Source organism: Martes martes (assembly GCF_963455335.1).
Source record: "Martes martes genome assembly, chromosome: 4".
NCBI lineage: Eukaryota > Metazoa > Chordata > Mammalia > Carnivora > Mustelidae > Martes > Martes martes.
The window spans coordinates 874,210-1,001,288 of record NC_137891.1 but is presented as its reverse complement, the minus strand read 5'-3'; the positions used below and the strand labels follow the sequence as shown (position 1 = coordinate 1,001,288).

General features: G+C 65.1%; 7 protein-coding genes and 1 long non-coding RNA gene across 22 annotated transcripts; 3 read left to right on the top strand and 5 right to left on the bottom strand.

Moving 5' to 3' along the window:
• Positions 1-11,414: 11,414 nt before the first annotated feature.
• Positions 11,415-17,334, top strand: MAPK15 (mitogen-activated protein kinase 15; the record flags this gene model as incomplete). Its single annotated transcript, XM_080802175.1, is given in 15 exon segments — positions 11,415-11,483; positions 12,905-13,003; positions 13,224-13,253; positions 13,364-13,454; positions 13,936-14,066; positions 14,156-14,319; positions 14,541-14,680; positions 15,399-15,456; positions 15,816-15,838; positions 15,841-15,994; positions 16,146-16,251; positions 16,378-16,579; positions 16,697-16,830; positions 16,907-17,035; positions 17,146-17,334. Coding segments are annotated over 15 exon segments (1,719 nt in total).
• A 1,616-nt stretch (positions 17,335-18,950) lies between these two features.
• Positions 18,951-28,397, bottom strand: FAM83H (family with sequence similarity 83 member H). Of its 3 annotated transcripts, none has more exons than XM_080800251.1 (5): positions 28,212-28,397; positions 24,590-25,051; positions 23,711-23,875; positions 23,505-23,629; positions 18,951-23,264 (listed from the first exon to the last, which is right to left on the bottom strand). In XM_080800251.1, the coding sequence occupies exons 2-5, from the start codon at positions 25,034-25,036 to the stop codon at positions 20,429-20,431; spliced, it is 3,573 nt and encodes a 1,190-aa protein (XP_080656377.1). In that variant the 5' UTR covers positions 25,037-25,051; positions 28,212-28,397; the 3' UTR covers positions 18,951-20,428. The 3 variants fall into 3 exon arrangements, with proteins under 3 accessions (XP_080656377.1, XP_080656376.1, XP_080656378.1); XM_080800250.1 differs by lacking the exon at positions 28,212-28,397 and adding an exon at positions 25,729-28,013; XM_080800252.1 differs by lacking the exon at positions 28,212-28,397 and adding an exon at positions 27,385-28,013.
• Positions 25,220-51,824, top strand: IQANK1 (IQ motif and ankyrin repeat containing 1; the record flags this gene model as incomplete). The annotated part of the gene is made up of 14 exons (XM_080800179.1): positions 25,220-25,257; positions 25,893-26,072; positions 27,460-27,515; positions 30,204-30,293; positions 33,703-33,792; positions 48,957-49,309; positions 49,385-49,567; positions 49,644-49,769; positions 50,156-50,295; positions 50,368-50,422; positions 50,554-50,646; positions 50,810-50,918; positions 51,017-51,323; positions 51,391-51,824. 14 exons carry the CDS (start codon positions 25,220-25,222, stop codon positions 51,704-51,706), a joined length of 2,136 nt encoding a protein of 711 aa, XP_080656305.1. The 3' UTR covers positions 51,707-51,824.
• Positions 51,772-71,303, bottom strand: SCRIB (scribble planar cell polarity protein; the record flags this gene model as incomplete). Of its 5 annotated transcripts, XM_080800245.1 has the most annotated exons (37): positions 51,772-52,153; positions 52,240-52,291; positions 52,459-52,533; positions 52,647-52,684; positions 52,761-52,903; positions 52,994-53,185; positions 53,290-53,410; positions 53,481-53,640; positions 53,729-53,836; positions 54,512-54,574; positions 55,563-55,637; positions 55,843-55,890; positions 55,974-56,084; positions 61,854-62,042; positions 62,146-62,439; positions 62,538-62,648; positions 63,009-63,263; positions 63,346-63,426; positions 63,528-63,851; positions 64,393-64,470; positions 64,936-65,025; positions 65,319-65,381; positions 65,993-66,388; positions 66,514-66,660; positions 67,338-67,463; positions 67,555-67,682; positions 67,788-67,954; positions 68,043-68,242; positions 68,436-68,554; positions 68,941-69,085; positions 69,154-69,228; positions 69,324-69,387; positions 69,486-69,542; positions 69,646-69,735; positions 69,829-69,907; positions 70,033-70,150; positions 71,145-71,303. In XM_080800245.1, the coding sequence occupies 37 exons, from the start codon at positions 71,301-71,303 to the stop codon at positions 52,008-52,010; spliced, it is 4,887 nt and encodes a 1,628-aa protein (XP_080656371.1). In that variant the 3' UTR covers positions 51,772-52,007. The 5 variants fall into 5 exon arrangements, with proteins under 5 accessions (XP_080656371.1, XP_080656372.1, XP_080656374.1 ...); XM_080800246.1 differs by lacking the exon at positions 52,459-52,533; XM_080800248.1 differs by lacking the exon at positions 52,459-52,533 and having other exon boundaries at positions 53,481-53,604.
• A 936-nt stretch (positions 71,304-72,239) lies between these two features.
• PUF60 (poly(U) binding splicing factor 60) lies at positions 72,240-84,759 on the bottom strand. Of its 8 annotated transcripts, none has more exons than XM_080801520.1 (12): positions 84,625-84,759; positions 80,153-80,236; positions 77,774-77,869; positions 77,572-77,661; positions 76,588-76,638; positions 74,250-74,411; positions 74,075-74,167; positions 73,721-73,934; positions 73,450-73,640; positions 73,170-73,305; positions 72,762-72,997; positions 72,240-72,663 (listed from the first exon to the last, which is right to left on the bottom strand). In XM_080801520.1, exons 1-12 carry the CDS (start codon positions 84,646-84,648, stop codon positions 72,364-72,366), a joined length of 1,677 nt encoding a protein of 558 aa, XP_080657646.1. In that variant the 5' UTR covers positions 84,649-84,759; the 3' UTR covers positions 72,240-72,363. The 8 variants fall into 8 exon arrangements, with proteins under 8 accessions (XP_080657646.1, XP_080657647.1, XP_080657651.1 ...); XM_080801521.1 differs by having other exon boundaries at positions 80,153-80,233; positions 84,625-84,701; XM_080801525.1 differs by lacking the exon at positions 84,625-84,759 and adding an exon at positions 82,089-82,800.
• Positions 84,760-88,623: 3,864 nt separating this feature from the next.
• On the bottom strand, positions 88,624-95,855 carry NRBP2 (nuclear receptor binding protein 2). Of its 2 annotated transcripts, XM_080800161.1 has the most exons (19): positions 95,588-95,855; positions 94,984-95,106; positions 94,812-94,913; positions 94,615-94,704; positions 94,419-94,459; positions 94,237-94,331; positions 94,093-94,116; positions 93,938-94,021; positions 93,810-93,865; positions 93,632-93,727; positions 92,450-92,582; positions 92,257-92,359; positions 92,098-92,148; positions 91,888-92,023; positions 90,850-90,903; positions 90,682-90,745; positions 90,529-90,584; positions 90,196-90,443; positions 88,624-88,954 (listed from the first exon to the last, which is right to left on the bottom strand). In XM_080800161.1, the coding sequence occupies exons 1-18, from the start codon at positions 95,708-95,710 to the stop codon at positions 90,375-90,377; spliced, it is 1,500 nt and encodes a 499-aa protein (XP_080656287.1). In that variant the 5' UTR covers positions 95,711-95,855; the 3' UTR covers positions 88,624-88,954; positions 90,196-90,374. The 2 variants fall into 2 exon arrangements, with proteins under 2 accessions (XP_080656287.1, XP_080656288.1); XM_080800162.1 differs by lacking the exon at positions 94,984-95,106.
• Positions 95,856-98,112: 2,257 nt separating this feature from the next.
• EPPK1 (epiplakin 1) lies at positions 98,113-118,676 on the bottom strand. The gene is given in 3 exon segments (XM_080801209.1): positions 98,113-107,480; positions 107,483-113,560; positions 118,637-118,676. Coding segments are annotated over 2 exon segments (14,991 nt in total). The 5' UTR covers positions 113,505-113,560; positions 118,637-118,676; the 3' UTR covers positions 98,113-98,511.
• LOC308341331 lies at positions 117,763-120,541 on the top strand. Its single transcript, XR_013966707.1, has 2 exons — positions 117,763-118,147; positions 120,002-120,541. It is a non-coding gene; the product is annotated as an uncharacterized lncRNA (long non-coding RNA).
• The last annotated feature ends 6,538 nt before the right edge of the window (positions 120,542-127,079 follow it).

The following is a 127,079-nucleotide window of genomic DNA, read 5'->3' as shown; positions in this document are numbered from 1 at the left end:
ACGGCTCCCAAATGGCTCCTCCCAGGGCAGGGCTGGCGAGCGCCTTGCTCTCCTCGGCCTCCAGTGTCCACGACGCTCCCTTCTTCCCACGGCTGCAGTCCCGACACAATGGTTTGAAGAGCCGCGTGGGAAGCGCCGGCCCCGCGCCCAGCCCTGGAGCAGCCCGGGCGCACCCAGACTGTGCCCCAGCCCCTTGGGTCCGCAGCCTGGGTCCCCCCCTCACCCCCTCCGGGCCGCGCCCAGCTCTGGCTCCTCCCCGGCACTCAGCACCCGCCGTCCTCTCCTCCTGCGCCTCTGCACCCCCCTGGAGTCGGGCCCCCACGTCTGGGCCTCGCTGCAGAGCCGCGCGGTAGGGGAAGGCGGGGACCCTGTCCGCCCTGCTCCCTGGCCCTCACTCCGCACCAAGGCTTGGCCGCAAGGTTGGTTGCAGGGGCGGCCCCTCTCCCGGGAAGGGGAGAGTGCCTGGCCCGGAGGCCAGCTGGATGCACCCGCACCCCAGGGGCCTTTCGCGTGCTGTGTCCCCCGGGTTCCCCACCGCCCACAGAGCCAGAACCAACCTCCGAGGGCTCGGAGTCAACACCGGGCCTTACCTATGACATCTCTTCCCCACAATTGGGGTTCCTCCCCCCTCCCCCACTCCGTGGATAGGGTGGTGGTCTTTGTCCCTCCAGACTCAGGCTGGGGAGGGTCTGGGGTGAGGGGTCACTCACCTCCTGGCGGGAACACTGAGCTGGAAAGACACTAGGAGGAAGCGGGGTGAGCAGTGGCTCAGCTGCGGCCAAGGCTGCCCCCTCCCCACTCCCCTGCTCTCAGGTCCTCTCCCAGCGCTCTGCGGGGGGCTTGCCAGGGAACCCCAGGGCGGGTTTTGGGGTAGCCGCTCACACTATCGCTCAGGCTACTAGTGCCCACCCCGGCGCACTCTCTGCCGGCCTTGCTGTGCCTTCTGTCCGGCTCACCCTCCCTACTCAGCTCCTGACACTTGGGTGAGCCCCTCCCTCGGGAGTAGCCAGTGGGGTTGGGCGCTGCGTGACCCTGAGGGGGCAGTTCCGGCGGCCTCTGCTCCCATTTCACAGATGGAGAAACTGAGGCGCAGGGTGACTTGTCCAAGGACCCCTGGAAGCCGCAGGGCTGTGAGCGGGACATCGGTGGGCTCTTCCCTCCGTGTGGACTACCGCTTGGCAAGTGTTTCCCCGTCTCTGCACTGTGCCCCGATGAGAGGGGCAGGGCCGCCCCATAACGCCCCCTTTATGGAACCCCGCCCCACAGCACAGTGAGGGCAGCACATGGCCACCGACCCTTCTCCCTGCCCAGGCCAAGCGAGCCTGGAGAACTGGTGGGGTCAGGTGATAGAGAAGACCTGACCCTGACACGCAGCCCTGGGCGGGAGGCAGGGACCCTGGGGAGTCTGGCGGTAGGTGTGCCCCAGTACCTCGTCCCTTGATCAGAAGCACAGCACTGACGGTGGTCACCACGGCCAAGGGGACGGACGGCAGGAGCGTGAGTAAGATCCAGGAGGGTCTGTCTGTCCAGTGCATCCTCTGGCTGGGGTCAAGCCCTGGAGGGCCCGGGCCCGGCTGTTGTCTGGGCCCCGAGTGCGACCCAAATCTGTCCCCTGGCTTATATCCTCATTTGGGTACTGCCTGCCCACCTCCCCCCTCACCGCCCCGCCCCTGGCCCACATCCCCAGACAAGGGAGTTGGCTCTAAGCTGGGCTTGCGGGCCAGGATCCTTCCTCAAGGGGCCTCCCTCTCACAACCAGGTACCTTGGAACCTGTACCAGACCCACACCAGGTTCACGGTCAGCCCCACGTGGAATGCCCAGGTCCAGGCCACGATATGTGTCAGCTCCCACAGCCACGGCTGCCCCTGCAGAAAGCGCTGTGCCCTCCCTGACGCACGGTGCCATGAGGGGGAGCAAAGGCAGGCCAGAGCCAGCGGGAGCCCCTGGGGGTGCACGCGGAGCCCACAAAAGCCAGGAGGGGCTCCACGGTGCAAGGCGGTGACCCAAGGCGCTGGCCCGCTCAGGGTCAGCCCGTGCGCGGCTTCCGGGCAGGCCGATGAGCTCCGAAAGGCCTTGCTGGAGCCCAGGGCCCGTGGGCTTGGCTCCCTCCTCCTCCCTGGAGCTTGACTCCCTTGGAGTCAAGCCAAGAAGGCTGGAGCCTGGGGTGTGGTCCAAGCCAGCCTGCGTCCCCCTCTCCAAGGGTGCTCACCTACCTCTGTTTGTGAGGAAGAGGGTGACAAACAGAAGGATGCCCAGTGTCCAGAGCCCCCCGCAGGCCCCGAGGGCAATGCCCACGCCAGCCTCCGCACGCCGGCTCAGAGACGCCCCTGAGACACAGCTGTGAGGGGGAGCCCAGCCGGGGGCACGCCTCCTCCGGGACCCTGATGATCTCAGAGATGAGCACATCTACACCCCCAGCGTGCCTTCCTGGAGTGACCCGCAGTACCTGAATCCACAGCCCACGCGGGCAGCAGGAGAGAGGGGAGGACGACTTTAGAGACCCAGGAGCTGGAGGTGCGGACCATGTCCACACCCGCCACGGGGAGACGCTATGCTTGAGAATTGGGGTGGGCAGCAGAGGACATGGCTGGGCGAGGCACTCAGACCTTGACACCGAGGGGTGGGGCCGGGCCCCACCCCTGGACTGTGACCTGCGGGAAGGGGTGGGGCGGGCGCACAAGGGCTGGGACAGTCTGGCAGGTGGGGACCGCGCGGTTCGGGTCTCCTGAATCACAAGGGGGTTGGTGATTCGTGAAGCTGGAGGTGCTGACCGTGTAGTTTCAACCCGGGGCCTGGCGCTTGCTCGCCGCCGCCGCCGCTGGTCGGTCTTCTGCACACAGACTCCCGATACTGCCTTGTATCAGCTAAAAACTAAACACACAGTCCACTTTTAAGCTGATGCATAATAAATACCGCAGCTGAAAACGTGCTCAGAGCAAGGCTGGGGGTCACAGCTGTGACAGAATTTATCGTTGCTAACGATTGGTGAGAAAATAAAATCTTGGCCAAATTTATATCTGCAAGGGTATTTGGACAGGGTACAGTTGGAATACGTAGACATCTGGCCCCAAGGGAGAACACAATAGGAGCTTTAAAAATAACTATCGGATGAATCAAATGCCCACTGAAAAATTGCCTTGATAATTAAATGTAATAAAGTCCACTTTGTAGAACTCTTCTTTGCGGAAGTTCACTGATACTGATAAACTTTTGCTTATGGGCTACATCCTCCGTGGCAGAATGGAGGGTCCAGACCTCCTTCGGTTTGGGGTTCGTGGGGGAAGGCGGGGAAAAGAGGGGCTGGCCCGCCACTGTGCCATGTCTTTGGTGATCTCACTTCCCACTGTCTTCAGCAGCTGCCTGGGGCTGCTCCGCACTCCCCTGGGAAGAGGCTCTTTCTGAACAAGCTCGTGAAGGGTCCTGCTGCCCCTCTCCTGGCCATGGGCTCTCCATCAGTGCGTCCAAGGCTCAGCAGCCTGGCCAACTAGCTACCACGCCTGCGTCCATCTCCATCCACTTTCTGCCTACTGTGGGTTTAATTTTGTCTTCTTTCTCTAGTATTTTAAGGTGAAAACTGAAATCGTTTTGTCTTTTCTGATACAAGCATTTACAACTATGATTTCCCCTTCAAGTGCTGCTTTAGCTGCACCCTGCTCATTCCAGCCTCCTGTTTTCATTACCTTCCAGCTCGAAATTGTTTCTAATTTCCCTTGTAATTTCTCCCTTGACCCACTGTTTACTTATATGTGTTGTTTAATCTCCAAGTTCGTTTCCAAATATCTTTCTGATATTTAATTCTAATTCAATTCTGTGAGAACATACTTTATTTCAGTCCTTTAAAATTTGTTGATCTTTGTTTTATGGTACTTAGAATATGGTTTATCTTAGTGGCTCTCTCTCTCTCTCTCTTTTAAAAGATTTTATTTAGGGGCGCCTGGGTGGCTCAGTGAGTTAAAGCCTCTGCCTTCGGCTCAGGTCATGATCCCAGGGTCCTGGGATCGAGCCCCACATCGGGCTCTCTGCTCAGCGGGGAGCCTGCTTCCTCCTCTCTCTCTGCCTGCTTGTGATCTCTCTCTGTCAAATAAATAAATAAAATCTTTTAAATAAGTAAATAATATAAATATATAATAAATAATAAATAAAAAAGATTTTATTTATTCATTTGAGAGAGAGAGAGACAGGGCACAAGCAGGAGGAGAGGCAGAGGGGAAGCAGCAGCAGACCCGCCATTGAGCGGGGAGCCCGATGCGGGGCTCAATCCTTGGACCCTGAGATCATGACCTGAGCCGAAAGCAGACGCCCAGTCATCTGAGCCACCCAGGCGCCCCATGGCTTGGTGACGTTTGTACACATTGGAGAAGAGTGTGTGTTCTGTTGGTGGTGGGAGATTGTTATACCAATGTCCATTAGGTCAGGTCGAACAGCGGTGCTGCTCGGGCGGGTCCGCTCCATCTTTATTTTCTGTGCACCTGCTCCACTCGTCATTGGGAAAGGACTGTAAACTCGTCCGCTGGTTTGATTACTTCTTTCAGTCCTCTCAGACTTTCTGGGTTTTGAGACTTTGTTACTAGGTGCGTAGACTTCTCAGCATTGCGGTGTCTGCTTGGTGACCCGACACTTGCATCGTATCGAAGCGCGCCCCTTTCTCACAGTCCACGTCCCGGAGTCTGCCTTGTGCTGCATGAACATGGCCACTAACGCTTTCCTGCGACAGCTGCTCGTGGGGTGTACCTTTTCCCGTCTGTCTTAGTCTGTTCGGGCTACCATGACAAAATGCCACTGACTGGGTGGCTTATGAACGACAGAAATTTATTTCTTGTGGTTCTGGAGGCTGAGAAGTCCAAGACCAGGGTCCAGCCGGCGCAGTCAGTGCAGCGTGCAACCCTTGGTCTTGGGGTCACGGGTTGAGCTCCGCGGTGGGGGGTAGAGCTCCCTTTAAAAAAGGTGTCCAAGGTCAAGGGGCCGAACGGTTGCAATCCAGAGAAGGCTCCCTTTGCGGCGGTGCGCAGCCTGCTCGGGGTTCTCCCGCGCTGGAAGGTAGGTGCCTCTCTGATAAGATCGTTAAGTCCAGCCAGGGGTTCTACCTGCACGATCCGAGCACCTCTGGAAAGCCCCACTTCTTCATACTATCACAATGGGAGTTAATGTTTCCACACAGGAATGTGGGGGTGGGGAGGAAGGGGGGGGCAGGGGGCCGGAGGGGGCCGTATTCAGACCACAGCAACTTTCGTTTAACTCACCTGTGTCTTCATGATTAAGGTGCATGTTTGCAGATAGCGTATTCTTGGATTTTTGATTGTTAAAAAATAAGGTTGTATAAATGCTGCCTTTTTTTTTAAGATTTTATTTATTTGAGAGTGAGCAAGAGAGACAGAGCATGAGTGGGGAGGAGGGGCAGAGGGAGAGGTAGAAGCAGATTCCCCGATGTGGGGCTCGAACCCAGGACCCCGAGATCGTGACCCGAGCCGAAGGCAGACACTTAACCGACTGAGCTACCCAGACGCCCCTAAATGCTGCCTTTTGATTGGAGTAACAAGACCATCGACACTTAATGTAATTATTGATATGGTTGTGTTTAAGTGTACTGTCTCACTGTTTCTTTTCTATTTGTCTCAGCTGTTTCTTATTCCTTTTCTTTATTTTTCTGCCTTCTTTTTGTTAACTGGGTAATTTTTAATGTTTCATTTTATCTAGACTATGGGCTTATTAGTTATGTCTCTTTGTTTTTATTTTATTTATTTTTACTTTTACTTTGCTTTTATTTTATAAAAGTAAAAGCAAAAATGCTTTTATTTTATATACATATATCTATCTTTAAATAATATTGTCATTTTTCAGGGCTCCTGGGTTGCTCAGTGGGTTGAAGCCTCTGCCTTCAGCTTGGGTCATGATCCCATCCTGGGATCCAGCCCCGCATTGGGCTCTCTGCTCGGTGGGGAGCATGCTTTCCCCTCTCTCTGTCTCTGTCTGCCTCTCTGCCCACTTGTGATCTGTCTGTCAAATAGATAAATAAAATCTTTAAAAATAATAATAATAATATTGTCATTTTTCAAATGTAATGTAAGAACCTTACAATAGTGTGTTTCCATCTTCCTCCTTTGCGTATGGGCATAATACATTTTGCTTTTACAGGTTATAGACCTCACAATATATTGTTACTATATCTACTTTAAACAGTCAACTGTCTATTTATTTTATTTTATTTTTTTGTCAACTGTCTATTTAAAAATTATTTTTAGTTGTGGTAAAAAAAACAACATAAAAGTTACTACCCTAACTATATTATGTGTATAGTTCAGTGTCGTTAAATACATTTATGTTGTTACGTATACTCACATAGTCACTGGTCTCCTGAACTTTTTTTATCTCGCAGTCTGAAACTTGGTCCACATTAAACAGTAACTCCCCATTCTCCCTTCCCCAGAGCCCCTGGTAACCACTATTCTGCTTTCTGGTTTTCTGTGACTTTGCCTACTTTGGATATCCATACAAGAAGAATCACACAGTGTGTGTCTTTTTGTGATTGGCTTATTTCACTCAGTGTTATGTCCATGGTGTCCATGTTGTAGCATGTAACAAGATTTCCTTCCTTTCTGAGGATGAGCAGTGCTCCATTATATGTTTATACCACATCGTGTTTATCTGTCTACCCACCACTGGACATTGGGGTCACCTCTACCTCTTGGTTATTGTGAATAACACTATGAACAAGGGATGTGCGAATATCTCTTTGAGACCCTGTTTTCAGTTCTTTTGAAACTATACACTGAGATTACACACACACACATCGAGAAGTGGGATTGCTGAATCATGTGGTGATTCTAATTTTAATTTTTTAAAAAATATTTTATTTATTTATTTGACAGAGAGACACAGAGAGAGAAGGAACACAAGCAGGGGGAGTGGGAGAGGCAGAAGCAGGCATCCCGCCGAGCAGGGAGCCCGATGTGGCGCTTGATCCCAGGACCCTGGGATCATGAACTGAGCTGAAGGCAGATGCTTAAGGGCTGAGCCACCCAGGTGCCCCTAATTTTGATTTTTTTAGGCACCACCATGCTGTTTTCTGTATTGGCAACACCATTCTCCGATCCCACGAACAGTGTCCAAGGTTCCTATTTTTCCACATCCTCACAAACACTTTTTATTTTCCCATTTTTTTGTTTTTTGTTTGTTTGGTTTGGGTTGGGTTTTTTGTTTTTGTTTTTGTTTTTTTTGTTTTTGGAGTTTTCTTGCCATACCAATGGGCAAGAGGTGGTATCTTGTCATGATTGGATTTGAGATAGGCTTTTGATCATATCACTGAGTTACCAGGTCTCGCTGGGGCAGTCAACTATCTTTCAGTGAAATTTACTAGATGAGAAAAATGTCTTTTATATTTAGCCACTATATCCCATTTCTAGGTTTTTTTTCTTTATTTGTCAACCCAGATTTTCATCCAGAATCATTTTCCTTCATTCAAGAAAACTTTCATTAATATTTTTTGTAGTTCAGGGACACCTGGGTGGCTCAGATGGTTAAGCGTATGCCTTTGGCTCGGGTCATGATCCTGGGGTCCTGGGATCAAGTCCCGCATCGGGCTCCCCGCTCAATGGAGAGCCTGCTTCTCCCTCTGCCTGCCGCTCACTTGCTCTCTCGCTGTCTCCCTCTCTCTCTGACAAATAAGTAAAATCTTTTAAAAATATGTTTTTTGTACTTCAAGTCTACAGGTCTTACATACTCTCAGCTTTTGTTTGTCTGAAAAAGTATTGTCTTCGTTTTGGAAGGATATTTTCTCTGAGTATATAACTCTAGATTGGCAGTGTTTTTGTTTTGATTTGTGTATTTTTTATTCTGTTTTTAGCACATTAAGGAAGTCCTTGCTTTGTCCTCTGGCTTGAAATTGTTTTCTGACAAGAATTCTGTGGTTATAGCTAATTTTGTTCCCCTGTTTGTAAGTTTTTGGGAATAATTTTAGTATTTTTTAATCACTTTTTCAGCAATTTAGTTATCATATGCTCCCTTTATGTTTTTCATTATGGTTCCCTTTGTGGTTTTCCTACTTAGGTTTCATTTAAATTCCTGGATTTGTGAGTGTGTTACTTCTCCTTCAAATTTGCAAAAATTTCAGCCATTACTCTCTCAGATACACTTTCTGCATCGCTCTCTTCTCTTGATCCTTTCTCACAGGTTCTTCAATTTAATTTTTCAATTTGGATACTTCCTATTGCTATGTCTTCAAGTTCACTGATATCTCTTCTGGTGTTAAGTCCACCCAATTAGTTTTAAGTTCAGATAATTTAACTTCTAGAAATTCCACTGGGTTATTTCTTATAACCTCTCATCTCATCATATTCATGTTTTCCTTTAAATCCACGAGCAAACATGTAACAGCTGTTGCTTCGAGTCATTGCCAATTCCGTCATCTCTATCATTTATGGGTCTAGTTCTATCACCTGATTTGTTTCTTGGATATGAGTCATGTGTTCCTGCTTCCTCACAAGCCTTGTAACTTTTTTATTCAGGTGAAATGGACACAACATTACATTAAAGTACACCTCTCAGCAGCATTCGACACATTCACAATGCTTTTTAACCACTACCTCTGTCACAAAACATCGGCATCACCCTCAAGGGAACCCTGTTTCCATTAAGCAGTCCCTACCCATCCCCCTTCCCTCACTCTAGGAAGCTGCCAATCTGCTCTCTCTGTGGACGTACCTATCACGAATGTTTCATGTGAGTGGAATCATGTACGTGATCTTCTGTCTGTGACCTCTTTCACCCAGCGGGGCGTCTCTGAGGTGCAGCACGTTGTACTACGTAGCATACGCTTCAGTCCTTCTTGGGGCTGAATTCATTCTACTGTGTGGATAGACCGCCTCTTGCTTATCCATTCCCCACTTGGTGGACACTCGCATCGTTTCCACTTTTTGGCTTTTGTGAATGTTAAGAACGCTTGTGCACAAGTACGTGTTTGAACACCTGCCTCCTGGCAGACAGTCTCTCTCCTTTGCTGTCCTGCCCACTGCTTCCTGGTGCTGTGTTAGTAAACTCCTCTCTCCTTTGTTCTGTCCTTGGTAAATGCTTTCCTGGCCACACTCCTGGCCTCCACCTGATGCAGTCCCCTCACAGGATTTCATGAGTCTTTGATTGCATTAATGATGTTCATTAATCACTCTTCATGTGCTGTGGACCATTTGTATATCTTCTTCAGAGCTGTGTCTATTCAAATTCTTTGCCCATACCTTTAGTTGGGTAAATCTAGTCACTTTTTTTTTATTATTATTATTTTAAGAAGCCTCCACACCCAGCATGGAGCCCACTGCTAACTCACAACCCTGAGGTCAAGACCTGGGCTGAGATCGAGAGTTGGAAGCTTAACCTACTGAGCCACCCAGGCGCCCCAATCTAGCAACTTTTTATGACATTCTGGATGCCGGATATTCTGAATTTTCTGTTACCAAGTGTTGTTTTCTTGGTGTTTCCCTTTAAAGAACGTTGGCACTTTTAGGCCGGCAGTTAGGTGATGTTTGTAGCGTCCTGTCCCTTTTAAGGCTTGTTCACACTCATGACGGTTGTGCAATAGGCTTTAATCTAGAGCTCACTTAGTGGCTTTATTGAGATGTGACCTGTCTGGGGGCTCTCCTGGATGCCGTGGGGTCCGCTTGGCTGTGACCTCCCTACCAACGTGAAACCCAGAAATTGTTCAGCAACACCGTCCCCCACCCCTGCCACCAAGTTGTTCTTTCCGTGGACTGGATGCGAACAGGTTGGGTCCGAGGACCCAGGGGGTCCCGCGGGACCAGCCAGGACAGTTCTTGGCTTCATGGAGGGTAGAAATCGAACAGGAGCCAGCAGGACGTGGAAGCAGGACTGTGGATAGAGAGCAGATACAGAGCATCTGGGAGACTCAGGAAGGGAAGGAGCATGAGTTGAGTCTTTGGGGAAGGGGTTTTTTTATCAAGGATGGTGGCCTGGTCTACTTGTCCCCTCAGGCATCCAGGACGTGGTCAGAACAAAGATGAGAGCTCAGGTGGTCTTCCCGGGAGCCAGGAGGCCTCGGCAGGGAGATGTGAGGCCCTGGCGGCCCGGGATATGCATATGATGACTTGTCTGCTCATTCTTACCTGGTCCTTCCCTAGGCACTATCTGTTCCACAGAAATCACTGACTCCTTGTCCCTTACAAGGAGGACATATACTACTTGTATTCAGAGGCCTGGGTCAAATGGGGGTGCAGGTCCTAGCAAGAATCCAAGCAGGAACAGAGCAAAAAGCAGATTTTTATGGAGTCCTTGAGTTTCCCCATCGCAGACCGGTGGAAATCTTCCCCCCACTCCTCCCTGGCGGAGCGGGCACTGAAGTCAAGGGGTTGTTTGCTCCTGGTTTCCCAAGACCACAGCCCTGCACTGCCTGTTGTCCAGCTCACAGAAAGTCGTTCTGCACGTTTGGTCCAGTTTTCCGGCCGTTTTCTGGGGGAGGGCGTCGTGTCCAGCGCTGGATACTCCGAGGCCAGAAGACCCGCCCCCCCACCTTGCTTCTCTGCGCATCCTCCAGCTCCACACCGAGACACAACCTTGTTCTTACAGAGCAGGATTCGGAAAACTGAGGCCCGAGTGTACACCCTTGGGAGCTTCACCACGATTAGCCGCTTCTGCACCGAGGTTCCAGCGCCTCGCGCCCACCGCAGGCGCCGTCGCTGAGCCGTGGACCGCATCCCCGCCGGTCAGTGTGAAGGGCCGGTGCCCGGAAGCGTGGGTCCGCCGGGCCCGGAGACGTCCCGCGCACCCGGCGGCTCCTGCAGCGTCTTTCCTCTTTTGCGCCGCGTTTCGGTGTCCGTCCCTCCGTGTCCGTCGCGTGCGGGCCCCTGGACTCACAGCTGCGGGCGGCGTTCGCGTGCGGTTCCGCGCGGCCGACGCTGCCGTTCCCGGGGCAGACGCCCGCGTGTCGGCAAGTGCGCGCTCAGCACGCGGGGGTCGCGCTCGCCCTCCGGCCGCCTCCGGCCGCCCCGCCCGAGAGCCCCCCTCCTGCGGCGCCCCTGGCCCGGCGCCCGCCCGCTCGGGGCCGGCTCGCTCCTGGGGGGCGGGGACGCGGGAAGGCGGGAGGCGGCGGGAAGGGCGGCGGGGCCGAGAGCGCCCCGCGGACGCACGGCCCGCGCCTGCCGCCGGGCTTCGGAGGCGGCCGGGGGCGCGGCGGGGCCGGGGGCGCGGCGGGGCCGGGGGCGCGGCGGGGCCGGGGGCGGGGCTAGGCGCCGGGTGGGCGGGGCGCTGGGGCGGGGCGCCGGGTGGGGGGCGGGGCGCCGGGTGGGGCCTGGGCCGCACAGCCCGCCCCACCCCGGCGCGGCGCAGGCGCAAGGGGGGGCGGTCTCCGAGGCAACCGGATTCAACAGTTCCAGCCCCGCGGGCGTCCGGAGGCCTCCCGGCGCCCCCCGACGGCATGTGCGCGGCGGAGGTGGACCACCACGTAGCCCAGCGGTACCTGCTCAAGCGGCGGCTGGGGAAGGGGGTGAGCCCGGCCACCTGCGGGGCGGGGGCAGGTCCCGTGGGAGGTCTGTTCTCTCCGACACTGCCGGGGGTCCTGGGCTCACTGCCAGTTCTCTCCACCTACTGGAGGGTGGCCTTGGGCGAGCCACCGAGCCCCTCGGGCCTCAGCTTCCTGTAACGGGGTTCTAACGGCGCCTACTCCCAGGGGGCCCACAGTGGTCTCAGGCCGGTGGGACCCTGGACAGATCCCCTCCCCAGGCCCCACCGAGCGTCCCCTGCTCCCAGCTGCCACTTCTGGTGCCCACAGAACACTCCAAGGAGACTGGGCCCACCGTTCCAGGCGCTGAGGGCAATGGGTGGGTCCCAAGCCTGGCCCAGGAGGGGGCTGAGTGGGTAGACGGGCATGGAGTGAGAGCCAGAACCTTGTGTGAGCAAACGTGTATTTGTGATTGGGTGTGAGAGCATGTGGGATTGTGTATGAGAGTGTATGTGAGGGACGCCTGGGTGGCTCAGTGGGTTAAGCCTCTGCCTTCGGCTCAGGTCACGATCTCAGGGTCCTGGGATCGAGCCCCGCATTGGGCTCTCTGCTCGGCGAGGAGCCTGCTTCCCCCTCTCTCTCTGCCTGCCTCTCCACCTACTTGTGATCTCTGTCTCTCTGTCAAATAAATAATTAAAATCTTAAAAAAAATAAGAGTGTATGTGAAGGTGGGTGACTGGGTGTGTAATGCAGGAGGAAAGAAACAATGTTCCAAACAGTGCAGACAGTAAGTGCAAAGGCCCTGTGGCAAGGACCTACTGGTTGTGGGGAAAGAGCAGAGTTGGTACAACCTGGATAGGAGTGACTAGGGGGAGGGCTCTGATCACCTGAGCCTTTGGGAAACTGCAAGGGCTTCTGCTGAGCATGACATAGAGGGTGGTAGCAGCCTTTGGTGCCACAAGTTACCCTGTCTGGTCTGTAGAGGATGGACAGTGCTGCAGGCTAAGGAGGCTAGTTAAGAGGTTAGTGTACTGATCCAGACAGGAGATGTGGGAGAGTCAAGAGGCTCAGACCAGACGCGGCAGCAGAGATGGTAGCAAGTAGTCGGATTCTGACGAATTCTGAGTGTGGAGCCAGTAGGATTTGCTGATAGGCTGGAGGGGGGATGTGAAAGAGGGTAAACGGGCCCAGAACAGGTTTCCTCTCCCACCCACAATCTCCCATCTGTGACCTTATTTCTTTCTGGGGTCTTGCTTCCTGTCACCCTCCTCTGGAAGATGCCAGGGTCCCGGGCAGCAGGCTGAGCAGCCCGCCGCTGCAGGGACCTCCTCGCCCAGAGCCACAGCCCTTCCCCACACCCTCATTCCCTCCCAGGAGCCAGAGCAGGCAGGAGGAGCAGTCTGGTGAGCAGGGGAGGAGGCAGGAGGCTGGCTCTACACCCAGCAAGCTGACCGGCTTTCTTGCAGGCCTATGGCATCGTGTGGAAGGCAGTGGATAGGAGGACTGGTGAGGTCGTGGCTATCAAGAAAATCTTCGATGCCTTTAGAGATAAGACGGATGCCCAGGTAATGAGTGGAGAAGAGGAGTGAGAGGGACAAGGGCGGGGGTGTGGGGGTGGTGCCCTGCTGCTTGGTGCCTGGTAGCTCTGTCACAGCGGGTCTCTGTCACTGCTCAGAGCACCATCTGCTCGGTGACCCTGTGGTCCAGTGGTTTGCACGATGAGCATCAGTCCCTATGGAGCCTTCCAAGATCCAAACCCACACTCATATTTCTGTCTCATTCCAGAGAACGTTCCGGGAAATCACGCTGCTCCAGGTAAGCGGCCAGGGCCATCTGACCTCCTCCCCAGGTGCAGCTGCTCCAAACGAGGGGGGAAGCACAGACCCTCACCCCTCAAAGCACACAGCCCCTGGCTCTCTCCTTAGGAACTTGGGGACCATCCCAACATCATCCGCCTCCTGGATGTGATCCGGGCGGAGAATGACAGGGACATTTACCTCGTGTTTGAGTCTATGGGTGAGTGCGGCCTTGCTCAGCCCTGGTGCTGGGCCCTCCGGGGCCTGTCCCCCTTTTTATGTCCCTCTGCTGCCCAGGCCACCACAGTGGCCAGCTGGGACAGTTCCATGGTGCCTGAGGACAAAGCACGGGTGAGCGTCCGTGCCGGGTCCTGGCAGTGGCCACCTCGAGCCTCTGCTCCCACTTCCTCCCCCACTTGCAGCTGTATTTTCCTTTTTCTTCCTATTTTATAAAACAAAGCGACAGGAAATAAAGTATTAAACATAATCCCACAGGCTTTTATTGCTACACCAACCAAGGCAGCCAACAGGCCTGAGACGCTGGCCGGAACCACTATGCGTGTGTGCCCGGGAGAGGGTCAGGGACGGGGCTGCAAGGGAGGCCAGTGGGACCTGGGGGCTGCGGCCACGGGAGGGGTCCAGAGGGGGGCAGACCTGTGCCCTCTTCCCAGGCCCCCGGGCTGACCCGCATGCTCCCCTAGACACGGACCTGAACGCCGTCCTCTGTAAGGGCGGGCTGCTGAAGGACGCCCACAAACGCTACATCATCTACCAGCTCCTGCGGGCCACCAAGTTCATCCACTCGGGACATGTCATCCACCGGGACCAGAAGGTGCCCCCCTGTGCTCCATCCGTGGGCCCCGTCCCCCACACCGTGTGCACCCACCCCTGACAGCGCTCAGCCCGCCTCCTCCCGTGCAGCCGTCCAACATTCTCCTGGACTCCAGCTGCCTGGTGAAGCTCTGCGACTTTGGTCTCGCCCGCTCCCTCGGTGGCCTCCCTGAGGGGCCTGAGGGCCAGGCCCTGACAGATTACGTGGCCACGCGCTGGTACCGGGCTCCCGAGGTGCTGCTGTCCTCCAGCTGGTAAGAGCATCACCCCCCCCACTCCTACCCTCACCGTCCGCTGCAGCACCTCCGTAGCCTCTCACTCAGCCAGGGCCCCCCAGGCCTTCTTGGGCCCCCACATGTGCCCTCACCGGCTCCCTTCCAGTGCCCCAGACCCTGCCCCCTTGATTGTGTCTCCTCCTCCCTCCACTTCTGCCTCCAGGGTCCCCTCACCATGCGTGTACCCCTTCCTGCCCCAGGTACACCCCCGGGGTGGACATGTGGAGTCTGGGCTGCATCCTGGGGGAGATGCTTCGGGGAAGACCCCTGTTCCCAGGCACGTCCACGCTGCACCAGCTGGAGCTCATCCTGGAGACCATCCCACCGCCGTCCAAGGAGGGTGAGTGTGTGCAGGGCCCTGCGGGGCATCAGGGACTCTGAGGGTCAGCACACAGAGCTGTAGGGGACAGCACGGGACAGGCCAGGACTGGTGTCGAGGAGGCTGGGGATGAAAGGGAGGGGAAGGGTCCAGAGCCTCGGGAAGACCGGAAAGGGCAGGACCTACACGTGGTGCGCCTGGGGAGGAGCTACAGGTCCCTGAGGGCCAAGCAGTGCCCATAAAGGGTCCAGCTGGGGCAGGACAAGAGCTGGGGCTGGCGGGAGCAGGTCCAGCAGCTGTGCCGGGAGCGGGGCAGCAGAGGGTGGGGGAGAGGTGGTGGAGGATAGCAGTGGGGGTCGGGCCGTCTAGGGAGTCCTTCCTCTTCCCCGGGGAGCAGTGGGGGGCAGGGCAAAAGAGAGGGGGAGAACCGGGTGGGGGGAGCCCTATTGTCTTCCCCTGAGTCTCTGCTTTCCCGGGTGGAGGGGGAAGGGGCCCTTCCATGGAGGAGGGAATGCCCAGATGTGGAGTGCGTGTGCAGGAGTGGGAGGAGAAAACTGCAAGGGCAGGCACACGTAGCACGAATCTAGGCATTCCAGCCCACAGTCCTGCCAGACAGCTCAAGCCTGGAAAGACAGGCGTTCCCCAGGGCAGGAAGAGACCACTGGCCCCCGGCCTCCGAGTGGTCCCACTGGACCAGGCCCTCCCAGTCACACACCGTCTTCCGTCCACCCATCTGCAGACCTCCTGGCTCTTGGCTCAAGCTACAGTGCCTCGATCCTGCCCTGCCTACGGGCCTGGTGAGTGGGGATGCTTAGGAGCCTGGCTCTGGCACTCTTCCTGCCAACTTGTGGGCCAGCCCTCCAGCCGAGACCTGGGCCCTGGGCTTCTGATGGTGGTCCCACACCCAGCAACTTGGTCACACTAATAATGAGGAACCTTCAGCGTCCCCCAGCATGGCCAGAGGCGTGGGGAGGCCCACAGGAACACAGCAGGGCTTGGAGAGGAGGGGACTGAAGGCGAGGCGGGCAGGGGTCTCGCTCCTTGCCAGACTGCCTGAGGGTGTTGCATGGGGACGGAGAGGCACCAGGTCGTTTAAGGGGTGCTGGGCGGAGGGTCAGGGTCGGAACCGGAGCTGCCACAGATATGGGTGTGGGAGCAGCCCGCACCTGGAGAGGGGACAGTAGCCGGTGCCCGCAGGCCACGGCAGCCGCTGGACACCCTCCTGCCGCCAGACACACCCCCGGAGGCCTTGGATCTCCTCAGGGGCCTCCTGGTATTTGCCCCGGACAAGCGGCTTAGCGCAGCCCAGGCGCTGCAGCACCCCTACGTGCAGAGGTAGGGGCGGGGCGGGCGGGGTGCCGAGGGCGGGGTGCCGCGGGCCAGCTCCTCCCTTGCTGGGGCTGGATGTTGGGTGGCGGATCTGCGCCGGGTTGGAGAGACCGGAGAGGCCCGCTTCCGCCACGCCCGCCTCGCTGGCTCACCGCAGGTTCCGCTGCCCGGCCCGTGAGTGGACCCTGGATTCGGCTGTGCGGCTCCCGGTGCTCGAAGGAGTTCAGCTCTCAGCCTCCGAGTATCGCAGCCGCATCTATCAGGTGCTGTGGCGGCGACCACCGCCGTCCCCCATCCGCGCTCACCCTCGAGCCCCTCCCTTGCCTCAGGGACCCCCGGACCCTCTACACCCGCGCGGTGCACCCCTGAGCGCCCCTCCCTCTCCGCAGATGATCCTGGAGCGCAGGGCCAACAGCCGGGTCCCCAGAGAGAAGGGCGTGGGGGGCACACCCCCGGGCGCAGAGCCCGGCGCCCCCCCGCCCCAGGCGCACCTGCTCGGACCCAGCGCCGCCCCTCCGCCCGCCCCGGGCTCGCCCACGCGGAACCCCGGACGCAGACCTCAGAGCGGCCCGGCTCAGCGGCCCGCGCCGGGTGTGTGATCTCCGACGGCCTCCCCGCACCGGGCGCGGGCCCTGCCCCTTCCGGGTGGAGCCGCCGAGCGTCCGCTGCGCCAGAGTAACCCCGGGGGTTGATCTTCCGACCCCACAGACGTTGCCTGCGGAGCCAAGAGCCCTCCGCGGCAGAACTCGGCCCCCCGGCTCCAGCCTCCGCCCCCACGAGGTCCCGGGAGAGGGGAGAGGCCCGCTGGGGCGACGCCGGAGGCCCCCTCGGCACCCTCGTGGGTAGGTCGGCCCGGGAGGGTCCCTCTCAATCCCTTCTGAGGGCCGGGCGGTGACCCGGTGGCGCGCCCCTTCCCAGGTGAAGCCCAGCGGCAAGGGGGCGGCGCCCTCCCTGGCCAGGCAGGCCGCCGCCCAGGTGGCTATCCAGGCCCTGCTCCGGAGCGACTGGAACCCGGGCCGAGAGCCGCGCGCGAGCGCCTCGCGGCGGGTGAGCTCCCCCGCCGTCCTTCCCGCCCCCTCGGCCGCGGGGTTCGCCCGGGTCGGGGCCCTCCCCTCCCTCTGGTCCCGCCCGTCACACCGCCCCTGGACCGTGTGCAGGTCCCTCGCGGGCTTCCGGCGGACGGCCGCCCCGAGCCCCGGCCCGGCCGGAGGATGTTCAGCGCCTCGGGCTCGCAGGGGGCCCAGGGCGCCGCAAGGGCTGCGCTCGGGGGCTACTCTCAAGCGTACGGTACCGTCTGCCGCTCGGCACTGGGCCGCCTGCCGCTGCTCCCGGGGCCCCGCGCCTAAGCCGCCCCACCGGCCTGCAGCCCGGCTCTTCTGCTCGGCCCGTGCCCCTTGCCCCGTCCCCTGCCCCTCTCCCAGCCCCAGGTTTACCCCCAAGTCCCCCATGCTCTCCCCCGCTTTTACCGGCCCGCCTTTTTGCCTGGCCACATTCTGGGATCCAGGGGCCTTGTCCAGGCCTCTCCCGCGGGGTGGAGGAGGTTCCCACCCGCCCCCAGTCCCGTCCTCCAATAAATTCTTGTCCCTCCCCAGCCTGCCTGCCTATCTTCTGTTCTCAGTGGGGACTCCCTCCGAGGTCGCACCACCCCTGCCCTGGAGCCCACCCCGTTCAGAGGACCCCCGTGTCTCGTACAGAGCCCATGAGAAGCTGCGAGGACACCTGCTGCCCGTGTGTGGCTCCTGTCTGCCCAGTGCTCTCCCTGGAGGCTCACACCGCCAATGACTGGCCTAGGGGGCTCCTCAGGGCCAGCTTCCCATCCTCTCTCCACAAATGGTCTGGGGCCTGCCTGGCGCCAGAGCACCATCAGAGGGACAAGGCTGGCTCCAGGTTGCTGGGGGTGCGTGGGTAGGGACTTGTGCACCTGCCACCTCAGTGCAAACCATCACGTGACAGCATTTGCAAGTCTGAGGCAGAGTAAAAGTGGAAGAGAGGATAGGGCAGTGCCCCAGGGTCCAGCCCCTGACTGTGATCGTTGTGCTCTCGGCCACCAACAATGACTGGCAGCTGGTTTGTCCTGGTAGGGGGTGGGTCCAGGAGGGTGGGAGCTGAAGAGATCGGAGGGGCCCCGGGAGCATCTGTCTCGTGGTCCCAGGTGAGCCTTGCACCACACCTGACCTTGGGCAGGCGCTGGAACACAGGCCATTTCCCAACAGCCGGCCCCGGCCAGAGCTCACGGTCTACAGGATGTGGGCTGTGCTGTGTTGGGGGCTGGGCTGCCAGGAGCAGGAGCTCTGCGCACCTGTGAAAGCTGCCGGCGGCTGCTAGAGGCGCAGGTGGGAGGGACGGCGAGAGCCGGGCAGAGGATGCACCCAGACCAGGCGGCTGCGAGTGGTGGGGAAAGCAGGCGAGGCCTTGGGAGGGAGCCCAAAGAGGAAGTGACAGTAGATGGCCCGGTCCTGGCCTGGAGGTGAGCCAGTTGGAAGACCGGTGGCTGGGGGGGATGAAGGGGGAGTCGGCTGAGTTCCGAGAGCCTGAGGCATAGCCCCCAGGTGATGGATGAGGGGGAGGGAAGGAACCCCATAGCCCAGAGAGGAGCAGGTGGGGTCCCAGGGAGCCCAGCCCTGCGACGGGGGCGGGGGGGGGGTGCAGAGTGGCTGAGGGATCTGGACACCTGGGCACTGGTGGCCGGAGGGGCTTGGTGACCAGGAGCCCCCAGCGGGGTGTGCCTATATAGAGGGCTGGCAGAACTGGGAGTGGGAGTATCGGACTAAAGCAGTTTGCCTGTGCAGGGGAGCAGGTCCTGGGAGCTCGCGGAGATGGAGAGTCTCCTGGGTCAGATGTGGCTACAGGTGATGGCAGTACAGGTGTGCAGGGGGGTGGGGGCGGGGAGTCTCTAGTGCTCCCCGCAGGGGTGGTGCCATCCAGAAGAAAATGTGAGTTCCCAAGACTAACATTTGCCATGTATTAACTGGGGGGTATCTGTATTTAGGAATGTGTTGTTGTGTTTTATTGTTAACACCAAGATGTGCAGAGTCACATTTGACATGTGTTATTCAGCACGACGTGGAGGACAGACAGGGGCTGCGCCAAGACATGCGAAAGCAAACGGGTCAGCGAGTGCCTCTAGGCCGAGAGGCACTCGAGAGCATCTGGCTCCTCGGTGACCTCCTCCACCTGACCCTAAGTGTCCCCCAGCCCCCACCGCCCTTCTCCAGGGGCCTGGAGTCAGAACTGCCACCTCGGCTCAGCAGCCTTGTTCCTTAAATCCTTCCCCAGGATGAGTGACTGCCATTTCTTCTTCTTCTTCTTTTTTCCCCCCATTTCTTATTCTTAAAAAAAAACAAAAAACAAAAAAAAGATTGCAGAAATACTAATTTCCCAATGCTGGCACTTACAGTGGGGCGCTTCCTAAGCATTTGGTGTCAAAATGTCTTATTCCAAATCAAAGTCACTGTCCAGAGGTTAAAGAGATGCAGGAATGGGAGGTGGGGAAACTTCCATCTTGCAGGTTGGTGACAAAGAAGGAAGGATCCAGAACAGGGCACGTGAAGCGGTCCTGCCCACCGCACGGACCCCTGCCCTCACCCGATCAAGTACAAGCCTCCATCCAGACCTGGCTTCCGGGTGTCACAAACGCGGCCGCTCTCAGCCCTTCAGCCCTTGCCGGAGGCTGGGGCCCCGCAGGAAGAGCCGCCAGGTCGGCCTCGGTTCTGGCAGGGCAGTCTCTCAGGAGTCCCCTGGGCCCTCCCCCATCTGCAACCCCCTGGACCGTGCTTCCTGAGACGACCCCCTTTGGGTCTGGGTCTATCCCACCCCCATCACAAGCTGCCCGAACCAGCTCTGCCCACCCCCCCCGCCGTGAATGGCCACTGAGAAGGGTGCCAGGAGGCAGAGAGGGAGGCCGGGAGGAGGAGTGCAAGCGGGGCAGGAAGCGAGTCTGGAGCCGCGAGGGGTGCAGGGGGAGACGCCAGCCCAGGAGAGAGGCTGGGCTGCCCGCGCGCGGGAAAGCGGCAGCAGTGGCGGAGCAGCCGGGCAGGGAGGCAGTGAGCGGAGGGGAGTCCTGAGACACGGAAGCCCTGAGACGTGGGGCCCCCAAAGATGGGGGACTGAGGCACAAGAAGATGGGCCCCCGGAAAGGTGGGGACCTAAGGCACGAAAAGATCGGGCCCTGAGGTGAGCGCAGGTCTGGAGGAGCCCTGAAGCCCGGAGATGGCGGACGGGGATGCTAGGAAGGGGGCGGTTGGGGCCCAGCGGCGGAGGCGGGGCTGGAGGACTGGGGCGTGGCGTGGGGGAGGGGCCAGGGCAGCGCAGCGGCGGGGCGAGCTCCGGGTGCAGCCGCGCTGCCCACCGCGGCTTCCACACGGCGTCCTCGGGAAAGCGCCCCGCCTGGTGGGGGACAGTGAGGCGGGCGCCGGGTCGCGGGCTGGGGGACCAGGAGGCTCACTTCTTTTTGAAAGTACCCAGGATCCTGGGCATGAACTTGCCCACCTTGCTGTCCCTGGTGTCGTCCTCCGCTGCGCCTTCCCCCGCCCCTGGGGCTCCGGCCTCTTCCTTTTTGCAGAAGACCTCAAACCGGCTGTAGACGCGCTTCTCCTTGCGCATGCTCTCCATGCGGCGCAGCAGCCGGTCGCGGTCCTCCGCGCTGGCCGGCAGGGTACGGCTCAGCCTACCTTGGGTCCCCAGGCTGTCCGAGCGGAAGATAGCAGAGCATTTGTCCTTGTCGGACATGTCCGGAGCCAGGCCGCCAGCAGCTGGGGAGCGGCCCAGCTCAGGACTGCTGTGAGCCAGGCCCGGGGCCGCCGCGGGGACCCCGCGGTGTTTCTGGCCGTGGGCGCTGATCTGCTCCAGAATGGCTTTTGTGTCATCCCGCAGGTTGCTGCTGTACAAGGCGTTGGCCGTGGCGGAGGCCATGCGCGCCCGCGGGCCCCGCTCGTCTCCAGTGGCCGCCTCCGTGCTATCCGCCCTGCCCAGCGACGGCCGCCGGGGGCTCTCGGGCTGCCCGTTCTCCTGCGGCGCTGGGAAGCCGCCCTCTTCCTCCGTGCGCCGCTCACCCCTGGGGCTCAGCAGCTGGCGGAGACGCAGGGAGCCCTTGCGCAGGACTTCCATGGGGCCGCCAGCCGTCTCCTCCGCGGTCCCAGTCTTCGGAGACTCCTCGGAGAAGGTAAGGGTCAGGCTGCTCCTGCGCTCCGGTACAGCGGGGACGGGACTGCCCCTGCGCTCGGGCACGGCAGGGACGGGGCTGCCCCTGCGCTCCGGTACAGCGGGGACGGGGCTGCCCCTGCGCTCGGGCACAGCGGGGACGGGGCTGCCCCTGCGCTCCGGTACAGGGGGGACCGGGCTACCCCTGCGCTCGGGATAGGCCGAGGTGGGGCTCCCTTTTGGCTCAGGGTAAGCAGAGGTGGGGCTCCCTCTTGGCTCAGGGTGAGGTGCCTGGCGCGGCCCGTGCCCCTCCAGCGGGGGGCTGACCCGCCCTTGTGGGGAGGCAGAGCGGCCCTGGGCGGACAGAAAGCGAGAGGGCAGCCGGTCGGCGCCGCTCCGGCCCAGCGTGTCTAGCAGCTGGGCGGCGGTAAGCGCGGCGGCTCCCGGCTGCCTCTCCGCCTCCTGGTGCAGCCGCTGTGCGAAGGAGTCGCGCAGGTCCAGCAGGCGGCTCTCCAGGCTGCGGCGCTCGCCTCCCGCCCCGCCCGCCGCCACCGCCTCCTCCCGCCACGCCTGGGACACAACAGCCTTGCTGTGGCTGGCGACTGTGACTGGGGCCCCCGCTCCTCCGGCATCGCGCGCCGGGCCCTTGTATTTCTCCAGGAGCTCGGCCACCTTGGTGGAAGTGGCAGAGCGCACGGCCTCGCCACCGGGGCCCAGCATCTCGCTGACCGCCTGCTCCTTGTGCAGCAGCTGCGCCTTCTCGGTGGTGGCCGCCACGGCCCCAGCGGCGCCCTCGGCCTGCGAAGCGCTGAAGATCAGGGAGGAGCGCAGGCGCGAGCTGCGCTGGATCAGCGGGTTCAGGCGGGAGCGGAAGGAGTCCTGCTTGGCCACACCTGCCTCCTCCAGGCCCTCGCGCTCTGGGCTGTCGCCACGGCCGCCGCCGGAGCAGGGCACCAGGCCCTTGGCCGGGAAGGGTGCACGGGAGGCTGAAGGGAGCAGGTCCCCGGGGGCCACTCGGCCCCCGGACACCAGAACGTCGTCTTCATAGGCCTCAGCCTCCATGGGCGCCGGCAGGCCCTCTTCGCCGGCGTCCTCGCCGTGGCAACCGCTCAGGTAGGACGCCAGGCGCCAGTGCCGCAGCCCCGCCCGCCCCTCGGGCCCGCCCCTGCGCTCCTGCTCTGCGTCTGGCGCGGCGTCCGGGCCCAGCCTCGCCACCGCCTGGCACGGGAACCGCTGGCCCAGGTTGGGGCGTGGGGCCTCGCTGGGTTCCAGGCCGCGGGGCCCGGGCCCCGAGGCGGGGTCTGAGCCGTGGCGCACCTCGCGTGACGCGCTGGACGGCACGTAGTCCAGCCGCTGGTGTCCGTCGGGGCCGAGCTCGGGGAAGCGTGGCCCGGGCCCTAGCGCGAAGTCTTCGTGCTCGGCAAAGCCCGGGCGGCCAGCGCGCAGCTTCTCAAACAGGCCCTGCGGGCGCGCCGGCGCCTGCTGCGGATCCCACTGGTAATGCTGCTGGTAGAGCTGGTCACGGTGGAAGTGACTGGTCTGGAAGCGGAAGTCGTCACCGTGGCTGAGGAACGTCTGCCGTGACACCTGCCGCGCGGCCGCGAAGTTCTCCACCGCGCCCGCGCCGTCGGCGGCCGCGTAGCTGTGCCGCTTGAAGGTGTCCATCTCCAGGTGCCGGGCCTGGAAGAAGCCCCGGGGGCCCGCGAGCTCGCCCCCGAGTCCCGCCTCGGCGTCCAGCCGCCGCGACAGCGGCCGCAGCCCCGCGTGCGGCTCCAGGGCTGCCCCCGGCGTCCGCGCTGGCTCCTCCCGGCGGAAGGACGACAAGAAGTGGCGGTCGGGGTCGAGGAAGGACGGGAAACCCAGGCCCTCTTCCCGAGGCGGTGGGAACAGGAGGTGTGCTCGTCTGGGGAAGGAGAAGGGGGTCGGCGCCCCGGTCACCTGGCCGCCCATCAGGGGCCCGGCTCCCGCGTACGGAGCCAGCGCGTAAGCGTCCATGCGGGCTAGCGCCCCGGCCGAGGGCACCAGAGGCTCAGACTGTGCGAACAGGATGCGGAACTCCTCATCGAAGCTGGAAACCAGCTCGCCCTGGAACACGTGCGCCAGGCTCCGGTGGATCTTCTCGAAGGACCACATGAAGCTGCGGGTGGGGCGGGGGTCGAGATCGGAGTCAAGGAGAGGGGCGGGGCCAGCGCCAGAGGGGGCGGGCCGAGCGGGGGGGGGCGGGGGGGAGTGGGGCTAAAGGCCGCCTGCGGTTGTGGTGTCCGGTCTGCAAGGACCCGGGGCGCGGGGGGGGCACCGTGTCAGGGGCTGCTGGACCAGGGCTCGGGCAGAGGTGGCCCTTAGGTGGGGAGGTGTCGGGCTTGCGGGCTGGGCGCACCTGTAGCTCCCACTCATCACCACGGCACAATCCACCAGCAGGAACTTCTCCTTCACGTGGCCCTTGAAGGACTTCCCGGTGCGGCAGTAGTAGGTGGGGCCGGCCACAGTGCGCACGCGCAGGAACTGGGGGGTGGGAGGAGAGGCATTAGGTCTCTGCGGAGGCGCCCTCCACCTCCCTCCACCCCCCCGCCCCGGGTCACTCACGTCCACGTGGTGCAGGTTGACGCGGCACTTGTCGGCCATGTCTAGGAAGTGCTGCGCGTTCATCTCGTCCAGGAGGATGTAGACGGGGACGCGGCGCGCCGCCGCCTCCAGCACTTCACCGAGCAGGTCCACGTCCGTGAACATGTCCATCACCACGGCCACAACCTGCGGGGGGGCGGGTCAGGGACAGAGGACAGACCCCTCTGCTGTCCCCACCATTCTCTCGCCATTCCTGCCCGCCTGGTCGGGCGTCCGGTTCACCCAGACACTGCAGATCACCCTCCGGCCCCTCCCGGGGACAGCTGGGCCCCGCCAGGGAAGGGGAGTCAGGAGAACGCCTACCAGAGGGGGTGTGGGGCTGCTGGCAGCCAGGTGGCCCACGATGGAGCCCTAGGCAGGCACAGAGCCTCCCTCCTGTTGGGGAAGGGACAAGGCAAATGAAGCCGCACAACCCGCCCCAGAAGGCACCACCCATGCCCTGGCTCTCTGGCCCCGGGAGGAGACTGTGCTCCGGGGTGCACAGGGCAGTCTGGGGCCTCCGGCTTCCGGACCCGCTGCCTGCAGCTCCCGTGTCTGGTTCCCGTTTGGTAGGGCCGAGCCTGGGTCAAAGGTTCTACTAGAGAGAATTCTCTGAACCCCAAGTCCAGACCAGGAAGGGGGCTCAGCCGTCCCAGAGCCTTTGAGTTTCTGGGCACCGGCCACGTAGGAGGGCAGGCAGAACCACAGTGTGCAACAACCAAACACCGGACCCAGGAAGAGGGCTGGAGGGGCGCGGCCAGCCGGCGGGGTGGGGCTCGCCCCCCCTCACACTCCTACTCAGGCTCCGGGGTCCAGCTTAGGCAGCTCCCCCCACTGACCACCCAGCCCGCAAAGGCACACCTGCTGGGCAGAGCGAATCATCCTTCGCGCCTCGTCCTTGATGCTGGGGCTGTCCGGCGGGGGTGGCTGCACCAGTGTGGTGACCTCAGTGCCCTGGAAGCCGAAGGTCAGGGGCCAGCCTAGGTCGAGCTCAGGCACTGCCTGGTCTGAGTTCATGGGCCAGTAGGTGCCCGAGGAGCCATCCATGTCCACACTGGGGGGGCTGCCTTCAGGGGGCTCGCGGGCAACATGCTGAGGGGGCCGCAGGTGGCGGCTCACGTGCTCCAGCTCCTCCGGGCACAGGAAGGCAGGTGCCCCCTCGGACGCCAGGAAGCGGCTGTAGGCCTCGGGCCCCCCCTCGGCCAGGGCATCCAGCGCCAGGCGGTAGTACTCTTTGTAGTGGGGTGGCAGGTACCCAGGAGCCAGCGGGTTGTCCCCCTGCGAGGAGCTCTGGGAGCGACGGGCCATGTCGAGGCCAGGGGCCTGGGGAAGGGGCAGGGAGACACATTACTGGGGCAGCGGAACTGGGGCTGCTCCCCCTGACCCTGGCATGTGTGGACACACATCATAGCAAGGGCTGTCCGTGACCTTGAGTGGGCTGTGGAGTGCAGGCCACGCGTGGAGGCCTTCTGGGCACCCCTGGGCCCCAGGATGTCCCCTAGCTGGGGGGAGGCCAGTGAGGGGCCCAGGTACAGGTGCCCTGGCCCCGTCTCATGTTACTCTTTGGGGGGGGGGCTCCTCTCACCGGAACCACAGGAGTGCCTGCTCCCTGGTTTCCAGGTGGGGCTTCTGGCTGCACAAAGCCCCCACTCAGGGTTCCTGGATGGCCCGTGACCCGGGCACTTATCTGTGCCTCCGTTACAAAAAAGAACAACCCGATACGCTCCGGTTGTTGGTATAAAGAAAATATAATCCAGACCGAATTCTTTATTATATTTGCTTTTTTCTTCTCATTTGGGCATGGATGCATTTTCATAGGCCCTGAACTACAGTGTGTGCTGACAAGCCAGGTGGCCCCCACCTGTGTGTCTGTGTCCACAGTACAGGGGGTGAGTGGGGCCCCAGGGCCGGTCACCGTGCCCCGATGGCCCATCACCCCCACTGTAAAATGCGGCTGTCAGGGTTGACCTGCCACCATGCCTGGCCCAACCTGAGCTCACCTGACAAAACCCGTCACCACTTCTGTCCCAGGGCCCAGCATTCAGTCTGCAGTCCTCTCACACCCGCACCTGTCCTGTGGGGTCACATACTCCTAACCCCACAACCTATTCGCACATTTCACGGCCCTCCAAACTGACCCCTGCCCTTTGTCCCTGTCCACTAGGACCACTCCCTTCTCTTTGGCCCATCCCTCCCCGTTTCCAGCCACCGGTGCCACCTTCGATAAAACTCCCAGAACCACGCCCCCGGCAGATCCGGGCCACAGCCTCCTCTCACTGCGGAAGCTTGGAGTCCACCACGGCTCAGCCCAGCGCTGCGTGCCGGGGGTGGTCTTCCGTCTCTGGTCAGGCGCTGCTGCCCGCCCCCCCGCCCCGGGCTCTGGATGAAGCCTGAACCCTCGGCTGTGGCCAGCAGGCTCATCCCGGGCTCCACATGTGCCTTTCCCCTTGTCCCCGCTTCATGAGGACACCTAAACGCCACCTGGTCCACTCCAGTACACCTGCCTCCCGAGGGCCTGCGAGGGGGCCTGGGCTGAGAAAAGTGGCCATGAGCTCTGGAAGGCCACTGGGGGGAGGGGGAGCTTCTTCTGAACCCCCAGGGGTCATCAACCTCCAATCCCTGAACTGCCCGGATAACAGTCCTCCTCCTACCCTGGAAGGAGAGCCCCAGGCCCGGCCCCCCCAACCCCCGCCACTGCTTGGGGCCAGGACTGAGCGGGATTCAGATCCTGCCCAGCTCCCGGGCTCCTGGATGCCGGTCCTGCCAGACCGCAGTGTGTCTCGGTCCGCAGGAGCGGCTGGCTGGGTACTGCTGACCGGCCGGGGTCACTGGGTGCTCAGAGGCAGCTGGGAACTGGACGGAGTCGGGGTCAAGACTGTTGTGCGTGATGACCTGAGGCACCTTCCCTGTCCACTCTCCCTGGGGACTGACAGGCCAACTGGACGTGCAGCGGGGGTGGGACGTGCTACCCGGGAGAGGGTCTGCAGGAAACCAGTCTGCCGTCCCTCATCACTCCACGCAGCTACAGGAGAGACGCCCGTACTGGTCTCAGGGGTGGAATGCACCAGGGTACCAGGTGCAAGTCTGCTTGTAGTGGGGCCTCCCACAGGACCCGACAGAGGGTGGGGGGCGGGAAGACTCTGGAATTCCGTGGGGTCTTGTTGGACCAGGCAGGGCTTGGGGGCCGATCGTGCTCCCTACATTTCAGAGAGCCCTTCCCAAGCTGGGGGAACACAGAAGGGATCCTGTGCTCCATATACCACTGGGAAGGGGAGTCAACAGAAAGGGTCCAGGCTGGCAGCCATGGGGAGGAGGGCAGTGCCAAGGCGCCCAGGAACCACGGTAGCAGGCGCCTTGGACTGGTAGCAGGAACCAGGGACTCATCAGGAAGGGGGTGCCCTGCTGCGTGCCCACGCCAGGGGGCCCTGCGTGGCCTCACACAGCAACAGCCCTGAGCCCACTGCCTTTCTTCCTTTCACCATGCACACCCTCAAACTGTGGACTGGGCAGCGGCCCCTCTCCAGCCCCTGACAGGGCCCCAACAGCGTGCCTCCTCACACATCTGCCTACGGAACGCCTGCCCGAAGGGAGAGAGGGAGGGACACCCATCCCACCCCGCCGATGACTCAGCAGGAATCAGCTCCTTTGCTACTGACCTCTGACCCCGGACACAAGGCACAAGGCAGACAAATCCTCCAGGGCCCCTAACTAGGGCCTTCCCACCTGGGTAGGAGGTGGGTTTTCTCGGGGACTGGAAGGAGCACGAGGCGCCGTGAGCGTGCCCTAGGTACGGGCGGGAGCGCTGGTTCCCCGCAGAAGTCTGCGCAAGCCTGGGGCTGGGGGTGGGATCCGGCCCGCTGGGACGCTAGTCTTCGGGGTGTGCCCCGCAGGGCCAAAAGGGCTCAGTGCACGCAAGGAGCCGGCCGCTGCAGGGGCCCAGTGTCCCATCCACTCGCCCCAGTTCCGGGACGTGGGCGCGAGGGAACCGGGGCCTTCCGCTCTCCCGGCACTTCACGCAAGACACCAGACTGCGCGTCGGCCTCCCGGCCACCCCCGGTCCAAGGAGGCCGGGGCGGGACCCCCTCGGGGAGGGGTCCAGGCCAGGCCCAGCCCCCTCCCCAAGCTCCAGCTCGGCCGCGAGGGCGGGAGCCAGTAAGGACGGCCCGGGCGGGCTGGCCTCGGGGCCGGGGGCCCGGGGCCCCTTCCCACTTGGCTCGTGCCGGGCCGGCGTCGTGCGAGGGCGCTCGCGTCCACGCCGGCACACGCGGCCCCGGCGACCGCCCCCCGGCCCGGCGCTCGGCCGCGCGGCCCCGGCCCAGGTGAGGGCGGCGGGGGGGGGGGTGGGGAGCGCCGCCAAGGTGAGGCCGCGCGAAGGGGCGCCGCGCGCGCCGTCCCCGCCCCACCCCCGGGGGCCCGGCCGCGGCCTCCCCTCACCCCCTCCGGCGCGCCCCGCCCCGCTCGAGCCCGGGGAGGGGGCCCCTACCTGGCCAGGTGCGCGGGGGTCTCGGGACAAGGGCAGCAGGAGCCGACCGCCGCCCAGCGGCCTCGCGGTCCGGTCGGTCCGGCAGCCACTCCCCGTCGCGGCCCGCCCGCCGCGCGGCCTGATTCACGCGCCCGCCCCCGCCCCGCCCGCCGCTCCCGCCGCCGGCCTGCCCGGGCAGCACCTGGGGGCGGGGCGGCCCCACCCGCGGCGCGCCCGCATTCCGCCGCCGCCCGCGCCCCGGCGCCCCCCGGCCCCCGCCGCGCCCCGGCCCCCGCCGCCGCCGCCCCGCCGCCCGCCCCCCGCCGCCCCCCCGCCGCCCCCGGCGCCCGTCCGCTCGCCGGAGCTCGAGGCCCCTATGCCTGACCCCTGACCCTCGCCCCGGAAGTCGAGGTGACTCGGAAGTTCCGGCTCAGTCGCTAGGAAACCGCCAGCCCGACGGAGGGGGCGGGGCCTCTCGCCGGCGAGCGGGGGCGGCAGGTGAGGCAGGTGAGGCAGGTGAGGCCGCGGGGGCGGCGCCGAGCCGGGGGCGGCCCCGGGCCTGGGGACCCCGCGAGCACCGGGGGTCCCGCGCCACAGCGGGCACCCCCCAACCCGACGCCCTCACGGAGGACCCCCCGCCCTCCGCACACAGTACTCACCGGTTCCTGGGACCCCGCTGGCACACGGAGACACCGCGCGCACAGACCCCCGCTCACCTGCGCGCACGAGGGCCCTTCCCACACCCCAGTTCCGTCCCAGGACGGTGCCCCCCACCGCCCCGCGTAGGTCGGACCCCACAGGCACGCCCACAAGACTCTGCAGGGCGTCCGGCACCACGAGGGAGGCCACGCGCACTTGCCTCCTTACGCGCCGACCCCGTCCGCCTACGGAGGACCCTGCACCTACCTGGGCCGCCCGCCCCATGTACTTGGGACACCGCAGGGACCCCTGCACACTTAGGAGACCCTCCATGCACAGCACCGAGCGCGCACACAGGAGACCCCGCATGCACGTGGGAAGCGCTCACACCGCAACCCCACACCCCAGCAGGGAAGCCCACATTCACGGATCCCGCAGCACACCAGGATCCTTCCCCCGCGGCGCCGCGGCGAGGCACAGGACCCCACACGCTCGCTGAGAGTCCTTCTCTCAGCAGGGTCGCTGCTAGCATTACTCCACGTGGACGGCGGCCCCTGAGCACACACTGCCCCCCAGGAAGTCCTTAGTCCCCACACACTTCCGATCCTTGCTCAGAACCCCAGTTCCCCATCAGATCCCACTTGGAGCCTGCCCTGCGGTCAACCATTGTCCAAGCTAAGTGCCCTGCCCAAGGCTTCTCCCTCCCCAATCCATGCCGGAATCCTGTTCCTGCCCATCTCTGGTCACCCTCCTCCTTGTTCCTCCTGCCACATGATCCTGTCTTCTCGGTTGCTAGGGTTGCTCTCAGTTGCGTTCACTCCTTCCCCAAATGCTCGGAGACACCCCACCACCAGAAGGTGGTGGGCACGCAGGCACAGGGTCACACCGGTGCCGTACCTGTGCCGTGGGGGAGGCGCAACCCAACTTGTGCCAAGGGAGTTGTCCCAAGGGAAACAAACTTAGGGGTCAGCCGCCTGGCCTAGGGAGGAAGGCTCTGCTTCCAGGCCCTGACAACAACGCATGTCAAGGCTGGAACAAGAGAGGGTTGGGGGCCCAGAAGTGTCGGTGTCCCGGGTGGGCCACGGGCAGTGGGGAGGCGGGAGCATTAGGAGGAAGCCCCCAGCCCCGGGCTTCTGTCAGGGCCCGGGACCAAAGTATGGATGGACCAGAGAGTGGAGGCAGGTGAGCAGGGGCAAGGGGGTGAGCTGGGCCAGAGGCCCTCGCGGGCCGCCCCCAGAAGCTGCTTTCACCCTCGGGCCACAAAGCAGGACCAAGCTGGTGGGCCCAGAAGCCGCAGGAACCTGGGGTAAGGGGGTCCGTGCACACAGGCCTCTCTAAGCACAGACTCCTTGACCTCTCCTCCCTCCCCCACAGGAGGACGAGCAGCAAGAAAGGGGGGCCCATGGCTGCAGCAGGGAAGTGGCAGACGTCCCCCCCCCTCAGCGGAGCCGAGAGCTGCGGCTGGTAAGCGAGTCTGACCTCTAGAGCACCACCGCGGCCCACTGACTCGGGACACCCTTGCTGCGGCCCCCAGGGATGCTCTGAGAAGACCCTTCCCTCGGACAGTGGCTTTCAGGGGATCTCTGAGTTGGGCTTGGGCACGGCCGACCGAGGATTCAGAGCTCAGAGGTCCTTTCCAGACCCTGACCGTGAGACTTGTACCCCTGGGCGGGGATCAGGGGCAGTGCTCAGAGGAGCGCAGCGTTGGAGCCCGTGGAGATGGGACGCAGGCCCAGGTGCACTGGGCACAGGTTCTGAGACAGAGCTCACTTAGAACGCACGGGAGGGATTCTCAGGCTAAGTGTGGTCCACTCTGACCCTCTATCCCACCTGGGCCGTCCTCTTGCTTTTCCCTGCCTGCAGTTGCTCTCTCAGGTCACCCTATGCATAGCCGCCCTCAGAGTGAATGGCGGTGACAGCTTGCCCTTGATTCCGTCCGCTGTGGGTCAGGAAGGGCACCTCCTCTCATTCCTCCCCCTCCCCCATGGTCCTTCCGTTCCCTGAGTCGCATCTCTTCTCCGTCCTGGCCCTCGTGAGTTCTCTGTGGCGCCGGCAGCACCTTTCTGTTGCAGTCCTGGGCCCTTCCGGCACCCAGGCCTGCACCGGGGTCTGTGTTGGCTAACGGACCACCCATCCTGTGCCCCAGATGCAGCCCCTCTGCTTGGAGTGGGGCTGGCCCAAGTCCCTGGAGCGCAGAGGGCTCTCAGCGCACGCGCCCTGCTGGGGTGGCCGTGACCTTCCACGCCAAGCTGGGTTTAGACCCTAGTTTCCCAAAATAGCCCCAGCGGCGTCTGCGGAAGCAGCCTTTCTGGAATGGGGATGATGGGCTCAGGGCTGCACGCTTCTGCTGTGATCTCAAGCCCTGGGGACATAGCCTGCGGCAAACAGTGGAGGTGGGCGGGCAGCCGGGCAGGGAGCCCTGTTGGGGTGGGGAGAGGGTGGGCACGTCCCTCGCCGCTGCTACCTGCCGACCGTCCGCCTAGGTCCTGCTGCACCCTCTCCCCACGCGCCCCGCACACTGCCACCGACTGCTCGGCAGCTCCGTGCGCTGGCCCACCTGGCCAGGAGGCCTGGGTCCTCTGTAGCAACTCCTCTGCCTCAGTGTCCCCGAACGAGTGTCCTCTCTGGGTACTCTCTCCCTGCGCAGCCCTGGGCCACCCTGTGCGGACTGGCTGCCCCACGGTCCTTGGAGCGTCCTGTGCGGTGGGCACCCGCCTCGCGTGCCTGATTACGGCCCCCAGCCGGCTCCCGGCCACCCCCCAGCCGGCCCGGCCGCAGCAGGGAGCCGTGCGTTGCTCGCATGGCTCCCGCGCCCCCGCAGGTGTCCGGGGCCTCCCCGCCCCCTTACCTGGCCTTGGGTCTGCAGCACCTCAAGGCCCTCGCTGCGGAGCTGCTCCAGCTCCAGGGCCAGCTCCAGCCCCTCGACGCGCACCCAGGCCTGCTGCTCCTCCAGCTGCTGCAGCCACAGCTGCTCCTCCAGCTGCTCCCGCCACAGCTGCTCCTCCAGCTGCTCCCGCCACAGCTGCTCCTCCAGCTGCTCCCGCCACAGCTGCTCCTCCCGCCACAGCTGCATCTGCAGCTGCACCTGCCGCCGCCGGTCCTCCAGCAGCAGCTGCTCCTGGGCCAGGCACAGCTGGACCTCGTGGAGCCTCAGCAGCTCGGGACCCAGGCCCGGCAGGCCCCCTGCCCCACAGCCTTCCATGTCCGCAGCGGGCACCGCCACCGGCTCGGACCCCAGCGCAGCGGCCTGCACTGGCCCCTCGGCTGCTCGGGGCCGCTCTGGCTTGGCCACCCTGGGGCGTCCCCGAGCAGCCTGCGGGTTGCGGGTCACGTGCTCCGCGAGGGCCACCCCCACCTCGTCCCGAGGCCCCCCTGCGGCGGGGGGCGGGGGCTGGGCCTCAGGGCCCTGCTGACCCAAGGCCTGCTGTGCCTTGCCCGCCCTCCTGCCTCGGGGTTTCCGAGCCCGACTTCGTTTCCCCGACATGGCCCTGATCCGGCGCCTTTCACCAGCTTGTCTGCCTCCTGGGGGCCCGGGCTCATCGCCGGCCAGCTGTGATCAGGCGGGTGCAGCGGGCATCCCCGGGAGGCCACGGCGGGCCCTCTGCTCCTGCCCTGCCCCTGGGACGGTGCCTGTGGCTGGCGGCTCCGGGCCCTGCGCTGCCTGTGGGCCTCCCGGGCCCCACTCGCTGGGCTGGGCCACGCTCGGGAGTTTATAGGGACTCGGCGGCGTGGTGGCTCAGCCGGGTGCGAGGGCTGACTAACATGCTGACACAGGGCGCAGGACTTTACAGGCCACAGGCCTCGTTGGCCAGACTGGGAGGGAGACCGAGAAACGGAGGAGGCGACTCTGGGCAACCAGATCTCCGGCTGTGCGGAGCGACGAGTCTGGTCCTGCCCTGGGCCGCCCAGCGCTTCCTCCCCGCCCCCGCCCCGCCCCTGGTCCACGGCTGCATCCCAGTCACACTGACCATCCAGGGGAGACCCTCACCGGCCACGGGCGACCCCAGCCCAACTAGCCTGTGACCCCCCAGCCAGTGGGCTCCTCTGAGCTCCATCGGGGCCCAAGTTCGCCTGGGGGCTGTGTGGAGATGACACAACTCTTCGCCCAGCCTGGTGGCCTCCTGCCGGCGGCTGGTGGAGGAGACGGAGTCTCAGGCCCAGATGGCCTGTTGGGGACTGAGATGGGGTAGCAAGGCACCGTCCAGCCTGCCCTAGCATGGGGCAGGTGCTCGTGGTGCCTCTTGGCTGGAGGTCCAGCTCCCTGGCCCAAGGAACACAGGCCTTTGGGGGAGGCCTGGGGGGGTTGCACAGGGCCAGCAGGAGCGCTGGCGGCCCCGGCTTCCTGTTGGGAGGAGGCCCCAGTCAGCCTCCTCCCCAGCGTTTCCCCAGCCCGGGGCTGCTGACTCACAGCCACGCCCAGGCCCCATCCCGGCTCTGCCACACAGGCCTGACTGGTTTGCCTGGCACAGCCCTGCCGGGAGCACCCTCCTCCCACTCAGCCCTCGCCCCGAAGCTTCAGGGGGAGGTAGACGGCGGGCCACCGGCTGGGGTGCACAGGGAGACGCGCTCCGACAAGGGCACCAGATGCGTTGGGGTGGGGGTGGGGCAGAGCGCGCCCGGGCCACTCGGCCACACCTGAGTTCTCAGAGCCTGGGCTTCAGGACCCGGGACCGGGCGGTCCTGCCTGCTGGGCTCACCGGCGCCCCCCCGCGGCACCCCAGGGGCGACACCGGCTTGCCGTGGAGGACACGCCCCGGGTGGGCGCGCTCTCAGCCAAGAAGCACCTGGTGTCCCCGTAGCCCATAAACGCCTCCGGGGGACGATAGGAAGGGGCGGGCCCACGCCGCCACCGCACCGAGCGCCCCTCCCCCAGGGAAGCCGGGAGAGACACGCCAGCCGCCGCCGAGGACCGGCCAGTCGGCCAAGCCGCTCGCCGACCCTGAGCGCCCAGAGGCCTCCGCAGGTGAGAGCCTGCGCGCCCCGCGTCCGCTCTCAGGGCCGGCGGGGATGGCCGGGACCGGGGGTGGGCTGGCGGGAAGGGGGCTGCCGCGGGCCGGGACACGCGTGGCGAGCGTGCGTGGGAGTGTGCGCGTGCGTGCACGCGTGCTCGCGGAGCCGCCCGGCGCTTGCTGGAGCAGGAGGAGCGGACCCGGCCCTCTCTCCGTCTCTCCCACCGCGGTGCTCCGTGCGTGCCCGGCCAGGGCGGGGCGGGGTTGGCCCGGTGCCCGCCTTCCAGCGGCGCGGCCTGCCTGGGAGTCCCTCTCCCTCGGAGCCTTTCACCCGCTGTTGGGGGGGGGACACCCTCCTCCCGCTGGGTCCATCCGGTGTCAGCTGGGGCTGGCGGGCGTCCTGCGGACTGGAGGGGGGACACCACCTTAGTGTCCCACTGTGCTCTCCTCACTCTTGGGTGCTTGGGCACCCTTTTAAAAGATGTTTTTATTTGGGCGGCGGAGGAGAGGGGAGGGCAGAGAGAGGGAGAGTGGGGAGTCCCAGGTCGGGCTGGATCTCTCAGTCCTGAGGTCATGACCTGAGCTGAAGTCCAGAGTCTACCGCGTGACCAGCCGCGCCCCCAGGCGCCCCCAGTCCATCTTCTCAGGGAGGCCATCCTCCACCTGGTCTCTGGACACTGACCTCCACGCCGCGTCTTTACCAGACCATCGTCCTGTGCCCGGAGTCCACACACCCGCTGCGGCCGCCAGCCCGCTCCCGGGTGTCTTCAGCCTCACCACATCCAAGTGCAAACCCCTCATCCCACTCCTCTCCGCTGTCCGGTCTCCCAAGCCTGCACCCTGGTGACCCTGTGCCCAAGGCCTCGTGCCCAGAGAGGTCCTTGTGTGCTCTGTTTCCCTCCCAGCCTCCTAAGCCCCACTTGGCTCCTGGCCTGTTCCCCACAGAGTGGCTGGTCTCAACCCTCACGCAAGCTTGATCTTGTGTGGGTGGTGCTGCCCTTGCCCCAGGATGAACCCCCAGCACCGTATGCACACACCGAGGGCCGGGACAAGGAGCTTGACCTTGCCCCGAGAACAGGGCTGGACTGCAGAAGGTTTGTAAAATTCTAGCCACTGGTTTTAGAGAAGTTATATATGCGCGATGCATTTATCATAGTTCTGGATTAGGCCTAGTGGGCTGCTTTTCTGCCATTTAAGCAGAGACGGAATGTGCTGGAAGGAGATTTGGGCTGGGAAAGAGGCAGAAGAGAGAGGGAGTGGAGGATACAGGCCAGACTCCAGCGGAGTCTGAGCAGCATGTCGCGTCTGTCCCATCTGTCCCTAGAAGCCAGGGCGGGCGCCACCCTCCACTCGGCAGGTCCGCCAAGAACCCTCTGCTCCTGTGCCCCCGGCTGGCTCTCAGTCCCGGGAGAAGCCGTCCACGCTCACGACACGCTCGCACTGTCGGCGAGGGAGAGACGTTTGTCCCCAGGCCCCTGTTTCAGTTTCTCTGGTGGGGAGAGGGCTCCCACCAAATCCCTCAGAACCACCCCCGAGCTGCCCAGGTCGGGGTCCTGAGCCTCCGGCTGCCCGGCCCCTCTTCCCTAAGGCCAGCTGTTCTGGGCAGCGGAGTGAGCTAGGCAGGCCCACTGCCCTGCCTCTCTCTGCTGCGAGGCGGGGGCTCTGACGGGGCGTTTGGGGTTGGCCGGTGCGGGTGCAAACCGTCGTGCCAGTAGGAAACTCCCTGCAGGAACCTACGTCAGCGCAGACGGTGTCTGTTCAGCTGCCGCATTCAGGCCCCGGGTGCCCGGAGGGTGAGGATGCGCCGCCCCTGCCCCCACCGCCGTGGCCGCGTGGCTCGTGAGCTCTGGGAACAAGTCTGTGTCCATTTGTTAACCCACCGGGTCTGCATCACACGGGTAAAGCGTTCTCACAATCCAACTTTATTCCGAGAAGTCCCTTCTGAGGGCGTCCCCTCCCCGGTGTCCTCGCCACCACGCACGCTTCCGATCGCCTGTCCAGATCCTCAACCAGAGCACAGGACGCGGCCTCAGGGAGGTCATTGGGCCGGACGGTGTCTGATCGGCCTTGACAGGCAGGGCTCGTGCTGTGGGGCCCGAGTGCCCCAGTGTCCCTGCCGCCTCGGCCCCTCTGTGCACTGGCCGTCATAGCGGCTCTGGGTGGCCGAGGAGAGAGGCCGGCCGACATCCACAGGACACTTGTGATGTCCACCTGGGTGTCTGGTGGCTCTTCTGCGGTGGCCCCTCTCCGGGGCCGGCACCGGCACCCCACTCCCCACCCCCGCTCAGCCTGCCGGGCCCCGCGTGCGCCTCTCCCAGCCCTGCTGAAGAGCCAAGCCTCTCCCTGTTGTCCCGGGTCCCCTTCCCCCCCACAGGGAGCGGATGAGCAGGTGCCCCCGGAGGTTGCGGCCCCGCTGCCCGCAGGGTCCCCGGCGGAGATGCTGTAAGGTGGCGGCGATCCGGGTCAGGCTGCATGTGCGGCGCCACAGGGACCCCGCTGTCGGGGCTCGCCTCCGGCTGTGCCCCAGGAGGCCGCGGCTGTGGGCTGAGGAGCGGGTCGAGGCCGGGGAGGGAGGGGAGCGTGGCGCGGCCGCTTGCGCCGCAGAGGGCCTCGTGCCTTCTGGCTCATGCGACGGGTTCCCGCCGTGTCCGCCCGGTGCCAGGGGTCCCCGCGGGGAGGACCGTAGGTCGTGCCGGCTTCCTCGGCAGCGTGTGCTCTCCTGCCCCGGGGGCGACCCCCGGCCTCCCCCAGGCTCTCCTCCACACCGAGACCAGCGTCCTGCCGTGGAAGGCACAGCTGCACCTCTGCTGGGGAAGGGGTGCTCCCCGGCGGCTCTGCGGGGCCCCCTTCTCCCCACAGATGCCTGCAGCTTGCCAGACCCTGCGGATGCCTCAGCCACAGCCTCCGGGCCCTGCTGGGATCCTTAGCCTGCTGGGCCTCCCAGGACCCCGGGGCGGGCGGTGTTCCCAGCCTCGCGACGCTGCTCTGAAGTCCTGGCGGGCTTGCCCGCCGCCACCGGGCCGCTGTCCTAATGCAAGGAGGTATGAGGCACGACCACTTGTTTTTTGACCTCCCGATGTCCGGGCAAGTTCCGGGTCTGCGCACCATGAAAGCGTCCCCGACGGGTGGTTTTGTCTCCATCTGTCGGGAAGTCGGAGGGTCAGCGTGCTGCCAGGACGATCTTGGTTCCTGTGTCGGTCCCTGTGTCGGTCCCCACGGCCTCTGTAACTGCCACGCGTTGGTCAGTCAGTCAGAAGCACTGCAGGCGCGTCGTCTTGCTGTCCCATGAGTTAGAAGACTGACACGGGCCGCAGTGGCTTACGGGGGCCGCCTTGGGAACTGTGCTCCTTTCTCGGGCTCTCGAGGGAAATCTGTGTCCTTGTCCTTTACCTCAGGAGGTGCCTGTGTCCTGGCTCATGGCCTCTCACCGCCTTCCAGGTCAGCGGTGTGGTGTCTGTCTGACCTCCGTCCAGGTCACAGCCCCAGTGGGCTCTTCCTTCTCTCTCCCACGTTCAGGGACCCGTGTGACTCTGCGGGCTCCGTCGCGTAGCCCGTTCCCTCCTGCATGTGACACGGCTCGTGCCCAGGCTCCAGGGAGCACGACGTGGACATCTTTGGGGGGACCCTTGTTCTGCCTTGTGTGGCCCCATGAGCCATTGTGTCTGAACGTGGCGGCAGTCCTGAGGAAGACGGTGAACGCGGAGCTGTCCTGGCCAGATCGGGGGGCGGGGGGCTCCGGATCCTCCCGGTGAGGGATGTGGAGAGGAAGGCGTTTGCCAGACCCGTTGTTGGCCCCGGAGTGCCAGAGGCTGGGTGGTTTTGCTCCCGCACGGTCCCTCTGTCCGGTTCTGCCACCGTTCACGCTCAGTGTCATCTGCCGTCTTCCATCACTCATTTGTCTTCAGCGAAGCCTAGACCGGTGGGTTCAACAGAGGCCCGATGGGAACCTCTGCACCTGCTTTCCTCAAACCTGTCTGTCTGGGTTTTGTTTTGGTTTTTTTTTTCCAATTAAGGCTTTATTTGTTTTTTTTTTTTTTAAAGATTTTATTTATTAACACACAGAGAGAGAACAAAAGCAGGGAGACAGAGAGAGGGAGACGTAGATTCCCCGCGGAGCAGGGAGCCCGATGCGGGGCTCGACCCCAGGACCCTGGGCCACGACCCGAGCCGAAGGCAGACGCTTAACTGACGGAGCCCCCCAGGTGCCCCAGGTCTTTATTTTTCAGAGCAGTTTTAGGTTCCCTTCAGGTGGGGGGAAAGTACAGCGATCTCCGTGCAGCCCAGCCCAGCTCCCGTGCGGTCTCCCCAGCCACCGCCATCCCCGCCAGAGTGGTGCAGGGCTCCAGCCGATGAGCCACGCGGGCTCGTGCTGCTCTCCCGCCAGCCGGGAGTGGCCGTCTCCGCCGCCCCGCGTCCTCGCCGGCATCTGGTGCCGTGGGTGCTCTGGATTTTGGCCGTTCCAGCAGGTGTGTCATGGGATCTCGCTTCCCCGATGCATCTCCCTGATGACGTGACGTGGAGCATCTTTTATTTGGTCATTCGCCATCTGTACATCTTCTCGGACGCGTCCGTGAGCTCTCCGGCCCGCTTCTTAGCGGTACCGCTTGTCTCCTCGCTGTCGAGTGTCAGGACTCCGTGGTAGGTCCGGGCAGCCTGTCTTTTCTGGACGCGCCGGTTGCAGACATCTCCTCCCGTCTGCGGCTGGCTCGTCTTCTTGCTCCCTGACCGTGGCTGTTGCAGAGCGAGAGCCCAGACCGTCAGCTCTTGCTTTCGTGGATGACGGTTTTGCTGCTGTATCTAAGAATCGTCGCCGCGCCCGAGGTCGCCCAGGGTTTCTCCACGCTCTTCTAGGAGGCTCCTAGTCTTCCATTGAACATTTGGGTTTGTGATCCATTGTCTAAGAACATTTATTTACTTGAGAGAGAGAGTGTGTGAGCACAAGTGGGGAGAGGGACAGAGGAGAGGCTCTTCACGCAGATGCCCCGCTGAGCACAGAGCCCAGCACAGGGCTCGATCCCACGCCCCCGGGACGGTGACCTGAGCTGAAACCAAGACTCAGACACGTAACTGACGGAGCCATCCAGATACCCCTGTGATCCATTTTTTAAAAAATGTTTCATTTTGGAGGGGGGCTCCTGGGTGGCTCAGTGAGTTAAAGCCTCTGCCTTCAGCTCAGGTCATGGTCCCAGGGTCCTGGGATCGAGCCCTGCATCAGGCTCTCTGCTCAGCGGGGAGCCTGCTTCCAAATCCCCTCACGCCTGCCTCTCTACCTACTGTGATCTCTGTCAAATAAATAAAATAAAGTCCTTAAAAAATATATTTCATTTTTAAGGTACTGTCTATAGCTCAAACCCACAACCCCAAGATCAAGAATTGCACAGTCCCCGGACTGGCCCACTAGGCGCCCCGGTTTGTGACCCATTTTGAGTTAATTTCTGTATAGGGTGTAGCATGTGTGTCTAGATTCATAATTTTTTTTTTGGTGGGGATGGCGGTTGTTCCTCCACCGTTTCTGGGGAGGACGGCAGCTCCTTCAGAGATCCCCTGGCTGTGTTACGGCGGGTCCTTTGGGCTGGGACGTCGCCGTTGATCTTGGCGGTTCCTCTAGAAAAGTGCCGTTCCATCTTGCTCCCTGTCTTGGTGGGCGAGGGGGTTCCCTGGGCTCCCACTTGGCTCTCCTGCCGTAATGACCCCATTGGTTAAGGACCCGACATGAGCATCCTGCGGGGGCTGAACGTCCCTGTCTCAGCGGCCCGGATGGCCCCATGGACCCGTGCCTGGTGGTGGTGGACTCAAGCCAGTGCACTGATTGGCCTCCAGTGTGTACACAGAGGTCTCTGGTGCTGTCACAAATCCACACGGTCTGTGTCCATTTACGTCCTGTGCCCGAGTCTTCTCTAAGTCCGTGCACTCCCCTTGACCCCCGGGCACAGTTCATCCTGGTCAGTGGCCGCCGGCTCCTCCGAGGACGGACGGGGAGAGTACCGTGTCGGGAGAGCACCGCGGCGTTGCTGGACGCTCCAGGGGCAGCTGGCGTCCCCCCCACCCCCCGATGGGAGAGCTGTGAGTCTTTGACCTTGGCGTTCGCCTGGGAGCAGTGAGGGCCTCTGACGGCTGCCGTCGGACTTCTGACGGGCCGAGCCTGGTGTCTCTCTAGGTTTACAAGTGGCCCCTCCAGATGGCCCGTCCGCCCCGCTCCAGGCCAGAGTGTCCCAACCCAGTCTGGCTTGCGGCCCCTCACGACCACAGACACTGTCTTACAGCTGCTGAACGGCTTCTCAGAATCTGGCCGTCTCCCCCTCCAAGAGTGAGCTCTGCATTCGCTCGCAAGTGTCTTTCTTCTCATTCTCGCGAAGGGATTCCCCTATGAGCCTTTGCAAGGACCCTAGTCAGGTGGAGGGTTTACAGACTAACATTAACCATTTCCTGGAAAAAAAGGAAAAAAGCTCTTTGGAAGCAGCTACTTCTTCCTGGAGCCGACTCGCACTTCTCCCTCTGTTTGTTCAGACCCCGGGCTCTGGTTCCCGGCCTGGGTGCCAGGAGGGGTGACGGGGGCCCCTGCTTCGGGTGAGGTCATGACAAGGTTCAGAAAGACTGCCCTCGTCCTGGCGCAGAGGCCGCCGTGCGGCCGTGGCTGGGGTGGCGGGAGAACCAGCAGACAGGAAAGAGGACATGCATTCTCCCTCGTCCTGCCTCGCCATCCCCCTCATGTGCCCCTGTCGGCAGAACAGGACAGGGAGCCGGCTGGCCGAGGGCCCGTGTGGCGCAGGCCCAGCAATCCAGAGCCCCGCAGAGGAGGACCTGCTTGGGCCCTTGGCACGTGCCCTTCACGCGAACGTGAACTTCCACTTGCAAATGCCTCTGCCGAACGAGACGTGTCTTCTGTGGGGGGGACGACGTCCTCTGTCCTTCCATCGGTGCGCCGCTGGCTGGTGTGCGTCCCGCCCCGAGTCGCTCATGTCGCACTTGGAACCTGGGTTTTCCGAAACTTAAATACTAAATGGTAGAGTTTACCAGTATCAACAAGTCTTATATAAAAAATGAGAGGCTCAGGGGGCCTGGGTGGCGCAGTCAGCTCAGCATCCAACTCTTGGTTTCGGCTCAGGCCGTGGTCTCAAGGTGGTGGGATCGCGCTCCGTGGGCTCTGTGCTCGGCAGGGCGTCCGCTCGCGACTCTCTCCCCCTCCCTCTGTGCCTCCCTCCTGCGCCCTCTCTCTGTCTCCTTCTAAAATAAGTAAATTCTTGGGGCGCCTGGGTGGCTCAGTGGGTTAAAGCCTCTGCCTTCGGCTCAGGTCATGATCCCAGGGTTCTGGGATCGAGCCCCACATCGGGCTCTCTGCTCAGCGGGGAGCCTGCTTCCTCCTCTCTCTCTGCCTGCCTCTCTGCCTACTTGTGATCTCTGTCAAATAAATAAGTAAAATCTTAAAATAAAATAAAATAAGAAAATTCTGTAAGAAAACATCAGAGACCAGAATAGAGTAGAAGATATCAGTAAATCTGTGCAAACACACGGAACAAATACGGAGGGAGCTTCATGTCTGTCGCTACGCTTGTTCCCGGGACCCGTCGCGGCCGGAGCTGCTGCTCGGACCTTCCCCCACTGCCCCTTCCACGTGCCCTTTGCCCTCAGCTGGGGCGTCCGCAGGGCTGGGTCTCTCCCGGCAGGGTGTGACCCCTCGTGGGCTCTCGCCCCTCAGGGTCCAGACACAGTCCTCCCGGTGCCCGAGAGGACCAGACAGCCAGCCCACGCTGGGGCAGAACGTGTCACCCGGCTGGGGTAGAGACGCACTTGGCTTCCTTGTCGGTCAGGTCTGAGCTCGGGCGGCGGCCGCCGTCTGCGCTTCCTGCCGTCCTTCCATCGCCGGGAGGAAGCCTTCGCTGGGAGCCGGCCCACACCCCGGCAGACCCCAGAGCCCTGCGGAGGAGGAGAACCTCCGCGGGTGGGTCGCTGGGGTGATGGCGACAAGAGCCCCTCCCGCCTCTGCCTCCTGGTCACTGGCAGGTGTTCGCCGGCTGCGGCGGGAGCAGCCCGTGTTGGTCGTCAGTGGCTGCCGCGGGCATCCCACGTCGGGGGGCTCCGGTGTCCTCTCAGTCCTGCGGGCCGGGCGTCCAGGCACAGCCCACGGGGGTCTCCCTTGGGCTGCGGTCTTATCCCGGGGCTTGACCGGGGAAGGGTTTGCTGCTTTGTGGGCTGTGGAGTGAGGACCTTGCTTCCTCCTGGCTGCTGGTCCCACCACGTGGGCCTCTCCTGAGGGCGTCTGACAGTGTCCGACACATTCAGGGACTGGGGGAGCAACCAGACGGCGGGTCTGCGAGCTGCAGCCCGAGTCCCACCTTCTGCCCAGGAGACGTCCCCGCGCTCACTGGGGGGCTGTCGCGGTGTCCGGGGCCCCCAGTGTTTAGTCCCTGAAGTCTGGCTATGCCTTCCTCCGGGGACAGTCACCCGTGTCAGCGGATGGGGCCGCCTGGGAGGCGGGTGGGCTGTGCACACTGTGACGGGGCGCTGGCTGCCTCCTGGAGGGATCCACAGGTGCTGATGGGGTCACTGTGGCCCTGTTTCTCGCCAGGGATTCCTGGTGGCTCACTTCCGGTCGACAAGAAGCCCAGCAGCAGGGTGAAGCAGGGGCATTACTTCAAAATCTCATCGTTCTACCAGAAATTGGATCCTTTGCAAACTATTTAAACTTGGTATGAAAATATTTAAATGTCAACTTTAAAATGGGCAGGGAGGAATATAGTTTTGCATTTTTTTTTTTTAAAGATTTTATTTATTTGAGAGAGAGCACAAGCAGGGGGAGGGGCAGAGGGAGAGACAGAAGCAGACTCCCCGCTGAGCAGGGAGCCCAATGCGGGGCTCGATCCCAGGACCCTGAGATCATGACCTGAGCTGAAGGCAGAGGCTTTAACCCACTGAGCCACCCAGGTGCCCCCCTTTTTTAAAGTTTATTGAAGTAGGGGCACCTGGGTGGCTCAGTCGGTTGAGTGTCCGAATCTTGGTTTCCGCTTAAGTCACGGTCTCAGGGTTGTGGGATGGAACCCCGTGTCGGTCTCCCCACTCAACACGGAGCCTGCTTCCCCCTCTCCTTCTGCCCCTGCTCCTCGTACTCTCTCTCTCTCAAATAAATTAATCTTTAAAAAAAGTAAAGTCTGGGGCGCCTGGGTGGCTCAGTGGGTTAAAGCCTCTGCCTTTGGCTCAGGTCATGATCCCAGGGCCCTGGGATCGAGCCCCGCGTCGGGCTCTCTGCTCAGCAGGGAGCCTGCTTCCCCCTCTCTCTCTGCCTGCCTCTCTTCCTCCTTGTGATCTCTGTCTGCCAAATAAATAAATAAAATCTTAAAAAAAAAAAAAAAGTAAAGTCTGTTTACTGGAGTAATCTCTGGACCCCACATGGGGCTCGAACTCATGACCCTGAGACTGAGAGCGGCAGGCGCCGCTGGACAACCGGACGATTGTGATGGCACCGAAGGAGGCTCCTGGGGGAGGGTAAGCAACTGACCAGCCAAAGAGCTGCGGTGCGTACCCGGTGCCAGATGCTGTGTGGCTTTGTCCCACTGAGGAGAGCGCCTGGGGACAGCAGCTGCCATCAGAGTCACAACAGTTCAGTCCCTCCAAAACTACCGACTTTCTGCAGAAATAAAACTGAAGAAGTCGGTTCTGTCCTTTGCTGCTCATCTGTACAGGCTCCGAACTGCACACTTTTCTTTGATTTTCTTTTTCTTTCTTTCTTTCTTTCTTTTTTTTTTTTTTTTAAGATTTTATTTGACAGAGACAGTGAGAGGGATCACAAGCAGGGGGCGTGGGAGAGGGAGAGGCGGACTCCCCAACAAGAAGGGAGCCCGATGCGGGGCTCGATCCCAGGACCCCGGGATCTTGGCCTGAGCCGAAGGCAGACGCTTAACGACTGAGCCCCGCAGGTGCCCCTCTTCCTTGATTTTCTATTTCGGTGGGAAGTTCACGGCTCTCCCACTTGGACTTTCTTACAACAAACACTTACTGAGTGCTTACTGTATGCGACACCCCATCCTAAGTATTTTGTGTTGATTCATCAAAACACCAAAACCCAAGCCCGCACCCTGGGAAGCCGGTGGCCGGTTCTCCCTGTTCTGGGGGCTCACGTGCTGATTTCCTGACGTGCGCGGCCACACGCCTCGATTGGGGATTCATCCATCTCAGTCTCGCGTCTTTAGCACCTAAGGGATTGTTGTCACGAGGTCACAGAAAGCTCCTCAGGTTTCGATGCAGGAATTCGGGGCTGTTTCGCTGGCCACGGCCCTCCAAGGGCCCCACAGCTCTTGAAACCTGCATGTCCCGATCCGCCACTCGGGCGGCGAGAGCAGTGGTGGGGGGCGGGGGGGGGCCGCCGGTGCAGGAAGGAGGCGCAGCTACCGGACGGCGCCCACGAGTCCATTTCCTCGTAACAAGGGGAGGCCGTGCCCGAAGGTCGCGCGTCGTCTCACCGTCCGGCCCCGGGCAGCGCAGAATGACGGCCTCGTGGCCGTTGTGCGGCCACAGGTGGCTCCGCGCGCCAGGAGCCGTGGCTGGCGGTGCTTGGAGACGCCGCTCCGGCGCCGGGTGTCGCCTCCCGGTTCTCTCTTCTCCCTGCGGTTGACCGCGGGCGCCCGAGCTTGACGGAGAGCCTGCCCCGGCGTCTCACGGAGGGGACGTGGCACCGGCCGGCGGACTGTCCTCGGCCCGAGGCGGAGTTTCAGCGCACGCGGCCCTCGGCTCCCGGCCGCTGACCCTCTACTCTGCCATTTCGAAGGGTCCTGGCTTCCCGCCGCCTGGTCCTGGGACTCGCGGACGCCGAGCGGCCGGTTGTATCCCGCGCGTCTTCTCGAAGAGCCTCGCTCGAAGCAGTGGGCCCCGCCGGTCGCGGCCGCACGCGCGTTCCTGCCGCACGTCCGAGAGCTCCGGGTTCAGTCCGTCCGGGAGGGTGACCCCGGCGGCTCAGGGTGTCTCCCGCCAGTGCCTGGGGCCGCCGTCCCCAGCCTCCGCCTGGAGCCCAGGGCCCTGTCCCCTTGTGGGGCCGCTGCGCTGTGGCCCGCCTTCCGCTACCCCTGTCTGAACTGGTCAGGGTGGGCCGGGTGTCCAGTACCCGGCTTCCTGCTTTAAGATAACAAGCTTAGGGTCACCTGGGTGGCGCAGTAGTCAACACCCAGCTCACGGTTTCGGCTCAGGTCGTGGTCTCGGGGTCGTGGGACTGAGCCCCATGTCGGGCTCTGCACTCAGCCGCGGGTCTGCGGGAGACTCTCCTTCTCCCTCTGCCCCTCTGCAAAATAAATAAGTAAATTTTTTAAAAAAGTAGAGAAAAGCTTATCTCCCACCCAGGCTCTGCTGTGGGGCCCGGACGCTCGGACGAGCCCACCGCGCTCGGCTTCCCCGCGGGGCGTGGTCACGAACGTTCACGTCCGCGTCCTTTATCGTTTTCTCCTCTGACACATGAGCTATTATAAATTGTACTTCAGGATTTCTAAATATATGGGTATCTCTAATTCATGTTTTATTTGATTTTCAACTTAGTCCAGCTATATTCAAAAAGCATATATATTTTTTAAAATTTCTGTTCGTGTCCCCAGCAAGGGCAGCTGCCCAGGCCCCTCTAGGTTCTGTTTGCCCAAAGGTGGGTTTATTTCGCCTTAATTTTTTTAAAAAAATTTTATTTATCTGAGAGAGCGAGCATGAGATCACCCACAGATGGGGAAGAGGCAGAGGGAGTGGGAGAGGGAGAAGCAGGCTCCCTGCTGAGCCGTCCCCCCACCCGGGGCTCCATCCCAGGACCCCCAGATCATGACCTGAGCTGACGGCAGAGGCTTCACCGACTGAGCTGGCCAGGTGCTCCTTAATTTTATTTTTTACCCCTTTGGAGGTAATGTATCTTTTTTCCTGTAAGCAATTTATTTTCTTTAGGATTTATTCACTTTAGAGAGGGGGGAGGCGCTCTGCAAGTGGGGGAGGGGTGGAGGGCGAGAGTGTCCCGCAGGCTCCCTGCTGAGCGCTGAGCCCAACGCCAGGCCCGATCCCAGGCCCTGAGATCGCGACCTGAGCCGAAACCGAGCCGCGGACGCTGGGCGGACGGAGTCCCCGGCGCCCTCCTGACTCAGGAAGGACTTTCCTGCTGTGCTCCGTTTTTAGCCGTTTTGCTGATAGCGTTTGTCACCACTGTGACCTGATGCCTGCGAGTTTTGACAAGTTTTCTTACACTGTTGCTGCCTCCTGCCCATCCCTTCCATTTGCGGCGCGAGTCCCCTGTGCTTCGGCCCGGTCCTGGCCTCCGCGCTCGGACGCCCCCAGCGGGCGTCGCACTCCAGCTCCGGGGCTCCCGTGCACCCGAGCGCAGCCCTGTCTGTGACGCCGTGAGGTTTACCCCTCGAGCTCTTGTATGTTTACGTTCTTGAACTTGCAGTTGGTTCTTCATTGTTTCCGTTCTCCGCCCAAACTCTGTAATCTTTAATTCCCTGAACGCGTGCCTTGAAGTCGGCCTCTGAGAGCAGCGCGTCCGCTCCGTCCAGGTCTCCTCTTGTCCATCGTCTTCTCGTGTTTGGGTTGGGCCGTGTTTCTGCACTTGCCCGATTATCTTGGGGGTGCTGTACGCTGCATAGTAAACGTTTTGGGGGGCGCCTGGGTGGCTCAGCCGGTTAAGCATCTGACTCTCGACTTCGGCTCCTCTCGTGAGCTCCGGGTGGAGATCCGGTCCCGTGCTGGGCTCTGTGCTGGCTGGGGGTCCGCTTGGGACTCCCTCTCTTCCTCTCCCTCTGCCCAGCCCCTGACTGGTGCGCAGGAAGTCTCCTGCACGACGCCCTGCCCCTGCAGGGAAGCTCTGTCGTGCGTTGGGCGCCGCTGCAGATCGCCTGCCCCCATTAAGGGCCGAGTGGCCTGCAGCTGGACCGTCTGTGCCCACGGGGCGGTCATTTCCCAGAGAACGGACTTCTTCAGGATTTCTACCCAATCCGGCCGCCAGATAAGACACAGGGCGGCATTTACATCGGAATTTCAGACAAACAACAAATCCTTTCGCGCGTGTGTGTCCAAAGCTGCGTTCTCTGGTTTTATCAGCTCAGCCTGGCGAGCCCAAGCCCAGGGCTTCCTGAGCGCGCCGGCTGGCACGCGGGTTGTGCCCGCCGGGCACAGTGGTCTGCCCGGGCCTTGCCCAGCTGTTGGCCCCCCGCTGTGGGTGCTGCCGGGTGCAGCCCACCTTCCCCGGCGGGGCCCTCCCTCCCGCACTCCCTGCGGCCTCCACGCAGACTCAGGATGGAGTCATTGTGTCCTCTTTCTGTCGCTGTCAGTGGGGAGGCCGGGACAACAAGCCCCGAGTGGTCTCGAGCTGCTGGCTTCCCATCAGAATCCTGCGGACACCGACGCACGGGCTTGTCACATTCGCCGTTGCCGTGGCGGGCGGAGCGTCCCAGGAGACCCCGCCGTGGCTTCCCCCTCGGGCTGGGTGCCGGGCGCTGCTCCTGTCTTCCGGGCTCAGCGGCCTGGCTAGGGCCGCTGGTGCCAGGATTCCTGATTCCTTGTACATTTTTGTCACCCTTAAGATTTATATCAGGAACATTTAAAAAAAATTATTTATTTATGAGAAAGAGAGAAGAGGGCCAGAGAGGCAGGCAGAGGGGGTTAGCAGCTCCCCTACGAGCAGGGAGCCCGACGCGGGACTTGATCCCAGGACCCCGGGATCATGACCTGAGTGGAAGGCAGAGGCTTCACCGACGGAGCCCCCCAGGTGCCCCAGGCAATTTTCCTGTAGTTCGTCTCTAATTATCCTCACGGCCCCGTCTCCCCTGCTGCCGCACCTCTGCTCACGTCCCGCACGGTCACCACCCGGTTCGCGCTGCTGGCCGCGGGCCGAGCGCCCCTTCCCTCTGTGGCTGCACCTGCGCCGACTCCCCTCCTGCAGGCTTCGCCTCGTCTCCGAGCCCTCGTCTCCCGGAGTCCCACTGAGGCTCCGCCACGGCTTGGGGAGAGGGGGCCCCGTGGACTGTTTCCGTGGGGTCGCCGTGCCGTCCGCTGCGGTCCCTGCCGCCTGGCCCTGCCCTTCTTCTCCCACCGACAGCGGTTGCCGGCGCTGTGACGCCTGGAGAACTCCAGCCGCACGCGGAGCAGTTAGGAACGTTCAGGGGCCCGCGAGGCTCTAGGATCAGACAGTTGAACAGGCCTGTAGGCTGTGACTGCCACCAGTGCCCTGTTTCCAGTAAAGGGACACAGAAGCCCAAGAGGTGACCGACCCGACCTCAGGTGGGCAGAGCGCCTGTGGGGCCTGGTGCAGACCCTTGGCTGGTGCAGGCGGCGCCCAGAGCTCTGCCTCACGCTCAGACCTTCCGCTGGGGCTGGTGTGCGGGGAGGTGACACCCTGGGTGCCCTCTTCTGAGTCCCAGTGAGCTGCTGGGTGGAGACCCCCACTTCGGCCTGGCCGGCCCAGCCTTGGCACAGGGGTGCCTGAAGGCTGTGGGGGCCTCTGGCTCTGGGTGGGGAAGGGTCCTGTGGGGGTGCACGGGGCTTCTCCGCCAGGGGCCACCTTCCTCACCATGCCTCAGGTCCCCTGCCGGCTCTCCAGCGGGACCTCTGCAGCTGGGGTCTCCAGGGGTCCCTGCCGTGTCTGGGCTGGGGAGGGTCAGGAGGCCCTGGGCCCGCCTGTGCTCCCGGCTCAGTTCTCACACCTCCTCCTCTGCTCTCCCGCTGCATGGCCTCAGGTGCAGATTTTAAAGATTTTATTTTTTAAGGAAACTGCAGCCAATGTGGGGCTTGAACTTACATCCCTGAGGTTGTTTGTTTGCTTTTTAAGATTTTATTTACTCGAGAGAGAGCAGGAGCGGGGAGAGGGAGAGGCAAGCAGAGGGAGAAGCAGGCTGCCCCCCCAAGCAGGGAGCCCGACGCGGGACTTGATCCCAGGACCCAGGGATCATGACCTGATCAAAGCAGATGCTTAACAACTGAGCCCCCCAGGCGCCCCCGAACTTAAAACCGTGAGATGGAGAGTCACAGGCTCCACCACCCCAGCCGGCCGGGCGCCCCTGCCTCGGTGGGTTTTAGAGGCGCCTGGTGCTTGGCTGGGTGGGAAGGGAGGTGCTCCCTCCACGGGCCATGTGGACCCCGAGAACCGGCGCGCCTGGCACGGGAGGCCCCAGTGGCTGCTGGAGGCAGCTCGGAGGGGACCGGGACCCCTGAGCCCCCCTCTCCCCGCCAGGGCCAGCCGCGGAGGACCGAGCGGCCACCGTCATCCAGGGCGCCTTCCGGCGGCTGCTGGCCCGGAGGGAGCTGGCGCGCCGGCGGCGCGTGGAGCAGCTGCAGCGGGACGTGAGGCGGCGGCGGGGGCGGCGGGGGCGGCGCGGGCGGCGGGGACCCCGGAGCCCCGGGGGGCGGTGCGCGCGCGGGCGGGGGCTCCCCGGTCGCGTGTGCCCGCAGGCCTTCGTGGCCCTGGTGCGCGGGGAGCAGGAGGCGGCGCGGCGGCGGCGGCGGGAGGAGCGGCGGCGCGGGGCGCGGCTGCGGGAAGCGGCCTTCGACGGCGACCTGGGCGAGATGCGGGCGGTGCTGCGGGAGGTGAGCGGCGGCGGCGGCGGCGGCGGGGCGGGGGCGGCCGGGGTCCCGCGCGCGCTCACCGCGGGCCGCGCGCAGGCGGACGAGCTGCTGACCCGCGAGGGCCTGGGCCGCGACGAGGCGGGGGCGGCGCGGCGGCGGCTGGCGCTGGTGGAGGGCGAGGACGCCGGCGGGAACACGCCGCTGTCGGAGGCGGCGGCGGGCGGGCAGCCCCTGGCCATCCAGCTGCTGGCCGAGCAGGGCGCCAGCCCCAACAGCAAGGTGGGCGCCGGGCCGGGCTGGGGGCCACGCGCCACGGCCGCCCCCGCGGAGCCCGGCTCAGGAGCCCCTCGCTCAGGGCGCCTTCGGCTGGACGCCACTGTACCGAGCAGCCTTCGGGGGGCACCTGGAGGCCGTGGAGGTGCTGCTGAAGCTCGGAGCGGACCCGCGGGTGTGCGCGGATGACGGCAGCACCGCGCAGCAGGTGTGCGCGCGAGCGCGGGTCCCGGGCGGGGCGTGGGCAGCTTGGGCTGAGGCTCGGAGCCCCCCTCCCCGCGGGCTCGCCTGCAGGAGGCCTGGGGCACTGGCCCGCGGGGGTGAGGAGGGAGGGAGGAGGAGGGAGGGAGGAGGAGGGGGGGAGGAGGAGGGGGGGAGGAGGGGATCCGGAAAGGGACCTGGAGACTGTGTGGTCTTGGCACTCAGAGGCCCAGAGGACCCCCGGGTGTCTCCTTTTGGGGGCAGCTGTGCCGTGATGGTCACAGCTTTGGGGGCATGAGTCTACCCGTTGGCACCCTTTTTTGTAAAATGGGAGAGTCAGGGGGAGCACGGAACCCATGCACTGAGCTCCTGGCCAGTGTCATCCATCCCTAGGTGGCCTCCCTGGACACTGTGGCCCATGTGCTGCAGACGTGGGACCTGGACCTCACGGACGCCACGCTCCAGAACATGGATGCTGAGAGGCAACGCGGGGCCCGGGAGGCTGAGCAGCGGGAGGAGGCAGAGGCCAGGCGGTGCGCCCCGCGGAGGGAGGGAGGCAGGGGGTGGCGGGGAGGGCCTCTGATGACGGCCGCTCTCCCTACCAGCATGAACCTCAACGTTGAACAGCTGGCGAAGGCACAGCACCGGCGGCACATGCAGGTAAGCGGGCCCCGGGCCCCGGGAGGTGGGGACAGGCGGGGTCAGCGGATGCCCTGCGGGCCACTGGCCTCTGCGGGATGGAGCCGGTCCGGAGGATGCCGGGACAGCCCCGCCTGGGCCCTCGTGTCCAGCTGCAGCAGGCCTACTGTGAGCTCAACCGGAGGATCTCGGAGCGTGAGGAGTGCGGACGGAGGGACCCGCGCCAGGCCGAGCTCACCCTGCAGGTGAGCTGTCTCCCTCTCAGGCCCGGGCTTCCGCGGCCTGCGTCCCCGTCCAGAGCGTGGGTGCCACCTTCCAGCAGCAGCCTCTGGGGGCGTCGGGGCCGCCCCGGGGTGGGGGGGTGTAGGCTCACTCTGAGCGGAGCGTGGGGCCCTTCCTCTCGTGCAGGCCCTCAGGGATGCGGAGGCCCAAGTGGACAGGCTGCGGCTGGAGGCCCGGGAGGCTGGGGAGGCGCTGGCCATGGCCAGGCTGGAGTTACGGGAGCAGGCGCAGGAGGGTGGGCCGCGCTGGGGGGCAGGGTGCCGGGCCCAGGGAGGGGGTGTGGGCATCGGGTCCTCCCGTCGGTGGCCTGCCCCGCTTGTGACTCCCCCATAGGCGGGGAGGAGGAGATGCCCGGGCTGAAATGCCGGGTCCCAGAGCTGCACGACGTACTCATGAAGGACGTGGGTGGCCACATCCGTGCCGACGGCCGGTCAGTGGTGGCGGCTGTGTGGGCCGGTGGCCAGAGGTGTTGGGTGGGCAACAGTGACCTGGTGGCCACTCCCAGGTGGCCGCTTGTTATCGACCCTTCGGGCCAGGCGGCCACCTTCCTGCGCTACCAGGACACCAACTACGTGGCTGCGGTGAACCCGGCGCACATGCGGCCAGAGAGGCTCCGGCTGGCGCTGCTGGGGGCGCTCAGGTAGGCCGGCGGCGCGGTCGGGGGGGTTCCCCCGGGCTGGGCACCTCACCCACGGCGCGCCCCGCAGGTACGGGAAGCCGCTGGTGTTCGACCTGTGCGAGGCGGACCTGTTCCCCGTGGTGCAGCAGCAGCTGGAGGCCGTGCAGCCGGGGCTGACGCAGGAGCTGCTGGGCAGGGGTCTCCTGGAGCACGAGCGCTACCTGTCGCTGCTGCGGCCGGCCGACGGGCCCGAGTACAGCCCCTCGCAGTTCCAGCCCTCGCGCCTGGGGCGCTTCTGCGCCATCTTCGTCACCGAGGCCCCGTGGCCGCCGACGGAGCGGCTGCGGGTGCTTCTCCCCGTGCGGGTGCTGCTCCCCGTGCCGCTCCCCGGCAGGGGCCTCTAGGGCCTCGGTCGCCAGCTGTGCGGGGCAGGGCCCGAGCCTCGCGGACAGAGGGATAGACAGGAAGTAAAACGTAGTCAATTTTATTCCTCTTAAACCACAAAATAGAGTCTTTGGTTGTACAAACGTCACTAGTTACAGTCTTGCCGACGGGTCCCGGCGGGGGAGGGGTGGTTAGTCAGCGGCCGGAACTCCCGCCGGGTCTCTGGAAAACGCTAACACCCAGGTTAAAAGACTCGGGGTCAGGGTGCCGGTGAGGCTGGCAGGGCCCCCTCCCCAAGTCGAGAGGCGGCACCAGGAGCCTCTAGGAGGGCACAGGGCCCAGGCCGCGGCGTCCAGGCCTCATGGGCCGCCGGCTGCTGCACAGTGTCACCTCCTCGGGGCCTGCGGTGCCCGGAGAGGGTCTGCCCAGGAGCACCATGGCCACTTCTCCGTCCTCCTCCTGTAGGCCTGGCGGGCGAGGCGGGCAGGCAGTGAGTGATTGGCGGGGGGCAGTCACCCTGAGCGCTGCCCCAGGGCCGAGCCTGCTGACTCACCAGGGCTGGGAGACGGTTCCAAGGACCTCAGCTCCTCAGCAAAGTCTGGGGACTGCGAGGGGGAGAAGGGTGGGGTCAGGACCGCACCCCGGGCCTGCTTGCAGCCGCCCCCAAGAGCCTGGGTGGGGGTCCCCGCGCCCACAGGCCTCGAGACAGGCAGAGAGGGGCACGGGCCAGGCTAGCAGGTGCGCGCGGCTGTCCTGCGGACGGGCCTGGTACCTGCATGTCATGGACAGGTCTGGAAGAAGGGAGGGCTGCGAACACCCTGTAGTCAAACTTCCTCCCAGACAAGGCCTTGGAAGGACAGCGTGAGGGAGAAAGGCAGAGAGCGTGAAGAGGGGGAGAGGAGGAGAGGGGAGGGGAGTCGGGGGAGGGGTGCAGGGCAGGCAGCAGCTGCGGCTCCTCACCAGGCGTCCAGGGGAGCTGCCAGTCTGGGGCCCGAGGTCTGAGGGGACAAGAAGCGGGCGTTGGGAGACGTCTGAGCTGTGGGGCGGGCCCCCCACCGCTGCCCGGCCACAGACCTTCCACGGGGGTGGGCGACGGGGTGGGCGCGGGCGAGGGGGCCTCGGCCAGCCGCTCCAGGGGCCCGCGCCTGCTCCGGCCCTCTTGGGACTTGCTGAGAACCATCTGGGCGCGGAGAGCGTCCTGCTCCAGGGACTTCATCCTGCGGGCCAAGCGGAGGCGGTGCTGGGCGGGCGGGGGGCGGTGCGGCCGTGGGGCTGGGCTCGGCCTCACGGGGCCACCAGGGCCTCACCTCGCCGCCCTCCAGAGTGCACGCTTCTCGGCCTCCAGGGCTCGCCGCTCGGCAGGGGACAGAGCCCGATCGGGCACCTGCAGGGACAGCTCAGGGCTCTGAACGCGGAGCCGCTCCTGCTGGCGGCGCTCGGCTTTGGCCGTGCGCACTGGGGCGCTGCCTCCGAGAGGCTGGGGGGACGAGGGGCTGAGCCTGGGATGGGAGACAGGGCGGGAGGGGCAGGTGGGTGGGGTGCAGCCAGCACAGGGTCACCCGGGAGACGGCGGGGCGCCCCCGCTCAGCTCAGCTCAGCTCACCCTGCGGCAGGGCCGGCCCAGGGCGCCGGCTCCTCCGGCTCCTCCCCGTCCAGGTCCAGGGCGAGCCCGCCGGCCTCGGCCTCCCGCAGCAGCTGCGCCCGCTTCTGCTGCAGCTTCCGGGCTGGGGGCGGGGGCGGGGCGTCAGGTGGGATGTCGCCCGGGCCTTCCTGCCCGCCCGCGTGGCCACCTACCTTCCTCCTCCTGCATCTTGCGCAGGTCGTCGGCACCCACCAGGGACACACGCTTGGGGGGGCCCTCAGCCTGGGGCACCCGCACCTCCAGCTCAAAGTACTTCTGCCGCTCACGGAAAGACAGCTGCTCCGGGGAGGCCGTGGCCCCGGGGGTGGGGGGCTGCGGGAAGTGGGTCCTGAGACCTGGCACCTCCGGGCACACGGCCCAGAGGCCCTCGCGGCGGAAGGGCGGGCTGCCCGCTGCGTACCTGGGTGGGGGCGTCCTGCAGTGGGTGCGGGCCAGGCACAGCGGCGAAGGTCCTGTAGGCCTGCTTCACGTTGGTGGGCAGTGCATCGGGGGAGGGCGGGGATGGGGGCTGGGGAGGGACCACACGTGAGCTGAGCCAGGCCAAGACAGCTGTCCCCGCCAGCTGCCTCTGACTGCCGTGCCCCACGGGCCCGAGTACTCACAAAGCGGGGTCCCCTCTATCCCTGGGGACCACAGAGCCTTTGGTCAAGCCCAAGCCAGGTTTCTCAGCAACAGGCGGGGGCGGGGACCAGGAGGCGGCACTGGGGTTCTGGTAAAGGGCCAGGGGGTGGGGGGTGCTGGAGCAGAGAGACTTGGGGCCAGAGGGGCGGTGGCCAGGGTGGGTGTCCAGGGGCACAGGGCCGACACTCACCTGTCTGCCGCCTGCTGAGAAGGGGCAGAGGCTGGCAGCTGGCCTCCAAGCTGGGCCTGCCAGTGCTTACCGCCCACCACAAGCAGTAAGAGTGGGAGGGCCCTGCCTGGCCCTCCCATGCAGCAGACCCGGGGGGCCTCAGCAGGACCACAGTGGCCCCCCCCAGGGACTCAGGCACAAGTGGGCAGGTAAAGGTGAGGCAGCCCTGAGCCCCCATTCTGTCCAGGAGCCACAGGGAGCACCCGCCCCCCCGCCAGCCACCTCTAGCCGGGGCGGTGCTCACAGGCTGTGCCCTCACAGGAGGGGCAGCTGGGGGGGGAGGGGCCGTCCCCCGGCATCACCTCTCTGGATGGGGGTGCCCCGGACACTCACCTGCTGGCAGCTGGGGGAGCAGGGGCTCTCGGCCGTCTTCCCTCCTGTTGCCCCAGATAGTACCTGCAGGGGTCAGGCAGGGCTGAGGTGAGCGGCAGGCGAGGCTGGGGCCCCGCGAGGAAGAGCTCCCGGGGTAGGGGTGTTTGCCCAAAGCGGCTGCTCCATTCCCCAACCCAAGCCCAGCCCGGAGCAGGTGCACGACGGCCTAACCACGGGTCAGCCAGCATGAAACTGTTTTCCCTAAGGGACTTGGAGTCTGCCAGGCTCCCCTCTGCCCCCATCGTGCCAGGGGGACAGGAAAGAGGCTCTCCCCACACGGGGGGGGCGGGGGGAGCTGTCCCAGGAGCAGCTTCCCCTGCTCCTCCCCTGAGGGTATGACGGGGGTGAGCCAGGGAGGCCTCGACTGCCCTCTGCCAGCCCAGAGCTAGGCCCCCAGCCCTCCCGGGCCTCCCCACTTGGCTGCTGGAGCCCACAGGCCCTTCCCGCACAGGCCCCACCCTCCCTGCGGTGCCTCCTAGAGCCCAGCAGGCGGCCACTCGCCTCCCTGAAGGCCTTTGGAGGACAGCCGGCTGGGCACAGCCTCTGGGAGAACTATTCGCAGCTCTTGGGGGAGGGACGAGACCCAACGATCCGTCCTGCCCGGTGCCTGCCCCTCCCCACCCCCTGCCCCAGGCTCCACGGCTTCCCGAAGCTGTTCCAGGCCGTTCCCGGCCAAGCCCACCACGACCCCCCAAAGGCCGCTGGGGCCTCCAGCTGCCTGTGTCCCCCACTCTGCAGCCAGCTCAGTGAGCCTGGGGTGAGGCAGGGGCTTCCTGGGACCCGGGCTGAGCCCTCTGCCGCCTCAGGGCTTGGCTCCTGGATGAAGAGGGACCTGGGCCCGATCAGGAGGCAGAGCTCCAGCGTGGGCGCCCGTGTCCCGTGTCCCCTGCAGGCCTTGCCTGCAAGCCCCATGCCCCAGGGTCTCAGTGGCGAGCGGGGGCTCAGGCAGGGGCAGGACAGAGCTCAGACGGGGAGGTGGGCAGCAGGCCAAGGACGTGACTCGGACACTGACCCTCTGCATGCTGCCAGCGCCGGGGACGGCGGCTAGAGTGCGGTAGTCCAGCTTGAGGCTCTCCGAGCTCAGGCCCTGGGGGGCAGAATCCACACAGTGCTGCGAGGGGCCGGGTCTGCACCCAAGCGGGGGGCTGGTAGACGCCACCAAGAGTGGCCTGCAGCCACCTGCCGCCCGCGCACTGTGTCCGCCCTCGGGCCCCGTGGTTCTTCGGTGGGTGGGGGGCAGCCAGAGCGCAACGAGAAGCCGGTGCGGAGGGCGGGGGCGCCCAGACACTCACCACGGCCTCCAGTCCCCACGGTGGCGTCTGTCCCGGCGGCTCCTTCTCCTGTGGGCAGAGAGGATGCCAGTCAGAGGCTGCTGGCCTTGGACTCCCCAGCCCCGGGGCTGCCAGCTGCAGGCGCTTCTGACCTTGGTGGAGCCCTCGGGGCTTAGCTCGCGGTCGATGGAGGAGATGCTCTCCAGACTGTTCCGGCGGCCGAGGCCTGCTGCGAAGGGGTTGGCGATGACGCCCGGGGACACCTGAGGAGAGGAGCAGGCTAAGGGCGGGGCCCCCAGTCTCAGGGTCCCCTCCAGATGTTGGCTGGAGCCCCAGCCGAGGCGGCCTCCGGGGCAGGGAGGTCTGTGAGCGGTGCCGCTGGCCATAACCCCATCTGCAACACGGGGTGGCTACGGGTCACGGATGCACGTCACGGGCACTGGGGGCCGCTCCAAGACGTGGCTGAAGCAGGGGAGGCCGACTGTGGACACTGAGCCGCGGGCACCCAGTGGCTGTTTCTGGAATCTGCAGCGTGAGCACCCAGAAAGGACTCTGGAGTAAAGGAATTGATGCAGGAGAAACCCGGGGGCTCTGAGCCGGGGCGAGCCCGCGGTCCGGTGGCCAGGGCGGGCGAAGGAGGGCGCGTGGCCCACCCACGAACTGTGCTGTGACCGCGAACCCCGAAAGCGATCACAGGCGACGAACACACAGACGAGGGCGACATCTCGGCCTGGGCTGAGAGCAGGAGCCAGAGCGGGGGGCGGCACGGAAGACCTCCTCCCCCCACGGGAACGGCCCCCACGGACGGGGTGGCTGAGACACAGACCCGGTGCGGCGGCCACCGAGAGAGGCCGAGTGCGAGAGAGAACGAGGTGGCGGCACGGCAGCGGCACCCCGGGAAGCAAGGCCAGGAGGGCCCCCAGCTGGGAAGAGGGAACCCAAGGCCGAAGGCATCGAGCAGACATGGGGCCGCTCACGCGGCGGGTACGACGGCTGTGAGCTGTGGACAACGACCCTAGACAGGCGGACTCGGTGGGAACAGGCGGGAGGCCCGGCCACGGCTGGGATTCTGACGGAAGCAAATTTACTGACGCTAAAGAACCCACCTTCCCACCCTCTGGAACATGCTGGGCAAAACGCTGCAGGGAGGCCCTGGCGTGGCGGGGCCCTCAGTCCAGGGAGGACAGGGTGTGCAGCCTGGCTGAGCGGAAAGCACCCACACAAGGCCACCACCTGGTTTCTCTTGTCAGAGAAGGCCGCGCGTGCACAGGGAGGGGCTGTCCTGTGGGGCAGGTCGTGCACTCTGGTTTCCCAGAGTGGGAGCCGCTCCGGCTCCCCGGCCTCAGGCCGTGCGGAGGCCCCAGGCCCAGACCTTGGCTTCTAGAGACCACTTTCCAAGAGGAGCCGGTGCTCCCTGGCGAAGCGGGACGTGCGGCTGTGTGGGAGAGCGGGGCACGAGCCCGGGGCACAGAACCAGCAGCCACGGCGACACACTGGCCCCGGGAGGTGCTGGACCAGCCGACGGGGGAGCCCCTCAGTGTGGGGAAGCAGCCACGAGTCAGAACCCGGCTGGGACCGCCACCGCGCCGCTTGTGCCGGTGAGGGAAACAGGACGAGGAACCCCACAAAACGCACGCTGGCAGGGGAAAGAGCCACTCTGCGGTGGGAAACGGGGCGACAGCCTGTGGAGGGTGCTGAGGACGGGACCCACCACCACCTGTGCGCCCCGTCAGTGGGCTCCAGCGGGCGGCGGTCATCCCAGCAGAGCTGCGCCCCTGAAGCCTGTCTTGCGCGGCCCTGGGACCCTGCACTCGGTCAGCGTCGGGGAGACGAGGGAGACGGGGCAGCCAGATGCTCGTGCACCCCTGGCCCGAGGCCTCTGCTACAGAGGATGCCGTGCACGAGGCCTCGGAGGGAGAGTCTGTGACCTGTCCTTGCCACTTTTCTCCAAGTTTAAAGTTATCTTATGTATTTGTGTTTTGCAAAAACAAAGAATGGGGGGCGCCTGGGTGCCTCAGATGGTGAAGCGTCCGCCTTCGGCTCAGGTCATGATCTCAGGGTCCTGGGATCGAGCCCGCGTCGGGCTCCCTGCTCAGCGGGGGGCCTGCTTCCCTCCTCTCCCTCCGCTGCTCCCCCTGCTCCTGCTCCTGTTCTCTTGCTCTCAAATAAAACCTTAAAAGAAAAACGACGGCAAGATAACCCCAAATGCACACCGCGACGGACTGGAGTGGGGCGTGGGGACGGTCGTCAGACCCCTCGCAAGAGCCGGCTGTGGTCTGGGCTTGGGACCACGTGAAGGCGCGCTCCAGCCCCAAACCCATCTTTAAAACCATCCTTAAGGCCTGAAAACGAGCAAGGCCGACTGTATACCAAGTCGGCGCCACAACACACAGAATTACTTCACGTGACTTGAAGACTCAGTATTTTGGTGACGCGTCCCAGTGAATAAACCTCAGGGACACGGGACCTTACCTCGCTCTCGGCGGCCTCGTTAGCGGCAACGTTGCTACTGCACTTTGAATCGTTAGTTAGGATAACGTTACTTGAAAAGAACTTCAGTATGAAAAAAGAGACACAAACATAAAATCAAAAGTTAGTGAAAACCCTGCACTCCTGGCTGGCCCAGTTGGAGAAGCCCATGACCCCCAATCTCGGGGTCATGAGTTCAAGCTCCACGTTGGGCATGGAGCCTACTTGAAAAATAACAGTACAAACTAACAGCTTCTCTCTTTCTAGAAATATCCACATTCCAGGCTCTGAGGGCTCCCGGACCCGGCTGGGCTCTCAGTGCCGGGGACCCCTGGAAGTGGCCGGCTCCAGGGCTGGGGCAGCCGGACGGATGCCTGCGCACCCCGGAGAGCAAGGAAGCTGTCAAATGACACGCGTCACGCTGGACAGACAGCCGCACGCCCGAGGGGGGCACAGTGTGGGCACAGACACGCAGAACATACGGACCCGTGGATTCAGCCAGAGAAAAACACTTCAGACCTCCCGGGCTCGCTCCCGAGAATATGGACAAGATGAAGGGGACCAGTGTGTCCCGCAGGTCCGGGTGGCGAAGCTGGGGGGGGGGGTGCCCCTGCAGGGGGCGGGGCGCAGAGGAGGCGAGGGGAGCACCGTCCCCTTGCGCGGGAGGAGGGGGAAAGGGGAGCGAGGACGGGGTGCCAGCTCTCCGGGGAAGCTGGTGAGAGATGCGCTTCGGCGAGTGAGAGCCGGAGGCCAAGGACGTGAGCAGAGCGCTCCCACGTCCAGTGCGGACAGGCTGGCGGGCACGCGGGCGGCGTCTCCGCGGTCTGAGCCTCCCTGGGAGCCCCGAGAGGAGGGCACAGAGCACAGGCAAGCCCGCCGGCCGGGTCCGCGAGGCTGCGCAGGTGCCCCAGGAGGCCCCGGCCACGGAGCAGGGCCGGCAAGCACACACGCGTCCCGCCTCCGGCCGCCGTGGAGGGTGTCGGGGGACAGACAGGGCCAGGCACAAGCCGGCACCAAGCAAGCCTGTAGTTCAGAACCCAAGCGGAGCTCAGACACTCGGCAAACCCGGATTCCTACAGGGTCAGACGCGCTCACATTAAACAAGAGGAAAACACAGCAGATGAGACGAGCAGACCGGGTTTAGGGAGGACCGGGGTGGGGGGCGGTGAGCGGAGCCGAACGAGCGTCCCGCCCCCACCCCGGGGCTTCAGACGCGGAAGCAATCACCCAAGGGCAAGCTGAAACGGCCCCTTCAAGTTGGCACAAGGCAGGGCCGCTGGCCGCCGTCACCGTCCCCTGACACCGGGCTCCCGGAGCGACTGGCGGGGCCTGACCCGGACGCAGGGTTTCCAAGCAGCTTAGCGGCAGGAAGGAAAGCAGAGCGCGGCGCGGACGTGCTGGGAAAACGCGGCCCCGCGGGAAACGTGTTCTGAAAGCAAAGGTAACCGTCGAGGCCCCGCTGACTTGTCAGAGAACCCGGCGGGCTCACCTGGCAGAGAGAACACGCTCCTCTGGAATTTTTTAAAATACAAAAACCAGGGCGCCTGGGTGGCTCCGTCATTAAGCCTCTGCCTTCCCCTCAGGTCATGGTCCCAGGGTCCTGGGATCGAGCCCCACATCGGGCTCCCTGCTCAGCAGGAAGCCTGCTTCCCCCTCTCCCACTCCCCCTGCTTGTGTCCCCTCTCACTGTGTCTGCGTCTCTCTCTGTCAGATAGACATAATCTTTAAAAATAAATAAATAAAATAGGAAAAAACGGCAACATGACCAAGTAGGGATCAAAGCACACAGAAAAGCAACTGTATTTAGAGCACAGCGAGCACGTAAAGGAGGCCTCATGTTCTAAACCCACAGGGACGATGGGAGCAGAGTCCCCACTGCTGACACAACACAGCCGTCCAGCCGAGAGCACGTCCCGGAGGACAAAGGAAACGCAGGACAGCGTAGGGTGGGGGAGGACCTCGAAAACGGGGAGATATTCCAAAGGAAAACCCCAAGTCCACAAGGCACAAAGGACAAGATTAGAAGATGTAATTCATAGAAAACTCAGATCTCTAAACCCTCAAAGAAACCGTTCTTAAAAATTACAAGCAACAGGGGCACCTGGGTGGCTCAGTGGGTTAAAGCCTCTGCCTTCGGCTCAGGTCATGATCCCGGGACCCTGGGATCGAGCCCCGCATCGGGCTCTCTGCTCAGCGGGGAGCCTGCTTCCCTTCCTCTCTCTCTGCCTGCCTCTCTGCCTACTTGTGATCTGTCTATCAAATGAATAGATAAAAAAAATCTTTAAAAAAAAATAAATAAAAAATAAAAAAAATTACAAGCAACAAAAACACTTGCATCCCATGAAACAAGAGCCCGACACGCAATCACAGGACAGACAGACACGTGCGGGCGCCCAAGCTGGGGGCCAGGGATGGGGGTGCACGGGGCAGGCCTGCCGATCTGCCCACCGCTGGTCCCCAGGATGCCCTCCCGCACAAACTCCGCAGAAGCCAAGGTGGGCTGCCAGGCCTGCTGGCCACTGTGCTGGGAAGCCCCCGACAGTCACCCGATGGGCACAGCCAAGTGCGCGCACCCCACCTGGAACCCGGCGGGGGCTCACACCCTCCACCGTGCGGCGGTTTTCGTCTTTCTCTTCAGACAGAAAGCTTTAAAATCAGCAAACGTGCTGATCGAAACACCTCTAAACACACATAAGAAACAAACAAAGGTAAAGGCGTCCTTGGGACTGCTTGGTCCAGCCTCAAGGCCTAAGAGAAACTCCTCCCCAGAAACCACCAGGATTCCCGTGAAGACGGAGGCGTGGGCGTGGGGCCCCCAGCACAGTGTCCGGGCGCAGAGCGTGGGCTCCCTTCCCGTCAGCGGACAACACGCAACGACGGACAAACCCTTGCCGGCGGTGACCCCCGCCCCAGGGACCACCCCCCCCCACCCAACGGGCCAACCTGCAGTGACCGCCTTGTCCGTCTGCAGGCGAGGAGCCCTCGGGGGCCTGTGTGGGCTGCGGGCAGAAGCGGCTGCGTCAGCTCCCACCCGGGGGCTCCGGGGACAGCAGTGGGCAAGGAAGGGCCACGTGGGGAGTGGGGGACCCTCCTACGCAGAGGGGACGCCGGGGTCAGAAGCCAGAGCCGCTCAGCACACAGGCGGGGCCGAGGGTCGGGGCTCTGGGGGGCTGGGCAGGAGACAGCCAGTGCCCCCACGCACCCCCCAGAATGCTGCTCTGAGGTAGACAGTCCAGGGCGTACGCCGCGCGGGGAGGAACCGCCAGCAGGGGACAGGCCCTGGTCAGGCTGGGCTTCCCTGGGTGGGTCCGAAGGCACCATCCCGAAGGGCTGCGGCCCCGCCATGCGCCTGATTCAGAGCCCCCCCGGCACCCCACCCCGCCCAGGTGCTGCCCGGCTCGACCGCACACCCGCTCTCGGGGACTCCGCCAAAGCCTTGGTGTGCGGTCGTGCGCAGGCAGCCGGGAGCACAGCCTGACCCGACCGGCGGCGCCCCCCGGCACACACGCGGTCCCTCGGCACGCAAGCCAAGCCGCACACACGCTGACGAGGCAGGCACTGACCTCGGCCGGGGCCGCGGGGCTGGCGTCGAAGCCGTCGCAGACGAGCACGGTGAGGGTGTCGCCGACGCCACGCAGCAGCTGCACCGCCTCGCCGTGGGTCAGGCCGAGCAGGCTCTGCTGGTTCACTTCCAGCAGCCGCAGACCGACCCGCAGCCGGCCGTCGCGCCCGGCCGCTCCCGTGGGGCTCACCTGCGGAGAGCGGGCCTCGCGCTCCAGGATCCGCCCGGACCCGGGCCCTGGTCCCCTCCCTGAGCGGTCGGGTGCTGCGGGGATGGCTGAGGAGGGGCCTCACCTTGGAAATGAAGATGCCCTCGTCTGTGGGGTCACAGGGGTTCCCCGCATGGCCCTTGGCGCCCCCTCGAATGCTGATGCCCAGCTTCTCGCCAGGAGCCTTCTGGATACAGAGTTCCCGCATGCCCGGGGGCGGTGGGTCCCTCCTCACGAGCAAGACCAGCTCCAGGCAGGGCCGAAGCAGGGCACTGACAGCCTCCTGGTGCGTGGCCTCCCGAATGTCCTGCCCGTTCACTGCCAGGATGCGGTCCCCAACCCGAAGGCCGCTGCGCGCAGCCAGGCCCCGTGGGAGCACCTGTGAGGAGGGGGGATGCTGAGCGGGCTGGAGGCCTCGCTGCCCTGCAGCCAGGCTGGGCCCTCCTGGCACGGGAACGCCTGTGGGGCCTGATCTACCTTGGAGATGAAGACGCCAGGCTCCTGAATACCAAACGGGTGGCTGGAGTGATCGGAGCCCCCGACGATGCTGAGTCCCAGGGGGCCCCCGGCTCTCGGCAGGCAGATCTCCTGCGGGTACCAAGGGGCCTGAGGAGCTGGCCGGGATGAACCCTCTAGAGCAGCAAAGGGGGGCCTCTCCGGCTCAGAGGCCGTACGGGCCCAGGTGGCTGCAGTCAGCTTGTCAGGGACGGTGGGGGGCTGGGGAGGCGGGGGGCGTCCCTGCCACATCACAGCACACAAGCACACGGAAGGCCACGTGGGGACCCAGCAACCTACGCAACAGGGCCCCCGAGGCCTGGCCCCAGACCGGAGGCCGCAGAGCGGAGGGTTGAAGCCCAGGAGCACCCGCTTTCCTACCTGAGGGGAGGGATGCGTCACCCCAAACTTTACGGGGGGTGAGGGTCAACAGAGAGAAGCCCGGGGTCTTACCTCCACCGGGTACGGCCCCTCTGAGGCAGCAGCCGGCGGGCCAGGGGCCAGCCTCAGCAGCCCGGACTCCCCAGGGGCGGCAGTGACCGCGGCGGTGGTGGCTGCAATGGGGGGTGGGGGGGAGTGTGGCAGAGGGCTGGGGGGAACGGGCCCCCCGGCCTCCCGCTCCAGCAGCAGGGCGATGGTGGGGGAAGCGGCGGTCAGCAGGGAGACGGCGTGGTCGTGCCTGGCCTCCGTCATGTCCACCCCGTTGATCTGCAAGAGCGTGGCCAGTCAGGGTGCCCTGTGGTGAGTGGAGCAGGGGGGGCAGGGAGCAGGCCCCGCTACCCCCACTCACCGAGAGGACACGGTCGCCGACCTGCAGAGTGCCCGCCCGGTGGGCAGCGCCCCCCTCTGCGATGCGAGAGATGAAGATACCCTGTGGGCGGGGGTGGGGGGAGAGCCAGGCACAGTGAGTCCCAGTTCCGTCCTGCCCCCTGGGCCTGAAGGACCCCCTTCCCCCCACCGCAGCCGCCTCACCCCGTCACCGGCGCGGTAAGGCGTGGAGCCCTTCCCGCCGGCGATGCTGAAGCCCAGCCCCTTCTCGCTGCGCACGAGGCAGGCCACGTGGCGCTGGCGGGGGGCCCCGGCAGACTCGGGCTGGAGCAGGGGCAGGCGCAGGCCGGCTCCCCGCCACTCCCGGGGGCTGTAGTCGTCCTCAGGCCGCAGAGGCGTGACGGTGACGGCATTCTCGGGCTCGACCATGCGTTCGCGCCAGAGCCGCATCCGCACGGTGCCGCCCGCGCCCCGGAGGGCCTCCACGGCCTGGTGGTGCTCGGCGCTGTGCAGGGCCACACCGTTCACCTGCGAAACCCGACGCCCGTCAGGACAGGGCCACGGCCCCGCGAGTGCTCTGTGCACCCCTGTGCAGACGGGACTCCCGGTGGGCTCACTACGCCCGTGGCCTGAGCGGCCCCCGGGGGTGGGGGCAGGGTAGGACGCGAGCCAGCTGAGGGGAACACAAGGGTGCCCTTCCTGCTGACCCACACCCAGGTCCCCAGCCCTGCAGCCCCCTGCCACCTGTCCCTCATCCAAGCAGTCCCGCGACTAAGGACACCCGAGGTCCCTGGCTGGCTGACTGCGGCTCGGTGAGGCTCCTGCGCACAGCCTGTCCGTGGGCCCCTCCCGATCCTCAGGCTCCATCCTGGTGCATCAGCATCCGCACAGGCACACGATCTCCCAGGAACCTTCCCAACGCGCCCGCCGAGGGTCTGGTGCAGGACTGAACCCCCTCCCCGGCTGGCTGCGAGGCTGACCCCCTCCCCGGCCAGCCTCCAGGGGCAGCATCTGCTCCAAACACAGCCGGGGCCATTTGCGTGAAACCGGAGACGTGTCCCTGACTCACCTCGAGGAGCTTGTCACCCACTCGGACCCCCGCCCGGGCCGCAGGACCCTCTTCGGACACCCGAGAGATGAATATGCCCTGGGGAACATGCGGGGCTGAGCGGGGAGAGGACGGAGGCCGCAAAGGGGCCCCGTCCTGTCCTGCTGGGGGAGCAGCTGGCCAAGGCCTGGGAAACCCCCCCCCCCTCCCGTGGAGCCTGCAGAGATGCCCCGGGGCATGAGAAGAAGAGGACAGGCCGGGGCTGTCATGGGCCGGGCTCGCTGTGGCAAGGCCCATAGAGCCAGAGGGCCCGGGTCAATCTCCGGGTATGACTCGCAACCCCAAACCCAACAGGGGCGAATACGGCAGTGAAGGCAGACCGCCGAGGAGAGCGCCAGCGCCCCACACCGCCTCTGAGCCACGGAGCCAGTCCTGGGCCGGCAGGCAGGGGGCCCAGAACGAAGTGAGCCGTGAGGTCTGAAGGGGCGGCTGGAAAAGCCTCGAAGCCATGACCGGCTCTTGGAGAAAAGACAGGGATGCTGGGAGAAGGGTGCAGCCCCTCACCTCGTCGCCCCCCTTGTAGGGTGTAGAGCCCCTGCCGCCAGCGATGCTGATACCCAGGCCCCCCGTCTGCCGCACGATGGTGAGCGTCAGCTGCAAACAGAACACACGTGGGCCGTCTGGGGGCTGCCTGTGGGCCTGGCGCGGCCCGCGGAGGACCTGGTTCCGCCCAGAAGCAGAGGAGCCCGAGACGCCCCGGCACCCCACCGAGACCGGCTGCCTTCCCAGGCCCCAACGCCACGTCCATCCATCTGTCCTCATCAGAGGGCACCCAGGCCCCACCCGAAAAGGGGGGCAGCAGAGTGGACGGGCGTGCGGGGCAGGGGTGGGAGGCGCGAGAGCCCACAGCCCGGGACCCAGAGCACAAGCAGAGAGCGAGTACAGACCTCCTCCTCCTCAATGCGCGCGGGCTCTATCAGCAGGTTATTGGCCGGGTCAAACGACACCCCCTGTTAGGACGGGACCAGCATGCAGTGAGCCGCGCCCGCCACCGCCACAGCCGGCCCGCCAAGAGCAGCAGGGACAGGAAGCACCACACGACACCACCACGACCGCCACCGCCTGAGCACCGGCCCCTCCCCTCCCGCCCACAAGTGTGGCCGCCACCACCAAAGCGGGCAGACTCCGCGGGGCGGGGGACCCTACAGCGGGCAGAGGCCGTGTCTGGCTGTCCCGGGCCCCTCAGCTGCCACGGCCTCACGCCCGTGCTCGGGATGGAAGCTCGGCGTCCGATGCACAGAAGAGCCAGGGACACCATGTCCCCAGGGAGCAGCCAGGAACAGGACTGGCATGAGGGACCACAGTGGCCCAAAGGAAGCTCTGAAGAGGACCCGAAACAAAGCAGGAGTCCGGGCAGCAACGGGCAGCTGCCAGACCCCAGGGCCCCAGTCTGAACGCAGCCCAGGGAGACCCTGGAGTCAGCAGGCCTTGGGGTGTCCACCGGCCTGGGACGTGGCCCAGAGCTGCCGTGCCAACTGCTGGAGACCCCAGCACGGACCGCGGCCCGACCAGGAGGGGCTGGCGCAGCCCAGCTCAAGTGGGTTTGTGAGCAGAAACCCACCTTGATGGAGGGCACGGGCACCAAGGTCGCCTCCTCCTCCTCCTGCTTGGCCTCCGCGGACTCCTCCTCCTCCTCCTCCTCCTCGGGCTCCTCCTCTTCCTCCTCTTCCTCCTCCTCCGCCCGCGGAGCCCAAGGCGCGTGGGGGCCGTTGTGCCAGCCCGAGGGCGCTCCGAGGCCTTCGCCGTCGGGCTGCGCCCCCTGCAGCAAGGCCACGACGGCCTCGGGCTGGGGCAGCTTGGAAATCTTGAAATGCTTCTTGTAGTGAGGCGTGTCCTTGCGGATGAGGCGCTGTCTCCCGCTAGGCAGGGGCCAGGGCGCCTCCGGCGGGCCCTCCTCGCTCTCGCCGTCCTCCCCAGGAGGCAGCAGCAGCGTGTCCTCCGCGAAGCGCACCGTGGGCTGAACAGAGCCAGCCGTGAGGAGGGACCCCGTGCTCGGGCCGGGAGGAGCCCACCCAGGAGGCCCAGCCACGTGCGCACGGCTCCCACCTCCCACGTCTGCCCAGCCCCCGGCGCCAGCCTCACCTCTTCGTAACTCTCCTCTGCGGCCTCCTCCTGGGGGCCAGGGGCGGCTTCCTGCAGGCTCGGGCCCTCGGGCTCTCCCTGGGAGGCCGTGCCGGCCGACGGCTGCGAGTCCTCACTCAGACCGGACTCAGTACTCAGCCTCTTGTCCTGCAGCGGGGCGAGCGCGGCTCAGTCCACGGCGGCCGAGGCGGGCTCCCCCCTGCACAGGTGGGGGCCGGCCGTCCCAGCTCGCGGGGGAGCCACACTGCCGCCCAACTCAACAGCTGTGTGCCACGGCCCCTCGCAGACCTTCCCCCGGACAACCGAAGGACAAGGGCCCACGGGCTCGCAGGAGACGCGCTCCCGTCTGGGGAAGGTCCGGGGCCTCACGGGCGCAGGACGCTGCAAACAGGCTGCAGACAGGGGGCTGGGCCGGGTGGGCCTGCCCTATGTCCCCCAGCTGTCCCCCTCGGGATCCCAAAGCTTCCCTTCCCAGCCCCTGTGGCCCGAAGCCTCCAAGGGAGCAGGATGGGGCGGGCGCTGCCCCCGCCAGCTGCATGAGCACCCCCGGGCCTCGCTCTCCATCCCCTGGGCCACGAAGAACGCGGCCGCCTTGGGCTTCCCCTGCACATCTATGCCACATGCTCCCCTGCACCCATCCCTGCAGCCCCTGCACAACACGACCCTGCCCCCTGGGAGAGGGGCGCTCGGCCCTGGACAGCACCCCCAGCCACCCTGGGGCCTCAAAGCCCCACACCCGGGATGACGAGACGCTCAGGGCTCCCGCGAGGTATGAGCCTGCAGGGCCGGTGTCCCCCCTGTGCCAAGCGGGTTCCCACAGGCACCTCCTCCAGGGGCGAGGGCGTTCTGGACTCTGGCCGGCGGGAGTGGGCTTCTCCTCGACGCTCCTCGACGCCCCTCTTCATGACCTTCAGCTCACTGGGGTGAGGCGTGGCTCGACGCTGCAGGCCCTGCAGCATGCACAAGGGTGCGGGGTGGGGCAGGCAGGGGTCAGGGGAGGGCAGGGAGGAGGCAGCCCGCCCAGGAAGCCCCCCACCATACCCGCTTCTCGGCAGCAGCTCCCTCGGCATCATCGGCGCACGCGGGGACCTCCAGAAACTGAATGACGCTGACGCGGCTGGGCGGGACGTCGCTCCAGCTCTCCGAAGGGCTGCTCTGCCCCGGATCCTCTGAGGAAAACCAGCGTCAGGGCGGCTGGGCTTGCCTGGGGCCGGACGCCCCCTCCAACCCCGCTCCCCCCGCCGGCTCGCGGCAGCCCATCACCAGCAACCTACCGAGGCTGGGCGGGGGCTGTTGGGGCAACAGGTAACACGTGAGCACCTTCTCGCCGGTCTGAGCGTCGTCCTCGGTCTGGAACCGGAGCATCGGCTGGGCCTGGTTCTCGGCCAGCCAGAGGGCCTTGAGGTTGAGGTGCGTGAGCGCGAACGGCAGACTCCGCAGCCTGGCGGCCGGGGGGCACGGTCAGCTCGCCGGCGGCCGATGGGCACAGTCGGCTCGGCGGGGGCTGGGCAGGGCGGGCGGGCACTCACCGGTTCCCGGCCACGTCCAGCACGTGCAACTCGGCCGTGTGGGCGAGCTCGGGCGGCAGGGCAGCCAGGCGGTTGTCCCTCAGGGAGAGAACGCTGAGCGCCGCGCAGCCTCCGATCTCCGGCGGCAGCGCCTCGAGGCGGTTGCGGTCCGCGTTGAGGTTGGTCAGCTTGGTCAGCTTCCCCAGCGAGCGAGGCAGGGCCTGGCCAGGGAGAGGGCGGGCCGGGGGTCGGCAGAAACCTGCTGGGCTCCGGAAGGAGACGGGCGCCCCCCAGGGCGGTCCCCACCCCCCACGCTGCACCCCCCGCCCCCCGCCGAGTGCCTCCTGCCAGCGGCCTCCCACCACACGGTGGCACCCCAGCCTCGCACCCCTGGTCCTGCCAGGCCAGCCGTACCGTCAGCAGGTTCTCCGTGAGAACGAGCTCGGACAGGTTCTCACAGTCGCCGATAGCCTCGGTCACCTCGCACAGCCGGTTCTGGTCCACCTTCAGGATGGACAGCTGCTTCAGCTGACCTGGGGCCGGGGACATGTGGTGCCAAGGGCTGAGTGGCAGGGAGGGCCCGGCTGCCCAGGCAGCAACCAGCTCGGAAGAGGGCAGTGCTCCTCCCCGCCGCCCACCCCGTCCTCCTGCTCTCGCCATCCATCGGGTTCCCCAGCCCCAGAGAGCACAGCCTTGCGCACCTGCGAGCCCTCTCCTGCTCACCGTCCCCACCCTGCCCCCACGAGACACCTCGGCTCCTCCGGTGCGGCACCCGGTCACCCCGACTCCCAGCCTCGGAGTCCTTTCCCCCTCTCGGGGGTCTCTCTTGGAGCCCAGGTGGGGTCATGGCTCCCCGCCCCCCTGCCGCCTGAGGTTCATGGCCAGCCACGCCCCTCCCCGCGCCCAGGCCAGTGCTGACCGATGCCGTCGGGAAGCCGCTGCAGCAGGTTCTGGGAGAGCAGCAGGTCCGTGAGCAGCAGCAGCCCACCCAGCTCCGCCGGCAGCTCCTCCAGCCGGTTCTCCGACACGTCCAGGCACACTAGGCGCCGCAGGTTCCCCAGCTCCTGAGGGCGGGCGCGGAGGGTCAGGGGATGGCCGGGCGCGAGGCAGGGGCTCCCACACCCTCACTCACCGGGGGCAGTGCTGACAACTGGTTCCGGTCCAGCCACAGCTCACGGAGGTTGGGCAGAGCCCCGAGGGTGTCAGGCTGCAATAACAGATGGGGACGGGGGACGGGCTTGGAGGGACTGCCGGAGGTTGGGCAGCCCTGCCTCGCCCACGACGGCCCCGCCCTCTCCGCACCAGTACTTCCAGCTCGTTGCCTCCCAGATCCAGCTGCTCCAGCTTGACCAGGAAGGACAGAGACCTGCAGAACAAACCGCAGGTTTTGCCGGGGCTGCGCGGCCCAAGGCACCGTAGGACCGCGGTGCAGGCAGAGGCCGGGGGAGACCCGTGCCCACTCACGCGGGCAAGGACTTCAGGAGATTCTCCCGGAGCTCCAGGGTCACCAGATTGGCGAGGCTGAAAAAAAGATCCGGGTGGGGTGTGACGGAAGCAAGGACAGTGGGGAGAGTGGTGGGGTGGGGCTAAGCCTGTCCCCCCCCACCCCCCGGAGGGCACCCACTTGCCCACGTCCCCGGGCAGCGCTTGTAGGGACACGTCATTCAGTGCCAGGTGAGCCAAGCTGCGGAGCTGAGTGAAGCCTTCGGGAAGCCTGTGCCAGGGGAAGGGGGGGTCCCAGATGTCAAGGACAGGGCTGTGGAGGGCCCCCGGCCCACCACTGGCCCCTGCCGCGGCCACCACCCACCTGGACAAGGGGTTCCCACTGAAGTCCGCTATCTCCAGAGCCTTGCAGAACTTGATGCTCTCGGGAATCTCGGGGATGTCTGCGAGAAGAGGGGGGTCACCGAGAGGAGAGGGTCACTGTGGAGACGCACCCAGAGTGCCCACGTGCTCAAAGCCCTTCCTGCCAGCCCGCAGCTGCAGCCCCGCCCCGCGCCGGGTCCCTCACCGTTCCGGGACACGTCGAGCTCCACGAGCTGCATGAAGTTGGCCACCTCGGGGGGCAGCCGCTGGATCTCGTTGTCACTCAGGCCCAGCTTGCGCAGGTTCAGCAGTCGGAAGAAGGGCTGCGGGCAGGGAGCAGGGTCAGGGGAGGGCGGACTCGGCGGCAGAGCCCCCTCCAGACCAATCACAAGCCACAGACCCCGTGGGCCTCTGCCTGCTCCAGGCCACCCAGGAACCCCGGGTCCTGCCTCATCTCCCCTTCCGCAGCAAGAAAAGAAGTGAAAAACGTGTACCCACGTCCTGCTACACTTCCACCTTCCTAACTTCTGCTACCCGGTCTCTCGACGTCACCTCAGATGCCTCCCCTGCCACCGTCTTGCCCTGTGGCCGACCTCGTGAGCCCAGATCCCAGCTGAGAAGTTCACCTGCTCCCCACCGGGCAGCTCTTCCTTCCCTGCGTGCTCCCTCAAGACTGCCCTCGCCCCCTGAAGCTCCACTCCTACCCACCCAGGAAGGGAGCCCGCCAGGACCCACAGTGCCTTCTGCCACAGCCCCCGACCACCCTGGCCTGCATCTGTGCCAAGGACTGGACAACTACCAAGAAAAAAAAAAGGCAGTAAGTGACAGGCACACAGGTAGTCCATCCCGGAGGCTCCTGCACAAGGCAAGGGACAGAGCCCTCGCAACCAAGCCCGGCGGGCCACACCCTTTGTGGCACACAGCCCCCAGGCACGGGGCCACCGAGCACCCTGTCTCCAGAAAGGAAATCCTTTTATGACCCGCTTCCTTTAGTCTCCCCCGCGGAGCGGCCTTAGAAGGAAAGCGAGCAGACCCGGAGGCGCAGCAGCCGGCAGAGGCGGAGAGCCCGCGGACCCACCTCGGGGAGAGCTCGCCGCCCCGGCGCGGCCGGGGCGAGAGCCGGCCGAGCAGCAGGCGGGGCTGCCCGCCCCCGGCGCCGCGCGGCAGGTGGGACCCCACCGGCCGGCTCAGGTTCCCGGCCCCCGCGGCCCCCCGACCCCCCCGACCCCGCCGCGCCGCGCCGCCCGCTGCCACCTGGTGCCGGTGCCAGCGCGCGAGGCAGGCGAGGCCGGCGCCCAGGTGCGGGCGGCCGCTCACCTTGGGCAGCTCGCGCAGCTGGTTGGCGTCGAGCAGCAGCTCCTCCAGGCTGCGGCTGTAGCGGTAGATCTCCTCGGGCACGGCCTGCAGCGAGCAGTGCCGCTTGTCCACCGACTCCACGTGCCGGTTGCAGCGCCACAGCGGGATGCACTTGAGCATGGTGCGGGCGGGCGGGCGCGCGGCGCGGGCTCAGACGCGGGCTCGGGCGGCGGGCTCGGCCGGGGGGCGGGGCTCGGGCCGCATGAGCGCCGGGGTCGGCCGGGCGGGGGAGGGGCGGGGCGGCGGCGGCGGCGGCGGCGGCGCTGGGCCCGGGCCGCGCTCGGAACGCTCGGCCCGAGGCGGCCCGAGCTGGGGGTTAGGCGAGGGGCGAGGGTGGGCCGAGGCGGGGGCCGGGGGCCCGGGTGGGCGCGCGGCCGGGCCGGCGCTCAGAGTCTGGGGAGACGGCGACAGCGGCCGCGCATCCCGCCCAGCCCGCTCGTCCGCCGCTGTGCCGCAGCCGGAACAGCCGCCGCTGCCCGCCGGACTGCCCCGCCGACTACCGCCGGCCGCCGCGCAGCCCGCCGGGAAGCCGAGGCCCGCCCTCGCCGCCGGGAACTGCAAACCCCACAAGTCCCCGCGCTCCTGGCGCCTCCGAGAACCCGTAGCTGCCCCACGCACAGCCTGCCGGGAAGCCCCGCTCCCGTCCGCAAAGCACGCCGGGACATGAAGTCGGCCTAAGGCCCGCGCTCCCGCGGGCATCCTGGAGGCTTCCCGGCCGTCCATCCCCACCCCCCGCCTCGGTCCCCTCCCCAGGGTGGGCCCCACGAACCCCACCGCGGCCGGCAGGCCGCTCCCCCCCCGCCCGCCCGCCCGGCTCCACCCGCGGGCCTTCTCCCAGCACCCGTCGGGAACAGGTGACATGGGGGGGGGCGGGCGGGGGCGCAGGCCCCGCTCCCGGACAGCAGGGAAGCCCCCAGCGTACTCCGCAGCCGGCCCACTTCCCCCTCCTCCGGGGAAGGGGGGCGCTCGCAGGCCCTCAAGGACCCCTGTCCGTTCCTTCCCCCAGGCTTGCCCCCGGGAGCCCAGAAGCACAGGACCACTGTCACACAGGGAGGCTGAGGGCCAAGGCATCTGCACCTTTATCCCCACGTGGGCGGCTGGGCCTGAGACACCAACACATCACTCTAGAGAACCCCGAGGAAACAAGGAGCAAGTGCAAGTCCGGGCAACAGGGCGAAGGTCACGCAGAAAGGTCACTGTTATCAAAACGCTCCTGGTCATACACTTCAGCCACCACCTTGCGACCAGCAAACCAGCGCCCATTGAGGGCCTGGATGGCCTTGTGAGTCTCAGAGGCTACGGAAAACTCCACAAAAATCTTGACGATGATCTCCGCATCCTCCTCCTCGCCTTGCTTCTCCTGGTAGATGATGACGCGGTTGACAGCACCGAACTTGCCACACTCCTCGGTCACCTCCCCCTCCAGGTCATCATCGATGTCCTTGGGGTCCACCATGTTGCGCAGAACCATCACCGTGGACTGTGCGGGGGAGGGGACAGCTGAGCGCTGCAGCAGGCTGGACCACCACCCCGGCTGCCCCCCACCGCCACCACCCTGCACCGGCCCCCACCACCCACCTCCTGCTTGCGCAGCAGCTTCTGCATCACCATGTGGCGGGCGCTGCTGCCCGAGATGCTCATGTGCTCCTGCTCGCTCAGCATCTCCGGCCGCTCCGATTCGGGGAACAGCTCCTCCTCTTCCTTCTCCTTCTTGGGCTCCAGGAGACCCAGCGTTGGAGGGCTGGCCAGGATGGGATTGACCACTCCCACAGAGGGGATGGTGACCGGAATGGGAGGCCGGGCTGGGGTCACACCTGCAGCAAACCCACCAGATCCAGCAGTCACACTCCCCCCATCTCTGCCCCTCCCGGGAAAGTGCCCCCGTGCCACTCAGCCATGGCTGAGCAAGGTCCTCCCCGCTCAGGGTTATGCCCAGAGGACTAACAGGGGAAGGAGGCAAGGCATGACCCATGCATTCCGGCTCACCTGTGATGACTCCTGGGGCCTGGGCAGCCATGACTGCCTGGGGCAAAGCCCCCAGAGGCTGGGCCAGAGTCAATGCGGGGGAAACCAGTCCAGGCGTGGCCAGGGTGCCCAGCACAGCCGCTCCAGCCACTGCTTCCTGCAGCCCGGAAGATCACCACACTCAGTCCCCAGTCTGGTCGCCTCCGCTCAAGACCACACCAAGAGCCAGCCCCCAAAGGATGAGGGAGGGAGGGAGGGGCTGTCACCCACAAATGAACTATGTGGCTGGGCCATCCCTCACCTGGGCTGTGATCTTGGCTGTGGCGGCAGCTGCAGCCACAGCCGCAGCGGGCGGGAGGCCTCCAGGGCTGGCAGGTGTGAGCAGGGGCATAGGGGGGGTGACAGCCTTGCCCACTCGCAAGTACTGGCCACCCAGATCAAAGAGGTTCATGGAAGACACGGCATCCTGGGACGACTGGGCCTTCTCATACTCTGCAGGGCAGGAGCAGCGGGTGAGGGGGAGCCACGGTGCCGGGTGGGCCCCACCCTTGCCGCGCTCTCTCCAGACTCACCAATGAAACCATAACCCTTGTGCTTGCCCGTCGTAGGGTCCCGGGCGAGCGTGCAAGATTTGATCTTGCCGAAGGCCTCGAAGACGCTCTTGATGTCATCATCTGAGAGGTCCTGGTGCACAGACGCCACGTAGATGCGGTTGAAAGCTCGAGCCTCCTCCGCCAGCTGGTCGATGATGGGCTGGGCCTGTCCTATGTTGCTGGGTCTGCCCACCTGGGAGAGAGGCAGGGCACAGAGCCCCCGGTCGGCACAGGCCTGGCCACGTCGGACCTCAGGCTTCCGGAGAGGCTGCTCGGCGCCGCCCGGCGACTGAGATCGCGCGCGCGCCGGCCCTGGGGCCTCCCCGGCCTCACCTTGATGTTCCTGCCGCCCAGCATCACCGAGTTCATCTGCTCCAAGGCGAGCTGCGCGGCTTCTGGGACCTCGTACTCCACAAAGGCAAAGCCCTGGGTACAGGAACGGGCCGTGAGGCCAACAGAGCCCAAGGTGGGGAGGGTGGGGCCTCGGGAGGGGCAGACTAAAGCCCACCTTGTGCTTCATGGTGACGGAGTCCCAGGACATGTCAATGCTCTTGATGGGTCCAAAGGGAGCAAAAGCCTGGCGGATGGTGTCCTCCCCAAGCTCATAGTAGATGGACCCCACGTAGACCCGGCACATGATGGCCAGTGCCCGCTGCCGCTGAGCTGCCATCTGGAGCAGGACACAAGGGGAGAGAGAGCCCCTGGCTTGTGAGGGGGTGGCAAGAGGCTGGGCAGCCCACTCCCCTCCTGGCCCACCTACCCAGCTCCGCCGGGGGGAGGGCTCCCCACGCGGCAGCACGACGCAGGCCCAGCTCCTGCGGTCAGGGTAGCGGGGGTCAACAGCACCCTACCCCCAGGAAGGAAGGCCAGGCCCAAAGGCAGGACACGGACGCACCCCGGCCCATCCAGGTCCTGGGCAGACTGGCAGCAAAGCTGACAGGGGCCAGGAGGCAGGGCTGCACGCCCTCCCACCATGCCCACCTTCCAGTCTGGGGACCAGGTACCCCAAGCTGGGCTGGAAGATCTTCCCAGGGTCCTGGGCGAGTGCTCCGACAGAAGAGGGAAGGGGAAGCCATCCAGGCTGGAGGGACCCGCTAGCGTGGAGGCAAGAGAGGGGGCAGAAGACAGGGCAGCTACTGCCCAGAAGAGAGCCCAGGGGAGGAGGTCAGGAGCCCAGATGGGGGCTCCCCGGAGAGAGAACAAAGAGCAGCTGCTCAGGCAGGACCAGCTCAGGTGGGGGCTGGGCATTCTGCAAGCCCCTCAGTGTGCTGAGCACCTGACCAAAAAGGGCTGGCTGGAGCTCACGCCGGCGGCGCCGATGCCAGGCCCCCAGGAACATCAGAAGGTGGCAGAGCCGCCAAAAGAGAAGCCCTGGGGCTCCTTGGAGCAGGAGATAACAGGCCCAGCAGGCCCAGAGCTCTGCTTGGGCAGACACTGCCTGTGTGCTGGGGCCAGCCGGGGCCGAGGGACCTTTCCACACCCTCAGGGATGGGCTTCCCACCTGGGCCCCCTCTGCACGATGTGCGAGGCAGGGGGGTCCCCCAGCCACACGCGGTGGGCCACCAGGAGGAGCTGAGCCCTGGGGAAGACCACAGACCCAGGTGAGGCAAAGAAGATGGGGCCCTGGCTCTACCTTCTCCATAAACAGGGGCTCCCCTCACCCTCACAAGGCCCCCATAACCGGAGCCAGTTTCCCTCTTTAGACACCACCTGGCCTACTATAAAGACCAGGCCTCCCCCTCCCTCCAAGAGGAGCCTAAAGGTCAAATCCGCATATCCCCTAAAGTAGGAATCCCCCCCAAATGGGACTGCCCTCCTCAAACTGGGCTCCCAACAAGTACGCCTCAGGCCCCTGCTGAGACCGAGGACCCCCAAAGTGGAACTATGTCCCCTCTTGCACCAGGCAGCGCGACAGGAAGCCACATGCCTCTCGGGTCACAACTCCCCAAGAGGGAGCATGTCTCCTCATCGGTGTGGGCTTCCCAACAGGTGGGCCGAGAGCCGTCTCCCTGACACCCCCCGCCCCCGACAGACGCTTCCCAGAGAAGACACTGGGTCTGTCTGGCCACACCTCCTGTGAGAGCAGCACACGCAGGGATGAGCCCAGGAAGAGCCATGTTTCCCCCTCAGACTTCCTGGAGCAGGGCCTGGCCGCCTCCTCAGCTTGTCTCTGGGAGACCGAGGAGCGTCTCCTTCCCAGACTCCTTGGCCCATGGCAGCCAAGGCCTCAGGCACCGCGTCTGCCTCCTCCCGGGCCCACTCTGGGCTTAGCCCAGCCCCTGGCTGCTCCCTGGCTGCACGGCCCCTACGCCCTGCGGACAGCCAGGCCCAGAGGACCAAATCCTCGCCCTTCCCTCTCCTGCTTGCTTGGCACCCCCCGGCCCCCCACCCCATCCAACCATCCTCCCTCCAGGGTCTGATGGGGCCGGGAGTTAGGACTCTTCTTCCCTCGGGGGCCTGACCCCTTCTCGACCCAGGAGCCCGGGCGGCCTGGAGACCAGCAAAGCTGGCGGCCCAGGCATGGCACCTTGTGCGTGTGGGCGACATGGATGCAGCTGGGCCTGGCGTGGGCAGCTACCCTCCTGGCCTGCTGCCCTCCACAGTTACCTGGCCGGTTAGTTTTAAGGCAGGACCTCAGAGCAGATGGAGGCCTCCCCAGGGGCGGTCCCGGCTGGGTGCCCGCCCACACCACTGGCCCCGCCACGCCTGGCGCTCTGCTGCGCTCGTCCCGAGCTGGCGGGCAGGGCCGGCTAGGGGAGCAAGGTCCCCAGCACGCGGGCTGCACTGCCCCCCTCTAGCCCTGACTAAGGACATGAGCCCCGGAAGAAGTGAGCATTTCTATTGACCGATTGCAAAGGTGAGAGAGGATCTCCAAAGCCCATTGTCACTGCTGCCATCTGAAAGACAGTAAAGACAGAGTTCAGTCTGTTGGAGCCGAGCAGTCTCCCGCTCTTGTCACACCTCACGCAGACAGCGGCAAGGCCCGGAGTCCCCGCCCTGCCAGGGAGGTCCGCCTGCCTTCCCAAACTGCCAGCCAACTGGCCGGCCACCGGCACCTGCCCAGGGGGGCCTCAGAGCCCCAGGTGCCCCGCCCCACAGCCTGGCCGGCAGGGCAGAAGGAAGGGAGGGGGAGGAGGGAGGGAAGGGAGGAGGAGGAGGAGGAGGTGGTGGAGGAGGAGGAGGAAGAGGAGGGTGCAGATGGAGCACAGTGAAGAGCCAGGGCGTCTCCTGAGGGCCGGGCAGGGGGCAGGGGGCTCGAGGCCCGGGCACCTGTCAGCCTCGCCCTGGCCTCTTCCCCACAGCCATGGCTGCTTGTGGCCACAGGGCTAGAGCAGGAGGCTGCTGGAGGCGCCCCCAGCCTGTCCTCTCTGCCCTGGACCCCAACTCAGGGGGTCTGGACTCACTGCAGGGGTCGGGGCCTGACCGCTCTCATCCGAGGCCAGGGGGATGGGAAGGAACGCCCCTACATGCTGCACCACCACCTGGGGGCACAGGCAACCTGAGGCAACAATTTCAAGTCCAAGAGCAGGAGCCAACTCAGGGGGCAGGGCACAGCTACAGCGCCAGGGCAGGGAGGGGACCATGGGCTCTCAGCAGATGGGTAAGGCTGGGCCACGCGTGCCCCACAGAGGAGCCTGGGCGCCCCAAGAACGAGTCCTTGAGAAACAGAACCACAACAGCTTGTGGGGATGGCCACAGGCACAGGAGGAAGAGAAGGAAGAGGAGGCGGAGGTGGTGGGGAGGGGCGGTGGAGGCTCCCCGGCCCAGGCGGGTGGGGCGGCCTCCAGCAGAGCCAGCAGCGAGCCGGAGCGCAGGGCCCGGGGGCTCACCTGCAGGTTGGTGAGCTGCTGCTGCTGGTGCGCGATGGTCTGCTTCACCAGCACGCTCTTGATGCTCTGCTCCATGGCGTACTTCTTGGCCTGCGGGAGGAGGTGGTGAGGGGCACTGGGGGGCCCGGTCTGCAGGGCGGTGCTCCTTCCTCCGCCCGCCGCCCCCCGCCCTGCCCGAGACTCCCCAGGAGGGCGCTCTCACCTTCTGGAGGGCCTCTTGCTGCTCGGGCGTCAGAGGAGGCAGTCCCAGCTTCGCGGCTGTGCTCTGCCCGTTCTCCATCTTGATGGAGTCTGTCCCCTGCAGGTGGGCAGCAGGGAAGTCATTAAGAACGAGCTCGAGAGCTCGCTCACACGGCCCCCCGGGACCCCACCCCACCCGCCCCCGCAGAGCCGCACAAGGCCTCCAGGCCTGGCCCATTCCCCAGGGACAGGCAGCTCTGCCCTTCTGCGATCTCCCTGTGCCTGTCCCTATGCCTGTCTCTCCCAAGACCCATGCCTCTGAGGCAGGCAGGTACCTTGGGGCCCTTGGGACAAGCCAGAGCAGCGGCAGGGCCCGGGCCACAAGGCCTCCTCAGGAATTACGAGGACAGGCAACAAGCAGGAGGGGCCCAGTGCTCGTCGCAAAACCAAGCCCAGAGCTTCAGCCCCGAGCCGTGCAAGAGAGCTGGCCCCAGCCATCCTTTACAAGGCAAAGGGGCCATGGTCCCCTGGATGGGCAGGGACTCCTCATTCCTGGACCACCTGGCATCCACGCCCGCCCCCCACACCTTCCCTCAGCCCCAGCCAGGTTCATAGACTCGGGGTCCCTGCTTGGGCGGAGTTCTAGGGACCATTCAAGGAGCAAGTAAGGGAAAAGGGTCTCCCTCCCAGCACACTTCCATGCAGCGCCTCCCCCCACCCCCCCCACCCCCCCACCGTTGAGAACCTGGAGCTGCTCTCCCCGGCCACAACAGCCCATCTCCACCAAACTCCTCCCTGGGCTATGCTTAGCCCCTGGGAAGAGAAGCCAGGAGCAGACCAGCCACGGAGGAAAGCGGGGCTGTCAGCACCCCGGCCAGGCGAGCATGGGCACCAGGAGATACTCTGGGGGAGGGGGTAGAGCAGGCACAGCCCGCGCCGCAGACAGACCCAATGCAACCAGGATTAAGTTTACATTCCTTCTGCCAAAATCCATCTCTAAGCTGTCCGCAGGGCAGAGAACAGAGCCGTGCAAGGAAAAAGCAAAGCACAGCTACTGAGCCAAAGAGTGTGTGCACCAGGGGTCTGGTCACACCAGCCTGCCCACCAGCTCACAGGGCCTGGCACTGCCCAGCAACTGCAAGGACAGACCACCGCCAGCCCCCTCCAGAGGGGGTGCTCTGCGGCAAACAGCACAGAGCCTAAGGAGGGACAGCGGAGAAGGCAGATCCCCAGCACAGACGCGAGGAGGAGCGAGGGCAGCTTCGGAGGAGGCAGGAAGGGGCCAGCGGACCCAAACCCCAGGAACCACCATCCTGACCAGCCCAAGTATAGGGTTTCCAGCACAGGGTCAAAGGGCAGGAGGGGCCTGGAGGCCCCCAGTCTGGCCCCTAAAGCCTGTCCTCTCCACCCTCCCAGCTGGCCCCAAGCCCGGTTCTTCTTAGTGGGACAGAGGCCCTGAGAGCCAGGGGCTGTGACTCTAGAGCAGGCTGTCACCATGGTAATCAATGCCAACCCCCTTCCAGCCCCTTAGAAACTTTTCAATCTCTTCTTTGTCTTGATAAACAAAAAGCCCTTCTCCCATCAACCAGGGCAGGGGAGGGCTGACTAGAGGGACGTCCTGGCCCTTTTGCCCATCTGCTTCAGCCTCCGTAATGTCTCAGGATCCAGGCTGCATACCACGGCCAGCCCTCCCCTGAGTGTGCAGGGGGGCCCACAAGAGGGCCCAGCTCCAACAGGCCCCCAGGCCACCTCGTTGAGCCCCCAATACAATCCACTGGAGGCAGGCGCTGCCATGGAGAAGCACAAAGAACCTTATTACCCAGCAACAAGGCCCGGCTCCACCTCCTATAGGACATGCTCCCAAGGGCAGAACAACCCCAGCGGGACCTGATCTGCCCATGCCCACTCTGAAGCCTGGCCCGAGCCCCACACAGACCCCGTGCTCTCACTTGCACATTATTCTGCTTCGTTGTTTTATTTAAATTTCAGATTTGAAATGAAAATCTGTGTTTCTGGTTCCTACTACCCATCACGTTCTGCAACAGTGCGGCTGCCCTCGGGAATGGCATGATGGCTAACAACTGACACCGGCTCTGGTTCAGCCCCCACCTGACCATCGTCACCACCTGCCCGAAGTCTGAAGGCACATGAGGCTGCGAGCCACCACAGAAGCAGGGTGGACGCTCTGGGGAGAGGCTGAAGCCAGGCCTGAGGCTGGGCGCTAAGGGAAGAGACAGGCACCTCTACCCAGAAGGCAGAGAAGAACCCCTAGGGCTCCTCCCACCCCACCCCCATCTCTCTGGGCCCAGGGACACGCAGGCAGGGGGGCGGGCGGGCGGGCAGGCAGATGGGCGGGCGGGTGGGCAGGCGGGCCTGAGGGCAAGGATGCTGAGGTCAGTACCTGTGGAGGTTTCCATTTGTCTCCCGCTGCCACCACTGCCGCCGCCGCCGGCTCGGACCCCCCTCCTTGCTGGCCATTGACCTGCTGCAGGCAGGAAGGAGACGCTGTAATGGACAGTCGTAAGACCACCCGTCCCGGCCCTCTCTCCCCTTCCCTAGCTAAGGGCTAAGAGGCCGTGGACGAAAAAGAGAGTCCAGCTGGGGCACAGGAAGAGCCCAGCTCCGGCTTGGCTCCTGAACACCCCACAGTAGCCCACTCACCCCTCTCATTCTGCCAGGACACCTGCAGCTGCCCAGGATCTGGCACAAAGGTAGCCTGGCCTGGCAGAATCTAGGGTAGCCCGGAGTTGGCAGGGAGTCATCAGGAAAGAACAGGACAGAGCATAAGAGAGCTCCTGCCCCATGTCAAGGAAAGGCATCCTCCCTGAGCCTAAAGCTGCCCCCTGGCCACAGAGCTGAGGTCCTAAAAGATCAGTTCCTTTCTGGCCAGCAGGCTGGGACAGGCCAGATGGGATGACAAGGGGCACAGCTGGCCACCTTCCCTCACCCCCTCCTGAGGCAGACAGGGGCCCCTCTCTAGCCGCAGCACGCCCCCTCCCCCCCGTTCGGCGTCAGTCCCAGTGCCTTCCACAGACTCTGGTCAAGTCCACACCCCAAGCCCCTTGTGAAGACCCCTCTGAGGAGGGCTGCCCTCTGCATGACAGGGCCAGGCAGGTGGTCCGTGTGCACAAGCCTCCCTTCCGCAGCAGACAAACTGTCCAGGGCTGGCAGCTGAGAGCCCGGCCATACCCCACACCCAGAGGGGCCGCGGAGGCACTGCCATGCAGCACCAGCCTAACGGAAGGAAGAGCCCCCAGCTCAACTCAGCAGAATGGCAGGAGCAAAGACAGGCCAAGGTCAGGAGGTGGGCCGCGCCGCGGGGAAGGGAGACTTGGTAAAAGAGCCTTGAGACCTGCTCCACCTTCTGAGAGATTACACGCCGGAGCTGAGAGCCGAACACACTTACCCCGCTCCCATCTTCTAAGACCTACGGCTCTCCAGGAACACGGGGGACACCATGCCCATCCTTGGAGCCCCGTGCACAAAGTCAGAGGCTAGGCGGACTTGGCCAGAGCGTGTCTGAGGCCTTCGAGCCCCAAAGGAGACAGCAACACAAGCCTGTGTGTGCTAGAGCCATGGCCAGCGGCACAGACGCTGCGGCCGACGCCCAAGCAGAGCCTCCGCTGAAGCTGCTCTGAGCTCAGCGACGCCGCTCCATCAGAGTGAGCCAAGGACCAGGCCCTTCTGACATGGGTCCCCCCAAGTGGGCATATGGCAGCTAGGGACAGTGTCAGTGTCCGGCTTGCCTCGAGTCCTCTGGCACCCCAGGAGCACATGTGGAGAGGAGGCTGCCCTGTCAAGGCCCACAGCAAGGACCACTTCAGTCTGGGGAAGCAATCCCGTCTCCTGACGCACGAACACAGCCCACCTGAGGGCGCGTTCATCAACAACTCCCTGCTCTCCCAAATTAACTACCAGCCAGCACAGGAAGTGGGCACTGCTGAGGCAGAACACAGCTCAGGAGAGACTGCTAAGGAAAAATCAGTCCAGGAGCAGGTGCTACACAGGACATCCCATCGCCTCCAAAACAGACCAAGTCCCTCGTCCCACAGAGCCTCAGCTTCCGTTCTAAGTACACACTAGAAGAGCCTGGAGAAAACTGTCATTTATTATCACAGCTGGTCACACGCTGTCACCCTCTGGCAATGAAAATAGGAGGCTCTGTGGTCACAAAGCTCGCCAGCACTAGGCAGCAGTCAGTGCCTGGAGGGGTGAGAAGTCTCCTCTGGGAGGCAAAACAGCCCCTTGAGTCTGGGCCCCAAACTCCAGCACTGCCACTGCTCACCAGATCAAAGAGGATTATTCCTATTAGAAAACCAGAAAAGTCAAGTAATTACTTAACATTCCCAGGTTTCTGGCTCCTCAGGCCTTGTGCCCTGGGGCTGGCACGAAGGCTCAGTGAGTCACTCCATGCGCAGCAGGCAGGCCATCAGTCTTGGTGATCAGCAGCACGGGCGTGACACCCAGGGTCCAATCCACAGAGCGGAGCCGCTGCAGGGTGCTCCCCATCTGCTCCATACGTCCTCTGCCCGTGGTGCCCTGCTCTCTACCAGACGGCCAGGCTCTGTGCCGGGCACTTTGCACGCAGCAAAAACAAAATGAGACACGTGCCAAGTGGCACCTACGAGAGAGGACTTCTATGGGTCATGAGCACTAGGAGGAAAGTCAAGCACAAGATGCAAAGAAAGGGACTGAGGAGGCCCTTGGGGCCTAGGCAGCCGCGGAGGCTGAAGACTCAGTGTGCACGCCAGGGTCTTCAGGAGGAGGAGAGAGAGACAGTGCCCACAGGGAAGGCAGAGGGTCTGAGGCCCCTGCCAGATGGAACCCAAGGGTAATGGCCCCAAGCAGGAGTGAGCCCAGCTGTCACAGGTAGGGAAGAATGGACTGGTAAGTCAGAGACACACTGTGTCACCAGAAGACAATGTCCCTGACAGGAAGGGACTGTGGCCTGTTTCCGCAGCCGCCGGGTGGAAGGCACGAGTGACTACAGCACGTCTGCGTCCTCCTGTGTCCTTCCCCAGCAGGTCACTAACAGCCCAGTTCAGTGCCACTCTATCCTCCCAGAAGAGCTGAAACCCGTCTAAGGGCAGAAACCGGCGTTGTTCAGCAGGCACGGGCCACGAGACACAACAAGTTCTCACCACGCCCAACTAAGGCGACGAGAAAACAGACCGTCTGGAAATCTGTCCACTGAACAGGTAAGAAGAGGAACCTATCAGGCCACAGCCTGGAACCCACCCCTGGAATCTGATATAAACTGGATTCTGGATCTTCACAGCTTCCCACACCCATGGACATTCGCACGGGTTACCTCTGGAGAGAACTCACGGGCAACACAGCCCTACTGCAAACCTCAGCTTACAGGGTTCAGACTTTGTGCCCACGTCCACCTCTACAGGGATGCCCGTCGGGCACCGCGTCACAGCAGAGCGGAGACCGCTCTCCCCTCTGTCTGCAGCCGTCCGGGTGCTGCCGGTCAGAGCCTCCGGCAGCCACCGAGGCTGAGCGCGCTCAGGGGAGACCCATCACCCACCCTCGTTGGCTCCTCTTCCTCCTCCACATTCCACACCTTCCCAGGAGCGTGGGGCCCTGTCGTTAAGCCTCCTCCTCCTTTTCCGGCCGGCCGAGTCTGGCCGCTATGTGGGGCGCTGCCGAGTCCTCCACCCCCATCTCTTCTCTAACTTCCCTCTCGCCTAAGTCACAGGCGCCTGGGCTTCAACGGGAAGACGTGGTATAAAGAAGATGGCCGAGTCTGCGGATCCCACACTGGGCTCCCCTAACCAGGGGCCTCTCTTCCCTGGGGGTCCGATCTCGCCCCGTGACACGGGTCCAGCCTCCCTCCCTGTGTGCAAGCCCCCAGCTCAGGGCCTGCCCAAGGCCTAGCTCTAGCCTAAGCAGACTCCCTAACCCCAAACGTCTTCCCTATCCTTCCAGCCTGCAGCCACCTGCCAACGCTGCCTTCCCAGACAGGCCCCATCATGTCACTCTGGGTACAAGTCGGTGGCAGGTAACGGGGATGAAGTGACGCCGTGAAGGGTCCAGGAGGACACTCATTGAGAGGAGGAGGGAGGCAAAAGGGTCAAGTGAGACGTCACCATGGAAGCGCGGCACCAGGGCTCTCCGTCTAAGCGACTCACTCAATGTCACTAAGAAGTAGGTGAGCACTGGGCGGGGCAGGGAGGGGCTCCCCCGTGGGTGCCCACAGCACCCCGAGCAGAGGTCCCTCGGGCTCGCAGTCCGTGGTCTCCGTGTCCGCCAGACCCGCCAACAGGGCAGGGGCTGCCTGCGGCTCGCCACGGTGGTCCGACACCCGTGACCGCCTGAGACAGAGTAACGGCTGGAGGAACGTGCGCTCAGTACGTTCCCCCCTCCTCGGCCGGGGCGGAGCCCCTGCTAGCCGGCCAGCCCTCCCCGCAGAGCATCCGCGGGCCCAGCTTCCTGCCGACAGGCCCCGCACGCCCGGCGGCCCCTGCGCTCGGCCGGGAGGAGACGCCATCGCTCCCAGGAGCCCCGCCGTCAAGTCCGGGCCACGGGCGCCCCGGCTGGCAGAAGGCGGCGACGGCCGCCTGGCGCCGCCCCGAGGCCGCTCGCCCCGGCCAGACCCGCCGCTCCCGGAGGGGGCCGCGCCCCGCGCGCCGCACGGCCCCCCGACGCCGGCCGCCGGAAGCCGCAGCCCGCGAGCCGGAAGCTGAGGCCGCGGACCGGCCCCCGCCTCACGCCCGCCCCGCCCCCGCCCCCGCCCCGCGCGACCAAGAGCCGCGAGGGCCCGGGACCGACGGCCGCATTTCCGAGGGGCCTTCGACGCCCTGGCCGGGCCGACGACCGCCTCCCGCCAGTTGAGCGGCGGCCCGCGGTGACGGGCGGCTCACTTACGAGAGCTATGGTCGCCGTCGCCATCTTGCGTCCGTCGCGGCCGCCGCGCGCGCCACACGCTCCTGCTCCCTCTGCGGTCTCGCGCGATCTGGGCGCCGGCGAAAGAGCCCGAAGGAGATCGGAAGTCTCGCGATAAAAGGCTCTTTCGCCCTCGAAGGGGGAGGGGCTGGGGGAGGAATCAGCTTCCGGTGTGAGGAAGGCCTGTTAAGGCCCCGCCGCAGAGCGGACGGAAGGGGCGGGGCCGGGGCCGGGGCCGGGGCCGGGGGGCGGGGCGGGCGGCTCTCCCCGGCGCGGTGCGAGTGCGGGCGCCCGCCGGGCTTCCCGTCGCCGGCGGAGGGCCGGCCCGCCGCGGTCCGTCGCAGCGAGCCCCTCGCGGCCCCTCCGGCCCCTCTCCTGCCGCGGCTCCGTTTCCCGGCGTCCCCGCAGAAGAGCTTCGGCGCGGCGAGGGCGTCCCGCGTCCCCGGCCGCACGCAGGCGGCAGGCGGGGCGAGCGCGGACCCCGCCGGCCGCGGAGATCGCGTCGAGAGGGCGGCCGAGAGTCGCCGAATTCCCGAGTCACCCCCGCGCTGCGGCTTCGCGTCGTGCCGGCCGGAGTCGGGCCGCGCCGCCTGCGCGCGTCCGAGAGTCCACGGTCCGCGGCCGGCGGGGCCGCGTCCGAGGGACGCGCTCAGGACCCGCCTCAGCGTCCCCCGATGCTCCCCGCCGCGTTGCCGGGCGCCAGGTCCCGTCGTGGCGTGGAGCTGCGCGGAGTCGGCCGCAGGGCGCACCCGGCCCCGGGCCCTACTCGAGGAGGCCACACCCGCCGCCCCCGGCGATGAGGTTCTCGGTCCAGAGGCGGCAAAGGGCCTTTCGCGTTAGGCGGGTCCCTTCTCGGCCCTGGGAGGGTTTGCAGTGCGGTGCGGCCGCCGCTGGTGAGCGCGCCGGGCCCGCCCCTACCGCGAGAGGAGAGGAGTTGGGGAAAGGCAGAGCCCCGGGCGCAGGGAAGCGCGGTCTCGCGCCGCTGGAGGAAGGTGGGCAGCGCGGGCTGCTCGGGCCCGCGGGAGGTGGGCTGCGACGCCGGGGGCTGGGGGCGGAAATGCAGTGCGAAAAGGACACTCCCCTGGGCTCTCCCCGCGGGCCGTGGCTGGGCTGCCCAAGCAGGGTCCCGGTCCAAAAGCGAGGGACTTAACGGGATTCCTGCGCCTTCCCACCCCCACCCTCGCCCCGAGTCTAGCCCCAGCGTGTGCCGCCCGTGAAGCTCAGAGCTTCCGTCTGCAGCAGCTCCTGGCTCCGAAGACGGGCAGCTGGAGGGTGCTCAGGAGAGGGGCCTGGCCAGGTCCCGGGCCTCAGAGCTCACCGGGCAATAAGCCCCACCAATGAGACCTCACTCCTAAAAGCAGCTGAGCAGCCCGGCATCACCAGAGACCTAAGGGGCGGGAAGAAAACAAAAACGGAAACGAAAAAGGGGCTCAGAAGGAGCAGAGACAGCGAAGCAAGAAGAAAAGCTAAAACCGTGTCCTCAGAGATACCACAGAGGATGTTGCGTCCAAAGTCAAAACAATCAATATATTGCACACCCCAAACTAATAAAACACTGTATGTTAACTCACTGAAAGTAAAATAAAAACGTAAAAGAAAACCAAAATCAAGAACAAGAAGGTATAAAGAGGGGTGCCCCGGCGGGCTCGGTGGGTCGGGCCTCCGCCTTCAGCTCGGGTCACGGTCTCAGCGTCCTGGGATGGAGTCCCGTGTCGGGCTCTGCTCTGCAGGGAGCCTGCTTCCCCCTCTCTCTCTGCCTGCCTCTGCCGGCTTGTGATCTCTCTCTCTAGTTCCCTATTAAATAAATAAATAAATGAAATCTTCCAAAAAGAGAACAAGAAGCTATAAAGAAAGAATGTTCAATAACTGAGAAAGAGTACTTATAAATTAAAGATGAGAGGAAAGTGAACAATTAAATGGAGGGTTTAAAGATATAGTTGAAATTTTCCAGAATGTATAAAACAAAACCTGATAAGTGAGAAGAGAAAATATAATTGGTCACACGGAGCCGTATTCTCCAGTGCTTAGAAATGACCTGGTACCTAACCAGCCTCCACAGGAGAGGGGGGATGGATGAAGTGGTGAATGGACTGGGCCTTGCCACCGCCGTTGCAGGGGGTGGAGGGAACAAGAACCACTTTCTGGCAGTAGCTTCTCTTATGAGATTTGGCACTGATATATAATAAGGCATTCAGAGTGCTTGGGTGCTGGGCAAAGTTCTCGTTACCTTACAAACATTACTTTGTGTGATCTTTACAACAATTCATGAAGTGGGTACTGTTATTTTTTTTTTTAAACATTTTATTCATTTACTTGACAGAGATCACAAGCCAGCAGAGAGGCAGGCAGAGAGAGGAGGAAGCAGGCTCCCCACTGAGCAGAGAGCCAGAGGCGGGGCTCCATCCCAGGACCCTGGGATCACGACCTGAGCCGGACGGAGGCAGAGACTTTAACCCACTGAGCCGCCCAGGTGCCCCCGAAGTGGGTACTGTTATTATCCCATTCTTCCAGATAAGGAAGTAGGGGCACCATATCCCACAGCCAGAAGCAGCAGAATGACTCAGAGCCTGTGCTCTTAACTACCACATATTGTGTCTCTTAAAAGATAATTCCAACATCTAAATAATAAAAGTTCCACAAAACAAGGAGCTGACAAATAAGCAAAAACAAAAAACAGAGAAACCAAAAACAAAACAAACAAAAAATGCCCCAAAGTTTCCTACAACTGAAGGGTTGGGATCTCTGGACAACAGACAAAAGAGAAGTTTTTAATCCAGAAATATCATTGAGAGTTCCAAAGGGAAGGGAGGAGAGAGGGAGGGGGATCACCAATGGTTAGAATTCAGAAAGACATGGGAAGTCTTGGGATTGGAAGAAAATCACATGATACCCTCAAAATTCTGGGAAGAAATAGTTTTCAACTTAGGCAAACTTTTGTGCCTCGTTACACTAACGAGCAGACGTAAGAGTAGACTAAGGACAAATGGGCAAAGAGTCCCTGATTTCCCACGCTCCCTCTCTCAGGAAACTGGGAGGATGTTCTTCTTCAAACAAAGGGTGAATGAAGGAAGAGGAAAGTGAGGGATCCAGTAAACAGAGGAGAGAGATGCTCCAGGATGCTGGTAAAGGAGGAGAGAGATGCTCTGGGATGCTGGTAAAGGAGCGACTCGTGCCAGCGGCTGGGCCACAGGCTCAAGAATACACAGCCTGGGGCAGAGAGCTGGCACGGTGGTGGTGGCTCCGGGAAAAGAGGAAACAGAGCAGTCTATCGTGCGATGAATCTCAGGTATTGAGAGGTTCGCACATCTGCGGGAGAATCCTAAGAACGAGTTAGCAAGATGTGTACAGAAAACTAAGCAAACAAACAAAAAAAGCAATGATTAACTCCAGGCAAAACAAAAAGTTGTGCAAGAAACCAAATATAACCCTAGGACAGCTTGTTCTCTGCTGAATCCTGCAGTAATGAAGCTGTAATAATACACACCACACTGGGACGATGCTGGGTCAGGACCCTGAGGCCAGTGACCCCCTCTTCTCCAAGAACACCAGCAGGGGACACCTTATGTAGAAAAACCGATAAAAAGCAGTAAAAGCATGTGCAGCTTGTGATAGATGGATTTTACATGCCTGAAGAAAGAGCTAAGAGTTAAATCTGGGAAGGATCAGACTTGGAGACTGCATTGATCATTTATTGTTGGCTTTAAAAAAAAATTCCACTTTTAAAATGATATGTGTATAACTTGGATAAAAGTTAAAGTGAAAACCTCATTAAGCATGACTAAATGAAGCAATGATAGTATTGATACTTTTGAGTTCAGTTTAATGGGTACACAACCTGTTAACGCACTTGACACTCAAATTGTTTAAAACAGCATGGGGATTTCCAACTAGACTTGAATGTTACTGTAAATGTGTTAAAGTTGAAGGGGTAACTCTGTAGGGTATTGGGGTGTTTAAGACAACTTGAGATTCACTATGTTTGTACATTTAATTTATTTGATACACCTTCGTAACTTTATTTTGGTTTTTGGTCAGGGTAATGTAGTAGGTGGAAAAATGATGCCCTCTCTCCAGGATGTCCGTGCCCTAGCCCCCAGAACCTGTGACTGTTACTTTATGTGGCAAAAGGGGTTTCCAGACATGATTAAGGACCTTGTGATGGGGAGATCATTCTGGATCATTCAGGGGGCCCCAACCTAATTACATGAAGCTGTCCTGGCTGCAGAAAACCACAGACGGGTCATGAGACTCAACCGGCTGTTTTTGGCTTTGAAGATGGAGGATGAGTACATGAGCCGAGGAACAGCGGTGCCTGTAGAAGCCAAAAATGACCTTCCGTTTATGGCGGGCGAGAAGATGGGGACCTTGGCCTTACTGTTGCAAGGAGATGAATTCCTGGCCAGTGCCCGCGCCATCCCTGACACCCGCAGGCCAACAACCTGAAGCAGAAAATGGAAACCTAGGAAACAGTTTTAGGCTCACCTAGAACCTCCAGAAAGGAATGCAGCCTGGCTAAAGCCTCGAGAGACCTGTACCAGACTTTTGACCTGCAGGACTACAGTAAATCTGTGGTATCTTAAGCCACTAAGTTTGTGGTCAGAGAAGTAATGCAGTGGTGAGCTGTCCTGGTTTGACAATAGAAAGTCTTCAAAAGGAACCTGAATGCAGTACGTTCATGCAATTTAAAATGTTGAAGAATGCTTAACTCAACTTGGAGACAGAGGGGAGGCGGTCCGGGAAAATGGAGGCTAGGGCAGTGAGGGGTGGGAGGGAGTTGAGTGGGAGAGACAGGGAGTCAGGGGCTGCCGTCCTCGGGACCTGGGAGGCGGCTGCCACAGGAGGGGTGAGTGACTATACGTGGAGGGCAGTGAGTGTGGGAGAAGGCACAGTGAGAGCAGGGAGGATGCCTGAGCCCGAGGCCTCCAGGTCTAGGAATGTGGGAGGGAAAACGGCTCTTTGGAGCGGGCTGGGGGGGCGGCTGTGGGAGGCCAGAACAGTCTGCAGGGGGCGTGGCAGGTCCCCGTCCCAGAGCAGTGGGAAGTCAGAGGGGGTCTCCAAGGTGGGTCTGCGCTGGGCAGGGGCTGGAGGGCCATGCAGGAGCCGGGCTGGGCTGGGGACTCAGGAAACGTCTCTGCCATCTTCTTCTCCTGCCAGGTCGTGGCCCTGCCCAGTGCCCAGCATCGTGCCTCACGCCTGCAGGTGTGGTACCATGGGCTTAGTGGGGGGTTCCCAGGGCGGGTCTGTGGTTCCAACAGGATGTGGAGCATTGGCCTGGACAGGCATCTGTCCGGGACTGATCCCCCAGCCCCAGCACGGTGGCTCCCTGCAGCGCAGCCTCTCCCATGCTGAAGGCTCAATCACCCACCACATATCTTGAGGTGGGGGAGAACTCTTGGCCAGGAAATACAGGCTATGAGACGGACTGTGAGTTGTGCAAGCTGACTAGGTGGGAAAATCCTGATCCGGACAACATGTAGGGCCTAACTACTCCCCTGAGCCCCAGCCCAGGCTCCTTTGCCCCTTGATGGGCCCCAAACCCACCACCCTCCCTACCCCACTCAAGGGCCTCCTTGAAAGCCATGGAAGGCAGAAGCTCCTCACTAGCCGGCATCTGGTCATCAGCCCTCAAGCCCGTAAGCAGAGGTCAGCCCCTGGTCCCCTGAGCCCTGGGCCAAGGCTGAGCTTCCCCACGTGGGCGGCCAGGGCTGGTCCCCAGGGACTGGGCTGCGAGGTCACGGCTGAGCTCCGAGGTACTTGAGGAAGGTGCTTTCCAGGAAGGCAGCCAGCTTGGTCCGGTCATCCTGCAGGGCGGGAAGGAGGCATGGGGTGATGGGGTGGAGACTCTGCTGTCTCTCCCTCCCAGCCCGGCTGGGTCAACCCGCACACCTCGTGAACGAAGCCATAGTGTACCAGCTCGGCGGCGAGGTCCTGGGCACTGTCAGCTGCAGCAGGGGCACGGTCAGGGGCGGGACAGAGGAGCGAGACCACCGCTCGTGCCTACACCTGCACCCGCCCCTGCCCAGGGCCCCGCTGGCCTACTTGGGAGCAGGTCGTAAGTGAGCTGCCTGTGCAGCCGGTCCTCCAGCACCAGGAGCAGGGTCAGCTGTGGAGGCAGGGGGCGTGCTTGGCTCCCAGAGTCCGCCCAGCACCCCCAGCTGCCTCCCCGTACCCTGCTCCTCCGCGGGCCCCAGCCCCTGCCCTGCTCACATGCCAGCGGGCCTTGTCCTCGCTTCTCTCCAGGTTGCACTGCATCTGGATCACCTGGGGACAGGGTGGACAAGGTCACCCACGAAGGCCTGGCCTCAGCAACCGGCGGCAAGCGCAGAGGCCGACTCGGGGCCCCGAAGGGGCAGTAAGGACTGGCAATGGGGGCAAAGCTCTAAGGAGAGCCTAAGAAGCACATTCACTGCAGGTGGCCTGGCCGATTCCGGAATACTTCTAGAAGGGTGGACACCAAGTCTGGGTACTGAAGGACAAACAGGGTTTTCACAGGTGGGAGAAGACCTGAATGAGGAGAGAGCTGGGAGGAGCGGCGGCAGAGACAGACGGGTCGGCGGGGAAAGGAGCACAGCATGCGGCGCCAGCGGCGCCAGGCCTCAGGACCCCTGCGGACCAGGCTGAAGACCCCCGCCGGCTCTGGGGGCAGCTCTGGCTGCTAGGACATGAATCCTGGCTGGAGGGAGGAGGCTAGGTTGGCGGCTGGTTCAGCATCCAGATAGGAAATGGGGGTGACCTAGATCAGGGTGGAAACCACGGAGACACGCCCAAGGCCAAAGCCAGAGCCTCTGGAACGTGAAATGGACATGGAAAGGGGGAGCGGGGCTGAGGCTGACGGGGGCAGGTCCCCGGCCAGGAGGGAGCCTTCCAGGAGGAGAGGTTGGGGGAAACGCAATGTCCGGGAGGTCTTGGAGGACGCACTGGGACACAAATGTCAGGGACTCAGCAAGCCCGCGAGCAGGTGAGATTCCCGGTGGGCGGCTGCTGGGAGCCCAGCAGGCCCAGGGCAGGGCGGGGGCGCTGGCACCAAGGGATTCGGAAGGGTCTGCAGGGGGCAAGGAGCCTCTGAAAAAGGGGGTATCCTAGCTCGTCTCCCATCTCCTACCCCCAACATCAGGGTCAACCGGGACCTGGATTCTGGCAGCCTGGAGGAGTGCTGGGCTGGGGGGCACTCGAAGCCCCTGGCAAGAGACCCCTCTGGGCTGTGGCCGGGCCTGAGGGCTCAGTGCAGCAGGGGCCCAGGCTCACCTTCCTGGTCTCGGAGTCAAAAGGTTCTGGCGTCGGGGTCTTGGCCTTCTGGGCCTCCTCAGGGGGCGGGGCCAGCACGCGGGGCAGCCCCAGGGGCCGAGCAGCCGCGAAGTTCATCAGCGGGTAGATCCCGTTCCTGGGGACACACTGGGCTGGCTGGGGGCTCAGGCCCCGCAGCCCCTGGTTCCCCAGACTCACGGCAGCTCTCACCTGACATCCTCCAGGAATTTGTCGAGCTCCAAGCAGGAGACCTCCGAGTACCTGGCACAGGTGGGAGGGGCACATGAGGGGCAGCGGCCCCCCTGCCCCGCTGGCGGGGGCTGACCATGCGGAGAGGGGAGGCCCGGGGGAGGGGGGTCCCACACTCACCGCCACTGCCTCGGGGGCCGGGGCGGCCGGGGGATCTCCGCCAGGACTGCGTGCGGGTCCACAGCCTTGCTTTTCTCCTCCACCAAGTTCTCAGGCATGAGATCTGCAGGCGGGAGGAGCACACGGGGTGCTGAAGGGGGCCCTCTCGCACCCGGAGCCCAGGCCCCCGGCTGCCCCACCCGTCGGGCCTCACGCTGGTGCTGGATGACGCAGTGAGCCGCAAGCAGCTTCAGCGAGTGCACCTCAAAGAGCACGCGGTGGAAGAGGAGGTTGTGGGCGGACGGCCGATGGCTGGGGTCCCGCGCCAGGCAGGAGAGGATGAACTCCTGGGGGTGTGGAGAGGGGAGGCCAAGGAGGGTGCACAGTGAGGAGAGCAGCCCCTGAAGTCCCCAGACCCCCGGGGTCCGGTCCTCGGGGGAGTCTTCTTGCAGGAAGGGGCAGAGGGACAGGCATACTGTTAGCAGCCAGGCCAGGACCCACATCTACAAGCAGGACCGTCAGGCCCTGGGTGCAAAACTGGTCGTGCTCTACTCCCTGGAACGCTCGTAGAAATCGTGGGGGGTCAGTGTGGTCACCTGCAGTTCACAGATGAAGCCTGCGCTGCAGAGAGCCCCTGCCCTGAGGTTCTGGGCGGGGCAGGGCGGGTGGGGAGTGCTGGTGCTGGGCAGAGGGCCAGATCAGCCCAGGCTCCTGGAGGTCTGGGCGGCCCCGCATAAACCCATCTACCTACGGACTGCTCCCCTTGGTTGCCTCAGCTCAGGCCCAACTCCAGAGATGCCCTGATGGGTCCATGCCTCAGCACCCCCACACATGTCCTCTGCTGCCCCCCACCTCAATTCTGGCTTCACTTCTCACCAGCCCCATCCAGGCCCCATCACTTTTGACCCTGATCCCCAGAGGCCACGTGGTCAAGTCAGATAGCCTAGACAGACTGTGGACACACCCTCCATCCCACGTTCCCTTTGCCACCTCCCCACCACGACCCCGACCTAAGCTGGGGCCACGTCACCTCTAGCTGGCTTTCTGGAGGCTTTGAGCCAGGGACGGGGAGTGGAACACTGGCTCCACCCCTTATCCCAAAGCCTGAGCCTCTCTGAGCCTCTCTTTTGTCTCTAAGACGAGCATGACAGTAGTACTCCCAGAGGAAGGCTCTCTCTAGTCTCTCCTTCCTTAGAAGGACCTTTAGGGCCTGCAGGCCTGAAACTCCATAGGCACCATGCGTCAGGCTGTCCCTGTGGGTGAGCCTTGGTGCAAGGGGGCTGGCTCATCCCTCCGCGGCACTGAACCCCCGAACCTCCCGCCTGTCCTCAGCACCACACCGGCCCTACCCGGGACCGCTTGGAGCCAGGTGGGAGGGGCAAGGCCAGCTGCTCACCCGCATGTTGGGGTCGCTCAGTGAGTGCCTGGCACGAGTGATGGCCTCTTCCGTGACCCGGGTGTCCCCGTTGGCTTGGATCTCCAGCACAGCCATCTGTGGGGCAGGGTCAGGTCAGGCATGGAGAAGAGACGCAGGGTGAGCTAGCTGGGCGGCCGGGAGGTCCCTGGGCTAGTACCTCCAGTGCACACATCCCAAAGGAAAAGATGTCCACAGCAGTGCCGTCAGCAAACTCTGACAGGGGAGAACAGATCAGCCTGGGCAGGGGAGATGCGCGACGGCGGGGTCTCCGGTCTCAGGACTCACCACCATACTCCGGCGGGAAGAAGTGCAGGTTCCGGACTTCCTCCCGCTGGGCACGGACTGGGCTTCGCAGATCGTCTGGGAGCGCTGTGGACAGAGCAGACGGTGAGCAGACCAGGCAGCCCCGTGCCCTCCAGCCCCCTTGGGTCCCCACGCACCACTGGAGAAGACACGGTGCCACACTGCACAGGCCGCCACAGGGAGGAAGAATAGGCGTCAAGGTGATGGGGCGTTGGGCGTCCTTTGCCCCTGGCTTCCGGCAGCCCCCCTCCCCCGCCAACCCCCCCCAACCCCGCCAGCACCGGAGCCAATCTTGATGAGGCCGTTGTGCTGGATGAAGATGGTGTCACTGGTCAGGTTGCCGTGGATGATAGGGGGACTGCACGCGTGTAGAAAGCTGCAGGAGGGAAGGAGAGTGGGTGCGGTCCGGTGGGGGGCGCACCGCGGGCATGGGGGCATGGCAGGGGCAAGCCCAGGCCCTCACCTGAGCGCGGACAGGATCTGTGTGCACCAGCGCTTCCAGGCCTGGTGGTGGATGGGTTCCATGGGACCGGTGTGGAGAGGCGGCCGGGCCTGCGCTGCTCACCCACCTTGCATCCCTGCCCCGGCCCCGGCCCGCTTCTGTCCCCAGAGCTGCCCCTCACCCACACCCCGATGCAGCCCCGGCCCACTCCCCATACCCGGGCGTTCATGGCCTTGTGGTTTTTCTTGGTCTTTTTGAGGAACTGCTTGAGGCTGCCCGAGGACACGTACTCTGTGATGAAGACGACCTGCGGGGCGGGCGGGCTCCGCCAACTGCAGGTGGGTCCCTACCACCCCCCATCCCCCATCCCAGCTGTGGCCGCCCCCCGCCCCGTGCCCTGTGCCGGTGGCTCACCCGCGCCCGGGCTTCTGAGGCATCCAGCCAGTATTTGTGCAGCTTGACAATGTTGGGGTGGTCCACCAGCACCAGCTGCTCAAACATGGTCTGGATCTTCTCCTGGGAAGGGGGGTGCGGTCACGGGGTGGGGGGGTGGGGCCCGGTCGCTCAAGGAGTGGGCAGGCCTCACCTCATGGGCTGCGAAGGCCTTCCTATCCCCGAAGTGCAACTCATTCCACACCACCTCTACCCCCTCCTCTGTGTCCATGGCCAGGAAGGTGCTCTGGACCCCTGGCATGTTGCCCTGGTTCACCTGGCAGTGGGGGTGGGGGACATGAGTGTGCTGATATGTGTCAGGAGACAGAGTGGGGGGCTTGGGCTCTGCCCACATCCTTGGAGTGGACAGCAAGCATGAGAGGCCCCTCCAGGGGACTGGAGGAGGGGTGGCCTCTAGAGCCAAGTAGGGGTATCTAGGGGCTGGGCTGAGGGGGTTTGGAGGTTTCAGGGGATTCAGGATGGTCTTCATGGGTCTGGTCGCAGAGGCATGGGGAGGTGGTCCTGGGAAGAGACTGAACCTTAGGGAGCTGGGGGTCCCTCAGCAGGGCGTGGGGACCAGGCCAAAGGGGTCCCAGGGCCGGCCAATTAGGGGGCTGCCTGTGCAAGGCCCCGGAGAGATTTCTGGCCTCCTGGATTGCCCAGCGCTCCCATCATCCCGCGTGTCCTCCTCGGCCCCTCCGCGGGAGGTGGGCGGCGACCACCCTCTCGGCCCCCCCCCCCCGCCCCGCCGTGCCCACCTGCTCCCGCCGCTTCTGCCAGCGGCCGCACGGGCTCTCCTCCAGGATGTCGCTCTCGTCCTCGCTCTCCTCCTCCCGCTCCCGTTCCCGGCCCCGCCTCGGCGCCGGCTCTGGGGCCGCCATGGCTCAGCCGGCCCAGGCCGCCGCCCTCCGTGGGATCCGCGGCCCCACGCCGCCGCCGCCGCTCCCCGCCTGCCCTGGCCCTGCGCCCAGACGCCCGGGCGGGAGCGGAGCCGCCGGCCGCCGCCTCGAGCCCCCACGCCGCTCCTGGAATTGGGAGACGCGGCGCGCGGCCGGCGGGGGGTGGAGCCCGTCCGCGCCTCCGGAGCCGCAGGTTCGGGCCGAAGCCCTAACGGAGACTCCCAAGCTGAGGGCCGAGCCCGCGCCGCGCCCAGCCCAGGCCCCGCCCATTCCCAGACAAAGCCCCGCCCCGGACCCGCCCCGCGGCGGAGACCCCGCCCACCGCTGCCCCGCCCGACGGCGGAGGCCCGGCCCCCCCGCCTACGGCCACGCCCAGCCCAGGTCTCGCCCGGGCAGAGCCCCGCTCGCGAGCTCCACCCCTTAGGAGTCCCCGTCCCTGGCCGGAGTTCTGCCCGCCCCTGACTAAGGCCCCGCCCCACAGAGTCCGTGCGGGCCGGGGTCCCGCCTGTCCCACCTAGGGCCCGCCCCCTAGCTCCCCGCCCCCCAGCTCCTGCAGGGAACCGGCGCTGTCGGCTGCGGAGACAGCAGTCCCCGCCACCAGCCTGACTCCAGCGACCCGACCTCAGGGCTTTGGGTGCCCGCCTGGAGCCCGGTACGTCGGGTCCTCCCGGGGCGCTCGGCCACCTGCGCGGGACCCGGTCCGGGGCTCCGGGAAACGTCCCCGCCCGGCTCTGGGAGCCACGCGTTCTTCCTTGCATCCCTTCCTTGCCTCCCCATCACGCGCGTGCTACACGCAGCCCGGAACCCAGCCCCACACCGCCTTCCAGTCCCCAGGCATCCCCCTCCCCCAGGGAACGTGGGTGGGGGGGTGGGCGGGGGACGGTCCTGAAGTGACAAGGAGCAGACTGACCAGGTGATTTTCATTCATGCTCACAAGCATCCCACCGCCCGCACTCGTGTTCCGTCCCGCACCCTGCAAAGGCAATTTCTTCCCCTCTCTTCCCTTTCTGTTGACACAGAGGAGGCCAAAGTGGGGAGCCCCCCTACTGACCTGCAGCCCCTTTCTCTTCAGGAGAACCCTTGTCACACACTCTGCCCATGTCAACAAGAGATGTACTCTAGAATTCTTGCCTAAAATCTCCCTTTACCCCACAATCCCCACTGCCTTCCCATGGTCTCACCCTCTCAAACCTGCGGAGTTCCTCACCCACCCTTCATGGTCTCCTTCTAGGGGGAAAAGTGGTGCACACATGTGTCTTCTCTTTAACTCGAACCCCAGCCCTCAACTCCTACTCCATCTCTGTTCAGTGGTGTGTCAGAGCCAACACGGATACCTCCCTTCCCCCCCCATGTGGCCCCAGATGACATCTCACCCTTCCACCCCGTCCCGCTTTCATCCTCATGTGACCCGTGAGCTCATCAGGGCTGCTGCAGCCGCCTGCCCCGTGCCCCAGCTGCCACCCCGCACAAGGAGGCACGACCAGGGTGTCCCTCGGCTACTCACAACTCTCTCTGTAGTGAAGAGGGAGACCGGGAAGGATGTGCCCCGTGTCCCAACGAGACACCCTTCAAATAAGGACAGAAGTTCTAGAACCTTCCAGGGCTCACACTCAAAGACTGGCACCATTCACACAGACTATTCTAAGTGCAGATCCCTGCTGCCCTACGTTTGTCACATGGTTTTTAAAAAAATTGTTTACTGTCTTATCTCTACATTTAAAACATCTGAACACTCAAAAATGTGAAGACTTTGTGGGGGCGCCTGGGTGGCTCCGTCATTAAGCATCTGCCTTCGGTTTGGGTCATGATCCTGGGGTCCTGGGATGGAGCCCTGCATTGGGCACCCTGCTCAGCGGGGAGCCTGCTTCTCCCTCTCCCACTCCCCCTGCTTGTGTTCCCTCTCTCCTGTGTCTCTCTCTGTCGAATAATAAGTAAAATCTTAAAAAAACAAAAAACAAAAAACAAAACAACCTGCAAGCTCAGCTGGGAGGAAAGGGCTGGTTTCTTAAAAAAAAAAAAAAAAAAAAAAAAGACCCTTTGTGTATAAACATGAACCTTTCTCTGTAAATTATGAAGAATAGAGGTCCAAACCATGCTAGCCACACAACCCACAAGAGGACACACGCAACAAGAGACAGGTCCGAGAAACAGCCTCAGACAGAGCCCGCCCAGCGCACACAGCACAGAGCACGGCCACCAAGAGGAACCCCAACAGCCGCGGACCTCTGACGGAAAGGAAATGAGTCCACAAGCAGGACACCACCTGTGAAACGTATGGGAATGCATTCAATGAACACAGGAGAAGAACAATTGCCAAAAAAACAAAAACAAAAGAAAAGACCTCTTAACTCTAACTGCAACGAAGTTTTTTTTTTTTTAAAGATTTTATTTATTTATTTGATAGACAAAGATCACAAGTAGGCAGAGAGGCAAGGAGAGAGAGAGAGAGAGAGAGGAGGAAGCAAGCTCCCTGCAGAGCGGAGCGCGAGATGCAACAAAGTTTATCAGAAAACTTAATAACATCTACACCGAGATACACTGACGAAAATTTCCCAGGTAAACACTGCAGGTGGCGTACAGGTGAAGAGTGTGAAGGAGCCTGTGCTCCTATTACGACGGGATGGGTAAGACGAGGACACTGGAGAAGCTGGAAGTGACTGCATTGTCACCACGCATATGAAACCAGGGGGACAGATGAACAAAAAAGATGGGGAATTTTCGACATTGTAGAAAGGCAGTGTTATGGCCATAAACGACCCACCACAAAGGAAAACCATCCTAACTCAAGGAAGAGAGAGAAAGAGGAGCCCGGTCTCAGGGTCGAGAGTAGCTCTCCGGAGAAGCTCCATGTACGTGAGGTTCTCGTGCGTGTTGGGGTCGAAGAAGCCCTTGGTGTCGTCGCTCGGGTCCGCCAGGACGCGGTTCATGGCCTCGTCGAAGTAGCCGCGCCGGTAGGCCACGTCCACGGGCAGCCGGTGGCTGTGCACGGGGTCGATGATGCCGCCCGTGGCGATCTGCGCCTCCAGCAGGCGGATGCCGTGGTCGCGGACGATGAGGTCCTTCTGCATGGCCTGGAAGAGGGAGATCTGCTCCCCCGTGTAGGGGTCGGTGTAGCCGGTGACGGCGCGCTCCGCCGACAGCAGCTTCTCCCGGATCTCGCCGCCCACCACGCCCGCGGCCACGGCCTCCTCCACCGTCAGCCTCTGGTTGCGCACGGGGTCGATGACGAAGCCCGTGGCCGCCTGCGCCTCCAGCAGCACCAGGGCCGTGCCGGGCCGCAGGACGCCCTTCCACATGGCCTGGTAGATGCTCATCTTCTCCTGCCGCCCGGGCTCGTCCTTGGCGGGCACCAGCACGCCCGCGATGCAGCTCGTGCCCTGCAGGTAGCGCTTGACCGAGTCCATCTCCGTCACCTCCTGCGGCGTCCTGGTGCCCTGGGCCAGGTCCCGCAGGGTCTCGGGGCCCAGGATCCCGGACGTGTGCAGCTCGGAGGCGGACACCTGGCGCCTCAGGCCCCGGAAGGACACCTTGCTCAGCCGCTCCTCCGCCTCCTCGATGGCCTGGGTGAGGACGGCGACCAGGGCGGGCACGGCCAGGGCGCCGGCCGCGTGCCGGGCCAGGAGCTCGTCCCGGCGGGCCCGGCTCAGGTAGGAGGAGAAGAGGACGTCCCACACGGAGGGCCGCTGCCCCCGGAACTGGCCGACGTGCACCTCCATGGTGGTGGCACGCAGGGCCTGCTCCTGGGGGCCGCCGGCGGAGGGCTCGGCGGGGGCCTGGCCCGGGGAGGGCCCCACGTCGCCGTCCCCGCCACCGCGCCCGGCTGGCCGGCCCTCCTGCGGGCCGCGGGCGGCCTCCTCCGCCTCCTCGATGATGGTGGTCAGCCTGCGGGTCAGCGCCGGCAAGCCCAGCGTCCCCGAGCCGAAGCCGGCCAGCAGCTGCTCCCGCGTGGCGTCGCTCACGTAGCTGGACGCCAGCACGTCCCACACGGGCACCGCCGGCCCCCGCAGGCGGCCCACCTTGACCTCCATGGTGGCGGCACGCAGGGCCCCGCGGGGGTCCGGGGGGACCAGGCCGGGGCTCCCGCTCCCGTCGGCGCTGGCACGGGCCAGCAGCGAGGTGAGGGCAGCGCCCACCTCCTGCACGGTCAGCGCGCCCGCCCCGTACCGGCGCAGCAGGTCCTGCCGCAGGCCCTCGGGCACCTCCCGGTAGAACAGGAGCTCCCAGACGGAGACGCTCTGGCCCTGGAGCACGCCGCGGCCCGGCGCCACGCGGGCGTCACGCAGGGCGCCACGCAGCTCCTCGCTCAGCTGGTGCACGGCGGAGCCCCGGCCGGCCAGCTGCAGCATGTAGAGCCCCGTGTCGGGGTCGAGCACGCAGCGACGCAGCAGCTGCACGTACGTGAGGTTCTCGTGCGTGTTGGGGTCGAAGAAGCCCTTGGTGTCGTCGCTCGGGTCCGCCAGGACGCGGTTCATGGCCTCGTCGAAGTAGCCGCGCCGGTAGGCCACGTCCACGGGCAGCCGGTGGCTGTGCACGGGGTCGATGATGCCGCCCGTGGCGATCTGCGCCTCCAGCAGGCGGATGCCGTGGTCGCGGACGATGAGGTCCTTCTGCATGGCCTGGAAGAGGGAGATCTGCTCCCCCGTGTAGGGGTCGGTGTAGCCGGTGACGGCGCGCTCCGCCGACAGCAGCTTCTCCCGGATCTCGCCGCCCACCACGCCCGCGGCCACGGCCTCCTCCACCGTCAGCCTCTGGTTGCGCACGGGGTCGATGACGAAGCCCGTGGCCGCCTGCGCCTCCAGCAGCACCAGGGCCGTGCCGGGCCGCAGGACGCCCTTCCACATGGCCTGGTAGATGCTCATCTTCTCCTGCCGCCCGGGCTCGTCCTTGGCGGGCACCAGCACGCCCGCGATGCAGCTCGTGCCCTGCAGGTAGCGCTTGACCGAGTCCATCTCCGTCACCTCCTGCGGCGTCCTGGTGCCCTGGGCCAGGTCCCGCAGGGTCTCGGGGCCCAGGATCCCGGACGTGTGCAGCTCGGAGGCGGACACCTGGCGCCTCAGGCCCCGGAAGGACACCTTGCTCAGCCGCTCCTCCGCCTCCTCGATGGCCTGGGTGAGGACGGCGACCAGGGCGGGCACGGCCAGGGCGCCGGCCGCGTGCCGGGCCAGGAGCTCGTCCCGGCGGGCCCGGCTCAGGTAGGAGGAGAAGAGGACGTCCCACACGGAGGGCCGCTGCCCCCGGAACTGGCCGACGTGCACCTCCATGGTGGTGGCACGCAGGGCCTGCTCCTGGGGGCCGCCGGCGGAGGGCTCGGCGGGGGCCTGGCCCGGGGAGGGCCCCACGTCGCCGTCCCCGCCACCGCGCCCGGCTGGCCGGCCCTCCTGCGGGCCGCGGGCGGCCTCCTCCGCCTCCTCGATGATGGTGGTCAGCCTGCGGGTCAGCGCCGGCAAGCCCAGCGTCCCCGAGCCGAAGCCGGCCAGCAGCTGCTCCCGCGTGGCGTCGCTCACGTAGCTGGACGCCAGCACGTCCCACACGGGCACCGCCGGCCCCCGCAGGCGGCCCACCTTGACCTCCATGGTGGCGGCACGCAGGGCCCCGCGGGGGTCCGGGGGGACCGGGCCGGGGCTCCCGCTCCCGTCGGCGCTGGCACGGGCCAGCAGCGAGGTGAGGGCAGCGCCCACCTCCTGCACGGTCAGCGCGCCCGCCCCGTACCGGCGCAGCAGGTCCTGCCGCAGGCCCTCGGGCACCTCCCGGTAGAACAGGAGCTCCCAGACGGAGACGCTCTGGCCCTGAAGCACGCCGCGGCCCGGCGCCACGCGGGCGTCACGCAGGGCGCCACGCAGCTCCTCGCTCAGCTGGTGCACGGCGGAGCCCCGGCCGGCCAGCTGCAGCATGTAGAGCCCCGTGTCGGGGTCGAGCACGCAGCGACGCAGCAGCTGCACGTACGTGAGGTTCTCGTGCGTGTTGGGGTCGAAGAAGCCCTTGGTGTCGTCGCTCGGGTCCGCCAGGACGCGGTTCATGGCCTCGTCGAAGTAGCCGCGCCGGTAGGCCACGTCCACGGGCAGCCGGTGGCTGTGCACGGGGTCGATGATGCCGCCCGTGGCGATCTGCGCCTCCAGCAGGCGGATGCCGTGGTCGCGGACGATGAGGTCCTTCTGCATGGCCTGGAAGAGGGAGATCTGCTCCCCCGTGTAGGGGTCGGTGTAGCCGGTGACGGCGCGCTCCGCCGACAGCAGCTTCTCCCGGATCTCGCCGCCCACCACGCCCGCGGCCACGGCCTCCTCCACCGTCAGCCTCTGGTTGCGCACGGGGTCGATGACGAAGCCCGTGGCCGCCTGCGCCTCCAGCAGCACCAGGGCCGTGCCGGGCCGCAGGACGCCCTTCCACATGGCCTGGTAGATGCTCATCTTCTCCTGCCGCCCGGGCTCGTCCTTGGCGGGCACCAGCACGCCCGCGATGCAGCTCGTGCCCTGCAGGTAGCGCTTGACCGAGTCCATCTCCGTCACCTCCTGCGGCGTCCTGGTGCCCTGGGCCAGGTCCCGCAGGGTCTCGGGGCCCAGGATCCCGGACGTGTGCAGCTCGGAGGCGGACACCTGGCGCCTCAGGCCCCGGAAGGACACCTTGCTCAGCCGCTCCTCCGCCTCCTCGATGGCCTGGGTGAGGACGGCGACCAGGGCGGGCACGGCCAGGGCGCCGGCCGCGTGCCGGGCCAGGAGCTCGTCCCGGCGGGCCCGGCTCAGGTAGGAGGAGAAGAGGACGTCCCACACGGAGGGCCGCTGCCCCCGGAACTGGCCGACGTGCACCTCCATGGTGGTGGCACGCAGGGCCTGCTCCTGGGGGCCGCCGGCGGAGGGCTCGGCGGGGGCCTGGCCCGGGGAGGGCCCCACGTCGCCGTCCCCGCCACCGCGCCCGGCTGGCCGGCCCTCCTGCGGGCCGCGGGCGGCCTCCTCCGCCTCCTCGATGATGGTGGTCAGCCTGCGGGTCAGCGCCGGCAAGCCCAGCGTCCCCGAGCCGAAGCCGGCCAGCAGCTCCTCCCGCGTGGCGTCGCTCACGTAGCTGGACGCCAGCACGTCCCACACGGGCACCGCCGGCCCCCGCAGGCGGCCCACCTTGACCTCCATGGTGGCGGCACGCAGGGCCCCGCGGGGGTCCGGGGGGACCAGGCCGGGGCTCCCGCTCCCGTCGGCGCTGGCACGGGCCAGCAGCGAGGTGAGGGCAGCGCCCACCTCCTGCACGGTCAGCGCGCCCGCCCCGTACCGGCGCAGCAGGTCCTGCCGCAGGCCCTCGGGCACCTCCCGGTAGAACAGGAGCTCCCAGACGGAGACGCTCTGGCCCTGGAGCACGCCGCGGCCCGGCGCCACGCGGGCGTCACGCAGGGCGCCACGCAGCTCCTCGCTCAGCTGGTGCACGGCGGAGCCCCGGCCGGCCAGCTGCAGCATGTAGAGCCCCGTGTCGGGGTCGAGCACGCAGCGACGCAGCAGCTGCACGTACGTGAGGTTCTCGTGCGTGTTGGGGTCGAAGAAGCCCTTGGTGTCGTCGCTCGGGTCCGCCAGGACGCGGTTCATGGCCTCGTCGAAGTAGCCGCGCCGGTAGGCCACGTCCACGGGCAGCCGGTGGCTGTGCACGGGGTCGATGATGCCGCCCGTGGCGATCTGCGCCTCCAGCAGGCGGATGCCGTGGTCGCGGACGATGAGGTCCTTCTGCATGGCCTGGAAGAGGGAGATCTGCTCCCCCGTGTAGGGGTCGGTGTAGCCGGTGACGGCGCGCTCCGCCGACAGCAGCTTCTCCCGGATCTCGCCGCCCACCACGCCCGCGGCCACGGCCTCCTCCACCGTCAGCCTCTGGTTGCGCACGGGGTCGATGACGAAGCCCGTGGCCGCCTGCGCCTCCAGCAGCACCAGGGCCGTGCCGGGCCGCAGGACGCCCTTCCACATGGCCTGGTAGATGCTCATCTTCTCCTGCCGCCCGGGCTCGTCCTTGGCGGGCACCAGCACGCCCGCGATGCAGCTCGTGCCCTGCAGGTAGCGCTTGACCGAGTCCATCTCCGTCACCTCCTGCGGCGTCCTGGTGCCCTGGGCCAGGTCCCGCAGGGTCTCGGGGCCCAGGATCCCGGACGTGTGCAGCTCGGAGGCGGACACCTGGCGCCTCAGGCCCCGGAAGGACACCTTGCTCAGCCGCTCCTCCGCCTCCTCGATGGCCTGGGTGAGGACGGCGACCAGGGCGGGCACGGCCAGGGCGCCGGCCGCGTGCCGGGCCAGGAGCTCGTCCCGGCGGGCCCGGCTCAGGTAGGAGGAGAAGAGGACGTCCCACACGGAGGGCCGCTGCCCCCGGAACTGGCCGACGTGCACCTCCATGGTGGTGGCACGCAGGGCCTGCTCCTGGGGGCCGCCGGCGGAGGGCTCGGCGGGGGCCTGGCCCGGGGAGGGCCCCACGTCGCCGTCCCCGCCACCGCGCCCGGCTGGCCGGCCCTCCTGCGGGCCGCGGGCGGCCTCCTCCGCCTCCTCGATGATGGTGGTCAGCCTGCGGGTCAGCGCCGGCAAGCCCAGCGTCCCCGAGCCGAAGCCGGCCAGCAGCTGCTCCCGCGTGGCGTCGCTCACGTAGCTGGACGCCAGCACGTCCCACACGGGCACCGCCGGCCCCCGCAGGCGGCCCACCTTGACCTCCATGGTGGCGGCACGCAGGGCCCCGCGGGGGTCCGGGGGGACCGGGCCGGGGCTCCCGCTCCCGTCGGCGCTGGCACGGGCCAGCAGCGAGGTGAGGGCAGCGCCCACCTCCTGCACGGTCAGCGCGCCCGCCCCGTACCGGCGCAGCAGGTCCTGCCGCAGGCCCTCGGGCACCTCCCGGTAGAACAGGAGCTCCCAGACGGAGACGCTCTGGCCCTGGAGCACGCCGCGGCCCGGCGTCACGCGGGCGTCACGCAGGGCGCCACGCAGCTCCTCGCTCAGCTGGTGCACGGCGGAGCCCCGGCCGGCCAGCTGCAGCATGTAGAGCCCCGTGTCGGGGTCGAGCACGCAGCGACGCAGCAGCTGCACGTACGTGAGGTTCTCGTGCGTGTTGGGGTCGAAGAAGCCCTTGGTGTCGTCGCTCGGGTCCGCCAGGACGCGGTTCATGGCCTCGTCGAAGTAGCCGCGCCGGTAGGCCACGTCCACGGGCAGCCGGTGGCTGTGCACGGGGTCGATGATGCCGCCCGTGGCGATCTGCGCCTCCAGCAGGCGGATGCCGTGGTCGCGGACGATGAGGTCCTTCTGCATGGCCTGGAAGAGGGAGATCTGCTCCCCCGTGTAGGGGTCGGTGTAGCCGGTGACGGCGCGCTCCGCCGACAGCAGCTTCTCCCGGATCTCGCCGCCCACCACGCCCGCGGCCACGGCCTCCTCCACCGTCAGCCTCTGGTTGCGCACGGGGTCGATGACGAAGCCCGTGGCCGCCTGCGCCTCCAGCAGCACCAGGGCCGTGCCGGGCCGCAGGACGCCCTTCCACATGGCCTGGTAGATGCTCATCTTCTCCTGCCGCCCGGGCTCGTCCTTGGCGGGCACCAGCACGCCCGCGATGCAGCTCGTGCCCTGCAGGTAGCGCTTGACCGAGTCCATCTCCGTCACCTCCTGCGGCGTCCTGGTGCCCTGGGCCAGGTCCCGCAGGGTCTCGGGGCCCAGGATCCCGGACGTGTGCAGCTCGGAGGCGGACACCTGGCGCCTCAGGCCCCGGAAGGACACCTTGCTCAGCCGCTCCTCCGCCTCCTCGATGGCCTGGGTGAGGACGGCGACCAGGGCGGGCACGGCCAGGGCGCCGGCCGCGTGCCGGGCCAGGAGCTCGTCCCGGCGGGCCCGGCTCAGGTAGGAGGAGAAGAGGACGTCCCACACGGAGGGCCGCTGCCCCCGGAACTGGCCGACGTGCACCTCCATGGTGGTGGCACGCAGGGCCTGCTCCTGGGGGCCGCCGGCGGAGGGCTCGGCGGGGGCCTGGCCCGGGGAGGGCCCCACGTCGCCGTCCCCGCCACCGCGCCCGGCTGGCCGGCCCTCCTGCGGGCCGCGGGCGGCCTCCTCCGCCTCCTCGATGATGGTGGTCAGCCTGCGGGTCAGCGCCGGCAAGCCCAGCGTCCCCGAGCCGAAGCCGGCCAGCAGCTGCTCCCGCGTGGCGTCGCTCACGTAGCTGGACGCCAGCACGTCCCACACGGGCACCGCCGGCCCCCGCAGGCGGCCCACCTTGACCTCCATGGTGGCGGCACGCAGGGCCCCGCGGGGGTCCGGGGGGACCAGGCCGGGGCTCCCGCTCCCGTCGGCGCTGGCACGGGCCAGCAGCGAGGTGAGGGCAGCGCCCACCTCCTGCACGGTCAGCGCGCCCGCCCCGTACCGGCGCAGCAGGTCCTGCCGCAGGCCCTCGGGCACCTCCCGGTAGAACAGGAGCTCCCAGACGGAGACGCTCTGGCCCTGGAGCACGCCGCGGCCCGGCGCCACGCGGGCGTCACGCAGGGCGCCACGCAGCTCCTCGCTCAGCTGGTGCACGGCGGAGCCCCGGCCGGCCAGCTGCAGCATGTAGAGCCCCGTGTCGGGGTCGAGCACGCAGCGACGCAGCAGCTGCACGTACGTGAGGTTCTCGTGCGTGTTGGGGTCGAAGAAGCCCTTGGTGTCGTCGCTCGGGTCCGCCAGGACGCGGTTCATGGCCTCGTCGAAGTAGCCGCGCCGGTAGGCCACGTCCACGGGCAGCCGGTGGCTGTGCACGGGGTCGATGATGCCGCCCGTGGCGATCTGCGCCTCCAGCAGGCGGATGCCGTGGTCGCGGACGATGAGGTCCTTCTGCATGGCCTGGAAGAGGGAGATCTGCTCCCCCGTGTAGGGGTCGGTGTAGCCGGTGACGGCGCGCTCCGCCGACAGCAGCTTCTCCCGGATCTCGCCGCCCACCACGCCCGCGGCCACGGCCTCCTCCACCGTCAGCCTCTGGTTGCGCACGGGGTCGATGACGAAGCCCGTGGCCGCCTGCGCCTCCAGCAGCACCAGGGCCGTGCCGGGCCGCAGGACGCCCTTCCACATGGCCTGGTAGATGCTCATCTTCTCCTGCCGCCCCGGCTCGTCCTTGGCGGGCACCAGCACGCCCGCGATGCAGCTCGTGCCCTGCAGGTAGCGCTTGACCGAGTCCATCTCCGTCACCTCCTGCGGCGTCCTGGTGCCCTGGGCCAGGTCCCGCAACACGTCTTTGCTGAGAATATCTGCTTGGAGCAGTTCTGAAGCAGTGATTTGTTTTCGTATCCCTGGGAACCATAGTTCCTTTTTGCTTTTTTCCTTCTCCTCTATTAATTCTAAAATTACGTTTACTGCCTTTTGCAATGCCCTGGCCGTGTCTCTTTTATAGTCCCTCACCAGCTGGAGTTTCGTCTCGTGCGTCACGTACTCCGAGTTGAGCAGCTCCCACAGCGATGGCCTCTGGTCCTTGTACCTTCCAATCGGGACCTCCACTTTCTCGGCCTCCAGGGCCCTCCTCGTGGCCTCGTCGACATAGGCAGTGTTCTGGGTTTCTCGGACTAGCAGGAAGAGAGCCCAGCCCGTCCCCGCTCCTTTCTGGCTCCTTTCCTGTAGCTGTTGGTATGTGACCCTCTCCTGAGTGTTTGGATCCACAAACCTTTTGTTCATGCGCTTCTGATCTGCAATGAGCGGGTACGTGTCCGGGTGCAGACAGCCGCGTCTGTAGGCCACATGCATTGGGAGGCGGTGGTGGTGCAGCGGGTCGATGACGCCCCCCGTGGCCACCTGTACCTCCAGCAGTCCAGCGCTTCTTCTCTTTGGACAACCTTCCTCTGCATTGCCTGGAACAGGGAGATTGTGTCTCCCGTGGCTGGGTCTGCATAGCCTAGGGCGGCCTTCTCAGCCTCTAGAAGCCTCGTCTGCATGTCCTCACCCACCAGGCCCTCAGCCAAGGCCTGCTGCACGGAGAGTTTCTTGTGGCTGCAGGGATCCAGCAGGAAGCCTGTGGCTGCCTGGGCCTCCAGCAGCTGAGCCGCAAACCCCATGGGGATGAGTCCCTCGCTGCTGGCTTCGTAAAAGCTCATGACCTCTTGGGTGGAGGGTAGCACCACCCCCGCGATGCAGCCGGTCCCTTCCAGATAGGGCCTCACTTGCACCAGCCTGCAGAGATCCTGCCCCCCAGATGTCTCCCTGGGTAGGGCATCCAGGGTCTTTTTATCAAGGATTTCAGAGTTGAACAGCTCTGCGGCGGTCACCTCCCCCCGGATGGCTGTCACCTTCATGCCTTGGTATCGCTTCTCTGTTTCTTGCACTGTCGTGGTGATGATCTCCAGCAGCTGCTCTAGGGATATGTTCTGGACTCTGTACTCGTGGGTGAGCTCCCGTTTCCTTTCCTCTGTGAAGTACGGGGAGGACAGCAGGTCCCAGAAGGAGACCGTCTGATTGGCAAACCTCCCCACTTGCATTTTTGTGGTTTGGGACTTGAGCTGTTGTCTTGTGGCTTCATTGACATAAACGTAGGTGTCTCCTTTCTTCACAATTTGCAGCATGTAGAGCCCCGTGTCGGGGTCGAGCACACAGCGCTCCAGGAGCTGCAGGTACGTGAGGTTCTCGTGCGTGTTGGGGTCGAAGAAGCCCTTGGTGTCGTCGCTCGGGTCCGCCAGGACGCGGTTCATGGCCTCGTCGAAGTAGCCGCGCCGGTAGGCCACGTCCACGGGCAGCCGGTGGCTGTGCACGGGGTCGATGATGCCGCCCGTGGCGATCTGCGCCTCCAGCAGGCGGATGCCGTGGTCGCGGACGATGAGGTCCTTCTGCATGGCCTGGAAGAGGGAGATCTGCTCCCCCGTGTAGGGGTCGGTGTAGCCGGTGACGGCGCGCTCCGCCGACAGCAGCTTCTGGTAGGTCTCCTTGCCGAACATCCCTGCTGCGAACGCCTCCTCCACCGTCAGCCTCTGGTTGCGCACGGGATCGATGACGAAGCCCGTGGCCGCCTGCGCCTCCAGCAGCACCAGGGCCGTGCCGGGCCGCAGGATGCCCCTCCTCAGGGCCTCGGAGATGCTCATCTTCTCCCTCGTGCCCTGGGCAAGGACCCCGGCAATGAAGTTGCCTCCCTCTAGGTACTGCCTCACACCGCTCCTCTCCGCCACTTCCTGCACCGTCCTTGTCCCCCGGTTCAGCGCGTCCAGCGTCTCCTTGTCAATCAGCTGTGACCTGAACAAGTCACTGGCCGACACCAGCTTTCGGAGTCCTCGAAAGGTAACCTTTGAGGGCTGTGTCTCTGAGGCCTCAACCAGCGCAGTGACGGCCGCAGCCACGTGCCGCAGGGCCGTGGCCCTCCCAGACTGGCAGAGGGCCACCAGCTCCCGCCGTGTGTGGACGTCAATATACTCTGAGTGCAGCAAGTCCCACAGTGACACGCTGAGGCCTTTGAACCTGCCAGTGCCGACCGGGACCTTCATGGCTCTCAGAGCCACCACCATGTGCTCGTCTACCTTCAGCACCTTGTCCTGGGCGAGCGGAAGCAGCCACAGGCCAGTGTCCGTGTCCAGGACACAGCGCTCCTTGAGCTGGCTGTATGTCACCGTGGCCTGGGCGCTGGGGTCGAAGAAGAACTTACTGTCCTCGGCTGTGGAGGTTAACCCCCGGCTGACCTGCTGGTCCAGGAGGCCAAGCCTGCAGGCCGCCGCCTCAGGAAGGTGCACCCCATGGACAGGGTCCATGGCACCCCCCGTGGCCAACTGCACCTGTAGGAGGGGGAGGCCCTCGCTTCGGGGCACTAGCCCTTTCTCCATGGCCTGCCACAGTGAGAGGGAACCTCCCGAGTAGGGGTCCGTGTACCCAACCACGGCCCTCTCGGCTTGCCGCAGCTGCTCGTGCAAGGCTGCACCCACCAGGCCAGCTTTGACGGCACCTTGCACGGAGAGTCTCTGGTTGGTCAGAGGGTCAATGAGGGAGCCAGATGCCACCTGGGCCTCCAGCAGCCTTCGTCCCAGGCCCTCAGGCAAGAGGCCGTCCGTCACCGCCTGGCTGATGCTGACCTTGGTCCCCGACGGCTGCAACAGCACACCGGCCACACAGCCCGTACCCCAGAGGCAGGCCTTCACAGCCGGCTGCCCAGCAACCTCGGCAGGTGACCGCGTGCCCTGAGCCAGCGCCACCAGGGTCTCCCGAGGGATGATGCCGGCAGCCAGCAGCCAGACGGCAGGAATCTCCCCCCGGGGGCCGGGCACTGTGACCTGAGCCTGTGCCAGGAGCTCTGCCTCCTGCGCCCACTTCTGCACGGTCTCCTGGAGCTGCCGCGTAGTGGTCTTTCCCGCCTTGAAGTCCTCCAAGAGGCTTTGCCGCTGCTCGTCCGAGAAGTGGCGGGAGCACAGGAGCTCCCAGAGGGACGTGCCGTCCTCAGCCCCCTGCATGGCCTGCAGGGTCTCCCGGACCTGCTCGTCAGTGGGGGCCGCAGCAGCGTGTTCGGGCAGGGGCAGGAAATGAAGGCCAGAAGCCTCGTCCCTCACACACTGCTCCAGGAGCCGGGCATAGCTGGTGTGGCCCCGGCCATCTGGCGTGGGGAAGGTCTCGGGGGAGCCGCACAAGGCCGTCTCCATCTCCTGGTCAATGTAGCCTCGCTGGACAGCCACGGGCATGGGGAGGCGGTAGTGGCCTGTGGGGTCAATGACTCCTCCTGTGGCCGCCTGGGCCTCCAGGAGGCGGGCAGCCTGCTCTACGGGGACGAGGCCCTTCTTCATGGCCTGGAACAAGGATATCTGTTCCCCAGAAAAGGGGTCTCTGCAGCCAGTGACAGCGCTCTCCGCCCGCCTCAGCCTGCCATACAGTTTGGGCCCCACCAGCCCCCTGCGCACGGCCTCGTCCACTGACAGGGGCTCCGGAGCGTGGGGGTCGAGAAGGGCCCCAGTGGCCGCCTGGGCCTCCAGCAGGGCTAGTGCCACGCCTGGGCCTAGCAGCTGCTGCTTCATGGCCGCGTAGAGGCTGAGCCGCCGGCCGGAGGGCTGCAGCAGCACGCCGCCCACGGCCCCGGAGCCGCGCAGGGCCCGCTGCACGCTGTCCATGCGGAGCAGCGCCCCGGGGCTCACTGTGCCCTCCAGCACCCGGTCCAGGAGCTCTTGGTCGATGATCCGGGCCTCCCAGAGCTGGTAGGCGCTGACTCGGCCCCGTGGCGCGCACGCCATGGGCAGCGTGACGTCCACCCACCTGGCTGTCGCTCTCTCCAGCAGCTGTGCCGCCTGCGGCAGCGAGAGCCTGCGCTGCCGGTAGTCCTGCAGCACCTGCCTCCGCTGGTGCTCGCCGAAGCACTCAGAGTTGACGAGCTCCCACGCCGAGACCCTCTGTCCCTGGAACCGCCCGTACCTCACGGACAGCAGCAGGCTCTGGAAGGCCTGCCGGGTGGCCCCGTCCACCAGCTGCGGCTGCGGGCGGCTCAGCGGCAGCAGGCGCAGCCCCGTCTCGGGGTCGAGCACGCAGCGCTCCAGGAGCTGCAGGTACGTGAGGTTCTCGTGCGTGTTGGGGTCGAAGAAGCCCTTGGTGTCGTCGCTCGGGTCCGCCAGGACGCGGTTCATGGCCTCGTCGAAGTAGCCGCGCCGGTAGGCCACGTCCACGGGCAGCCGGTGGCTGTGCACGGGGTCGATGATGCCGCCCGTGGCGATCTGCGCCTCCAGCAGGCGGAGGCCGTGGTCGCGGACGATGAGGTCCTTCTGCATGGCCTGGAAGAGGGAGATCTGCTCCCCCGTGTAGGGGTCGGTGTAGCCGGTGACGGCGCGCTCCGCCGACAGCAGCTTTACGAACACGTCGGGCCCGATGAGGCCGGCCCTCAGGGCCTCCTCCACGGAGTATCTCTTGTTCTCCTTCGGGTTAAGGATGAAGCCCGTGGCCGCCTGCGCCTCCAGGAGGATGAGGGCCGTGCCGTGCCTGAGAAGCCCCCTCCCGCGAGCCTCGTAGATGCTGAGCCGCTCCCGGGAGCTGGGCAGTAGCAGGCCGGCGACGCACCCGGTCCCCTCCAGGCATTTCCGCACGGGGTCCAGCCTGCCCACTTCCCGGGCTGTGGTCTGGCCTCGCTCTAGACGCTCGTACGTGTCCTGCTCGATGATCCCCGCTTCCAGCAGCTCAGCGGGCATCACGGGCCCCCTCAGTCCAGCGAAGGTGGTCTTGGCCGTGGCTGCAGCCTGCTCAAGGGTGGCCCTCAGCGCCGCTGCCACTTCCTCCGCCGAGACGGTGCCCTCCCGGTGCCGCTGGGCCAGGGCTGCCCTCTGCTCTGCAGGGATGGGCTCGGAGAAGAGCAGCTCCCAGAGAGACACGGGCCGGCCCTGGAACTGGCCCACGGAGACAGTGGCCGTGGCCTCACTTAAGGCCTGCCGGGTGCTGTGGTCGATGAACGGGAGTCCTTGTGGCTCCCCTCCAAGGGTGCCATCTGAGAGCGGAAGGAAGGCCAGCCCTGTCTCTGGGTCGGTGACACAGCGGGCCATCAGCTGCCCATAGCCAAGGCTCTCCTGCGTGCTGGGGTCCGAGAAGCCAGTGGCCTGGGAGACACACTGCCGTGTCTCTTCGTCCAGGCATCCAAAGCGCAGGGCGGCCTCCAGGGGCAGCCGGAGCCTGCGGGCGGGACACACGAGCCCCCCCGTGGCCAGCTGGGCATCCAGGAGTCGCAGGGCCAGGGGCCTGTCCACCAGCTCCTTTTTCATGGCCTGGAAGAGGGGGACCCTCGTGCCGCTAAAGGGGTCGTGGTAGCCCGTCACTGCCTGCTCTGCCACCAGGAGCAGACCGTGGAGCTCCGGGCCGAGCAGGCCAGACCGGACAGCCTCGTCCACCCGCAGCCGCTGGCCGGTGCCTGGGTCCACCAGCGTGCAGGTGGCGGCCTGAGCCTCCAAGAGCGGGAGCGCCGTGGCCACTGGGAGCAGGTGCTCGGTGACAGCCTGGAAGAAGCTCTTCTTGCGGCCAGCGGGCAGCAGGACAACCCCGGCCACGCTGCCCGTGCCCTGCAGGTAGCGCCTCACGGCGGCCTGGGCGCTCACATCCGACACCGACAGCTCGCCCTCCCGAAGGCCCCGGGCGGTCTCCCCATCCAGGATGCCCGCCTCCTGCAGCTCTGCCAAGCTCACTGCCCCACACAGGGTGTGGAACGTGGTTTTGAGGGGCAGGAGGGCCAGCCCAGTGCTGGGGGCTCTCACACACCTGCCCAGCAGACCGCCGTAGGACAGCCACTCTCCCGTGTTGGGGTCCTGGAAGCCAGGGGTGCCGGAGCTCGGCGTGCCCTCTGCCAGAACACGCCACGTCTCCTGGTCCAGGAGGCCCTGCTGGCAGGCCAGCGCCGGGGCCACCCGCCCACCCCGAATGGGGTCCACCAGGCCCCCGGTGGCCAGCTGGGCCTCCAGCCAACTGTACCCCTGTGCTCGCCCTATCACCTCCTTCCTGATGGCCTGGAAGAGGGCCAGCTTCCCCCCACCATAGGGATCGGGGTACCCAGTGACTGCCCGCTCGGCAGCCAGCAGCCTTTCCTTCAGCCCCAGGCCTACCAGGCCCTGCTGCACGGCCTCAGACACAGAGAGTAAGTGGCCCTGCGTGGGGTCCACGAGGCCCCCGGTGGCGGCCTGGGCCTCCAGCAGAGCCAGCCCAAGCTCACTGGACAGGAGGCCCTGCTTCATGGCAGCATAGAGACTCTGGGCCTGGCTGGAGGCCTCCACGTATACCCCACTGATGCTCTTGGCCTGGGACCCGGAGGAGGTGCTGGTTCCCAACACGGCCTTCGTGGTCTCAGGGACGGCGGTCAGCTCGGTGCCATTGGTGGCCAGGACATCAAGAGGAGGGGAGATGTGGCCGTTCATCGTGCTCGGCCCTGCTGTGCAGAATCCACTCACCCAAGGTCCACTGTGTCTGCTCCCTGCAGGGGGGGCAGAAAGACTCCATTAGGGACCCTGGGATGGCCCAGGCAGGCAGGAGGGGAACAGTCAGGGGTCCGTCCCAAACCCTGAATCAGACATGGCTGGCCCTCCTGGCCATGTGAGGTCCTTTGCCTCACCCTGTGGGATCCCAGGAGGGACCATGAGGGACCTCAGGCCAACCAGGCAGCTGCCAGCATGTGTGGTCTCCGTCTTCTCCTGTGGGCCTCTGTCCCCACCCAACACCTTCCAGCCCCCTCCCCAGGGTCCTGGTGTGGGCCGGGCCAGAGGGGCCTGCATGCTCTGGGCGGAGTCAGCCCTGAGCCCCTGGGGTGTGGCCCCTCCCACCTTCACCCTCCACCTCTAATTCACACCTTCCAGCCTCCCAGGCCTCCCCTCTGCTCCCAAGAGCTCTTTCCCCCTCCTGCCAACCCCTGGGTTCAGGGACATCAGCACCCTTCCCCCTTCCAGTCACCACCCCTACCCCCCTACTCCACCCTGGACCCTCAGCTCTGGCCTCCGTTCTTTTCCCAGACCCCCACTGGGCTCCAGGTGGAACCCCCAGAGTCTCCTGCCTCAGCCTGACTCGGTGTCCTCCCAGCCCCCCAACCCCTGTGCTCTCTGGGATACGGCCTCCCTGTGCCCAGACCCGGCCTCGGAGGACTGAGAGAGCAAAGACTCGGTGCCTGAGGACCGGTCTAGCAGGAACTGTGGGGATGGCCGGGCCCTGGGCCCTGGTCTGTGGCTCAGAGCCCCAGCAGCCCCACGGCTGTGCCCCGATTCTCAGAGCTGTGGTGCCAAGTGCCTTACCTCCCCTCCCCCATCGCACCTGCACACGAGCCCGCGTCACCTCCACCCATCCCTGTCCTGTGGGGTTCAATCACGTCCCCCCAAAAGAAATGTCCAAGTCCTAACCTCCAGGACCTATGACTCTAGCTTTATTTGGAAATAGGGTCTTTGTAGCTGGAACGCAGCTGCGGCCCAGAGCAGGGAGGCCCCTAATCCCTGGCCTGCTTTCTGCACAGAAGACGGAAGCGAAGGAGGGGCCCAGAGGCACAGAGGACCAGGTCCCAGGGCAGAAGCGGACTCCAGCCCCGGCCCCAGGAACCATGAGAGGAGTGTCTGCTGCTATAAGCCATCCAGGCTATGGCAATGGCTGCGACAGCTCGGGGGAGCCCTGGCCTCCCGCCCGCCACGCCCCACCCTGTGGACCGGCCCACACCCGGTTTCCTCAGAAGCACGCTTCATTCCTCCCCAGTGCCGGCCGACCACACCTGTCCTGGCAACCCGAGCCGCTCGCGCCCCTGCCCCACGCCCGCCGCGGGACAAGCCTCAGGACGCCTGTGCCCCTTCACTCGGCAGCTCTCCCCGAGGCGACCTTGGACTCTCGCTGCCAGACCCAAGAAACGCATTTTGGATCTGACTGCCCCGCCTCCGGTCACAGCTCTGCAGCCTTCTCGCCGGGGACGGGGTTCTGCTCCAAACCAGGGAGCCCCTCACGCTGCTCTCCCTCTCCCAAGCCCGCCCCGGAGTCCCAGAACCACGTGCCCGGCTGCCTCCTGGACACCCGCGCCCAGACCCTGAGGCTCCGTGGCACCCCCACAATGGCCCGTGCTCTGTAGAGGGTCCTCTCTCATGCAGTCTGTCCAGCCCGAGCCCTGAATTCCCTCACACCTTCTCCTGCCCCTGCTGGTCCCACCAGGGGTCCTCACGGGCCAGCCCATCTCCCGTCCCCGCCTACGGCCTCCAGGCACCCCTTAGCCTCCGGGCTTGCAAGGACCACCTTCCCTGTTCCCGCCCTCTCCACCGCCTCCAGCCCTGGAGCAGGGCAGGGTCAGCAAGTGATAGAGGGGCTGGGCAGCTGGGACCTCCGTGGGAAGGCCTCCATGGCCGGGGCTGGACAGGGGGCAGCATGGCCGAGCTGGGCGCCGAGCTGCCACGGTCGCCCGGAATCAGCCAGGGCTTGGATGACACAGATCTAGTACGGTGAACACTTTCAGTGCTGCCCAACCCCACCTGGGACTGAAGGAGGGCCCCAGCCGGACGGCCCCCACTTCTGCCCCTCGGGAATTGCCCTTCCTAGTTCCTCGACTTGGCTTGGGACCCTGCTGCGAGCCCCCGGGGATGGGTACAGTCCTGCCCCCTTCCCTTCCCACACACGGATGTGGGGACTGAGCCTTCTGGACCCCAGCAGCTCTGTGCCACACAGACGGGGCGGCCAGGACCAGGCAGACACCGAGCAGGGCTTTGTGGGGGGAGCTGCAACCTGGCTGGCCATGGGAGCTGGGCTCCGGGGAGGGTCTTGAGCCACCAGCCTTCCCACCCAAGTGGAGCGTAGCACCAGGCATTTGAGACACGGAGGCTAGCCCAGAGCACGTGGCGGCGGGTGTTTGCTAAGCAACCAAGCTTCGGGAGAAGATCACAGTGGCTGAGCGGCCAGCTGGGCGTCTAAAGCCACGTGGGTCCTAGTGGGGTTTCACAGTGACCGTGACAGTGACCGTGACAGTGACCGTGAAGACTGCCGTGCAGGGAAGGCTGGGCAGTGCCGTCCAGAGAGCTGGAGCCCCAGCCTCCAGGCGCCCCCAGCTCCCAGGAGGGGTGTACTACCTAAAATGTGACGCACCTGTCCCCGCAGATGGACCACGTGGGTCCAGGAGCAAAGCGACGGAAGCAGGCGCGGCCCCCACCATCCCGCCAACGACCTCACGCTCTGTCCCTGTGGCTCTGGGGTCCGCCCCGGGGGTTGACGGCTTCCGCCAGGGACAGTTCTGCTGCGCTGACGGCCACGGATGCTCCCAGGATGTTCTGGCTCCTCGTGTCCAGGACCAAGAAGCCTGAAGAAGACGAGCCACCCGCCAGGAGAAGGGTGGGTCCGGGACGGGGTGGAGGCAGGGGTGGGCCCCAGAGGCCCACGCCGGGTTCTGGCAGCTAACAGACAGTGTTCCCACCCGAGGGGCGTGCCAAGCCCAGCAGACAGGCAGTGGGGGCGGGTGGGGGTAGCCAGGGGAACGAGGAGCGGAGCTGAGAGGAGACCCTTAGCTTGTGGGTTTCCTGGGACGAGAAGCCCGTTGGCACCCTGGGAGCTGGTGGTGGGTGAGGGCCACCCTGACCTCCTGGCAACAGGGTGACTCTGTTATAGGCGGGCTGGCTCCCCCCTCCACCATCCTCCCTCTATAGGGGCTGTCCTGAGACCACCCCAATGCTCCTGACAGCAGACTCTGCTCCTGGCACCCCACCCGGACACATGCTTTGCGGCCCAGCCGCACCGAAGATGGGCATGTTTGTAAAATGTGCCTGTTCCCAAATCCCAGGACTGCCTTCACAGGGGGTGTGAGCCCAGGGAGCCATGTGTGGCCCGCACCCAGCCCTGCCCCAGTCCCAGCAGGGAACAAGGCTATGGGGTAGGGAAGACAGTGTGCCTTTCACCGGGCAGCAGAGGGAGAGAAGCGTGTTCGGGGCCACGTGGGGGCGGGAGCAGCCAAGCGATCAGGGCTGTGGGTGGCCCTTGGCCTGGACGTGGGCAGCCAGCCCGGAGCCAGACAGGCTGTGCTGGGGGGCGGGCAGTGCCAGGCTGGCACTAGACAAGAAGACTAGAGCCGGTACACGCTCTGGGAACAGGAGGCTCGCGCTTCCTGCACAGAGAGCATTCACGGCTGGAGGGAGGGGGCTGGGTGTCGGAGGGAGCAGGAGAGCAGGAAGTGAGGGCCCAGGGAGGCCCTGTGCCTATGACAGCTGGGCTACGCCCTGCCCCCCCCTTTGGCTGGCAGTCACCTTGAGCCTGGTCTGAGTCTCCCTGGACCCTGCCCGGGTGGGACCCGAAGAGGACCCCAGGTGTGGGTACCTGAGTCTGCAGTGGGGACCTTGGGAAGGCAGCTGGACAGAGGGGCCTAGAGCTTGGGAGAGACAGACCATGGCATGTGACTAGTGTCCAGGGCCTGGGGAGTAGGAGAGGGAGCGCTTTCAAGAGTGGGAGGCCCAGGCAAGCCCAGTGTCACAGTAGCCAAGCCGAAAGATGGGTGTCCCAGAGAGGCGGCCACCAGCAGATGGGCTGGCCTTGGGGCTACTGGCCTTGGGGCTGGGCGAGCGAGGCTGAGCAGATCTTCTGGGAAGGAAAAGGAATCTGAGGCGGGGCGGGGGTCTCTTCCTGTGGCTTCCCTGAGTGGCCCCATCTCAGGTGGGCCCCGGGCAACAGGGGGAGGAAGACAATTCCTGAGCAGGGTGAGTCTGCATTCCTTGGGCGTGGGCCATCATCTGTCACCACTGCTGAAGGTCAGCCCCCGCCCCCCAGCCTGGGATGGGAGTGGGGCAGCGGGCGGGCTGGCAGGCCACCTGAGCCATATGCGACAGAAGCAGGAGGCCAGGCTGCCTCAGGCCCGCAGAGAGAGGAGGCAATCCCGGCCTTTGTCCGACTGTGGACACCTGCAGCGAGGTCCAACCCACCTCTACGGGGCAAAGACCAAAGGCCACAGAAGTCGGCGTGACAGGAGGATATAGGGAAGACAGAGCCCCTGCAGACCCTGCCTCCCAAGGACCTTGAGATGACCCGGCGCAGGAGTCCGGGTGCCCACCCACCCCCCACGCCACAGCAGGTAGCTCCCCGACCGGCCAGCCCCCTCCCCCACGCCGCCCCGCCCGCCAGGAGCAGCACCGCCCCTCAATTTGTCAGTCTAATTACCTCGCACCGTCCACCACCCAGGCGCCGGGCTCACTCCGGCCCCTACTGTCCGCACCCGCTCCCCTCGCCTCGCCCCGCCCCACAAGGTGCCCCCACCCCGCCCCCCAGGAACCTGACCGGCGGGACGCGCCCGGAGCCGCCCACCAGCCCCGCGGGGAAAGCGCGGGGTCGGGGAGGATCCCCGCGGGCGGCGTCTCCCACGTCGGTGCTGGTCACCAGGACCCCCGCCCAGCAGGGCCGGAGGGAGGCCAGCGGCCCGGGTCGGGGAACAGCAGAGCCCAGAGCTCCGGCCGCTCCCCACGCGCGTCGCGCCCCCGCGCCCACCGCCCCAGCCTCCCGGGACCCAAGCCCCCTGCCCTCGCAGGGGTTCCCGCATCGCTCCCCCCGGCCCGGCGTGTCCTACCTGCCGCCCCGCCTCCGGCGCTCAGTCCGCAGTCGCTAGGTCGCTCGCAGCTGGCCGGGGCGCCCCGCCGCCGGGGGGTTTAAACGCGCCGCCGGCCCCGCCCCGCCGCGGCCCCGCCCCTGTGGGGGTGGGCAGGGGCAGGGGCAGGGGGCGCGCCCGAAGCGGGGTGTGGCGGCAGGTGCCCAGAACCCCGCGAGGCCGGCCGACGCCCCGGGCGCGCCCTCTGGCAGGCTGGCCTCCTGCCAGCACCCCTGTTGAGGAAGGGCCGCGGACGGTGGAGGGCGGTGCCCTCTCCGTCGAACCCCGGCCCTTGCCGACCGCTCCCGCAGAGCCCCCGCGTGGGGTGCCCGAGGGGGACGCGTCCCGAGCCACGAGGCGCCGGAGTGGGGTTCGTAAGGGAAACGCAGACCCACCCACGCGCTTTCCCTCTCCCGAGCGCGACTCCATTGCCCCGGGGCCGCAGCCGGGCTGGGAGGCCTGCTCTGCCGCATCCCGTCCAGACTCCTCTCGGGCTGTCCGCTGGGTTTGCTGGCTCCCTGGGGCCAGCTCCCTCCGCTGGTGCTTGGACTTGTGTGGGCTGAGCAGGGGTGTCCTCAGCCGCTCCCCCAGTCCTTTCTGAGAGATATGGCCAGGCCCCATCCCACCAGTCCAGTGCCACCACCCGGGCTCAGGGGAGGTCCCCTGCCGTCCAGGAGTACCTAGACCACATCTGGAAAGCCCATCCGAGCACCTGCCCTCTGCGGCTGCTGCAAGGCGATAGAGGCCCAAAACCTCGGGGGCAAACCCTTGGGGGCCAGCCTGCTGGGGACCACGGCCCAGGGCAGGAACCTCTCATAGATCTCCCGGCTGGTAGCCCTTTAGACTGCCCAGACACTTTAGATGGACAGGGTAGTGCTGTGCCCCTCATCCCCCCAGGGCAGAGCCCCAGGCCCCCCCTCCATCCCCAGTCCCTGCCCTGGGGCTCAGTCTCCCTGCTCCCCTAGGCCCCACATTTGCTGGGTCATTCCTGACCTGATCCTCCTTCAGGGCCAGCCAGCCACCTCTGACATGGGGGCCTGGACTGCTGGGGGAGCGGCTCTGGCCTCACCCCTGCTTACCACGCCCACACTCACACCTGCTCACCAAGGCTCCCTGGACCTGGGGCTAGCCTCCGCTCACCGGGGCAATGGTCCCCATCTCTGTGGCCCGTACCTGCCATCCTGTGTGGCTGCTGCTGGCCACTGGAGGGCCCTATCCCCCACAGAGGAGTGAGCTCTGCCCGGGGTCCGTGCCCCAGCTTGGAGGGAACACAGCCTCTGCCCACCATGCTGCTGGGCACTCACCGACAGGCCTTACTCGCGATGACGAGCTGTGTCCCTCCCCCAGGTTCACCTGTTGAAGTCCTAAGCCCGGAGTCCCTCCTAACCTGACCTTACTTGGAGGTTGTCACAGATGTAACCCGTTCAAAAGAGGCCTCCGGCCATCCTGACTGGTACCCTTGGAAAAAGGGGGGATTTGGGCAGACGCCCCCAGAAGGAAGACACCATCTGCCAGCCAAGGAGAGGCCTGGAGCAGACCCTTGCCCTTGTACCCCTCAAAGGGAGTCAGCCCTACGGCGCCCGGACCTCAGCCTTCCGGCCTCCTGACCCGCCGCTGACCGGTTGGTGCTGTTGAAGCCTCTCGGTCTGCAAAGCCGAGTCCATGCTCGCGTGTGCAGACAAGAGCTGGGGCGAGTGAGAAGGGGTCAGCGACCTCGGCATCCCCCGGCCACCCCAGCCCTCCTGTGCTGCAGGAGATGGGGACGGGGGGGGAGGCCCGGGTGGGCTGTGCCTCCAGGCAGCCTTAAACCTGGAAGGATGCCTGACCTGGGCTTCAGAATTAACTTTCTTTACATCTTGCTCCAAATATATGTTTTCTTTCCAGTTATTGCATAAGTGGGGGGTCATAATTAGCAACACGGAGCTCTTAACTAGGAGCTCTACTTGTTAGAGCCGCTAGAAGGTGCCCCCCTGAGCGTCTCTGTCCCCAGCCCAACTGGGACAGCGTCAAGCTGGCCCTGTGCTGTCTCCAGCTGCCCGTGCCTGCCTCTGGAGGCCTGGCCAGGCCCCCGGTGTCTGCAGCCCTGACCCTGCGGGGGAGGGGACTTGAGGCTCCACAAGAGACGGGAGCCAAGTCTGGAAATTGCCACGAAAAGCCTTCTTTTTTTTTTTTTTTTAAGATTTTATTTATTTATTTGACAGACAGAGATCACAAGTAGGCAGAGAGGCAGGCAGAGAGAGGGGGAAGCAGGCTCCCTGCTGAGTGGAGAGCCCGATGCGGGGCTCGATCCCAGGACTACAGGATCATGACCTGAGCCAAAGGCAGAGGCTTTAACCCACGGAGCCACCCAGGCGCCCCACACGAAAAGCCTTCTTTTATTTATGTATGTATGTATTTGAGAGACAGAGCGAGAGAGATTGAGAGAACAAGTGGGAGGAGAGGCAGAGGGAGAAGCAGGCTCCCGGCTGAGCAAAGATCCCAACGTGGGACTCGATCCCAGGACTCTGGGATCATGACCTGAGCTGAAGGCAGACGCTTAACGACGGAGCCCCCCCAGGCGCCCCCCAAAAAGCCTTCTGGTCACCCTGCCTGCCCCAGCTTTCCTTCCTTCTCAGCACTCCGGAGGGCAGGTATCTTCTGAATGGACCCCTTCCAGGGACAGCCAGGGCCCCAGGGCAGAGCCCCCAGGCTGTCCAGCTTGCCTGGGGTCAGCTTTCTCCTCCCCGAAGACTCTAGGGGAGCTAACCCCACCCCCCCCAGTGTTCCGGGGCACCTGTGGGACTTTGGCCCAGCTGTCCTCAGCCTATAGACCCCCTCACTGGTGACCAGCTCCACCGGCTCCCACGCCGTCTGCTCACCAAGGCCCCCACGTGACCTTTAGTTCAGGGTCCTGCTGCCCCCGCCGTCCCAGAGGCTTCACCTCTACCTGGAACATGGCTGGAGAGGGAGAGCCCAGCCTGGAGGTGCAGCAGCCCACTCGTCCCGCCTCCCTCCCAGCCCACCTGCCCCCCCCCCCCGCCAGCCCCCTGGGTGGTGCCCCAACCTTCATCCCACCCCAGACTGCCTAGACCCCCCAGGATTGGCTGCCCCACTGGTCAGCAGGACCCACCTCCCGTGGTCTTGGTCACTGCTGTCCCCTCCCAGGCCCAGGGAGATCCCTGGTGGGAGCAGCCCTGGAACTTCGGGCAGGCCCAGGCATGGCTCTTCTCCTCCCCTAGGCAGCCCAGCCTTGTCACTGGTTTCCCCAAGGCGGACAGGGCCTGGGGCAGCCTCCAGCACGAGGGACGGGCAGAGGGGCTGGGGGGCGCATGCCCAGCACCCCCATACCTTGGTGCGCGCGGCCAGTGCTGGCCTCACACTGTGGACTTGCTGTGCTGGGGTCACTGCCGGTGGCCCCTGTCTGAGCATGCAGCTCCCGCCCTCTGCAGCCTGCACGGGAGCCCCTGGAGCCGCAGTGTCATTTGTCCGCCTGGACCTGCCCTGGCGGCATCCCCCCGGCACAGCTCTGCAGCTCCCGGCCAGCCCCAGCTGTCCTCGCTGCGCCGTGGCCCCCCGTTTCCTGGAGAACCGTCCCAGAGCCTCGGCATGAGCGTGGGGAGCAAGCTGGGTAAGGGGTGCAGGCCTGGGGCTTCTCACCCCCTCCTCATTCCCTATGCCATGGAAGGGGCAGTGGGCTCTCACCCCCAACCAGACCCCACCCAGCCCACAGGCACCGGAGGGGCCACGGGCGATGGGTACCGAGCCTGCCTCGTGTGCGGCTGGGGGTCAGTGCAAGTGGGGGCAAGGCTCCCACGCTGGGGAGACTGTGGCTGGATCGACACACCCGGGATGGCAGAGCCACTCTGGGGGTTCCCTCCTCCTCCTTCTGAGCCAGATCTGAGCCCCTGGTCCGCCTTCTCCCACCTCCACGTGGCCCTCACTGCCTCTTGCTCCTCCTCTAGCCACCCCACCCCTGGGGCCCGGTTACCCCCCCACCCGAGGCTTCCCGACAGGACACTCCCAACTGGTGGCTCGTACTTCCAGGAACCCCACGTGTGGGACGCACCCTCCCCTGTCCAGCCTGGAAGCCCCTTCTCCCGGGCCCCTTGCACAAGGGTTGATTCCCCCCGGAAGGGGCCCTCCTGGCTCCCTGCCCGCTCACGGTTTTCTAACACGCTTTCGGTCTGTGGTCGGGTTTGCCCATTCGCTCGCCCGTCTACTGATGCCTCGTCCGCTGCTGGCTGCTTCCAAGGGGTGGACACTCTGTCCAGCAGACAAGCCTAGGAACGCGTCCACCGCCGTGCTGAGCCCCGGACCCTCCCAGGAACACACGCCGCCTGGGGAGGGGTGCCCAGAGACCCAGCCTGCAAAGGAAATCCCAACCTCGGGGGCAGCCTGGGAGCATGGCGGGCCCCCCCAGCTGCCTGACGGCAGAGCGCCTGCCCCCGCCCCCCACCTCACAGCCTGAAACCACTCGGGCCCGCCCTTGCCCGGGCTCGTCCTTATCGTGGGGTTTGTGCTGCTGTTGCCCGGGGAACTTTCCATCGGAAAATGCTGGGTGGGGTGGGCGGGCAGACAGGCCGGGGCAGGCTGCAGACAGGGGTGGATGGATGGCCCCTCCCACGGTACCGCCCGGCCCACCCTGCCCATCCGACCCGTGCTCAGCCTCCACCCTTGGGTCCGCAGATGGCCTAGCGGGTGGGCCCCACACACAGATGCCCCCAGCCGCCGGGGCGGCCTCTCTGTGCCCAGGGAGTCTCCGGACCAGCTGTGCCCTCCGGCCCTGGGTCCCGCCACCTTGTCCCTGCTCCTGCTCGGGCCTCCCGTGGGGAAGAGGAGTCCCCGCCTCCTGACACCTGGTCCTCGTGGTCGCTTCCCCACCCGAAGCAGGGCCGGGTCAGACTTCTGTTTGGGCCTTCGCGGAGCTGACCAAAGGCCTGCGGCAGGGGACGGGGAGGCCAGGGGCAGAATTGGGGCAGCCTCTGGCCTTGCCCAGGGGGACCTGGGGCCGAGGTCTTGGGCTGAGCCAGGCTCCCCCAGGGAGGACAGTAACCACCACCCAGCGGGACTCTGAGTGGGCCTCCCCCTGCTGGCGGCAGCCTGGGTTGGCCACGTGGCCCTCCTCCCCCACGGAGCATGGCTCTCGGGTCCCAGCAGCAGCATGGCGTGCGTGGCCTGTCATCAGGAGGGACGGGAAAGGAGGAGGGGCCCCGATCTCCGGGCAGCCCCACTCTCCCGGCTGCGTGCCCAGCAGAGACTGGTTTGCTGAAGCCGCGGCCTTGGGCGCCCCACTTCCCAGGACGTCACGCGACCCCCGGGATCAGGCACAGGCCGTGTCCACCTCCAAGACTTCCCTTCGGAGTGTCCTCCCCTGGCACCTTCAACCAGATGCTCCCGGGACCTCTCCAGAGGCCGCACCTCACCCAGCGGCCCCCTCCCCACCTGGGATAAGGACGGTCCGGCCCTGGCCAGGGTGACTTCCACCCCACAGCCCAGGCACAGGCCCTGCAACACGGGCCGTGGCCGGACCGGGGTCTCCGGGAGGGAATGCTGTCAGCACGAGTTCTGCAGACACAGCCCAGACTGGCCGCCGTGAGCCCCACCGCCCTGACCCCCCCTCCCCCGGCCTGTGTCGGGTGAATTGGAGGCATGAACGTGCCGTGGCTCACGGCAGGGAGGCCGGTGCGGGGAGCCGGCTTCGGAGGGATGGGGCCTGATGTGGCCTAGGGCCTGAGGGCTCCAGGTTGGGGTGGGTCGAGTCTGCTGGGGTGAGGAAGTTCAGGTGGCCCAGAAGGGGTCAGAAGGGAGCGGTCGAGGGGACCTCTGCTCCTCCCAGCCTGGGCTGAGCCGGGGGAGGCCTGGCAGCTCACACACCTGAGGCTTTGCCCCCCGGGGGCTGGGGGCGCTCCAAGTGCCTGGGGGAAAGGTCGGCACGGGGTGGGGGTGTCTCCCGGGAGAACTGATTCCTGCGAAGACTCGTTTACCACCCCCTTGGCGGGCAGGAGGTGTGTGTTGAAATAAGAGGCTTTTCTTCGCAAGATGCAGATTTACGAGGTCTCGGCAAGAGCCACAGTTTGGCCCTTACAGGGGCATGTGGCTTCGTGACAGAAAGCCCCGAGTCCGGGGGATCCTGGGATCCGAGGGACCTGCACCCCTGTCCCGGGCGGGCCTTCCGCCAGAGTCGGAGGGGCAGCCACACGGCTGGTCCAGGCAGAGGCCCCCCTGGGCCGTGGAGGGCCAGGAAGACCGTAGGCTCTCGTGGGTCACCAAACACTCGATTCAGACTGGCCCGAGGGAAGAGAGCGAGAGGGACCCGACTGAGGCCGGGCCGCAGGGCGTGGGGGTCCGCGCAGCCCCAGCTCCAGGCTCCCCGTCGCAGCGCCGCAGGGTAAGAGAGAGAAACCTCCGGCTTTTGTCCCAGAGGATCTGGAGAAGGTCTCGTTGGCTTTTGTGGGCACTGAGGGGACGCGTGTCCTCCCCGGGCTAGGCAGAAGGGCTGGCGAGAGGCAAACGTGCACCTTCATCCCTCCCTGGCTGCCCGGTTCCCGCCTTCCTCGCTCCGAGCACCTCACAGGCGCCCGAGTCCCGGCCCTCAAGAGCGTGACCACGCCACGCCTCGTCCCAGCGGCGGCCAGCCTTTCTCCCCAGGCCAGGTTGCCGGGTACAGTGGGGAGCGGGGCCGGGCGGGTCCCCCTGCACAGAGCATCCGGGACTCCAGTCTGCCCTGGAGACCAGTGCCCCCCCGGACCGTCCCCTCCACCTGCTGCCATGTGGGGAAAAGGCCCCTTCTGTGGACAGTCACCCCATGCCCGACTCCCTCAGCCGGGGGCTCGGGGGCTGCCCAGCCGCCCAGCAGCTTCTAGAAGCTCGAGCCAGCCGTGGGGCACGATCCCCCCGAGAGCAGCCCGGGGTCGGGCTCCCGCCACCCGTCACCGCAGGGCAGCAGCCGGCCGGGGCTCTCTCCGGCCGCCCCCCCAGCCCACCGCCTTGGCCCGGCCTCCAACCACTTGCAGGGAGGGCTGGGGCGGGAGGCGCCGTCACCAGCCTCGCCTGGGCCACGTGTATCACCAACTTCCCTGAGCAGGGAGTGGCCTCTGGTCCCCCCACTTCCTCAGGGGCCACAGCTCGTAAAGCCCAGCCCTTGCACCAGTTTCTCATCAGTGGAGGCTGCGTGGGCTGCTAGTGACAGGAACTTTGCAGAAGGCAGGCCTTCAGCTCACACGCATGAGAAGCCCGGCGAAGGCGCCTTCAGGAACAGCTTGGTCCAGCCGATCAGGCAGAGCACTGCTGCTGCTTTTCTCCGCTTTCCTGTTACTTCTTAAAGGTGGCCTGGTGCAGCCCTGTGTGCGTCACGGCCGCAAGAGAAAAGAACCCATTGGTCACTCCCACAAATGCCAAATAAATCACCTTGGCTGCCACTGGGTCAGCAGCCGGTATGTACTGAAACGTGTCTCCAAAAAAGATGTCGAAACCCTCACCCAGGACCTGGGAATCTGACCTTACTCGGCACTAAGGTTCTTGCGGGTGACGTGATTGAGTGAAGGTGAGGTCATCAGGGTGGCCCTCCCCCCGTGGGGCCGGTGTTCTCATCAGAGCCACGTGAACGTGCCACGTGAAGGCAGAGGCACCGGGGACGAGGGGGGTTGAAGCGCTACGGCCACGGGCCCCGGACCGGAGGCGCAGCCCCGCGCCCACAGCTGGGCGTGGGGGAGGACTGGGCAGAGGGGCTCCAAGGCAGCGGCCGGGCTGGGAGGGCGCCTCCTCCTCTCTGGAGGCCTCCCAGTTGGTGCCATTTGTCACGGCCGCTGGAGGAGCGGACTCAGGCTGAGGCCTGTAAACGCTCGGGGCGGCCTGGCTTCCTGCCCGTGGGGGAGGCTGCCGGTGGCGTCACGTGGCCCGAAGGTGGGGCGGGAGCACGGGAGAGTGACCCGGCTCGCTCTGCAGGGAAAGGGGCTGAGGGCGGACGGAGCCTGGGGCAGGAGGACGTGGGCAGTGACCTCCAGGGCAGAGGCCGGGCCAAGGCGGTGGGCTGGGGGGGCGGCCGGAGAGAGCCCCGGCCGGCTGCTGCCCTGCGGTGACGGGTGGCGGGAGCCCGACCCCGGGCTGCTCTCGGGGGGATCGTGCCCCACGGCTGGCTCGAGCTTCTAGAAGCTGCTGGGCGGCTGGGCAGCCCCCGAGCCCCCGGCTGAGGGAGTCGGGCATGGGGTGACTGTCCACAGAAGGGGCCTTTTCCCCACATGGCAGCAGGTGGAGGGGACGGTCCCAGTGACCCCCCTGGGCAGAAGGGGCCACAACTCGGCCGATGTGAAAGGAGGGCACTGCGCTGGCTCAGGTTCAAGATCCTTCCCGGCCCCCAGTGGGCCCTCCGGGACGTCTCCGCCTGCGCTGAACCCGGGTGTGTGGGAGGGCGCGCCAGGAAGAGAAGAGCAGGGGCTCGCGTTACACG

Bases quoted from the DNA above. Each gene is read 5' to 3' on its own strand.
- FAM83H (XM_080800251.1), bottom strand. From the start codon at position 25,036: ATGGCCCGTCGCTCCCAGAGCTCCTCGCAGGGGGACAACCCGCTGGCT. The intron at 23,630-23,710 runs GTGAGTGACCCG...CCCACCCCCCAG, and splicing joins TCAACCTGCACCACGTGGAC to TTCCTGCGCGTGCGCACTGT. The intron at 23,265-23,504 runs GTGCGCCCAGCC...CCCCACCCGCAG, and splicing joins GTGATGAGTGGGAGCTACAG to CTTCATGTGGTCCTTCGAGA.
- PUF60 (XM_080801520.1), bottom strand. From the start codon at position 84,648: ATGGCGACGGCGACCATAGCTCTC. The intron at 77,870-80,152 runs GTACTGACCTCA...GCCCACCTGCAG, and splicing joins ACAAATGGAAACCTCCACAG to GGGACAGACTCCATCAAGAT. The intron at 74,168-74,249 runs GTGGGCTTTAGT...TCCTGTACCCAG, and splicing joins CCGTCACCATGAAGCACAAG to GGCTTTGCCTTTGTGGAGTA.
- NRBP2 (XM_080800161.1), bottom strand. From the start codon at position 95,710: ATGGCGGCCCCAGAGCCGGCGCCGAGGCGGGGCCGGGAACGGGAGCGG. The intron at 94,332-94,418 runs GTGAGGGCCTGG...TCCCTCCTGCAG, and splicing joins CAGATCCTGTCCGCGCTCAG to CTTTCTACACGCGTGCAGTC. The intron at 90,444-90,528 runs GTGTGCGGGTTG...CCCGCCCTGCAG, and splicing joins ACTATGGCTTCGTTCACGAG to GATGACCGGACCAAGCTGGC.